Source organism: Gavia stellata, chromosome 12 (assembly GCF_030936135.1).
Source record: "Gavia stellata isolate bGavSte3 chromosome 12, bGavSte3.hap2, whole genome shotgun sequence".
In the NCBI taxonomy this organism is placed as follows: Eukaryota; Metazoa; Chordata; class Aves; order Gaviiformes; family Gaviidae; genus Gavia; species Gavia stellata.
The window spans coordinates 15,234,371-15,378,549 of record NC_082605.1 but is presented as its reverse complement, the minus strand read 5'-3'; the positions used below and the strand labels follow the sequence as shown (position 1 = coordinate 15,378,549).

Genomic DNA, 144,179 nt, shown 5'->3' with positions numbered 1-144,179 from the left:
TAACTATAATAGTTCTGAAGAATTTATAGGTAGGAAGAGATGGAGAAGAGATGTACAGCATATGACTGATCATATTAGCATAGTACAGCCAGATAAAATGTTTTCCAGAAGAAAGGCAGTTTAGTTGCATCTTTGTAAATTGCAGTCTGAAAACTGAACAAGCAATCACTTTCAAAATGTAAATATTTCTAATGAAAGCAGTGTGTATGAGAGCAGCTTCTCCTACCTTATTGCATAAAGTAGATACTGACTGTTTTTCCCATAAAAGCAGAAAAGAATTATTTGACTGTTTATCAAAATTTCCATTAGATTAGGGGAAAGTGCACTGAGGTATGGGTCTGAGAAGCACGGATTTAGGTCTCATCTATTCAGCTCACTGGTCTTTCAGAGGCAGTGATGGATGGAGCATCATGCTGAAAGTCAGAAGACAAGTTCTGTTCCCAATTTTGCCAAGTGATCCCAGCCAAGACACTTGTCCTGTTAAAATGCTATGGTCTTCACAATATAACAATAGACTACTATGACTTTAAAATCTACAAGACATGAAAAATCTGCTAAGTTTAGTGAGATCACAAAATAAAAGGGACGTGGTACTTGTTCTAGTATGAAAGTATTAGTGAATTGCCCACATAATTACATATAAATACCCACTCTGGTTAACAAAACACACAAACTCTCACAAACAAAACTCACAACTCTCAGTCCAAATTTGTCTACCTCCATGTGCCTTTGTAGGCTGGCATCCCCATTAGTAACAGAAATTTCCCAATATATGCCTATTACAGACCTTACTAGGAGGTGAGTCCCTGGGGATAGAAATAGTCCTTTGCTCTTCCAGTGCAGCCATACAGATTTAATGAAATGGGACATTTAGAGTTTACCAGGCTCAGCAGATGAGGCAAATTTCACCCTTTGTCTCTATAGTATTCCCTGATTGTATCATTAGAGGAACACCTCCCACGAGGAGAGAAGGAAAAGTGGGTGTGACAGAGGAAGACTGCATGTACTATAGCCACACAGAAAACTACAAAGGAAGAAGTTGATGTGAAAAAAATGAGTGAAATGACTGAAACAAGACAAGAAGGAGTACACTATCATTCATATGTTACTGTGTGCCCCTCTGCTCCCTAATAGCATCAATCATGATGGTCACTGGAGTGTACCCGATGGAAACAATATCTTTAGATATTAAGAAAACCCTTTCTAACATTGGGTCAGACACCTGAGAGAGGATACAGCACAAGAGCCACTTGACCGATTCCCTGGGAAGCGTAAAAACATTGCCTTTAAAATTTAGTCCAAAGTGACCGCTCTTCCTTTTCTGTCTTTCTCTTCTGAAGTTGCTTACTGGGAAGTCACAGTTTCCTCACCCTCATCCTGAGCCCCACTTGCAAAGTGGATTCTGGCAGGAAATAAAGGTGCTCAGCTCCTATTTGGACAAGGCTGCTATGTGTTAGTAACCCTGTACAACAGCCAAAGCAGGCTGTATGGAAGTGTCACGTCTTAGCCAGTCTCTGCTTAGCACACTGGCTTACTGAAAAACAGTAAGTGAAACACTCTGCTTTCTCTTGTGTCTCTGTAATAGCGAAAAACAAAAGTCAAACTTAGTAAGTCACCAGGAAAAGTGAATCAAAAATTGATATTCAACTTTTTGGAGACTTTTTGCGTCCAAGGAGGTCTCTTCTAATCACCTCTGATACTTCCTATTTTCCAGACATCCTAGACACTGCCATGAGGAAATGGGTAATTGATTGGGGCCTCAAGATTTAATGTATTCACTGAACCTTGGTCTACTAACAGCTCATATTCATCTCAATAAGAATTGAATCAGCAGGTCACACCATGCCACCAGGATAATTACCGACAGAATGTGTGAGATTTTTAAAATTCACTATTTTTTGTATAGTTCTGGTTTATATCAAGCATGAATGACAACAAAGGTCCAAAAGGTTATAGCAAATGCTTAGCACAAAAAATGGACAGCAGAATACTATGATACACAGACCCAATCCTGCTATCTTCAGTGAGTCAAAACACAGTTATTTTCAGTTGGAAGATTTTTTTTTCAGAGTTTTCTGTTTGCCTAAATAGCAACTGCGAGATTTGGCCCTATTCACATCTGAACCTAGAGGCACTTCATTACAATTTATAGTGAAACTCAGAGAGCAAATACACATTTAAAAGTATTTATAAAAGCAATCACTTCTACAGTCCACAATTTCCACACTTCAATTTGGATCTTATTTCTTCACATTTTGTTATTTACTCAGTAATTTCTGTTTATCCAAGAGTGCACTGCTCAGATGTATTATCTCGCTTTCAGCAAGGCCCTGCTTCTTACCCAATTTTTCACAGCTAAGTTCACTGGAGTAGAAGGTGGTCAATAAGCAACTCTCTCAAGAGTCCTAATATATAATCCAATTATTTTATGCATTTTTTTACTTGACAGTGTGAAGGGTTGATAGTACCAGAGTTAGATACACACTGGAAATAGATGTTGGAGGCAAACTCTTCTGGCTCCCTGGTCTGGGTGCTGGCCATTGGCCAAATTATAAGACCCTTGTTCATCCATACCAAGAACAGTTCCTTTAGAAAGCACTCACACCCAATAAGCTACATCTCTAGCCTAATGACTTTAACAGATCTGTTCCTGTGTCAGAGTTAGGTACCTAGTTTGCTGAATCGTGACCAGGAACAACTTTGCAGTAGCTCTTGTGGAGCTGCTGATATGTGCTGACATTTCCATTGTGCATATTGTTAGCATACAGGCAGGAAACATGATGCTATCAGAGCATTAGGAGCCAGACAGAGCCTCCTAGTATTACCAGGTACTTTCAGGCATTACGGAAAAAGAACTTAGCCCTGAAGAACAATGTTTAATATAACTTAGACTTTAATGTAGGCAGACAAAATTGTGTTTAACAACAGGCCAGCTGACCGGAGGTAAATCCTACAAGAATCAGAGCTCTACCAACAGACAATCTTACTTTCACAAAAGGCTCATCCCACAAAGCCACACTTAATAAACTATTAGTTAAACTATTCCTCTCGGTTGTGTTGTAATATGGTCTATTTTTTTTACTGAAGACCAGTATAGATGGAATTATGCAGGTGAAAGTTAAGTGATGAAGTAAGGAGAACACTGTCAGTAAATCAGGAGAACAGAAAAATGGCTTCTTGGCTGGTCAACAGTAACTCATGTTAAGTTTTGACCATTGCTACCAAGCAAAATCAAAATACCCCTGTAACCTTTTTTCATGCAGAAAAAACTCTGCTTATCCAGTCTTTGGTCTTCCTGAAGGAAAAATAGTCTTTTGCACATAAAAACTGCAAGAAGTATTGTCAACATTGACATGTGTAAGGCTAAGATCTAGACAATTATTCTGATTCTTCGTGCAGCTGAAGACTCACGTTCAAAAAATGCTATATTTCTTCTTTTTAACTTAAAAGATTTTCCAAGGTCCTTCCAGCATGCAAGTATAGCACTTCTTTTGATTTATCCTGTCTGGTCAAAGTAACAGAATGATGACCAGATTTAGAGGATTAAAGGTAGGACTTTGATGTTACTGTAATAGATTTAATGGAGCTGAGGGAATATTATGCAGAACTCCAACTTGCTACCCTTTTTCCTATAGTTGAATGGCCTTCTCTGCTGAAACACAGAACAGAGTTTATTCTTTTTCAGGACTTTAAATAAAGATATGGAAACTAAAATTCCAAGAGACCAAGTACCACACAACGGTACCTTTGAATATAGATTTAAAGCCAGCCTCTGAAAAACTTATGAAAGCATTTCTCAGACATTACTATTATGTGGTCACTCTGCTGATATTTCCAAAAGAATTTTTCCTTTCCACTCCACTCGATTTATTGCTGCCACATTGTGGTGGGTTGACCCTGGCTGGATGCCAGGTGCCCACCAAAGCCGCTTTATCACTCCCCTTCCTCAGCTGTGCAGGGGAGAGAAAATATAACGAAGGGCTCATGGGTCGAGATAAGGACAGGGAGATCCCTCACTATTACCATCACAGGCAAAACAGACTCAACTTGGGGAAATTAGTTTAATTTATTACCAGTCAAAATCAGAGTAGGATAATGAGAAATAAAACCAAATCTTAAAAACACCTTCACCCCACGCCTCCCTTCTTCCCGGCCTCAACTTCACTCCTGATTTTCTCTACCTCCTCCACCTGAGTGGCACAGCGGGATGGGGAATGGGGGTTGTCATCAGTTCATCACACGTTGTTTCTGTGGCTCCTTCCTCCTTCACACTCTTCCCCTGCTCCAGCGTGGGGTCCCTCCTGTGGGAGACAGTTCTCCACGAACTTCTCCAACATGAGTCCTTCCCACAGGCTGCAGTTCTTCATGAACTGCTCCAGCATGGGTCCTTTCCACAGGGTGCAGTCCTTCAGGAACAGACTGCTCCAGCGTGGGTCCCCCACAGGGTCACAAGTCCTGCCAGCAAACCTGCTCCAGCATGGGCTCCTCTCTCCACAGGTCCACAGGTCCTGCCAGGAGCCTGCTCCAGCACGGGCTTCCCATGGGGTCACAGCCTCCTTCGGGCATCCACCTGCTCCGGTGTGGGGTCCTCCACGGGCTGCAGGTGGATATCTGCTCCACCGTGGACCTCCATGGGCTGCAAGGGGACAGCCTGCCTCACCGTGGTCTTGACCATGGGCTGCAGGGGAATCTCTGCTCCAGCGCCTGGAGCACCTCCTCCTTCTTCACTGACCTGGGTGTCTGCAGAGCTGTTTCACATATTCTCACTCCTCTCTTCTCTGGCTGCCGTTGCCGTTGTTTTTCCCCTTCTTAAATATGTTATCCCAGAGGTGCTACCGCCATCACTGATTGGCTCGGCCATGGCCAGCGGCGGGTCCATCTTGGAGCCGGCTGGCATTGGCTCTATCGGACATAGGGGAAGCTTGAATAGATTCTCACAAAAGCCACCCCTGTAGCCCCCCTGCTACCAAAACACTGCCACACAAACCCAATACAGACATAAACAGGATGCACCCACAGGAGGCAGACATTGGCAGTACTGGAGTGGTGTCAGTAATAGCTCTATGGCTGGGGAGGTTACATCTTACTGGGCACACACATGGGAACACAGCCTCTTCTGCAGAAATGACATCTCAGTCCCTGTAATGGAGCATCATAAAAGTATATACTTCAAACTCAGGGGTACCACACAAGCATACCACAATCCCTCTTAGGATGGCTAAGGAATATTTGACCGGTGTCTTGATGTGGGAAGGCAGGTGTAGTAAGTGGGACAGTATGGGAGGGATATGGAGACAGACAGACTCAAGGACAGAAGTCTCTTGCTATTGCCTCAGATTAACTGACAGCAATGGCTGTTTCAATCTGAGAACTATGCACATCCCCATGCCATAGGAACAAGGGCTGTATAATGAGATGACATCTAGGGTGATGTGATTGCCATAAAAAGTAAAACGAGTTAATGATGAGGTGATACAGAAAAACAGAGCAGTGAGGTTTATAACTGGGCAACCTGAAGTCTCTGGAGTGACTGAAAGAAATGAAGGAGGCCTGCAGTAATATGAAAAACCTACCTAATTTGACTACATCATAGGGACCAAGAGGAATTCCTAATCAGGACAGGCAAGCCTGGACAGCTTTTCTCCTATAAGTAGTGTATCTGCATTATTACAGTCTGTCATTTGTTCACAGTTAAGCCAGAATAGCCAAATTTCCTTTGAATATTCCTTCTTCCCAAAACATCCTACTGACATTGTCTCTAAGTCTTGGTTAGGGCTCAAAGCCATGCCTGTTCTCCTTCTGTGTGCAGAGATACTGAGGATTCATTATGATTTAATATCTTCCCTCAACTGTTTATCATTTACTTGTACTAAAAGTCCAGTTCTGTGATGTAAACTTGTGTGCAACATTTCCACAGCTGATGGTAGGAACTCAACACTCCACTATATTACCTGAGTCTGCAGCGACATGAGTGACAAAAAAAAAGCTCTTCCTTCTGTTCCTCTAAAAGGAGTGACTGTCATATGAGCCTCTTGCTATGCCTGGAAGAACAAAAACAATATATTATGTTGAGCTTTCACTACAGGTTAATGTATAATTTAAGTGAAAAATTCTCTACAGACAGAAAACAAGCACACTATCCATTATCACTGTGTTGGATGCTTTATTTGAGCATCTCCTGAGGCCATTAAGTAGTTGACCATGTCTGCTGAAAGTACAATGTAGGGGAAACTTCACCTTGTATGGAGATTTGGTAAACATGCACCCCTTATACACCTTGAAAGTTCATAGGGTATGAAGTTCCCCTCCAGAAGATATTATATATAATCAAAATAAGGTTTAGAAATAATTTCTCTGAAACTCTTCACAGCTGTCATGTAATAGCTGAAGAGGAACTTCCTGTGTTGCCCCAGTATCATAAAAGATTCCGATGAGAAAGACAATCAGCCAGATTCTCCACTGGTTCAACAATCAAAACAAGAGGTTTGCTGCTCACATTTAATTAAACAATACATTAAATGCTGAGAAACGATTTTCAGATGGGGAAATTTCAGGTCATTATGCTGCAGCTTGCTGTTTGAAAGATTCAGGATGCAAATATGGTTAACTTGGTATCAACCACCAATAACCTGGCACAGTTAATCACTGTCAAAGTAACTGAAATGTTATTAAAATTATCATCATAACACTTAGGACTCACAGTCAGGCATTACAAGTCCTTGATATTAGACACTAGAAAGACAGAACAGAAAGATAGTACCCACTGTGAAAAGCTTACAGCCTAGTTTGTTATATGAGACAACAGAAGAATGGATACAAATAAGCAGGGAAAGACACACACTGAAAATGTGTAAAGCTCATAGCAGAATGCTCTGCAGAGATTGTTTGTTGGTAAATTCACACAAGAAAATGAATCCCACTCCTGGTCTAGGAGAAGGGCTATGATCCTTCCAGCTGGGTGTTCCCGCATATGTCTGCAGTACATGTGTACTGGGTATCACACATATGGGAAGGCAGCAACTTAATCACATTGATTCACTGCACATTCTTTACACTTTCGAAGTGCACATGCACAGTATATCCCATGGACACACTGGGACAGTGCTTCCATATGCCCAAAAAAGTCAGATAAACATTACACTTCCCAAAAGTTCATCCAAGATTTTGGCAGCAAAAGATGACACATCTAAGAGCAAGCAATATAGTTCTGTTCACATGCCAATGACCTCTAGTAAACAAGCCCTAATGCTCAGGCATATTAGCACAAAGGTAGCAAAACGTAAATGAGGTCATTTTGCTTGAGAACCTATATTAGTCTGCACTCATGCAGGCTGAACGGCTGCATTTTGGTCAGCAGAAGCCAAGGTTCCAGCAGAAGATAACAATTCCTGTTCCCTGCAGAAGGAGAGGACCCCACTCACAAGTTGAAACTCAGCTGGACTGCTGCCACCCGTTCAAAATCAGCCCACCTTCCTTTGATACATATGCTGCAATTGCTAGTACATGCCCATGGCTGCCACCAGTGAGTTAGGTAGTCATGATTTATTGCCATAATTTCTTTTTCTGAGACATTTTTAAACAGTTTTAATCCTAAAACTTGTCCATTCCCTCCTTATATTGCAATTTTGAGGTGCCTACTCTAAAATTGTCATGTGGTGGAATACTACAGTGTATGTTGGTGATTAAAGATAAACAAACTCCATGTGTGGTTCAAAAGTTCAGCTACAATTTGAATGCTTTGGAGTAGAAAGTGATAAAAGAGCAGAGAAAAAAAAAAGTGGGAAAATATAGGATGAAAAATGCAGTTGAGAGGAGGAAAGAGAAAGTTGCAAATGAGCATAGAAGCAATTTAATTACCATATACAGCACACTTGTCAAATGCTACATTTCCCTGCTTTGATGTCTGATCCACAGAGGAAAGCTGTTTGCTGTTCCTTCTGAGGCAGTTTGGTTTTGCTTTAGTGATTCAGCAGATACCATTGGATCCTCTTCTCTGGACTTCTGCCAAATGTAGCCAGGGAATTTCACCAGTTGATTCCTGCACAGAGCTCAATAACTTCCTGTTGAACTGGGGCATGTCTTTTAGGAAGACATCTATTCCTGACTGGATCCATAGGTGAGTTGTTTCAATTATTAATTTCCCTTGCTGTTAAAAAATTTGAACTTTATTTCCCATTTGAATTTGCCAACCTTTGTTCTAACAGTCACAGGTTTGTACCCTGATGACAGCTCATCTATCAGTTCAGCATTAGACAATTCATATGTGCCAACACAGTTATTGGGAAGAGGACAATTCTGCCTTTGGAAAGACTTCTTTTAGAGGGGGCAAGAAAAACAACCTTTAATAAAAACTCCTCAGCAAGAAAAACAGCCTTTAATAAAATCTCCTCTGTAACTAAAGAGTGAATCACAAACTACAGGGAGAAACGACACAGGGAGCAATCACAATAGCACCAGAAGCTAGAGTGACAAGTTTGAATGTGTGCAGCCTAAAAGGCAGCTGGTGATGCAAAACTAGAACACTCTCTCAAGATTTTTTAATGCCTCAGAGGTCCTATGTTGGACTCTGCAAGCCATCCCTAAAATGGAAGGGATGAGCTGCCCAAAAATTGTCTATCTTTATCACCCAGACAACCATTGTAGCAAAAAGTTACCATAGTTACTTCTTAATGACAGCAAAAGCAAGTTTTAGAGTTGATCACTGTTGCTACTTTTAACTCCTATCCAATGTTTGTTACTACTTGCAAATATCCAAACACCACTGTATCACCAACGCCAGCTTCCCAGAACAAAAAGTAGCGCTAGGGGCAGGGAAGTGGCTACCTATGGACTCAGCATAGCACCAACAACTGAAACTCAGCTGGCTGAGGAAAACAGCTATGTGATCTTTTTGTAGGGTTAACCTACTCATAGCAAAAGGGCTTGGCTGAGGAACACCATCTTGCTAAAGCTGGCTTTGCAGAACAAGGGGTTTTGACCAAAATGGACAGCCTTCAGGGACACATGACTAATGCATATGCACCTTCTGAATCCATGAGGACATAATGCAACTATGGGAAATATTAGTGCACCAATTCTGCCAAATGCCAAAGAGGGAAGAGAATAGGGAACTACCCAGGAAAAAAAAAAAAAATCACACTTTTTGTAAGTAAGATTAAGTATGCAGGAGCACAGTAATACTGGCTAGAAGGAAATTTGTATCAGGACAGCAGAATCTAGGATCTCACCATCTTGATTTTCCCAGTTCTCTGTTAACAGGCATACTATGTGCTTTCCTAAAACCCAACCTGAAATCCATGCATCCATCTATTTACTCACTAGCAAGCTCCACATTATCCTTCTCCTTCTATTATTATCTACACATACACACATATACATACATACACATAGTATGCATATATGTATGTACTAGTTTAATTGTAGTCAACACAGCACTTACTTTGCATCACAAAAGATGATTGCTTGCATTCTCTATCTTAGACACACTCCTTTATCTGCTTTCCAGTTGAGTTTTATTTCAAGTCCACCTTCTTTTCTAGTTACCATTGTTTTATATTGCATGGATGGAAATGTCTGCAGCAAACAGAAGGGCTAGTTTGTTGCTAGAATCGTATAGCAAGCTGACCCAATGTCAACCAACACTCCCTGTATATTCCCCAATTCTGACATTCTTAACCTGAAAGATGTAAATGCACACATGAGATGGAACAACACTTTTTGACCTCACATGGAGAGCAGACATAGAAGTGATTTTCAGCCAAAACAGTTTGCTTTTTACTCTGTGTATCAGGCATGAAATTAAAAATCACCAGAGCCATGTCTCAAGAGCTAAGTTCAAGTTCTCTTGCATGCATCTACAATTTTGTTTATGAGAGACTGGCAGGTACATCACTGAGCACTGGAAGGGCTTGAATCAATATATGCTTCTGACTGACAGATGGTCAACCACATAGTACAAAACTACTCCACAAAGAGCGTCCTAGATGTTGTACCATAGCAGCTAAGCAGCTATTCACGTTAATGTGGAAAAACAAAATGGAAAGGCCAAATGTGGAAAGCTGTGTATGAGCCAATTACTGCTCCCTCTTCTGCGGAAACCCTCTCCAGAAGGTACGGTAGACCATATAGGACAAGTGTAGGATTGCAAGCAAACTGTTGGCTTTCTGTGTGGGGGACACCAAAACAGGGTGAATGGCTATCATACTGCAATTTAGCTTCTGCTCAGAGCACTTGTCAGACTGTGCTGGCCCACCCAGATTCAATTACAGACAAGCTGGCTTCCAGAAAGATTCACCACGAAGTCCAAATCAGTTATGTCAGATGACGGGTCAGTGGTGGAAAGCCAAGGCTGGCAAATGCTGACAAGCACCATATGTACTTTTTTTATGATGGGCTCAAGGGGGTTTATGGACCAAGACAGAGCATGACAATGCTGACCATAACTAGGGAAAAAAATTCGCTGATCACAGATTGCCAAGGCATAAGGGCTCAACACTCTCAGTATTTGTTTAGTAAAAGTACAACCACCAGAAGAAATGTGTTGGACTCACTTTTAAGGAGGCTTGGTTGAGCTATCAGTTATAGCCAAATTAGCAATACAATAGCATCAATGCAAGATGGTAAATGACATCATTTCTTGAAACACAGAGTGTGAGCAGCTAGGCTCTGCCTAAATGATTGCACCATCAATTGAAGGAGAAGTGTTCAAGTTTTAATTAATCTAAAATGGGGAGCTCAGCTGCACTTCTATGACTATGCAAGAAAGTTTCAATCAGCTTTAAGATAACTCTAGCAATCAAATATATTGCACAGCAGAAAACATGTCTCCACTTCTCCCTCTGACAAGCAAGGTTAAATAAGGATGTATCATTTAGGCCCTATCCTATTTGTATTATTTTATATGGCAGAGCTGGATCAAAGTGACCTAAACCTTATCATGAATATCAGGATTTGCTTTTGAACCACCGTAAGTTTGTTTAACCTATCAGATTAACACAATGCTCAACTGACTGAGAACGGATGCTCAGTACCTGCCACATAGCAATCCTCTTTTCTACCGTTCCCATACGCAGATCAAAACATCTGCCTGCTTAACTGTTCACTTTCTTGTGAGAGTTTTGTACAACTGTCCCAATTATGAAAGTCTATTGCATCCAGATAAAGTTTTCCACTAGACTGAAGGTGTACAAAATTGTTTTGCCTACCACATTGTAAGTTGTGATGTTGTTTTAGAGACAAATTTATCAGCTGGAGAAATTCTACTCCAGCTAAAGGAACATTCTGATACCTTTCTGAATACAGTGGTAAGACTACGTAATGATTTCTTGCAACATGTTGATTCTATGCTCACAAAAGTACTAATAATGAAGATATAACTGATGGGTCAGGCACACTCCCAAGATGTGAATGCCTTACTACCTCTTTTATGGATTGTATTTAGCATGGAAAAAGGAAGCATGTTTGCCTAAGAAAGTGCAGCAAATACATACAAAAGGAATGCTTGTGCAAGTGCCACTTACTGGCTAACCCTCTCAAGATCTTAACTGCAAATAGGTAGCAATGGAGTGGCAATATGAGGAAAGGCATAGGATGTTTGAACAGAAAGGACATGTCCTTGGACAGAAAAAAGTTGTAAAATAAAAGACACGCAGCATCAAAAACAGAATGGCTCTAATAATGAGCCTTGCTAACAAAATAAATGCTTTGAAAAAGCTTACAAATAGCCCCAATGTTGTTAAAGATACCCTGTAGATTAGAGCTTTAAGAGTATTGTATTATGTGTGGGTACAGTGCAAGAAACTGATTAAAAAAACCCTAGATGTTCTCTCCCCACTCAGCATGTCTGTAGTTGATAAGCTCCCACAACAATTCTGAAGTGCATCCTCATCGCAAGCTTTTATTTTTCCCAGGCACACACTGACCTGGTATCCCAGACCACAGAAGAAAATTCTCAGTTACACTATGCACTGCTCCATACCTACATATTTTTTTTAAGGATTATAAACTTGATTTAGAGAAGAAAAACAGTTGATTTGTGAAACCTGTAATTTAGCTATCACACACCAAAACCAAGATACAGGAATTAATGGAGGGCCACATTCTCAGTTTAGGAATCTATTCCTTTCTTTCAGCTGTCAGTTCTGTTAATCAACAGAAGCTGTGTACACGCTTCTTCCTTTTTAGTTCTACACAAGTGTCACTTTGGGCTGCAGTCAGTTACTGTTCTTCCAAAATTTAGAAAATATAAATCAAAATTTACTTAGTAAGTAGCGTTATGTCTCTTAGAATCTGGTCCTTGTGTGGCTGCGCTTGTGTGAGTCTTTTTACATTCAAATTTTAGACAATAGCAGTTTACAATATAAATTAAGAAGCACAGCTGGGATAAGGTAATCATATATAATGATGTTATCAACTCTAAACATTGCACCTACAGCAGGTCTCAAATGGGAATCCTCTCAAATACTTTTGAGTTCTGTGGGAGTAGGAATTTTATTATTAAAACCAGTTGGCAGCTGTCCTATTTCCATAGATGCTTTTCATAGCAATGGTGATGACTTTGTCAGGTCCCACAGTTTCCTCTTTCTGACCTGCTCATCTGCCCTAGAACTGCACTCACCTATGGGAGAAACAAGGATTCTGACATTTATATCTAGCATTCCAGCAACATGGATTGCACATATCAGGCTACCGACTTAAATAGAAAATTGTCTGTTAATTTAGCAATGTGAGAAAGGGTATTCAATGATGCTGAAAGTCTAGAAAACAAAGGCAGCAATTCTATACGAAAAACAGGTAGCAGAAGAGAGATTCAACAACAAATAATTGAAATCAGACTTTAAGATAAGGACCAACCCAAAATTCAAATTGTACCTCTTACTGGCCAGTTTTGAATTTGGTACCCTTCTTCAAATGTGGTTTTTCATTTTTAACATTGTTTGCCAATTCTTTAATTGTTCTCACTGTGGCTATAATGTTACCATAGAGCCATTGCCATGGTATATTCAAGAGGAGTCAAAGAAGAAAGTCCTATGGCAAATCTTAATTTTATACCATTCCTACAAAATAATTTCCAGCTCACGTGCCCCAGGTGACTCTCAGATTGATTTTGTGCAGTCACATCCATGCATACCCACAGATTCTAGCACACATCATAAATGAATTCAAAAGGTACAAGGCAACAGACAGTCAGGCTTGGCAAGTTATGTAGCTTACGGAATTTTTAGTTAAGTTTCCTAGTAAGCATTATTATTATTATTATTATTATTATTATTATTATTATTATTATTATTAATTTGTTGCTGCTGTTGTTATTGTTATTATTTTTGTTGTTATTATTATTGCCTATCACTATCAAATTCTGATGCCCTGGTAATATTTACAGGCTATTTTCAAACTGAGCTGTGCTGCGCTAGCCTCTATACACATTTGTAAGCAGCTCACCTTGGCCCAAAGGACATTGAACCAGAATTCTGGATCTTTCAAGGTTTGCCCTTCTCCTCTATTACCTTGGTTTCACATTTCACTTTGCATTGGCTATTCCATCATTTTTCAAACCTTTCTAGTTATTCTACCTGTTAAGGAAATGTGCATTAGCCTTCAACAGGAAAAGGCCATGTACCTGTGAGTGAAAAGCAATTAAGTCAATAATGAAAACAGTCAAGGTTTGTGTAGCCCTGTCAGAAAAATGAGAGATTTATTAATGGTACATTGGTTGGGGAAGAGAAACGTTAACTCCTGTTTAGTTAACTTGTATATGCTTTGTACGCATTTTGCTTTTGTAAGAACTGGGGAATTAAACTGTATTAATAGATGCCTATTAAGAGGGCAAGTTTGTGTTCACAAAACCTTTGACCCACCAATCAATATTCACTAGTCCCAACTACACATTGATATAAATGGAGTGCAAGCTTTTTCTGTTGCAATGAGAGAGCACTTACACTTACGAGCTGTGAAGGTTTAAACAGGTTTACAGCAGGTGGGGGAGAGAATATGAACAAGTTCATCTATGAGACGCAGAAGTAAGTATCCTTGAATTTTGTAGATTTGTGTCAAATAGGTCACAAAATACTCCTGCTGTGGGCAAACCGAGTACTTGAAAATAGTGGAAATTTGGATCCTAGGACTAACTTAGGAACTGATTTGTCATCGCCATTCCCAGACTATTTTGCCCAGCATCCTTACCCCATAGCAACTTTATAGCACATTCTCACTCCAGTTAGCTTAGGTATAGCTCTATGCTAATGAAGTTATAAATCTTTTAGCTCTGGAAGGTAGCCGGCATCTTTTACACCATTGTGGTGACTCACAGGCCTCTGAGACATGTTTTCATTGCAAGAAACTTCTTTTGGCTAGCAAAGCAGACAACAGATCTATTGCCTGCCCCTTTCCTAGCTCTCTTTCAGGTTCTAGCACTGGATGATGGCTAAGGGCTTGCTAGAGACAAGGAGGAAGACTGAGGTGTACCACTTACTGTATTTTTTACTACTGGAAAACCTCATGGAAGTTACAGGAATCCTGAATGCAAGCCAGAGCAGTCTTGAAATCTCTCTGACTCATTGCAAGTCTCATAACTATTGAGCTTTCTCAATAAAAAACAGTGAAAATATGGCATAGAGCCACCTCTTCCTTTCCGCACTTGATTTCCTTTCTGACTTCATTCTTGCACTGGCATAAAGAAACAGGGCCATGTTGCTGAAGTATTTATTACAATCCATGACCACTTGAAATTAGTACTGACTCATAAATAAAGTGACACAGGCAGATTTGGGGTAAGCATATCTGATTTACAGACTACAATGCTATGCACAGAAAGAGCCTTGATTAGTAGCCATCTCAATTTAGTAGCTGCCTACTTAGGGCACAGTTTATAATAGACTTTGCCTTCATTCATTAGCTACTCTTGTTTAGTACAATATTTGCTCCTTTATCACACACACCTTTAAGCAAAGCTGCAGGGGAAAGCAATTAAATGCAGTCGAAGCAGTGCCTTCTAAACAAAGATATACAGGATGATCCCTCTGCTAACATCGCTGAAGGCCATGATTATAATTTATAACCAAACAAATGCCCATACGTATGACATTACAAGCTCTGAACCATGATGTGCAGGTAATGAAACCGTACAATCCTTATTTATGCTATGAAACAAGCTGTTATATTTATTGCAACTAGATAAACCCTTCTTCTGTTGCTATATGCAGGTGCAGCTCACAGTGAGTCAAGCAGGATTTGCAAAAGCACCACAGTGGCAGGTAAGGGCTGCTGACTTAAGTATGCACTTGGTTTTTAAGACCTCATACTCATGGGAGATATCAAATTGTCCTAAATGCTTATAAGCAAGAAGGGTGAACTGGTTTGAAAAAAGCAGTACTAGAACTTTGAATTGGGAGCAGCCTATCCTGCTGCAATATCGCCCGATTATAGCTACCAAAAGGCATGGAAAGTTCCCTAGAAGGCCACCCCAGTTACTAAATCAGAGAAAATGTAGAAAGATTTTTGTCTCTGCATGGTAACCACAAAACATGTGACTAGAGGAAAATAGGAAAAGTGTCAGTGCAGTAGGGTTTTCTTAGCTGCTTGGGAGTGCTAGCAGCTGCATATTGGAAGAGCCCTGAGGTCTCTGGGCGGCAGGCGGGCTCCCTGTGCACTGGTTTGGGCTCTGCAAGGAATAACTTTATGCTCTTTTTGTAAGCCTTCAACCTGAACCATCTGCTTCCCCACAGCAGCTAAGAATGTCATCTTCTGTTACTGTCCTTCAGTTTCAGCTCCATACCCTCTTATTACACCCTCGTCCATCCCTATGTCTATGGCTGGCACTTCAGAAAGAATTAAACCTACTAACACTTTTCTGATGTTAACTTTAATTTCAGTTTCTGCAGAACAGGTGTCATGAGGAATTAATACCATTGCATTTAGCAATTCAATTAATAAAATAGTATTAAAATTACAGTAGTAATGAGTAAAAAACTATTTAAACCTTTAGCAGTGTCAGAACTCCCAAATTTCAGTAAAAATGTGCAATCCTAATGGCTTAATATTAACCCTGAAGCCTGAGAACAAAATTTTAATTTTTTTCCATCCAATCACAACTCTGCTCTCAGCCTAACCAGTTATTAATAATTTCTCTGCTGGTGATAAGGGCTATTTTGTAATTTTATTTCATCAATTTCTAGTAGAGCAAATCAGACATGTAGTTTGGTTCCATTTTTCATCTCTAAAGACATGGGTAAATTATCTGTGGATGCAGAATTTGAGCTTATGACATCTAAATAAATAATTTTCCCCTGTAGAAGTGATAGTAAACGAAAGTCAAACTCTTACTGATCTTCACCTCACATTTGCCACACTGCATCATAGAATTGGCATCCAGAATCTGAATGTAAAATACGTATTTTTTTAGCATTATGATTGTAGAGCTAAGCTTGAATTTAGACAGCAGCAAAGCATATGTCACAGTTACCTGTCAGCATATGTGGACAGTTTGAATAAAGCCCTAAAGGTGTCAGCTGCTCTACTCATCTTCTCCATGACAGCCAGGTAGATCCCACAGCTCTGCAGCTGTACCATGTGTCAGTTATCCAACATGCAAAATACAAACTTTTTGCTATGAAAATTGCCTCGCTCCTGGCACAATGCGATATAACTTCCTGCTAGACCTGCTTGTACTCAGTTCAGCTTTCCATCTTTCAGGGAGGAAGTTTGGGAACAACTTGAGGATCAGTTGGGAGGCAATGAAGCAGCCAGGAAGATGGCTCATAAAGCAATCTACAAGTCATAACATATCTAAGAAAAAAGGAAATTCTATGTTGGATTGCTCAAAGAGCAGAATTTTAGGAGACAAATGGTAAAGTTCTTTTGCAAACCATTGCAGACAACCCAATCTGCAAAAATACTGATGGACAGAAACAATCTTTCTATATTTTATGTCAACTACTATTCTCAAATACGAGACTGTAGATGTGCATGCTTTGGTGACAGCAAGAAAGAGTGAGAATGGCGAACATACCTTGCTAAGAAGACAATTTAAGACAGTAAAACATTCTGGAATTGCTGATACCTAAGGCAGGACAGAATGCTGCAGAATGTGATTCCATTTTGCCACAGAGTCTTCACTGAACTTAGCAGCTGCACATGAATGGATTACAGGACCTGATTAATTTACGTGTTCACTTTAAGATTTTTAAAAATATAGGTAAAAACACATTGAGTAAAAATGCCAAAATACAACCCATTACGAAGTCCTAGTAGTGGTAAATGCATGTGGTGGAAAGTGTGTTTTGGAATATTTCTCCACATCCTCACACTTCTTTGGACTACACATGGCAAAATTATCTGTTTGGCACAAAAAATAGCACCACTGATAGTCATGGAAGAGAGACTGGATCCTGAATTATACAGAACATTTACATTCTTCATTTTAGTAACTGTGCAAAGTTCATCAGTTTGGCTGAGTGCTGACAAACAGCAATGAGAATGTGGTGACCAAACAGAACTGATGCCAGGGAAGACTGGCACATCACACATGATTAACATTACTGTAACACACAGCCAGCTAAACTGCCAGTTACTTCAGACTCTCTCCTCTTCCCCTCAAAAGGAAAAAATCTTCTTAAATACTCAAGAAGGGAAAAGAGGCTGGTAAGCCAAGCCACTTGAATAAAAGATCTCCAGAAACAGATTTTTAGCTACATAAAACAGCTGTCATTTATCAAAGTCAAGATGTATTGAGGCAAGAACCACCCAAAGGGATAGTGGTTTAAGTACTGAAGAATGAAAGGTCCACAGACAACCGCATGTGCACTGTATGTAATAGCATTTCTGAGCCGAGTGAACTGGATTCATGCACATGTAATTCATCAATCTAAACTGTGAGCAATGCTTTGCCCTCCATCAGAAGCAATGTACTTTCACAGGACTTATCTTCTGTAAATACCTTGGACCTTCAGTGAGATTTCCTGGACACTATTTCCCTCAAAATTGTTCAGTACTTCACCTATGCATCACCCAGGAATTAGTTTCCCAAAGCAGCTTTATGATGACTGGTACCATGACCTGACTCCAATGAAATTAATTCTATAGCCCTTTTTAACTTAATCCAACAAAAACCTACTTATCCGAACATGGACTCATGGACCATTTTAATATATACATTTATGCTAGTATAATTAGTATTATTAATATAAATTAAATGAGAACCCTACCATTTATTTTACACAGAATATTGATAGAATAATTAAAGCCAGTGAGCATTAGAACTGTACAAAATATCTTTGAATATTAATTCTGATGTAGGTCATAGTTATTTTAAAAGTATATGACCAGAGAGAATTTGTTGATGCAAAAAAAATTTACTTTCTTTTTGTTTCATTTTACATAAGTAAATTTTTATTTCCACATGCTTGAATAAATATGTAGCGAACAGTTTATAAAATATCATTGTTAAATCCCCTCAAATGAAAAGGAAAATCCTTAACAACAGACATGTTTTATTTCTTTAACCTACCTATATACCTGCATGTCTCCACTCAGCCACTACCTTTTCTGATAGAGTCTGGTGTACATTTTCACTACTGTGACAGATACCTCCAGCAGATCACTATATCTCTGTGTCATTAGAAACATCAAAGTGTGATAAGAAGTATCTGTCCTGTCCTGTATTTAATACCTACTCAATTCACAGACTGTTGAGTTCTTTTTCAGCTGTACCCATATTCCCTGGAGAAGCACTTTTCCAGTGCCTCCATATCACTTGCATACAAAAGACAAACTATTTTTATCTGGACTTTTTTTCCTCATTTTTAAGGGACCACCATGCCTTCACCACCTGTCCTTCCAATCACCACTCATCATATAGACCCTTCCTTCTCCAGAAGACCAGCTGAGGACCACCTCCTACTTCAATGCCAGCAAGAGCAGTAACAGTCAGTAGCCATGAGGAAAGATGAAGCTTCTTTATAGCACAGAATAATATCCTCAGCCACTTTCAACTTCAGCAAGTACAAGGAACAGGGTGGAAAATGATCATTTATCCTAAATAAAAATTCAAATGTATCCAAGAAGTAAGAATTCACTAAGTTTATGCAGCTTGAGAAGTTCAAAGTGTTATTCCATTCTGTCTGGCAAAAAGTCTAAAACTGGGCACTAAATTTTATTCAAAATCCATTTTCATTTCATGTTAATTTGTAAAATAATAATGGATTTATTTTAATGTGTTTTCAGATAAATTATCACACTCAAAGATTTGCTGCATTTTCTGTATAAGATAAAGGTTGAATTCTTCATTTAAACTCAAGTGCAGACCCTAACTATAAAATCACCACTAGTGCTTCTGGAAATCTCTATGGGCAGATTTACTGGTGTGGAAAAACACATACTATTACACCAAAATTAACAGGGCCAAGAAAATTGTTACATACTTGAAATAGCTTTCTGCATAAACTGCAGCATCTTTGTAAGAGGTGGAGCTAGAACAGCCCTTTATCTTAAAGGTTTTGCTGAGAGAAAGGAAGATTAAGAAGTATGGTTTCTTTACATAGAAAGGCAAGTGCAAATACCTAATAAGTGATATACCACAAGTATGTGATAAGAAAGAGGGTTTCCTTGTCAAGTACTGTACAAAATAATAGCTGTGCTTGTATTAGGGACAGATACCTTTCAGCAAAAAAGGTAGCAATTGATTACATGAGTAGAAAGCATTCATCTGACAGATTAATTATTTTTGAAGCAACAGCAGCAATGAACTGATTAATACATAGAGCTCTCTATCTCTGTGCTTCTGTAATGGTCACATTAAGTAAATTCCATTTCCCTGAAAAGATTCAGACTTACTGAAAGGTCTTTATGCACTTATAAATGTGTCAACAAGAGACAGGGAGGTAAGGGTTTCTAAGAGGTATTACTGCAATGTATATTTGATAATGAAACTTGCTGGTTAAATTAGCCAAAGAAGTATAAAGGTCTAATGAGCTTAGTCCACCATTCAAAAAAACACACATTTCCAGTTGTAGCAAAGATACAATGGATGCTTTCTACAACAGAGTTTCACAACTAGCAAGGACAGAGATGAATTTACCTGTTTGCAAGTGAGATATTTTTACAAATAATTTTGGCCATGAGCATCAACTCTTCTCTTTGACAAACCAATTCCAATTACCGTATTCACCAGTTGTAAAAAAAAAAAAAAATATAAAAATCAGTCTTTTGTCTGGATCATTGCAACTTGTCCACTTCAGGAATCCTGTACTGGATATTCACAGAGGGTTACTGATCACTTAATCACAAGGTATTGCTACTGTTCCGATCCCCAACTGGATTATTGAAACTAGAAAGTGATAAATAGCAAACAAACATGTCCATTCTGAACATTTGGATGCTTTCAATTTGTACTGAAATTAATTATATTTTAAGATTTGGAATCAAATTGAGGATTCACAGACTTCTGGGAGCTGTTCAGAGTGCACACATTGGGAATTTGATTAATATAAATGAAACTCAAAGCTTCTACTTAACAAAATAACTTCAGATCAATCTTGTTAATAGTTGATTAGCCATACCAGCTAAACAGTTGCACCTCAGTGCTACTTATTACACTGGAGAGCAGAGCTGCCTAAAAGTGGAAATCAAAATCTCTAGAATTTAAAGATGCAGAACATTGGGGAAGCCATTTGACTAGCACTCATTTATACACACAGATTATATGACTAGTGGCTTATAAGGAATGATTCGAGTGTCAGAAATGTGTCATGTGTTATCACGGTATGCTATTTAATATGTATATCACTTTTGCTATCTCAGAGCTCACTGTTTACAAAAAGGGAAAAAAACCTAGTGTGATGTAGTAAAATGGTAATGGGATATTTATGCAAATGCATCCCTCTCATCAAACTTCTCACCAAACAAGATGGATTACAGTTCATTCTCAACTTGAGACAAATGATAAAATATCAGAATATTTTACAGTTATGCAATTACTTTCACCTGGAATAACCCAATCCAAAGGGATGGTATGAAGTAGTGGAGGGCTCTGGGACAGGGTTTCTTTAAGTAAGTATATCCCATATTTCTGTAGGGAATTACTTCACATTTCAGAGTTCTATATTAATATAAAATCATGAAAAAAAATGTAAAACTTTACTGGTATGTTAATGGACTTCATCTTCCAAATAGGTGCCAGATTCATATTTCTTCTTGTGAAATGCAACAAGTCCTTTCAGATTCCTTCTGAGGTGAAAAGAATTAATGTTCATTTCTGGAAGTGTGAGAAATTATGCTTTATCTGTAAATACAATATCTTTACAGATTCTAGTGTGAAATTAATACATCACCACTACATAAAATGTATAATTCATGAACTGATACCCAGTCAGATGTAGCAACCATGGAAATTGAGGCATCTGCAAATCATCAGCATACATCTGGAAAACAAGTGATGTCAACAATCCCATAAAGGTGCAATATGGGTTTTTTTAAAAGTAAAAAATTTTCACTGCATCTACCTGTTATGTTTGTAATGTAAGATTTAAAAATGGAGACAATACTTCAAAAATAAGATATAAAATTTTTTTGAGAACAGCCAACAAAATCATTATCATATATAAACAGGAAGCAAATGAGTTGTTACAGACTCTAGAAAACAAACAGCTGTATACCATGAATATAATTCCGGCACTATCTCTTGGAGAATAGCAGGGGCATATATTGAAACAATGATGTAGCTTATAAGTGTTGCTGAGAGCAGAATTTGGGAAATCTACAGTGAGCAAATCAGGAGCTAGCGAGACACAATATAGGCAAACCCTCACAAATTTACATTTACTTTGAGTCCTTCTTTGTTGTGGACCAGAGTGTGGAGGGTGAAGTATCCTCCCCCTGCACATTAGGGAGGTGATGGATCATAGAAAGGGTCACCAAGGGCAGATTGCAGGGGTGGGAGAAGGGTGATCTGTTGGACAGAAATAAAGCAGCAGCAGGAGCAGCCATATTGGCATTAACACTCTTTTCTTCTCAAGTTTTTCAGACTTCACCTACATTGACAATTTCAAGGGTAGAGTGGGGGGGAGTACTTGGCATTTGCTGCCATCTTAGATCCTTAGCTTCTTTTCTAAAACTGCTGAAGTATGCTTTCTTTAGTGTTACATAGGATGAGGATTACTGTGTTGTGGGCACCTGCTAGATAGAAATTTGAGTAACATTGCTACCACACGCCAAACGTATTTATTTGCATCAGCCCCATGCATTTACAATACATCATTGTAAGAATTTTCATCCAATTATCCATTATTTTAATTATTGTTCTGTACCAGGAATACTTAATTATGCATCATGAAGAGCTAGAAGCTAAAAAAGAAATTTTCAACAGAAAAGAACCCTGATTATATATCCTAGGGGCTGCTGATGCTAAGGAATGCTACTATTCTAGACAAAGTGTCCAAAAAATAAGATCCTTGCTGAATTCCACTTGTTGGTTAAGATTACTCAGTATTACAACCTTTGCGTCTCGGGTTTTAAAGAACTTCATCCCAGATATTCAAATATTTCTTCTGGTAGAATATTCAACTCTCATATATTTAATTCATTTGCCCCCATCCCCTCCAAGTTTTTCTAATGATTTATTTAGGTTTGTATAACTCTCCTGGTCCTCAGAGTACTGTTAGGTTCTCCTCAAGACCTTGCTATTCATGGCAAGTGTTTCACTCTGACAACGAGACTGCATGATCAGCATCCACAACTCTAGGAGCTGGGAAGCTGGAAGTAGAATTGGAGATGGGCTTTGGGACCAACCCCAAAGGAGAACATGTCTTGTCCTGCAGGCCCTGTTAGGTCCTCCGTGGCAACCTCACCAGGGCTGAATCTGGAAAAGATGTATCCAGAAACAGTCAGATGCTGAGCGGCACAGCCACAACCTGCAACATTATATTTAAAATGCAGTCTGAAACACTGCTTTCTTCTGGGCAGATGCACATTCTTGATGTGAAGATAACTGAAGCCATGGAACATATGACATGCACCACAGAAGCAAAACAATTTGCATATACATTCGTGGATTAGCTTAATTGGCAGTAATTTAAACAATGCAAAGTTAGATATCCAAAATATAATTTTATAAACAAAAATATAGTATCCAAAACAAGCCAGATCCTGTACAACATATTTACTTGGAGAAGGAACTGAGTGGATTTGAGAGAGAGTGTGTAATAGGTACTCGGTGTCTGATGTAGTAGATATCACAGCCACAGACTGAAAATGAGGGAACAAAAATGCCTTGCATTTGCCATGGCTGGAGTGCCAGTGTATAGAGATCACAGAAGGAAAAGCAGGAAAAGCCAGTGCAAAATGCCTCCTGTTTTTGTAGATCTTTACAGAGATCTCTTTCACGTTTCAGCTCAGTGCCAATGGCCTCACAGAACCATTCAAAATACAGCCTGAAAAGCAATTGACTTTGTTGACTGACCCTCAGAGTATTCCCCCAAAGCATTCCTAGTCATCCTTAAGAGAAAATGCTGACACGATTTGCAGCATCTTGCACAGAAGCCACAGGAGACAGGGGCCTCATTCTCCTCTCAATCACCTAAGGCTATATCCAGAAAAACCCTTCTCACATCCATTGAGCCTGATCTCACTTTGCACACCAGCTGCCATCCACTATTCCAATGGCTTCAAGCAGCCCTAAAGCCTGTTAGCCAGGCACTGGTGAGCAGCGTTCCTTGCAGATTTTACATTACCCCAGGAAACAGGACATTTCCAGTGCACCCTGACTGCACTGCAGTCCCAAGTCACCAGCAGAGCCTCTGTGGACACTGGCAGACAAATCATGGGAGGTGAGTTTTCACCAGAAATTGCAGCAAAAGTTGGATGGCTTCAGGGCACTTGTGGCATAAAAGACAGCCTTTACGCCACCTTCACATGCAGCCACAAATGAGGGTCTGGCTCTTTGCACAGGACTGAAACATAAAAAGACTGTGTTAAAAGGATACAAGAGCAAAGAAGCATTTTGTACTGGCTTGTCCTCTTCTCCCCGATGTGATCTCTGGACATTGGCATGCGGGCCTTGACAGATACAAAGCATTTTTTGTTCCTTCACTCTCATTTTGCAGTGGTGGCACACACTACAAGAAACACTGCGAATGTATTAATCAATTATTCTCAAATATCCAACTCCTCCTCAGAGCAAACAGATGTCCCACAAACTTGTCACTGCATGTGGTGGGATGACTTTGCAAAGAAAGTTGTTTAGTTGCTTTTACTTATATTAAATAAAGAATTAGCAGTAGAAGCTACATGTAATGTTTGAGGAATAAGCAGGACTTGGTACCTTTAGGTAAAAATAATTTACCAAGCATCTTTAATATCTTTAATAAAAAGATTTGCATATGATTTAATACTTTCCCATTTTTTTATACCTATCCAAGATCAGGTGCTGATCGGGTCTTGGGGTCTTAATCCCAAGAAATGAAGAGACAAATATGCAAAAAATTGAATTGATACACAGCTTTACTCTTAAGAAAAAAGAAGGCAGAATGATACACAGCTTTACTCTTAAGAAAAAAGAAGGCAGAACCTCTTGATGTCTAGTCTGCTCCTCATTCAAGCCACCATGTCATTATAATCCCTTTACATAGTTTTGTCTTAAAAGGCATTAGAATTCTTTTTGCCCCCACATCTCTCACGGGAAAGCTGTTCCAGAATTTTACTTCATCAACAACTAAAAATATCCTTCTAGTTTCCAAATTTAATTGTACTCATGATTGCTTTGTACTCATTTGTCCTTTTGCCAGCATTGCTCTTTAGCTTCAGCACTTCTTTTGCTTCCTCAGTCATTTCCCATACACGAGCTTGCAACTTATGCATGACCTTGCACCACACAGCAGTGAATTTCATTTGATTTCAACTACTCCAGGCCCTAAGTTCATACAGTTCTTCCTATCTGACAGGTTACTCCTATTCAGAGTCTGTTATCTGTATATTTTGTGAGTACATATCTCCTTTTTGGGACAATTATATTAACAAAGATACCAAAATGATTTGTCAGAAGACCAGTCCTTAAAAATTGTACTGTAACCTACCCCTTCAACTAAAACTTTCCAGTGTCTCCTGTAGTTCTCAGACCTTTACATCATTCTTTATTCACTTTGCAACTTTCTTTCTGATGAGCATTATCTCTAATTTCCCTAAGAGGTGCCAAATCACATACACAACTACAGTCCAGCTAGAGGAGTCCAATTGCATTTTGTTGTATAGAAAATCACTTATCAAAGATGTCCCCATGGATTTATCCTCAATGTATTCCATCAAATCAGTGTTGAGCAGTGGCCAAAAAGACAAGTTGCTGAAAGACTTTGCGAAAATGCCAGGTGCTATATTTTTTATCCAGCCCAGTTCACCTTCATTGCTCATAATCCAAACCTCTATTAATGGCAAATGTGACATCAGTGCCAATGTTCACCACTGCTGAGCTAAACCAAATTCCATCATCACTTGGACCTGAGTAAGCCTACTTATCTCAGCAGCTACCCAGGGGCAGAGAACCTCCCCATCCTCCCTGTCTTTAGATTCACGTTGTATCAAGGTGCAGCATATTCGGTAGTAGTCAGAACATTACATCTTTAGCCGTAAGCTCCAAAAAGAACAAAAAGTTCAATCAGGGAAGGGACAAGGTAAAAATGTGATCTCTTTTCCCAGGTTCATAATGACATTCACGAAGAACTGAGCCAATAAACACAGAGTTTCACATCATCATGATGTCGCTGGTGTGCAGGACTCCTGTGAACAGTTATGTCCTGAACTATGCCAGTTTGATTTGTCCTAGGTACAGTTGTTTCTTTGGGATATATCTTCGTGGGAAGAATTTGGAATTATGGAGGAAGGAGGTGATAATGAAATGTACTATTACTGTATACAGTGACTGGCATCTCAAATTATTCTGCTCTGTGGCACATTCCCCTGAGCTGAGAAGATGCTCCGTCTCTAAAATCACTCTGGTCTGTATCGCAAGCTTCTACACAAGCCAGGGGTAACACAACAGAAGTGGAAGAGACTGAAAAACTTCCTATTTTAGCAATTCCCTAAAGCCTATTTGTCTACAGTTACCATGTGTTGGGCTTTATTCATAACACCTAATGATGAAAGCATACAAACTATATTAGTAGAGTTCTGCTAAAACTCTGTGAAAGATCAAATCATCAGTGCACACAAAAGCATTATGTGCTTTCACCTTAGCAATGCATATTGGTAAGAAGTAAATAAATACACGTCTCCACAAACTATCTTCTATGAGGGTGGCTGCTCCTCCACAGGTAACCTATAGCACTTAGTTCATTAATTTAAAATGAAAGTTAGAGTAATTCAAGTTACACTGCTTTTTTTCTTTAAGAGGAATCAGTTAAAGTCATACAGAATTCATGCTTTGGAAGGGCGAAATGTATTTATGTCACATTGCCTACTACAAAGTCTCTGCAAGCAAACATAAACTTAGAAAAAGCATGTCACATTCATTTTGGTAGGTTTGGGCTTGTTCTTGCTCTCCTCATGACAAAAGAATTTGTCAGCTCCCTCTTAGAAATGTATAGAAACATTTCTTTTAAATTGTTTAAAACAAATCTAGTAAGGAATTATCTAAGACATGGCCCCTGTCCTTTCCACTCTGCTTACAACAGAAAATAGAGCTGACTGTATCTGAAAGAGGAACACAACTTTAATCTTACCCATGCCGGGGTTTTGGGTAACCAACCACTCAGTCATAACATATAGTAAATATTGTTTTATATTTCAGGTCAAAGATATGAACAAAAGGCCATAGTCAGTCAACTTCCAGAACATACTGTATTACATAGAAATGTAAGACATTAGGTCAAGTACTCCCTGCAAGTACTCAAAATCTTCTTCACAAAATTTGTGACAATTTTTAGCCTTACTTCATATGGAATATCCTAAGATATTAAGTTCCTGTAAGTTTTATGAAAATCAGCAGCAGAGTGGAGCACAGATGTTATAAATGCTGTCAGTAGTGAAAGGAGGGAAGGATTAAGCCACTATTCATTTTCTTTGGCAGTGGCCAGGCTAATATACACTTACTGGCTGTCCACTCAGCACATCTGCAGTGGACAAACCACAGCACATACTTTCTTTTCTGTCTGCTGAGCAGAAAAAGCACACAGAGGACTTAAGACATCTGGGAGCTCTGCACTGGGGAAAGAAGAGTTTTAGGAAAACAGAAACTGGCCGAGATACAGGATAAGTGACAAGAGATGTAGGAATGTGAAAATATTATAGAAGAAAAAGGGAAGACAAGTGGGGTTGTTAGTTCTAAGGGAGTCACAAGAGACAGAGGAAGTTGAGGTTGTTAGACGAGAGGAACTTAGGGCATGAATCTGCATGAAAACTGTCTTTGTGAAAACTTTTGTTCACAGAACAATTTCATGAAGCCAAAATGGAGAATGCTGTATGGAATCCAGTGCCCCAGCCCAAAGGAAATAATTGAAAACTGCAGATGCTCTTCGTTTCTCGAAGTTTGTATTTGGGTTTGTAGGTTTATCTGTATTCCAAATGTGCAGAGTTTTATTTGAAAGTAGTTGTATTTCTGCAAAACCCAACAGTAACTAAAAAAGATTAATTTAAGAGATATCACAACAGAGGCATTTATATGCAGTGCATACTGTGAGAAACTTTAAACCTTAACAACATGAACAAGAAATAAATGAAAAAACAGTATCAAAACACTAAACAAAAATCTGAAAAGTTGGATAAGCAACGTCAAACTATATATTGACTTCTTTTTCTATCTTGTCAGTAAAAATAAAGCGGAAAGAAGCCCTACAGTAATCAGAGTGAATAAAGACTCTGTTTATCCTGTCTCAGCACAAAAGAACACAGGAAATGTCAGAATAGAAGACACCATTTCGACCCATCGCAACCAGTATCTTGCCTTCTAATACTTCATGCTACTTCAGAGGAAATACTCTATGGCATTCTCCTTCATTGTACAATCTGTGTGATGGAGAGAAGAAGAAATTCCACTGTGAGTCCAGATAGCTGTCCATTTTAACCCTGAATCATGAGGCTGCTTGTGAAATTGCAATTTTTATTCTTGTCTATGCAAGTTACTAAAACTTTTAGGCATGATAAACTATCTGCCTTAAGAATGTCCCAATAATAGCAAATTACAGTGGTTAAAATTTTATTGTATACATATACATCACAATCAAACTGATAAAGGCCATCCATTCATTTCAGAGGCAAAATCCTCTGCAGTACTGAGACAAGTGTGGAGATGGTTTCATTCCAGACCAAGAACACTATCATCCGATTTACAATACATGATGTGCTGAGTGTATAATACAGAAAATGTAGAATGATTCTTAAGAAATCATTGGCAACTTAATTGTATTATAAAAATCAATAGTTTGTCATTTAATTGCTTTACTGGACAGAGAAGAGTGGCTACGCTATTTAAAGTTCCCACCTGTCATCCAGAGGCTGTTTTTCTTTAATGCTTTTCAAAAATTACCTGAATCAAAGAGGCGTGAACAAACTGTAAAAGACATTAGACAAAATCTCCTTCTACACTGTAAAGCCAAAACAAAACAACCAACAGATCAGCATAGTTTGGAGTGTTTGAAGACTATAACTACTATAAAGCACAACAGCAGGTGCAAAGAGAACTTTTTTCACTTTAATATAACATGCCAAACTTAAGCACAGATTGCTTCAATACTATAGCAAACTGTGACAGGTTTTCACTTTTCCTGTACACTTTCATTGTTATTGTGTAACTTTAATGAACTGCTCTGAAGGAATGAATGTCATTAGCACACAGACTGCATAAAGCTGATGGGTCTTTCAGTTAAAGAAATTTACTGCCTTTTTTCAGATGTCATCACATTTATTTTATCTGTAAACAGATATCAGTTGCCCCATATTAAACCAAACAAAGCAAAAAAGAGGAACAAATTAATAAATTAATATTCTTTTCAGCTCTGTGCTGGTTGTCTTTCTACCTCCAAGATTACTGGCTAACTAGTTAGGCATTCTCAATAAATATGTCGTCATAATTTTCAGGGTTTAAATGCCTGCTCTAACTGAAATTTGGCCAACTGATCACATGGGTCGATTCCTATAAAGCCTGACAAGACATAAGTAGCCAATTGTCCAGTTTCGAGTATTACTGTCTGAGCACTCAGTGCTTTCTGGAGTGGTGCAATGCGTTTATTTCACAGAAAGAATATGATTTTTTGTATGCTTCACAAACAGAATTAGTCTGGTGATAGCGGGATACTCATATCTTTGCTCTCATCTCAGCGCTGTCCAGTGTGGTGTAAAGAAAAGACAGATGCAGAAGGAATGCCTTCACAGCTTTCCCACCCCTACTGCAGCTGCATCCAGCCCCTTAACCATCCCCTTGACCATGGCCCTCCCTGGAGTCTACTTCCAAGCTTGAGCAACAAGACTGCATAGCAGTAAGACAAAACTTGATTAAAGTTTAATCTTGGAAGTACACACCACAGAAATTGGCCCAACTATGTTTTTTCGTAACTATCCACAATCCTCAAATAAGGATTCTACAGAACCTCTGTTGATGAAGTATATGTGGGGTTTAGGAAAACAGGTTGCGAACTGATTCTCAATTTTAATATATTTACCCAAGAACTATCTTCTCCAAATTGCTGTGTTTTCTGAATCGAAGGTGTTACTCCATCCTTCTGAAAGAAAAGCCTTAAGCTCTTATATATTATATATATGCATCTCTCAGAGAAAATATTCTGTTCTAGAAGATCAAATAGAGACAGCCAGGATAACTAATGAATTCCACTATTTTCTTTATTTGAACAGTATTTGTATCAGAAGACCAATGTACAAATAAAAATGAGAAAAAATTCAGAGTTCATGTACATGGCTGAAGGAGGAAGCATTCTGCTGGAAAATTTTCAGAGATCTGCAAACACGAGTGGATACAAGGGTGACCATGCATTTAAATTACCCTGCATGACGTAATCCTGGCAAACATATTCCTAGGACGGTCACTGCCCGAGGAGGAATGCTCAAAGGCAATGAAGATTGGCCTGGCACTGGGGCAAATATGCCTCAGCTCCATGGCAGCTGTTACCAAGTGAAGGCTAAGCAGTCAGCAAGGCACCATGTCTCCCTTCCCTTTAAGTCAAGAATGGCAAGAAGGATCTACAGAAAATTTCATAGGACACCTGCGTGTCTTCTTTCTTAGTTTAACTAGTATTTATAATTTATATAGCTCTCAAAACACAACATGGCATTTTACAGAATCACCAAATGGTAGGGGTTGGAAGGGACCTCTGGAGATCATCTAGTCCAACCCCCCCACCAGAGCAGGTTCACCTAGAGCAGATTGCACAGGAATGCATCCAGGCGAGTTTTGAATATCTCCAGAGAAGGAGACTCCACAACCTCCCTGGGCAGCCTGTTCCAGTGCTATACTACCCTGTATTATGAAATACATTATGAACTAGAAAGACAAGAGATTTCCAGACACATGAACTGACAGTCTAAAAAGGCATAAACCATACCAATTCAGAACAATACAATACAGAACAGACTGGCAAATGGTCACTAGAGCTGAAATGCAGCTCTACACAGGAGGGAAGGGAGGCCACTTGCCATATATCAACTGGCAGGCTGCTCCAAGTGTGAGCAATGGTATGCAATAAGGCAAAGTCAGGAATGGATGATGGAAATTACAGTACTATTCCTATGGGTATAAACCCAAGCTATGTCAGTGGCGGTCCTTTAAAAATGGCTGGATTTAATATCACACATCAAATATCTAGTGCACATTGAACAGTCTCCTAAATTAAATCAATTCAGTTCCCAGCATGATGCTACTAACATCTTCGTATTTCAATTTAAGACAGGAGACCTAACCACACCTTGTGCTTAGGGCATTTATGAGAGGAAGGGATGTCACAGAATCACAGAATCACTAAGGTTGGAAAAGACCTGTAAGATCATGAAGTCCAACCATCAACTAATACCACCATGCCCACTAAACCATGTCGCACAATGCCTCGTCCACACGTTCCTTGAATACCTCCAGTGGTGGTATGGTGTCCACATGTTCCAACTTCCTACTCCAAGATACAGTAAAAATCTCTTCACTGAAATATGTTGTACCATGTAAGGGGTTAAGTTCAGAACACAGAAGGGTTGTATTAGAAGATAAACATATATGAGTTCTCACAGTTTTCCTCAAATTATTACCCAAGCACTTGCTAAACACTCATCAGGGCTTTAGTAGATGTACACTGCACAGTGGCATAGAACGTTTACCTAAAGAAAAATACATAACCCAGCAGCTCAGGTACCAACAGCAGCTGATCTACAGATACAACCTTAAAGAAGTCAGTATAACAAACATCTTGATTGTCTGATCATTACTTTTAAAGTGTTTCCCATACTACTGTAATTCCAAACCAGACCTTGGAAGTACGATGGGCTCAGGCCATAGATGGGCCAAATTTAAGGACACAAGGTTCCTTCCTAGTTTTACATTACCTGCAATTTTTGAGTCATAGTGTCTAGAACAAATGATATGGGTTTTTTCTGTAAAACTGGAATAAACAGAGGAAAAAAACTTCCCCTCACAGTACGCCTAAAACCAGTTTTCTCTGGCAGCTGGCAAAGGGGACTTGCAGAGCCCAGCTTTGCCCTGAGCAGGCAGGTAGCTGCTTCCACACGTTACACTCACAGCTGGCTGCTTCATATACCTTTATAACTTCAGGCTCTTCAGCCTGAATCTCAGTTTTTAACTGGAATTTCTTAACTCCTCAGGCCTTAGCATAACTCCCATCACAAAGAATTCGGGCTTTTTAGATACAGAGTTATGTGTAATAAATTTCAAGATGACTTCAGGTTAAACTGTGTATAATGAACTATGTAGTTTCTGTTGGCTACAGAACTCCCCAACAGCTTTTTAACCTTTCTTTTGCTATCATCATCTCTCTTTTGTCCTTGTTCTATTAACTGTTTTTATTTAATAACCTGTAGCTCAGTTTTAGTATTATTGTTTTCCTTATCTCCAGTACCCAAGAATGCTAATCAGTGTAATCCAGTGTATGATAAAACTACACTGGATGTGATTTCTTTGAAAATCCCAAGGTAAAATGAGAAAGCTAAATAAATCTTATAATTGATTTAACTCATTCCCTTCCTTGGCAAAACCAGGACACTACCTTTCAGAAGCAAAAGCAAGGAAGGTGAACAGGGCAATGGTGGGCCGAGACACGGCAGGACCCATCGATGGCTCAGCACTTCCAGTTCACGTATTTCATCAAGCTGTGATGGGTTACAGGCTTCTTAATAATTGTTCTTTGTAGAAACATTAAACTTTGAGGAAGAAAATGGTATTCCATTAGTTTTTTGTGAAAAGGCTACAAAGTTTCATGAAGAAATGCTGTGACCAAAAAAAGCAGTCGCTTCAAGGAAGGATCTTCTTTGATTAGTATCTCATTATAAAAAACAGGATCAAATTGGTTCCCTGTGACGCTCTTAGCAGAGGTTTTCGAAGCCATCAGGAGATGTTGCTTATTCTTAACAGTGATGTTAAACTAATGGGACTGTCCTTCTCATTTCCTTCTCTTAGAGAAAACCACCAGATCTGCAAGTCCATTCTAATTCCTTAAAAACCAAGGACTTTGATGGGGCTGCTCTGGCTCACAGCTACCTACATGCTTCTCAAAAAAAACACTTTACACGATGAAGCCTTAAAAAGTAAATGGCAAACGTGTTTCAGGAATTCAGTTCTCGGCAACATTTGGACTTGAAACACCTCCACAGGCCCTGGGTGACACAGCAGCATTCACATGGCCACTCTCTGCCTGAGGTGCCCTGAGGGACATGCTGTGAGAGGGCCAGCACAGCCTTCTGTGCTAGGTTTGACCGGGTTTTATTCACTCAGTGACAGCCAGGGAGGCTCACGGGCAGCCCAGCCACTGCCAGGAGACTACTACCCCCCTCATGCTCTGAAGAGCCGCTGACGATGGAAGCCGAATTGACGGACGACGGCACGCCTACACGCAGGTACTGCCGCCCGCCATGATTGATCGATCGAGCCACACCCCGTGCGCCGCCATTTTAAACGGTTCCCGCCCTGTCTCCGCCTCACGGCGCGCTCTGGATCCGCCCCCTCAGTAGGTGCGGCCTCGTCCCCAGCCACACTCGCCCGGGTGAGACCCGGCGGGGGCCTGGGCTCCCTGGGCCGAGCGGCCCCGCTTCTCTGTGGCGAGCGGTGGGGACGTGGCGGAGCGGGAGGGCCGTGCCGGCCGGCTGCCGGGTCAGACCTGCCGGCGGAGGGGCGGCGGAGCCGGCCCGGCGCTGGGGGCCGCGGCCTTGCCGCTGTTGTGGTGCAGGGAAACGGGTCTGTGGGGATGCTGGTGCTTAAATCATGGGCATTGTGTCAAAGCGTTTTATGATCAAATTTTTATAAACGTGAGAAGTTGATTTTAATTTTTTCTTAATTCTGCGAGTTGTATGTAAAGGCTGGCTGTGCTGCTTTTCACATAGGAATGGCAGTAGTCTTGGTATAGTTTATTAATGGTCTTTCTGCCCATTTATTATGTTAACTTGTATTTTGAGAAAATATATAGCAGTGTTACAAACCCAGCTTTAAATATTCAATATGTGGAATTCATTTGTCTAGAAGATACTAAAACCCTTCATCTGTGATGAACTACTTTCTCTGGTGTGTCCCAGCCTACCATAAATCAGCACTGGCTTTGGGCCCATGATGGTGACTTAAATGTATTAACAGTCTTGGGTCTAAGCCCATGTTCCCTGTCAAAAATGGTGTGTTTGTGTCATTTTTCAATGCAAATTAGTAGTAGGTGCAAATTCACATTATTTTGCTTCACACTTTTTCCTTTAGAATAGAATAGAATCTTAAATAAACACAGCTTTTTGAATGCTGGGATGTTGATCAGAAAAATGTACTCATATACTTATGTAAATAGTCCCTTTTAAGTCAAGGGACTAACCATGACTATGAAGGTTTTTAGGACTGTGTGAGTCTGTCCATCTGTGTCTCCCTTGGGGTTAGAACAGTGTTTAGTATTAAGTAATTTAAAGAAGCCTGAACGTCTGTTTGCATTTACTGTTTGTGAAATACTCTTTTGGTTGTAACTTACTAGGAAACAATTGTTTGAATTGTGGAGCTACATAAACACAAATATTATTGAAATATTTGAATGTGAAATGTTCTAGCTTGAAGAAAAAATATACATAAGAAGATGTCATAGGATGGAGATATTTTTGTAGGGTTCTGAGTGGTTTTGGTGAATGGAAGGATTAGAGGGCCCTTTGGACTGCAGCTAGTTTATTTTCAGTGTTGTGAAACTAATGATAAAAGTCAGTGCACAAATCAAGACCTCACAAGGTAAATCCTGATAGGAATATGTTTTTCCAAAGATAACTATCTTGCATTGTTGTTTAACTAAACTTGATGGTTTGTCATTGACTGATGCTTTAAGCCTGTATTTCCAGTTGGACAGATGTACTAAAGCACATGGTTCAGGGCAATGAAAAAATAAGTTTGATCTGTGACTGAAAAATGAGAGAACTGACATTCTATAAAGATGTCATAAAATATCTATTTGACAAATATGCAAAAAATTGAGGATTTATATTTCAAGATGCTGTTGATTTTTCTAAAATAGTCCCTCTGGATTTAAAGCACTCTTGATTTTTAGAATTTCTGGAGAGGCTAGGAGGAGAAAAGATGAAAAGGGGAAAAATAATACAACTATAAATTTTCCAGACCATTCTCTCTTTTGCTTTTAAGCATAGGTTACTATAACTAAAGACAAAGATACTTGATGCATAATGAAAGTGCCTCTTAATATTATCTCGGTAATTAATTAGCAAATTTGTCATTTGCTTAATGTTTTTGGTAGCTACCAATCATAATAGAAAAGGTAATTTCTAGTGTTCATTTGTTGTAACTTAATGGAAGTTGGGAAGTTACAAGTAAGCAGTATATGAGCAAAAATGTATTGCAGTGTCACTTGCAATATTTTTTGCCTTTATGAAAAACAAACTGACATTTCACTGATGTGTTTACAGTAATCAGCTTTGTAGTGTGAATGAGTTGTCCTAACACGAATGCTTACAAACTTTAGGTCTAGTTTACCTTTCACTAAAGTTAGGAAAAGCCATCTTGTTATGAATTTGATAGTTACAAGGGTCATCAGTTTTTCTGAGTCTGTATAAAATATGTTCTGCAAATTAGTAAATAACCTAGCTTGCCCTTATGTATGTAAGGTTAAAAAAACAACTGCATTGGTGACAAATTTTAAGCCGTATTGTAAGAGTGAACTTTATTTGACAGCTTGAAATTTGAAGATTTCTAGTGATAGTATGAGACTTCTAGTCCTTCAATAAGTGTTCATCACCCCACAGTTTTTTGTATTTCGTTTTACTACCACATACTTCCTAGATGTTATATCTTCATATATTTCTCTGCCCTTTCTGTGATCCATTATGAAAGCCTTTAATTATTTGATCATCTTTTCTATTTTAAGTATATCATTTGAATGAGAGCTACAGTTCAGACACATGCTTCCTCAACTTAAGTTGAAGAAATAATTAGTAGCAGAAGTTTTTTGTCATATAAGTGTGTGCCTTCATGGTGTTTTACCAGTGCACATATGTTCTTTCTGTGCTCAGAGTTAACTAAGAACTATTTCCATATAAGGTGTGGAGGTAAATTAGTGATGTCAAGCCAAAGCTAATACGCACTGCTGAGAGGCAAAATGTATTAGCACAGTATTGAACCCAAGTTAATATATCACTATGGCTTCCACTCACCTTGCACTGTCTACAGAGCTATTTGCATCTTCCTTCAAAACCCTGTGTGATGTGCCATCAGTGGACTGGCTCTTATGAAAGCCAGGTATACTTTATGAGAAAACAGTGAAGAAAATGAAGTATTACTTTCTATGTCTTATGTAATTCTGACTACAGCAGCGTCTGCAAGTACTGTAGCTGTCCACCTTGCTAAGTAGCTTTAGCCTTTCCATCCTGAAAGATGGTATGGTAATGAAGATAAAACTTGGCCTCTACATACTACACTCTGTTTGTTCCAAAATACATAGCATGATTATAATCAGCAGAGGACTTCTGACCAGAATATTGGTAGTAGTCTCTGAAGAGATGAGTTATTCTTTTCAGTCTCAGAACTTTATACTTCTCATACAATGACTCTTGTATCAGGATCCCTCACATTTATTTAGTCTTAATATTTTTCCCTGAGATGTAATAAGGCATAACAGAACTGCAAAATATGTGAGCGTTGTGTTAGGTGCATGATACTTGGCAGATCTGGAACTGATTTTTAAAACAAAAGTAAGTGAAAGGGCTTTGCTCCAAGGAAAAAGCAGTGTCTTCCTTCATACCTCCTTCACTTAATAATAAATAAAAACCGGGGGATGGTGAAATCCTTAGTCCTAGAAGGGCAAGTGCCTCACTGTGTGAGTTACAATAATACACTCATTGTAAATATGTACCATAGGAGGGCATGAATTCTGTCTCTCTTTCACTACTGGTCCTTCACATTTAGCTCTGGCAGAGTGAATCAAAACAGTAGGTCACTCTGAGATTAGTTCTGCGGTACCATTATTTCTCACTAAGACATGAATCGTGCAAATATGAGTAGTTCTGGCTTGTTTAAAGCCTGTAGATAATAGCAAAGATAGATCTGCAGGCAAAAAAATGAATGAACAGTGATTTCCAAAATGATTGCTCTGTATGTGAAGTGAATATATACAGAAGGAAGAAGTGATACACTGGCTTTAGAAGTGCCTTCTTTAAAAGGCATTTCTAAAATGTCTTCATAATTTAGAACATTTCAATATAGCTATTAATGTAGTCAGCCTTAAAAATAATTATGCCAACTGAACAAGTGGGAAATTTGTATAGAAAATAGTCTAAAAAGCAGAATAATGCAACTGGTGTGTTAGATGTGCAGTGGCAGTATTAAAGTAATATGATCAAAATACTAATTAAGGTTTTTTGATAGGCCTGTTACAAATACTATGGTTTCTAAATTTCATTTTCCTTATTATCAAAAAGTTTAAAATGAACTAATGTTTCTGGCAATAGCATGGGCTAAATTTCTAGTATCTGATTTTTAAATTTTTCTGTAAATTAAATAAAAATGGAAAATACTGAAATAATAGTTGCTGATTAAAATAGTTGCACTTAAACATCAACAGATTTCATCAAGTTTTCCTAAATGAATGATGATATAATTTTTCAAATAGAATGTTGTTCTAATCCTTTAAATGTGTACATTGTTTATGAACTTGTGCATATTGTCACTGAATTTCTAGTTCATTTGCATTCATATATCTTTTTATAAACTTTTTTAAACTTTTGGTCAGTTTCTGGTTGAGAGCTAAACTGTTCTTTATGAGAAGCTATACTTACATTCTCCTGGTCAGCATATTGTTTTTATCTGTTAAGAAAATGGTTTGAGGCTCAAAAAAAAAAAATCCAGTAATTAAAAATAATTTAACTCTTTAAGTGGTCTATGCCTGAACTGAAAGCAATGAACATAAAGTATATGAAACAAATGAGACAGTCTTCTAAAAGGATTTTTCTGTGAGTTGATGAGCACTTTCAGTTTCCACAGTGAAGGTGCATGTTGTGTCTTGTGACTGGTTCTGCCTTGTCTCTGGAGATTGACAACTACCTTTTATGTTCAGGGTCCCTTCACTTTCTGTTGACTTCAGGTGAAATTGCAGATGCTCAGCATCATAGAGGGATGTGGGAGGCTTCCAGTATCAGTCCCTTAACTTTCTACTGTTCTGATTCTCCAGCTGCAGACATATCTTAATTCACATTGACTTTAGCAGCCTTTGAGTAACTGAAGTGCTTGGTTTGAGTCTTAGACTAATCATCCTCAAAGAAGAATGCTGAATGTGAAAGAAGATAATTGGTCTCAGAAGGCTCTGCCAAATATCTCTAGATGGAGTGGTTTCTATTGCAGCTGTTCCATATGTTTCTCTTTTTCTATATTAAATGTTAAGCTCCTCTTTAATGGAGTCTAATGTTTTCCAGTGGGCACTCGATAACAAAGAATAATAAAAGGTGTATTAAAGATGAATTTCAAGCATTTTCAAAGCATGAGAAAACCTTCATTGTTAAAAATAAGGGCTGACATAAAATTACTAGTTTTACTTGGAATATAAGGAAAGGCAGCCCTGAGTACTTGATGCATGAAGAGAACATTTTCCAAGACGGCGTTAATATTAATATTTTTTTGATCTTAATTCCTTTGTGGTAGCACTCTGATGCAGTTGATATACATTCTGTACTCATGAAAAGTGTTTCATAATAGTGTCCATATCTTTTAAAATATGGTTGGTGCTTCATGATAGTATTTTTTCATGTCAAATCCTATAGAAAGTTTTTTGTTTCTTTTTCAGCGTGGTCTCTAAGTGTCTTTACTGATTGAGAAGCTGAAATTATATTTTGCCTGTGAAAGCTGGAGAATGTTCAAAAATCAGTATCAGGTAAAACAAATAGTTTTACTTTTCACCCTCTTTCATTTCACTTGTCAGGGAACTCAGTTAAAATGGCTTATTCTGGGTGGAAGAAAGTCCAGATACAGAAATGTTTTGGAATATTTCATTATTTAGTATTTTTATAGAAATGTTATGAAATAGTGGGTAGCTGCTGATGCTGTCGGATCCAGAATGGACACCATCATGGTGTTACCAATGGCTTTTTGTCTGGTGTCCCTTCCCTTGTAGGCCAGGGAGGGCACACCATCTGCTTCTACCCAGTCATGGAAGCAGGCCCAACTCTTAAGGTATAGTCAGAAGAGGGGCGTTGGTTTATTCTCTTGGTCCAGCACAGGGTTGTGACAACACTAGTCGCATCATTTGCAAACCTTATTATCCCTCTTACTGTTTCCTGGCCCTTTTCACCATGCTTTGCTTCCCTTTCTCTGCACCAGTCCCCTCCCCAGAGAGCAACCCACCCTAATTATTTTTCCCCACTGGTCCCAGATGTGCTACATCTGTACCTGACATTGGTATTTCCAATGCTGTTACCTAGGCTATCTCACCTTTATATGATATTTCTGATACTGTTGCCTAGGTGCTGTTGCCTTTGCAGGATTGTGCTCCCCAAAAGATGCCCCATATTCCCCTCCAATTGATTGTGGAGTTTGATAGTTTCTTGCTTATCGCCCCCGTGGCCACCCATGAGATCCAGCCATCCTCCACAGCACTAAGTAACTTTTGTCAGCTTCTCACATCAGTGTTTGTACTAGACATGACATGAGAAAATGCTGAAGTTTTCTGTGTCCTGTTCAGTTAGTTTAACCTCAAATCAGGGCCTACTCAAGGGCTGCAGCATTAACAAAATGTATTTGTAAATATGGGAGAAAAAGCCACTTGTGTGTTTGTAGCAAATCTTAACAAACAACTTGGCAGTTAAGAATCTTCTTAAACTTTTCAAGAGCTTGATCCTATAGTCCTTAAATATGTCAGATAACTTTCAATTTGAAAGTTATGCCATATTTTTAAATTTTTTTATCTGTTATAAAATTTAAAAATATTTTACAAGTGCAGTTTATGGAATGCCATTTTGAATCTCCTTAGAACTTAGTAAGTCTAGTCATGGGGGTTAGCCATGTGACTGGAAACTGCTAGGTGTGAGTGGGCAGAGGAAAATACCTAATTCATATACGGTGCAGTGTTGGTGTTCTCTGAAAGCATAATTTGAAGAGCATTTATTTTGCTGGCAAGACTGCTCGCCCTTCTTGCTCATTCTGACTTGTGTACAATTGTTTGGGCAGCTGAGCGTAAAGAGAATTGGGGATTGCAGGCAACTAGGAATGAGAAGGGAGCGGCAGAGTTGTAATGATTGATTAGGTCAACCATGCTGCTGAAAAAATGCTTATCGAACTGTAGGCTGAGTACATCAGTTGTCACAAAAAATGTGACATCAAATGGGAAAAATATCGAAGCAATTAATTCCCTAAGCAGAGGTGATAAAGCCTACCTCCCCAAGAGCCTATTGGTAGATTCTTTGATGTCTAATAGGACACATTCTCTGTGTAAAGAGTTTTCACCTGGCAGGGGCATTCGTAATATTTTTCCAGTCTTAATTCTCTGATGCCTCATTAAGGCTGCAGCATGAGTACAGCCCTTACCTTTTTATGGAGATACTGATAGGATCAGATCTGCTACGAGGCCACTTCAGTTGGCCCAGAAAAGGTAGTAAATATTTGAGTTTCACAGGCTGTTTGGTCAAATCAAGCTGGAATTTAGTAACTAGTAGAAAAATTCCTGGGAAATGTCTTTGACATAGTCACATATGTAGGCAGAGCCAAACATAATCACATAGGTAGACAGATTGTGTAAACTTTATTTCCATAGGAAATCAGACAAAACATGGAATTTGTAAAAGTTCTTATTTTTTAGCAGTATGTTTTAAAACTCATTTCATTTGGTGAGTTGTAGAAATAAACCATATCTGAATATAAATTACTAATATCCCACATGGTTTTTAAAATTTTTACAATAATTTTGCTTTTTAGAGAATGGCATTATGAATAAAATAATTTAAAATATTCTGTGGTATTCCTTCAATTTTATCTTCTGATCCTCTAGTAAAGCCAAATATTGACTATATGGATTGCTATATTATAGTAGTCTAGAAGCTGTTATTAATATTCTGCTGTCTGACTGATCAGTAATACTGACTGTGGTAACAGCCTGACGTGGGGAGGGATTGTTCTCATATACTTATCTTGACCATTGATGATTCAGTGCTGAACATTTGGATGGATGATGTATCCTTAAACCGTTTTATCATAGGGTGGCCCATTTGTTGAAATATTCAGTGCTCAAGGCAAGAACCCAGGAGCAAAATGGAAGATTTTTGGCAATCCATCAGCTATATGGAAAGTAAGTTTTTAAGGAAACTTAAACCTAGAGTATAAAACAGAAAAATGTGAATGAAGCTGAAAATTAGAAGGTAATGAGGGCTTTGACCTGATAGTGGAGTTGTCACTTGCAGTTCTGTCATTATGACAGACTAAATGACTACTTAAATTAGTCCTTTATGCTTGCCTGCAGACTAGGTTGGTTGCAGCATAATTTTATAGTTTAAATATTTAGAAAGTAATTTTGCTGTTCTGATAACTAATGGATGGAGTTGGGCCCATTGGATCATGAGTTCTGTTTGTCAGCATTATTTGTTCATAAAACATGCAAGTAAAGGACATCTTTCTATGGATTATATTGCTACTGTAATACTTGCAGTGCTGTCTGCCGTTTGTGATTTGAAAAAAAGTAGCTTTGCATGTTAGTAGTAGGATTGGTTCTGAGGGGAAGAATTCTGTCAGGATGCTTATGTTTGTTTATTGTTCTGTTTTGAAGGAATATGATAAAGAAGTAAAAGGCTTTGTTTTTGTACTTGAAGGAAGCAGTCAAATCAACAAAATGCAGCTACCAAAGGAAACCAGACAAACTTGTAAGTATCAAAGAATTAAATGTCTGTGGTGTTGTTCTGATTATTAAATCAGTCTCTTATTTTGGAATGTAAAACTTACACCCAAAGTAAGGGAGAATAATGTAATTCAGCATTAGCAAAGTGTTTTTTTCAATAACTTTTTAGCAAGTCAGTTACAAATAAGTAAAAGGTATAGAAATGCCATGTTACAGTAAGTGTTGTAGGGAAGATCCTTGTTGATACTGTTGTCCTAGTGCTGCTAGGTTCACTTCTGTACCTGATACTGCTACAGACTGATATCTGGCAAATAACTTCTAACTCAAATCACAGAATCACATAATCACTAAGGTTGGAAAAGACCTGTAAGATCATGAAGTCCAACAATCAACCCAGCACCGCCACGCCCATTAAACCATGTCCCGCAATGCCACATCCACACGTTCTTTGAACACCTCCAGCGATGGTGACTCCACCACCTCCCTGGGCAGCTTCTTCCAGTGCTTCACCACTCTCTCAGTAAAGAAATTTTTCCTAATATCCAGCCTAAAACTCCCCTGGCGCAACTTGAGGCCATTTCCTCTTGTCCTGTCGCTAGTCACTTGGAGAAGAGACCAACACCCACCTCTCTGCAACACCCTTTCAGGTAACTGTAGAGAGTGATAAGGTCTCCCCTCAGCCTCCTCTTCTCCAGACTGAACAACCCCAGTTCCCTCGGCCGCTCCTCATCAGACTTGTGCTCCAGACCCCTCACCAGCTTCGTTGCCCTTCTCTGGACACACTTCAGTACCTCAATGTCCTTCTTGTAGTGATGGGCCCAAAACTGAACACCGCATTCGAGGTGCGGCCTCACCAGCACCGAGTACAGAGGCATGATCACTTCCCTACTCCTGCTGGCCACACTGCTTCTGATACAGGCCAGGATGCTGTTGGCCTTCTCAGCCACCTGGACACACTGCTGACTCCCTTCACTTACTAAAGCCAATGATCCTATTGGCATTACAGAATGTGAAATAGATTCCTGTCTCCTTTCTCATTTTACTTTTTGAAGTATTTTTACTTCTATGTATCAAATAAGCACTAGCAGTACAAGGAAGTTATACCCAAATTTCAGCTGTGTTATGTAATCAGTCTTTGATGGGTAGTATGGAGTGTTTCCCCAGGTTATGTATTACTTGCACCAGAATAAACCAGAATCAAAGCAGTCTGTTTCTCGGGGCATACAGCAATCATCATAATTTATGCCTTAAACTCTCTGCTGCAGGGTATTGTACCTTACAAGGCTTGTAGTAGTGAATCGAGCTGGTTTAGAATTAACTGCTTGCTTTTGAAGAAAAATTGAGATGATGATTTTAGTCAAATGAAACAGGAATCTTCTAGTATACTTCTCATGCAGGGTGTATAATTACAAATCAGTTTTTCCAAACAAATATGAAAAATAAATAAGAAATTGTATATTCTGGTCATGACACCAAGACCTTGAAGATTAATCTGATTTTTATAAAATAAATTTACTATTATCTTCAGTATAATAAATATTAGTCTAATGTAGCTTTCTGAGAAATCAAACTTTAATTTGTTTATTGCCAATGTTACAATAAACTTGCAGCCTAAAATGAGGGTTGAGAATTAGCATTGTAGATTATCACTGCTAAGAATAGTTTGGTTTTAAATTTACTTTATCTAGTGCTGCAATACTACAGTTACATTTCCATCTGTTACTGTTCTGTCTCCTTCTGTCTCTTCCTCTCTTGAGGTGTATGTACCTCAGGTATTTCATTAATGTCAAGTATACAATCTCCCAGTTGTACTGTAATCTTTGAATACTCTTCCAAAAATAAGACATTCTATATACAAATATAATTTGAAATTTTAGTGTCGTTTGACCAACAAAAGAAAGTAGTTCTGAATTGGCATTCTTTAGAAGAGGAGCTAATGTTGCTGTTGAGTCTTAAGTCCATGAAGAGCAGCCCGTACCCTCCCTGATGGAATAACTAAGAAAACAACATGTGGTTCAATTCAGACAGCTTTGTACTATCTGTTTTCCCTTGACAGGGAGCTCCCTGAATCCTGAAAGATTTCTTGTGTTTGTTCCCTCAGTTAAGCTCCTTTGCTATTGTTCTAAAAATCAGAAGCCTCTACTGAGCATTGTTGTCATGATCTGGATTGCATTTTTACCCAAGGGTTTTTTGAAGTTGTTTAATAAGGTGTACATTGTCACAAATGTGAATGCAAGTTTCATACGACTCTAAGATAATCTTGATAGGAAAGTATTACTGTATTTTATAATTCCTATGGGATATTTGGTGTCTGCATGCTCTTGGAACACAATGTAGAATTGTAAGTAAAAAAAAAGTTCCTTTTATTTTCATGACAATTCCATCAAAGCCACAGATGGGACTTTTAAAACAACACTTCTATTGCAGTTTGAATTGGTTTTCTTCAGGTTTTTCTTGTGTTCATATGTTGTGTGAACCTTGGGAAATAGTGTCGCAGGAGCATAACTGTATGGTACAAAATTGAAATGCTTGATGGCGAAATGTGCATCTGCATGCACACAGCACATGTATTTAATTTTTTGTCCTGTTTCTAGTGGGACTGATCCAGCAATTTCTGACACTTCAGATTTGTGTGCCGTTGGGACAAGACTTTTCCACTGAGTTACTGTAAGTATTCAAGGAAGTTTTATGCATCTTAAGGTAAAGTGAATGTCTGATTGCAGCCATTAATTGTGGGGGCAGATTTTGTATTAAAGCACAGTGACTTATCAAGTCAATAAGAAGCAATTAAGCTAATGAGATCATTATTTCTTGGATGATTTAAATACTGATATTCCTTTGAAGACAGAACAAACTCTAAAAAATCGTGACTGAAGATGGTGAAAAATGAATTTGTCAAACATGAAAATACTGGCTCATGAGGGTATCCTGAAAATTTGTAAGAGATTTATAAGTAACTATTCCAGGGCCCTTTGGTCCAGGGCAAAAAGAAATATATATTCTAATAATTGGGGGAGAAAAACCCAACCAAACAAATGGTAAAAATCTGGAAACAACAAATGGAGTGCTCAGTTGGTATAATTATGTCCATACTGTAAGGAAAGAGAGGTACAGCTGAAACAGACTTTTTTCATTAGTTTGATGTGGAATGATTTAACAGAGTTTTAAACCTGGGCAATTCTCAGTCTTTGGACAACATTTCCCCCCTAGTGGCACCAGCTGTTTATAATCAGCACAACCCACTCAGCTTTGTAGCCAGTAAAACACCTAAGATTTGGATTAACAAAAGAAATAATATGCCATTAGAAACCCTGCAAGAAAAAGATGGGTTGAATGATATGCAATTAAACTGAGTAAAGTCAATGAAGAACTTTATTTTTGTTTGGCTTTCTGTAACTTTGCATTCATCTGTACCCATAGGTGTCAGCTTTTCTTGATTGTCTGAAGTCTCTTGTGTCTGGAGTAAGGGGAAACAACTCTTGTAGGTTTAAGTCAAAGAGGACAAAATGAGATGCTGAGAAAATATCAGTCCAGCTATACTGTAGTGGAGAAACAGTGTTCATTATAATGTGAATAATCTATTTCATGAAATTAGGATGGTGTGCTATTTTATGTTGCTGGGTAGTTCTGTTATCTTCTGTGCCTTCATGTAAGTAGAGTCATCTTGGAATATTTTGTTATTTTAACGAAGAATATGCTAGTGTGAATTGAGTCATATTTAGTAAAATTCCCCAGTGGATTTATAACAATCCTTGCAGGTATTTTAGTCTCAGTGGTTTGTGAGTTAGTGGGCATTTATAACCTACATCATGTTAGTAACATTATAGATTCCTCTGTGGCATGCTTAATTTCTAACATGATTTTAGAATCTGAACACTGAGAAAATCTTCAAAGGATAAATTAACTTACTTAGCATAGATCTTCACCAGAGAATATTTTTGCTTCCCCATGGAGCATGGAAACTTGATAGAGAGCACTGGGCTCAAAATACTTGTTTTAAAGACAGCTTTGACTCTGGGTCAAGATCTTGGTGCAGAAAATACCAACATTTTACTAATTTTAAGTGAGAAACTGTTGGCAGGAAAACTGGTAATTGTTGAATAGACCAGAAAACTGCAGGTTTTCAAGCAACTTCCCTTTGTCTAATTTCTCTTCCTACTATAGCCTTTGTACATTTTTCTGCTGTGTTTTCCTTTCAGGGTAGTTCTTTTTATTTCTTACCTCATTTTTGAATAACTTTTTTGCTTACATATTAAGGTATCGCTAACATACTTTACGTACATGACTTTGAAGCTACCCTTTATTTTTTTCCTGCAACAAAGAGCTGCTTTGTGTCAAATCACACTGACTTTTCTGTTCTTTGAATTTCCTGAGTGTCATTCTGGTTACACTTTCTGCTCCTGTGGTTTTAATTGCTGCATTACTTCTAAAAGTGTGTCACAAAAGGAACAAAACAAACAGGATATGTCATGCAGTAAACAGAAACCAAGTACATAGATTTGCTTCTCACAGGCATTCTGTTAGACAGATGGCAGAGACTTAGTGACAGGTACAGGAGTTCAGATTTTCTATAGTGTCATATTGAGTTTGGTTCTTTTGGATACTTGCCACCTCTCTATACCTCTTAACAAGAACCTCTTCTCCACTTCCCTTCTACTCATTTTATTTTTTCATCACTTTATTTGATAACTGAGAGAGCTCTAATTTTCTACCACCTCTCCCACCTTTCTTTGCCCTTTCTCTTTCCAGCTTATATCTAGACTTCATGTTTTCTTCATCTTTTCTTGCTACTTCCCATTCCCACCTTTACTATGACACTCTTAGAACAATATATATATTTTCTTCTATAAAATTCTTATGGACCTCTGTAAATTTAAATACATGTATTTTGTATTTGCTATATATAGTTAATGTCAACATATACTAATTACTATATTTACTATATTTAAATAGTTATAACTGTTATTTTTCACTTTTTCTTTTCATCAACTTTCCTGATTCTAAATTAGTATTATCAAAGAGCCTGATACAAATCCTAATTCTGTCTCCTTTTATGTGCAGTGATTTCAGTGTCTATGTGGATGAAGTAATCTCACTTAATAAAGTACAATCTCATCTGTTCCCCACTTACTGTAACTGTATGCAGAAGTTAAAAAAAGTCTTTAAAAATAAATTTAGTACTAAGTTTTGTATTAGAAATAAACTGTAACTTATTGATGTACCTATAAACTCCTTCAAGACTTGCAAAATAGACTGTGTATTTTATCCTAGCAGACTTGTGATAATCCAGTAAATAATGAAGACAAGTCCTTGTTTCATGTGACTGTCATTCAGTTATTTTCATTTCAGACATTTTGAAAGGAATCACTTGCTTGTTTTTGGACAGAATATTGATTGTGCTGTTGCTTCCTGGAGTTTAATGTTCAAAGATGGTTTCTTTCATAATCTGACTACTTAATACTGAATCTTTGAGTAGCTTCAAGTGAAAATTGATAGCATACCAAGCCATGAAATGTACTTTATGTAAAAAACACTTTGGCAAGTTTTGCGATAGCTGCACATGATGCTTTACAGTGCACTTCTTCCTCTCCCATTCTGCCTAGAGTTGGAAATGGGAATTTAATTTAAGCCTCATCCTCTCTTTTGCATTCTGTTCAATGATTGATTTGATCAGCAAACAAGAATTTCTTCAAGGCCATCCATCACTGCTGGCATCAGCTGAGCTTAACCTTCTAACTTGCTGCTATCAATCAGTCATGCAAGATTCTTGTCATAAATACTAAATGTGCAAACAACTGTTTAAATTAGCTGGTTTGCCTTTTTTGGAAGAAATTTAAGTAGCATTTCAGATACTTTGTTAGGTGGCATGATTAGATGAGTATCACCATGTTATAATCCATGTCTTGATCTGCCTAAATGTGTAAAATAGATTGTGAATGAAAAATTTGGTGAAGCATAATAAAATCACAACTAAGGTAGAGAGCACGCAATTTATGCAGCCTTTATTAGTAATGCTAAATATAGCTGTCTGTTGTAATTGTAGTAGCCAGTTGTTAAATCTTCAGTATTACGGATTTTGCTACCTTTCTGAAAAAGCAAAAGTAACAGGTAACTCAATTTTGAAAAAATATTTGGGTGTGAAAGAAAACAGCATCTGGCTTGTGTCAGCATTCTTGGTTTATTTCCTAATATATGGACAGGTGCAGGTGCTAGCACTTCTGCATGGCATTTTGACAAGCATGCAAACATTCATTCCTCTTAAAATACTGTAATGCCAGTCATTATCATACTTTATTTCTGATATGTTTATCTTCAATGTTAGGTATCACATGAAATTAATACATCATGTTATAATAAGTTTTACAGCAAATGAGTAGAGCTGTTGAAGTGAGAAAATAGACCACTCTGGTTTTTTTTGGAGGCTGTGGTAAAATTTGAGTGGTTTGGGGTATGAACAAGGATCAGAAGCTCTATTTCTGGTTATGTACTGAAATATTATGTGGTCTTGTATGAGTTCCTGTAGGTTGCTCAGCCTTTTTCCCCCAGTTCTCTTATACAAGTTATGGGAGTGATATTTATAATTTTGAAAATATATTACAAAGAGTTAACTAACTCATTGTTGTATGATACTTTTAAACGTATGAAGTTATAAAACTAGGAATTATAGTAAATTTTAAAATCTGGTGGTTGATAAAGTACATTTTCATTGATATGCAGGCTTGCGTGTGCTGGTAGTACAGATTTAATATTTGATGTGTTATCCTATCACTGAATAGAGGCCAGTTTAGGGATGTAATGTTTTTAATGAAAGAGATGTTTCCCAGCTTTGCATTTGGGCATCCAGACAAGTAGAAGATAGTAACAACAAAATGTGTCCAAACTAATATGTAAAGTGATTCAACAAGGCTAGTGGCAGAACCACGTATGGTACTTACTGATCCATTGCTGCAGCATTTGTCATGACATCTTGATGGCCAGTTTCATGGTATTTAAAACTACTTATTTAAATCTTTGGATGGTAAACAACTGTAAATCACATGTGGCATACTTTGTAAAGTTGGGGAGGTTTGAGATCTCATTTAAGATCCCCCTCACCTCTGACATGAAAACCTGCACAGCAAAAAATACACACCGTCAGTGATACTGCTTCTCGGTCACAGAGAGACCTGCCTCTGTAGCCCAGAACTTGGTGCCCGATATTAATGTGCCATGGGACTCTGCTTTGTTGCTGCTTCCTAGAGTTACTCACTACCTTAAGGACGGTCTTGCTAGCATGAATGTGCTGAAGATTACAGTGCGGTTGCTTATTCATTTTAATGGTAACTATGTCTCTTTATTCTTCATAATGTTTCAACCCTTTTTAAGGCTCAGCTGGCAAAGTGCTTATCAACAGGTTTACTCAGTCAGTATCCCACTGTTCATAGTCAGATTAGCTTTGCTTGCCACTAGCCTTCATCAGCTCCAGAAAGCATCAGTGTTTATGTTCTGAGGGGAGAAATATTTATATTAATAAGGAATTATTTTTCTGGTAAAGAGACTAATCTTACAATATGTCAGTTATCATTTTGTCAGAGATGGACTGCTTATAACCTTATTTATATTTCAGTTAAATCATTATCACAGGTAAGTGAGTGTGAAAGGCTGTTATCTGCCCGAGAAAAATATATGTAGTAGCAAGGTTTTAATTTTAAAATATGAAATTATCTATTAAAAGTTATGTCCTATAGTGTGAACTATAAATACTCTGCTTTTTTCAGTAAGTTATTTGTCAGGTCTTGTGGCAGATAGTTCACTTGGGCCATGTTATTTCAGTATTTGTACATCTGTCCCTGTACTTGATAGCCATTTCATCTGAAACATGGACAGAGATCGTTTTTAATTTAGTATATCCAATTATGAATTGGGACATCAATTAGATGATCGCATCTGCACAAATAGTCCAGTAGATATGCAAATGTTTTCTCTGTTCTATTGTCACTTTGCAGGATTTTGTCATCTATTTCTGATCCTGTTATGTGAGAAGAAATGGAGTCAGGAGTGATTACAAACACCATCCAAAATGCTTAAATTTCTTTTTTCTGTCGTAAAGAGGTTATCTGTTTCTATTCTTTGCAAAACTATCATCAATTAAATCTTATCTTGAATTTTCCAGCTTACTGTTGGGTAGAAATAAAGTATTACTGTATTTTAAGATCCAAGAAAAAACTTTTTAAACGCAAATTTAATATTACTTTGCGCTTGTTACAAATGTGAGCTTTGGTAGAAATAGTTTGGATACAGAACTGTGTTATGATGGAAGGAAGGAGATCTTGTCCAGATGCTGATAAAAATATCCTGAGTAGAGATCAATTCCCATTATAGTACTGCTTCATTCTGGGTAGCAACTTGGAAGAAGGCAGAAGTGAAATTTACCTGTGGTACCTAAGAATAAAAACTGTCCAGCTCTTAAGTAGATGTACAAAATTCATCACACTTTGGCAAGAAAGATAAACTCGCCTGAAGGCTTTTGATACTTGCCTGCTTTCTAGCCAGTCAGCCCTCAGACTGTACTGGCACATGGGATTACTCCTCCCCATGTGCAGGACTCAGTCTGTAATTTAAGGTTGACTTGTATTTTAAATCTAGTTTGGTTTTTGTTTTTGAGCTTGTTAAAATTCATCAGAATTAAGGCAGATGCTTGCTTTTTCTTCACATGTATTTTTTGCTAGGGAGAAGAATTTCAGAAAACTTGTGAATAATCAAACACAGTTAGTAGGTATTAGCTTTTGAAAATTCAGCATTTTCCTAACTCTCTTTGGAATGACATCTCAGAATTAGCATGGCCTGAAACCATAGTTGTAGCTTGTTTATGCTCTGTGAGGACTGATGTTTTTGATCATACATAGAAGCTTGATGGGTTTATAACACAGATGCTCTTGATTTTTTGAATAAATGGGAACTCTGTGGAGTTTCAAACTCTGGAACATAGCTGATAAGGTTTACAAAGGTTTTCTGTCAAAGTTTAGCTAGTTATGTGTAGAGGAATCTGCAGGGGGAAAGGGCTTAATGTCCACATTATTAAAGTAGTTGTACTTGTTGATAACAAATTTTATTGCAAGGCTTGTGAACAGTACAATAGAATATGGATTGTTGTACCATATTTCCTTTTTTCTAACAGTTGTTTCTGTAAATATAAGTTTATTACTTCTGAATTTTTAATAGCCAGAACATACTAGATTTTACATGCATAGCAAATTTATTCAGACACCATAATAGCTTGAATTTATGTGAATTACATGCTATCACAATTAGTCATCATTTCAGCTTTGCTGACAGAGATATCCAGCAGTACAGACTGCCCCTGAATAAAGAAACTTAAGAATCTGTAAGCATGGCAAATCAACTGACTATTGCTATTCCTTTGTTTTTCTATATTTAAAACAGAGATGATGATACTATCTAATGTTTCTGAAGCACATACTTTTTATGGAGAAAATGGCATTACAATTGCTAAGTAATAATATACTAACATACTAATAGAATCCTCTGGTAAAACTTAACTATCTGGATTTTGACCAGGATACAAAGATATTTCCATTAATAATAAATTGTATGGGGGTTGCTCTTTGCTTAGCAACATCGGTGAAATACATACTTTCATGTTTGGTAAACTTCCAGTTTAAGTCATTTATAAGGAGAAAAACACTTTAATTTTAAGAACAAGTGAGCCTGAATGAAGCATCCCTTCAACAGTCCAGCATAGTTTTTTTCTAAGTTCATTTTAAGCCTTGAATTGAACATTAACAAATGGTTATAAATTATTATACATACAGAAGCAAAGTGAATAGGTAATCTGAGAAGATGAGTTTATCTGTACTCTTGGGTAGTTGCTACTATTTACTTGCCATCTCACTATAGTTACCATTGTGAGGAGAATAGTCAATCAGAGTTGAAGATGTAAAATAAAATTGTAAATTGAATTGGAAGGTAATTTTACTTTCAAATGGTTTGCAAATGTAGATGTTAAGTGTGAAATGAATGCAGTTAATGACCATAGCTGGGAGAGTTATGCACCTGCTGATCACAGGAATATTATTATAAATGAGGTTGATTTTCCTGTTGACTACCTCATTTTTCTCAACATGGTCTTATTACTTTTCTATCACATGTCTGACCCTTAGATATAAATACTCAAGCACAGACATAATAAAAATACATTAACTCTATATAGATTTTTTAATGCATCTTTGAAAATCAAGATGTGTGCTGCAGATGTTTCTTGCCTTTAACAGTTTAACGTAGGTCGTGCTTTTTGATAACAAAAAAGGTTGAGTTTCACCACAAGTATTCTTGAGTCATTTTACAAGTGGGACTTCTAATGTTCCAACTCCTCTTGTCTGCATTATTTCAGAGAAGAGTTTCATCAGACCCTTGTTTTATTTTCCAAGAAGCAACATAACTGAAAAGTCTGAAAGTTACACCAACTCTCAAATAATTATCTTTCTTCTCCCAAGAAATAATTATTTTACAGAATTTTCAGACCATCTTCTTTCTCCAATTTTGCTTCTTCAAATTTTTCACCTACTCTTGCCTGGAGAATATAAATATTTTTATTGTTTCAAATTTATTTACAGAACTAAATTTTAAATTTTTTAGGTATGATTATAACTATATCTAAGGTTTGCTGCTTCTTTACAGCATACGTACCATCACAAAAACAATCTAATTTTAGACTTATATGACAGTCTGATATAAATGTGTGTATTTTTATCTGAATGAATGTGTTTAGTATTGCACTTTGGAATGTAACTGAGCTGTACATTTACTGATGGCCTTTTTATTGCTAAGGTACCTAATAATTTTTCAGGAGGGAGAAAGATAAAACTATTCATATAAAAATAAATAATAAAACTTAAACATATTACAAAGTAAACTTAAGTTTTTATCGCCAGTTGTTTGGAGATATGCATGACTTAAGTCTAGGTTCCTACTGCTTTGTCATAGCATCATTTAAAGCAACATTGTCCATTGAGAATTACACAGTTTGAGTTTTAGCAGGAATAGTATTTTTACTTGTGTTTCAGCCCTCAGGTTACTGCAACTACCTGGTTCCTCAGCACAGTTGCTCAACTCTGCACATAACCAGGAGGTCTAGGGGAGTTTCAAGCAACCACTACTTCAATTCCTTGTAGCTATTTGGTGCCTCAATTTCTTAGCACTTCCGAACATCAAGGTTTAGAACAGAGTGGAGAGTTTCTGAAAACTACATCCACAGGTTTTTCATAGAAGGGTATCTGAGAAGCAAAGTGATGGGTGGAACTGAGCGTTGATCTGGGGCACAGGCTTAGCTATGTGGCCAACTGGCTGATGGTGAATTATTTCATGTCTTGCTTAAATTTCTTCAAAAGTAAGACCAAGCCCCTAGCATTGTAAGATGCTTTGAAAAGTTATTTCATCAGAAGACCTCAAGGATTTGATGGTATTATTCATCCATCCATAAATATATGTGCAGCTAATACTGAAATCTGCTTTGTCAAACTATAGCAGTGGTGAGGATATAATGTTCTTCCCCTGGCACAGTAGTGAAATTTCTGCCTTTGAAGTGCATGTGATTAATGAAAGGAACTGCTAGTCTTTCAAAATGAAACAGCTAGTAGACTCTTCCACTTGTTTTGATTTGCCCACTCATGTTATAAGGATGGATAAATTAAAGATCAGATTGTCTGCAGGGGAGAGTAAAGAATCAACAAGTTCTGGAAAGCTGATGGACTTTGTTTGCTTTGAGTGATGATCTTAATGACTATGGGGAAACAAGAAGGTGCTCCTGTGTTTTTTATCACCTGTACTAGTAGAACCTTTTGATGTTTATATACTTGCAGCATAGTTTATGCTGTCCTTGGTTGAACTCTTGAATTGCCAAAAAATAGCTAAATTGACCTAAGGAAACCTATGAACCTTTCAGGGTGTTTATCTGCAAATTTTAGGTGACAGCATTTTCATTAGTAAGGACTACAAGGACTACCTGTAGCTTAACTAATGAAAAGTGTTTTCAGTAATAAAAAAAAAGCATCTACAGGGCGGTCTCACAATTTTAAAGTAAATGCCACATTTAAATATAATGATTGAGTAATTATTTTTAACAACACTAAGTAGTGACAGAAAGTTGCTTCTTGTAATTTATTTGTCATCATCTCAGAGGGGCTGCTAATTACAGAGAAATAGCCATCTGTTAGAAATACCCTTGTTCAAAAATAATAGGTAAATTATTCATTATTTCCCCATACAGATTGCAGCCTTTAGAGTAATGTATATTCTCTGGTATAGTAAGGTAGGACTGCTGGGGCATATCAGGGTTGTACTGCTGTTTTGGTTTAACACCAGTAGGCAGTTAAGCCACACACAGCCACTGTCTTACTCCACACACAGTGCGATGGGGGAGAGAATCGTAAGGGTAAAAGTGCAAAAACTCATAGGTTGAGATAAAGACAGTTTAATAGGTAAAGCAAAAGCTGTGCGTGCAACCAAAGCTAAATAAGGCATCTGTTACTTCCCATTGGCAGGCAGGTGTTCAGCTGTCTCCGGGAAAGCAGGGCTCCATCACACGTAATGGTTACTTGGGAAGACAAACGCCATAACTCTGAACTTTCCTCCTTCCCCACAGCTTTTATCACTGAGTGTGATGTCATATGGTATGGGATATCCCTTTGGTCAGTTGGGGTCAGCTGTCCCAGCTGGGTCCCCTCCCAATTTCTTGTGCATCCCCAGCCTACTCACTGGTGGGGTGGTGTGAGAAGCAGAAAAGGCCTTGACGTTGTGTAAGCACTGCCCAGCAAGAACTAAAATACTCCTATGTTATCAACACTATTTTCAGCACAAATCTAAAATATAGCACTATACAAGCTACTGTGAAAAAAATTTAACTATATCCCAGCCAAAACCAGTGCAGCTGCTCACAAGACTTGAAGGAAACAGAACATAAAAATGAGCTTCTTGATCAGTTTAAAGGAAGCCTAATCTTTGATCATGGCTGTGGTCTGAATCCATTAGAAATGTTCAAATTCAGTGTCCTTGGTGTCATTGTGAGATGACCTGAATAGTGAGCAATAAACTTCTGTATTATAATTCACATTTGAAGATATGTGCTCAGGAAGTAAAACAGACAGACAATGTCTTGTGTCTATCTTTAAGCTGACAAAGAGTCTATATAAAATGACAGAGGCATTTTTAGGAAAAGAAAGCAAATAATGTTTTTTTTTTTTTTAGTTAGCAGGTGACAATGTGTCCCAAGATAACACAAGCTTAAGGGGCGAAACAAGTGTGATTATTAAAGGCTACTGGGTTCTCAGTTCGTACAAATTGAGTTCTTTCATAGTCTGAAGGGCTATGGAAATCTAGTGAAGAGTGTAGACTGTTGAAATAAAATTAGCATGTAAAGTGATTTTATATATGCAGGAATATAGCCACCAAGTTTGAATTTGAGAAAGAAATCTCATTACTCATCTTGTAAAAGAAGTAATTCTTAAATTCTGTATTTGCTATCACTGGCATAAAGGTTCTGCATATGAATAGTTTTTTTGTGATTGCCTGAATATACTAGATTATTGAATTGACAAAGATCTGTTCCTCTCCTGCTTTTTCTTTTATAGGATAACTGATTTAGGAAATATTAAAAGAAGATTGTATTTATCAACGGTCCACAAAGAGTTGTCTGTAACCCCTCTGCATGCAAAAATTCCTCTGTTTATGATCAAGCGCAAAATAGTAGGTACTTTGGGAATATTCCTTGAACTGTGGTTAAGCACACTTTTTTATTGGAAACGTTTTAAGTAAGTTTATAGACCTGTTGAAATTACTGTTTGGTTTAGAATTCAGTTCCTGCCAATTCAAGATACGTGTGTACGTCCCCTCTACTGGATAGCATCAGAACCACTTAATACTACTACTGTTCTACCCTTCTTCTAACATTAGGAGTTCATTCCCATTTTCCAAGACTAATGCTATTTGTGATGTGTTTATCTCTCACTTTTGCTGTCTCTTCAGCCTCTGTAAAGTTCTCTGTGTCCCTGATACTTCATTATAGTGCTCCTGTTGATGTGTACCTTCTCTTGTAGTGACCTTTCGTTACATTCACTGGAGCTGCAGGTAGGCTGTAGCTGATGGCTGCTTTCATGTGCTTCAGGTTCTTCCAGGTTCTGGCATATATAAAACAACGTATATGTCAAACTGATGAAAATAAACAAATAGACATTGTCTTCTCCCTGTTCCCCTCTCCCACACCCAGCCACAACATATGGCAGTAACGGTCAGGATACTAACCCTGATGGTTACCCTATAAATTTCTAAAGACTCAAGTCTCAAATGCTGCTTTAGAAAATCATTTGGAATGAGAATAGTTAGATTTCAAATATTTTCAAATGTAAGTATGCACCAAGAGATCTAGATAACAATATACTAAGCAGCGGTGGATTTAAGGCTAGACATGAGAGAGAATATTTTACAAAAACCTCTGAAGTTATGACTTCTTTTAGATAGTTTAGGTGAAGGCAGCTGTGATAATTTTAGATTTCAGGAGTTTTCTGCTTTGTGGGAAGAAGTGATTGAATTTTTTCAACTGAATATGCATCAGATCATACCCCTGAAGTTGCCATTAATTCAAGATCCACTGAAATGAAACTGTTTTTCTTCATTGTAATTTCAGTTAGTTGGTCTTGGTGTCAGGCTAGCACAAATGTTTCAGGATTAAAGTATGTATTAATGTACACCAAGTTAAATTCAATCAGAATATGAACTTCAGTTATGTATTTTAATTTAGATAATAAAACATTAATCAGAGATCTGTTTAAATGCTCTGATCAGTTATAATGACAAAATATTTTAATAACCTTAACGCTTGACCAACCTTAAAGAGTAGGTCTGTATTTCTTAGTATATCTGAATATATATCTGTCTTCTTTTAAATGGTTATCTGCCTTTTTATTGTTGCTTTTACTTAAAGAAGGGAGTATGCTGCTTTGGATTATTAGATAGATCTTTTACATGGCTCTGATAGGTTAACTTACTGTATACACAAGCTGATCATTATTATCAGTATGATTGGTTGTGGGTAAGGATATAATATGTTGTTTGTTCCATCAGTAGAACATAGTTTACATTTTCAGCTTCCTTTATTGTATTCTTACAAATGATGCTATTTTCAACCTCAGCAATAGAAATATCAGTTATAATTAAATACTGCATTTTCCATTCCATTGCTTGGTGTCTTCAAAACAAGTATTCTCTTCCTTCCAAAATTTCAGACTTAGAAGCTGAATAGTAATGTATGCACCTAAATTTTTTTCTAAAAAAATATTTACTCTTTGGCATTTAGAAATTAGTACTTTTACTTAGACTTTATAAGGAAATGAAGCATGTACAATCATTATGTCTTAGCATTCTTCTCCCTTAATAAAACTTCAACCCATTGGTCAACTAAATTTTACATGTGAGTAATAATATCAAATATATTACAGTTCTGCAAATTGCATTAAAATTATTGCATTTCTCCTCAAGGCCATCTCTGTTTATTTCCCTGTTACAGAAGATGTGTTAGCATCAGTTCATCCCTCACTAGATGTCAGAATTGATGAGGAGAAGAATTGTTAGGAACACCAGAACTATGAGCATATGTGTCTTTAAACACCAGAGACGCTCAATGGAAAACATAAAGCCACAAGAAAACATATTTTGTTAGTTCTTCTGCTTGTGGTATTACTTGTTTTATATGAAACTTCTTTTTTTTCTAGGTGGATAATGGAATTGTAGTACAGCGCACATGCAAAATAGATATGTGTAACTGCTCATTTCTGTAACAGAAAAACCAGCTATATACAAGTGTTGAATTAAGTGGAAAAAACTTGAAACTGAGAGAATTTAAAGAGCTACTGGAATAGTGCAGGAGACTGTAGCACATTGATGTTAGTGTTCTAACAGTGTTTCCTGAAACAAATGGAATAATCATCTGATGAGAATTAACGCATGTATTTAAGTAGGATCTTTAGCAACCTAGGCAGTTGTCGTTATCTGATTTGTCTTTTGGAAATGTCTTATCAGGAATGGATAGCATGTATTATAAATAAGTAGTTTTAAGATGTTATGATACACTGGGGTCTTGTGCATACCAGAAATTTGCCTGATAGTTTTCAGTGTGGAAGGGGTGCAAGCTTTGGAGAGGTCCTATTTTTATGAATCTCAAAAAGACATCATCAAAGTATCTCCAGCTATAGCCTTTGGAGCACTTAAGCTGCAGTAACTTTAACTTAAGAAGTAATATTGAGTAACATCCCCCCCCCCCCCCCCCCCCAAATCCTCTAATAAATATACTTTCTCACAAGTTAGCTACAAAACATGTTGTGGATATGCTAGGTAACAGAGCTCACTTGTGCTGGCAATTGCTAGGTCATATCTATTGATTTGTTTGTATAAATAATTGTTGTAAGTGCAAATACAGCAATATCTTTTTTTAGTATCAAAATGTTATGCATTGTGAATCACAGCCTGTGAGAATCTAATACTCCACAGAGACTTCATTTATAGAGAACTGTACACTAATACTCTTCTGCAATGATTAGTGTTTGGGTTTTATTAAAGAGTATTATTTCTCTTTTCTAGTGGTGCAATATGTGTATTGACTTGGTAGCATTCACCAGTGAAATATTCAGAGGAGCTGTCTTCCAGTCTTTGGATGGAATTAGTATTTCAGCTAACTGTAAACTGAGAAAGATCTTCACTTTAAAATCCAAGCCTCAAGATACAGCTGAGGAAGATGGTGTGTTATAATTACTATGTAGTCTTAATCATAACTGTTCATATTATAAAATCAAAAGCTTCTTAGTAATCAGATTGGCAATTTGAAAGATTACATGATTTCATGAAAATTAAAGTGGTAGCACAGCATATTAAATCTCCTAGTGTTGGACTTTAGGCGACTAAATATATGTGTACTCCTCTGTTTTAAACATTGACTTCCTTAGAAGTATTTTATTGAATAAATTCTGGCAAGATTTATCAAGTAGAGGGCTTGTTTGAATGAGGGTATCTTATGCTGATAGAAATCAGGTTTTGGCCAAGAAGAGTGTCTGAAAGGAAAGAAATACTTAAACTTAGCAGTATTTGCTATTTGTTTTCTTAATTTTGGACATTAGCAGCTGATGAAAGATTTCTTCTTTAAATAATCTAAGGCAAAACTATAACAAAAAATTATTATATGAAACAGAGCTATGAAACTATTATAAACACCCCTCTGTGATCTTTAGTCCATTTATCCTAATGTGTCCTTGTTCATTGGGAAAGTAATATTGGTGGTGAGCTGAAAAATGAGAGATTATATTTGTAATAGAGCAGGATATTGGTCAAAGGTCTACCAGTCTCCAAACTAGCATCATAATCCTGAATCATTATTTTCCAAGGGAGAGAACTTCATTCCTCACTGATATTTATATCAGTAATAGAGGAGGAATTGAAAAAGCACAGCTGGCACTTTCTTATTTTAGAGGAAGCCTAGGTATAGTTCAGCTTCAATTTCATTCAAATTTTCATTTTGTGGCTTTTAAAGAACACCTGAAAAATGGGTTCTGGTTTCTGAAGGAGGGATAGTTAGCAGTACTGTAAGTGTAACAAACTGTATCTTCCATTTGGAAAAGCTAAACCAATAAGGGAGAGTATGTGATCATTGTGATTACTTCTCTTTTCTTTGATGAGGTTGGAAAAAAAAACTTAATTCAAAAAATGACTACAGAGAGAATCTGGTAAATTCTCAGCAGAAACTGTAGTTAGAGGCCTCACTGGCTTTAATGTAATTTAATTCCATCAGTGCATTGTTTTCTGTCTTCCGTTCTAAACAGTTTTTGAAATGTGCGTAAATGTTCTAAATTAGTTCCTAAATTCCAAAATGTAGTTAACATAATGAGTAGACAGCTTTAATAAACTGTATGCATGGTAAAATATTGCAATTTTAATTACTGGATTATCAATTCTATGATTATTACACAGCTGGTGGGCATTAGTATTTTCTGTATGCTTATGAATTTCCTTATCTTAAAATGATGTTACAGTTCAAGGTTTGGCTATATTAAAATAACTCTATACTTCATACCCAATTACAGAAAAACAATAGTTTTTTGTTACCATTAATTAATGTTCAGTTAACAATCATGATTTGATAAAGCTTTTTTCCTCTCAGATGATTGGACCAGTTAGTTGAGCTACACTGAATGCAATGACATTGCAACTTGTAATGAGGGTCAAGTTCTTTGCTTGAACCTCCTTGGTGGTGGTGGAAGTAGTGATTTTCAAGGTGCAATGTATGTGTTATTGTAAGCATAGTAAGCGTAGTGATTTCAAGGTGCAACGTATGTGTTATATGTAAGCATGTACAGTATATTTTGCATTCTTAAAATGATAGCAAGTGGAAACGAGAAACCACATATACTAAGAAATCATTTCTGTATGAGGTCATTCAGATAGAAGAAGAAAGAATTCATCTTCTCCGCCCCATGATATTGAGGCATACAAGCTTGATATATACCTAGTTTCTAGTTTCCATAGTAAGCCCGAGATTACATATGGGTTTTTTAAGTATATGGGTTACATATGGGGTTTTTAAGTAATACTAAGTATTGTCTTACAGCGGTAAATAATGTGTCAGCTTGGTGTAAAAAATGGTTGAAAAAATACGTCCATTACTGAAATACAACATGGGATGCTTGAATTTTTCTATTAGGATCTCAATACTTGATCCATTATTCATGTTTGGTTTTGGGGTTATGTTTTCCTCTTCTTATCCTTGGAAAAGAGACTAATATTCATTAGTTTACTATATTCAAGTCTTACAAAATTTGGAATTAATTTGCATCAGAACATCAGGAATGATTGTGGCTCTGGGTTCCTTTCTTTGTAGAGAGTAGCTTTCATAAACTCTGTCTGTATTGGTTATCTAAGGGAAAGCAGAGACAATCAGATCACATTGTACTAGTGCCTGGTATCACAAGAATAGATAGGTTGACAGCTTTTTATTTATCATGAAAGTGTAATGGTGTCCAAAGTTTGGAATTAAAGCTTGTCAAATTCTTTATTTGCATATATAGGACTTCTCCATTTGCTACTTCAGTCCCACTGATATTGATACCATTTTCAGATGTTCATTTTGTCTGAAAATCAGTATATTAGTATTAGAATTAAAGCTGAGTTGTAAGAAAAATTACCAAAAATTATTTTGTGATTCTGTTTTGCTTGTTCACGTACCAAATCAAAGTTGATTTACTATGGCTATTCCAGCCATTGGTGCATATTTCTTAGTTTAAATGTATTCAAATTTTTTTGCCAAAAAAAATACACAGTATTATTGTAAAAATTTACATGCCTATTGTCTTAAAGGTGAACAATTGCAGAAAATTTTTCAAATTACCATAATCTATTAAATTGTTATAACCATATGAACTAAAGTATGTCATCTAAAAAATAATGTAAGTCAAATTTAATTCCATTGTGTCATCTGAACGAAGTAAAGCCCATGGTTTTTGATTCTAGGTATGTGTGTTGTTCCATTTATGCCATATGAGCCCACAGATGTTATTCCTCGAACCTGCCAGCTAAATACAGGTGTGCCACAAGTTACACAATTGCTGAACCTGACTAAAAATCACAAGCCAGAAATGAAATGCAGGAGATACCCAGTAACAGTGCAAGAAACAGGTATTCTGTTGTATTAAAATATTGTGAATACGATCTATACGGTACGCATACAAATAATGGATTTTTTTGTAAAAGTGCATGTTAAGAGTTCCAGTGTCTTAAAATAAAACATGACAACTTTTGCATAGCTGTAATATCATGAGCACGTAGACACATGTCTGTTCTATAGTTTCAGAGGTCTATGTGCAGCCTGAACAATTCAAGTGTGGGATTTATAATAACAATATTTGAGGTATGTCTTCTGAATGTACATTGAAGTGTAGCTGTTCAGTTGTTATACTTCTTTTTAAAGTATGTTTACTTTAATGAAACTCTACTAACAATATGACTGCGCGTAGTTTCCTCAGTTTATACCCTGAAAAAGGATATCATGTCTTATTGGTGTCTTGGAGTTATTTGAATGTTTCTGTAAGATAGAAGATAATGAAACATATAATTTAGACTTTGACAGCATTGCATAGAAGAGATTTATTAAAGAACCTAGGCAGTCGTGTGCCAAGATACAAACTATTGACTTGGATAAAAATGAAGAGACAGAAAGCAAACAGAGGATCAAATATAAAATTTATTATAGCTGAAGGCTAAAAGCAGGAGGCCTCAGAAGTTTTTTGTTCTAGGGTCTGTATTGTTTATTATAGTTATGAATAATCTCAGAAGAGAAGTGAATAATGTGGGAGCAAAATTTTCATGTGATACAGATACTAGGTTAGTAAAGAGTGGGACTTCAGAGAATTTTAAACTTGTAAGATGGGCAATCCCCTATGTACTTATGTTTCACGAAAAACACTACAGAGTGGGTAACGTGCAGGAAACATATTTTGCTAAACAAAGTTTCAGTTTACTGTTTTTATTTCTTGTGGCCACTGTGTTGAAAAATTATGAGCTAGGGACCGCTGTACTAGGTAAATGTGTAACATGATACAATGTAAAATCTAGCTTTGATAACTGCAAAGGATTGTACATAGGGGAGAAACGTTAACTACAGTTAAGCTTTAAAGTGTCAAAATTAAATGACTCAAGGAAGGAAGGTTATCATCACCATAGATACAGCTCAGTGGAATTCTCAGATTAACATGTAGCTACATTTTAAAAAAAGATACTGGGTAGCGGGAAGTTCAAATTCATATGAAATAGAAAAGGTATCAAACCTTTAAATAAATCAGTTTTGCATTATTATCTTGAATACTTTTATACATTATCAGTTAAACCATCTCAGAAAAGATTTTACAGACAGAGAAGTGATTCAGAGAGAAGCAGCATGAATGAAAAACTCTCACATGAAGATATGCTGGAAACATTAAAAATTAGCTTAAGGGAGTTTATAAAGTAACTAGTGATACAAAGAAAGTTCAATAAAAGCTGCTTTTCCTATGGAACAAAAACAAGACATCATTTGATGTGATGATGCAGTTGAAAATTAAAAACTGATAAAAGAAAATACCATGTTACATAGAATAAGATTAAAATACGGAATCCACTGCTACATTGAGCTGGTGAAGTAACGAAGTTTGTATGATTCCAAAATCAGTTGGCCATTTATATGGGTAAGAGTAATGTCCATGTTGTTTTATTTAGCACCAGTAAAAATGTGAAAGGAAAAATCTAATCTTGTACTTCTAGGTTTTTCCAGCCTTACTCTAAGAACTGTGTTGAAGGCAGATTATTTCATAAATCCCTACTGAAATTATCTTGTGCCATTGCTGGAGCATTTGGTTTTGGCCATTGTTTGAAACTGGGTGTTAGACAGATGATCGGCCTGTTCTAGAACAGCACTTCCTGTGTTTTTGTATTTAAATTGGCATGTCTGTCTGCATAAGATTTGTAAGCCTAGAATCAGCAGGAACTGAACTGTAGAAGCAAATGCCAGGATTTGAATGTGAAATACCTTAAATACATTTGGGACTTGACTGCTTTTTACTAAAGCTGCTATTTTTCTTTAAAACTGTGTATTGCTTCCTACCTATAGTAAAGTCAATAGCAAAATTTCACTAAGGCAAATGTCTTTACAGTCCTTAATGTTTTGATTCAAAATAATTAATATGTCTTCCAAACAATTTTGTAATGAGATAGATCCTCATTAAATAACAGAATAGAATAAGAGACATAGATTGTTTGTGTTCATTAATGGAACTCTGTATTTATAAAATTATTCATAAACAGTAGTGGTCTTAACATAACTATGTAAAGAATGAAATGTAATTTTCAGCTATTGACAGTTTTTTGTGGTTGAACAAAATCAGTTTTTTTAAATCAGTTGTTGAGTTTTAAAGACATCAGCTACATTTCCAATGAGGAAATAAATAAACGTAGAAAAAACACATATTTTTCACTAATAGTATGTTTCATTGATTAGAATTCTAAATATATCAAAAGCATAATTTCCTCACTCCCAGGATATTACTGGTTTTGTAAATCCAGTTGCACATAACTAATCTGTACTCTTTTTGGTTTTGTTTTTTTAAGTTATTCTGTAGATACATTTGCAACAGTAAATGTCGTGGAATATGTGCAAGCACTTCTTGAAAAAGACGGTTATAATGGATTTTAAAATTAGAATATCTTGTTTTCTCTGATTCCTGTCCTTCATGGAGAACTGATAATTTCACCCCTTTTCAAATGTTGAATTGATTGTTATTTTCAGCTTAAACTTGAAGTACATAATCTTCTTACTGCTAGAGCTTAGAAAAATACACAGGTGAAATATCTCTCTATAGGCACCCTCTTTACTCTTTTGTTAAGTTGTTATTATTGGCTTCTGTACAAGACACAAAACTAAGCCTTTAATTTGGCCCATATAATAATTGCAATGTCTTACTAAAGTTTTTCATTTTCTCCTTACTCTGTACCACCTTTTATGAGTCATTGATTCATCATCCTAAAACAGGGTAGTAGAACATCTTTTGAGAAGGAAGTAGGTCTGAAGTAGCTTAGAAGTGGGTCTGAACAAGCAAGTTGTATTGGAAATAGATTCTTTATCTATCTTCACCAGAGTAGGCAGTGTTAGAAGTGGTGCTGTAGGTAAGGAAGATAGATACATTTTTATTTCACTGATTTTAGTACTTTCTCAGTCTTGAGGATTCTCATCTTTAGTGTTTGAATTCACTGAATAATCATTTCCACCATTTCTGCTAAAACGCTCTGGAAATACATGTGCAAAGTATTGACCAAAGGAGTAAGATAAATTACAGTATTAAACTTCACCCGTAGTTATCATTCCCAGTAAAAGACAAGACTATTACAGCCAACAATAGTATTTAAGGTGTAGCATCTCATGAAACTCTAAAGAAACAAACTTTGAAAGAAGTATTTCTTTGAGAACAACCTTGATAATATGAAAGGCTTAAGAAAATACTTTTTAAACTTCTTTTCTTCTGCTTTTACTGGAATATGAAAAAACAACTCATAAAGATTTTATCATCCGTGCTAAGCTACCATGCTGATGCTTTTTCTCAAGTTGTTAACTTTTGCTCTCTCTTGATATACCTCGTTAGTAAAGGCAGACAGCAGCTGAAATGAATAGGAGGGGTTTTAAATTTTTGCTTAGAGTAAGACTCTTCATACAGTTACTTACTTAAATTACACTCAGCTTTTTTTACGTGCAAGTACCATTTTTGTAACATTAAAGGGCAAATAATATTTTTAGAGTATTATTGCCATACAAGTAGTCAAGCCAAAGTTCTGTTGTGAAGTTTGATTATAAGTTTGCTTTTGAAATAGCAGAGGAAACTCTGGAATTCAGTTTCTCAGTGACTGTATTCAAAAATCTATAATTCTTGGCTGGATTGGCAAAATATGAGGGACTGTAGAACTTAAATGAGTACAATAGTGTGAATGATATATCTAAAGAGAAAAAATGAATGTTCATTTAAAACAAGACTCAGGTGTTACCGTCCAGACTACAAAGATATGTAGCCCTTAGGTGTATATATAGTAAAATAATTAATGATGACATCCCTGACCTGCGTGAAAATGAAATGCCTTCAGTTTAAGGTTTAATCTTTATTTTTAATTCCATTTTATGAACACGGCATGTGTTCTTCCAGATATTTTTTTCAAATTTCAGAAGTTGGTCTTCTAGAAAATGGAAGTTTTGGTATGTTTAAGTACATTTTAATTGGAAGATGTTACTTTTATCAACTAAACTTCTTGTTTGTTTGATAATCAAAAGCCCAAATTATTTTTAGCATCATCCACATTTAATTACACATATTATTTCATTATGCCATCAACACGCTGTTATGTGTAGATGTAGGTAATTAATTGCAGTCAATTAATGTGTTCATAAAGAGAGATTTTCATGCAAATCAGCTTTTATAATTGGAGCTAACAACATCCCAAGGTAGTCAGCAAATTAAAGAAATTTATGTTAAACTGAGACAGGTCATCTAATCTTGTGAAATGGCAGCTGTTAGCAGCAACCAAATGTCACATCAGGAAAAAGAGAAGACAGTAATGGCAGAAAGAGGCTTCTTTTGTGCTTATTAGTAGAGCAAATTATGACATTTGGTGGCTAATGCATCATCTTTTTTTCATTTATTTGATGACACTGGAAATAAAGCTGATCTTGAAATAAGATTAAATAATTCTAAATGAAAAATGCTTAGGAGAATCAACAAAATGTTTTGTTTCTACTTTAATGCTTTATGAAGGTGTCAGATCTCTAAAGTGAGATAGCAATTTAACACTGAAGTTGTGGCAAGAAAAAATCTTCAGACATTGTAAATTTTAACTGTAAATTAATGTGAAGATACCCTTATCTGTCAGCTCTGGAAAGGAGAATTCACTGACAATCTTGGAGAATTAAAAAAGAGGAAAATAGATATTACATGCAGTTTGCAACCCTGTTGATAAAATTAATACGTAATCATTTTACTGTCCTTCCCTTTTAAATTTTTTCAGAACATTCACCTGCATTCCATGTCTACTTTTTGTTTGTCTTGCCAAAACTGTTCGGCATTTTGCGTGCTTGAGAAGAATTATAAAAATATATCTACATTTTAAGCAGTAAAAAAATAATGAAAGGGGTAGAACATTTTAACAGGAATAGAGTTATGTTTGCAGTATTAGGGCTCAGCCCTGGTAATACAGTAGATTCAGTAATTTCAGAAAGCAAGCTACATGTAAATAGTTCTGCTCTGAGCTGTGAGTGATACCTTGACAGTCTTGCCTCAGTTTTCTTCTGTTATTATTTATTTATTCTGTTATTTATTAATTAGAGTTGTTTTTAATTCCTGTCAGAAGTTAGGTTTTCATTGAAGTTCTAAAGAAATCATGCAAACCAATTTTTTTCTTTTGTTTATAAATAGCCCCTTTTTAAATAAATCTTGAAAGCAAGGAGATTAGAAATATGTCTATATAATAGACCAGAAGTTTCCTGCTTGTATGTTGATGCACTTTTATAAAATGTGCATTTGCTATTCCTACGTATTTCTAGGGATTGTGCTATAAAGGAACGTAATTTTTATGTATGTTTCGTATTCATAATTATTTTATTTCAGTTGATTTGAAAAAAGTATTAATATTTATTCTCTGTAAGTACTGTAATTTTTTTAAAAACTATTCTTTTTCTTAACTTAGGTAGCTTGGTTAATAGAGGACAAGGCTATATACACAGCAGTAAAACTCAGGATGTATCACATATTGCATTTGGATCAAAGATCCTTGGGCCACCTCCATCTTCAAACAGAAGAGTCAGTACAAGGGTATCTGGAGAGGTAAGAAGGCTTAAATTACAACAAAACTGCTGGCACTTCTACAAAGGAAGATACTGACAAGCAGAGAAGTCACACTAAAGGGTTTTTTCAGAACTGATGTGAGGCTGTGTCTGGAGTACTCTTTGGTTGTGGACCCCCCAGTGGGAGAGATACTGTAACAGCCGGTGGAGGGCAAGTAAAATGCTTGGGTGGCTACAGCACATGACATAGGTTTGTTCAGCCCTCAGAAGAGAAGGCTAAGGGAGAATCTAGTTGCTGTTTTCAACTAATGCAGGGTTGTAGAGAAGATGGGCCCAGATTCTTCTAAGAGGTGCAGTGAAAGGACAAGAGGCAGCAGGCCCAAATTGCAGAGAAGCTCTGGCTGGGTATAACAATGAAGTAAAGTGGTTCAGTACTGGAACAAGGTCACAGGGAGATTTTGTTATCTTTGAAAGTTTTGAAATTCCACAACTTAACTGAAACATGCTGGTCTAATTTCAACATTAGGCCTACAGAGGTCTCTTCCTACTGAAATTACTCTGTGATTTCTTATTATTCTTATTTTTCTGAATTTTTTATTCTAGACTGATGAAATCTTTGTGTGTGTCTGTGTAAATATTTTTCCTTATGATGAGCTATGATGCAAAGCAGAAACTCTGCATTTCGGTATGCTCTCAGTGGATGATAGTCAGCCATACAGTAGGTCATGTGATGCTGTCAATTACAATGCCAGGGAAAACAGCTGATCTCACTCTACCAGCAAACAATATGCAGGTTTTAGGAGTCTGGTCAGGACTACAATTCTCAGTTCAACACCGTGAATAAAGGATCCAGCCAAAGGAAGCAGACTCTTCCGTAGGAAGCCAATTGAAAGCTAAGATGTAAAATGAGATTCCTTTCTCTGAAGAAGAAAGGACTCCTTCTGAGGTGTAGAAGAGCCACAAGTTTCACTGTCATTTTATCCAGATAGTGAATTTTAATTTTTTTTCCTTTTCTTTGTCTTGTTCTCCTTTCACTCAGTGGAAAAAAACCCCTGCCTGTTACTAGACTGTGAAGATTGAAGATACCATGCGGAACTGTACCTACCATAAAGTTTCCTGAAAAGATAATAGTTAAAAAAAAAAATTTTGAAACATTTATTTGAAAAATAAGATTAATTCAAAATGTGTGTTTACCTTTGAGTATTTTGAAAGCTGTTATGTTTTTTCTTTCATTAAGAAAATAATGTCTTTCAAGGTAACAAAGAACCGGGGTAGCAAAAGTAATAGATCATGCCGACTTCAAAGTTCAGGAAAAGGAACTGAATCCATACAAGACATTGAGAGACTGGAGCTATCGTTCCTACCATGCAATGATTCTTTAGATCAAGGAGATAAAAGAAATACTCACCAAACAACTAAAGATGTGTGTCAAAATGGTAAGAGTGTAAAACAAAGAATATGTAGAGTTTACAAACTGCCAAAATTTTTGCATGATTCTGACTTCAGAATGTAAGACTTAATTCTCTGTTTTTCTAATCCTTTATCTACCTTGTTAATTACTGAAGACATTTATATAAAATCATCATCTCCTGTATGATCTTGAATAAATGCTCATTCTCTCTGCAGGTATTGGTATTGTTTGAGCCAGGGATAACCACCTGCTGGCAGTAGCCACAGATTATACACATATTCCACTTTCCCTCATGCTGTGTATATAACTGGGCTACTGCAGTGGTTCTTGATTATTTTGCAGACTTTTGCAAGCCTGTTTTTTATAACTTCTATGGCTTGCCCTTCTTCCATACCTACTGTTAAATTTTTACTTCCTTGTGACTCATACTCCTGCTGCTCTACAAGATTCCCATGCTGTTTGGAAGATGTTTGTATCCCAGGTCAATGCTCTGTATGCTGTTTTTCCATGCCTCAAGTAAGAAAAGCACACAATATGAGCATTCACAGGCATTTCATAAGCTTCTGGGTTGTATTTCAGACCCTGCAATTCAGACTCAGAAAACCTCTGAGAGTGGAAGAGCAGATTTTCAGCTCACCTCATCACAAGGACCATCAGCAGACAAGAACAGTCATACAAGATTATGTCTAAAAAATGGAGCCAAAAACACACTGGAGACAACCAGTGGTATGGTGCTCATTTTATGTTGGTTTACATCTCAGTTATGTGTGGTGTGGGGGACTATCTGTTGTTAATTTCAAAGAACCCAGAAGCAGTTCACATAAAATATATATATATGTCTGTGTTGTAGGGGATTATGGAAATCAAACACCCTGCAACAGAATTGGTTTTGAGCATTGATAAAAATTTGCAGGATTAAGCAGAGTACCAGAGCAGTGAATGAATAAAAAAAGAAAAATTCAATGCTCTCATAATTAAAGGGAAAGAACTAAAAATAATTTATTCTTTAAATCCCTATTAAATTTAATGCTAAAGACTCCAAACATCAAATGTATGAGAAATTTTACTTGTCCCAGATAAGAGTTTAGGATATTAATTATGGTACCCATGTAATATCAGATTTTTTTCTTTTGTTTTTCAAGTTCAGTAGTGAATTTTCTTTTTTTTCATACTCACAGAAAGACATCTCAGCTTATGGGTTTTTTCCCTTTTACACCTATCTGCCAAACGGTGTGGATATTTTTTGTCATACAGTGTTAATCAACTTGCTTTGCATGTGTCTGGAAAGTACATTATTGAGGCAAAAATAACTCTTGTCTCTGTGGAAAAAGTAGTGTTACTTTCTATTAAAAGGCATAGCCACCAACTTGTAAAGTGGGCAGATTACTCAAATCTGCTCAAAATTGACCAAAGAAATTTTCCTTCACATTGTGAGTTATTTCCATTTTGTTTAATCTTTGGGATGTTTAGAAGCAATTATATACTATGACAATGTCAGTAACCTGTAATTGCTATTATGGGTTTCAAAATTTGACTGCAATAGATGCAAGATGCTAAGGCAAGTAGAGCCTTCTGGAGAATTTTTAAATTACTTCCTATTTACCTGCATTTTGAGGATTCTAAGCCAGGAATCACTGTCTTATTTGTTCTTCATCTAGAACACCAGGGCCTCTATCTCTTGCTAGATATTCAGAAACATGAATCAACACTTGTTATTTTATGTAAATATAAGTGATATGAAAAGACAGAGTCTTAGGGCGGTAGACTGGCATGTCTAAATGCCCTTTTGTAAATTCAGAAGCAGAGAGCTGCAGATGAAAGCTATGTATAAACACTGCTATTTTACTGTTTGTGAGAATGAAAACTGTTTCTATGTAGTCTTGATTGTGTGTACAGGCAGATAAAGTCACCATGTGAGTTTATAAGTTACAATTCTCCAAACTTTTTTTTCCATGTTTTGATTGCTTGGCACTGGTAGCTCAGTTTGCAGATTTCAGTTTCTTTTCAATACATGAAGATGTCTAACTATATGTAGATGACTTAATGGTTTCTTTATCCTGTAGTACTGGATTCATCTGTGTTGAAGAGATTCCTATAGGCAACCTCTTCATCAAGGGAAGTCCTCTTCTATGCTCTGTTCTGAACTTCTTCCAAAGTGAGATAAACTTGACCTCAGAGAATGGTAGGCATTCTTTGAGGAAAAGTTCACAGAGAAGGTGGGGAAATGCAAAAGCAGAAACATCTAACAAAAAATGAGGAACCTAATAATTTTAAATAAAATTACACCATTCAGCATATACATCTGCATAAAATACTGTACAAATCATTTACAAAAGGTGAAGTGTACACTGACGTTGTCAGATGAGAGAACAAAAACGCTTCTACCCTTTTCTTACGAAACTGTTTCACATTTGCATTCATATAAAAACAAATGCCTTTCTAATAAAAGCCAAGAAATTACGATTTCTGTGATAACTGGTGTTGTAGCTGCTGTTCATGCACACTGTCAGGATTGTAACCCAATAAACCTCAGGACAATGTTCTAGTCAGGAAGCCCAACAACTGATCTTGCTCCGTAGTGAACGACCACAAGCTTGGTTCAGTGGTGATGACTCACCCAAAAGCATAGTCCTGACATTTCTGACAAAGTGTTAATGTACATACACCTGTGACAAGTGATCGGCACAAAACCACACTCCCCAAGCAAGCGCACACTTACATGGTTTCTGGCTCCCTGTTTATACTATGGTCAAAACAAGTTACATCAACAAGAATCTATCACACACTACTCTCTTATCACGAGGCATATCCTATGGTGATTTTGGGACAATACTGCACTTGTTCTGCCATTAGCTTGAGTAAATATTAATTTAAATTTGGGGGGGGGGGAGGAGCTTTCACAGGTGATCTTATTACCTTAGAGGTTAGTCACTATTTATAATAATATCTTTTAGATTTATTACAGAGCTCAAATCAGCATGTCTTCTGTAGCAGGTGTGCAGTACCTTTACAAAGGTAAATTGTTTTTAGCAAGGGAAAAAATAAAACAAGTGAGCATTGTTTATAGTTTGCCAATTTCATTTATGCAATGCTGAAACCTTCATTAAAATGTTAGGCTGCAATTAGAAGCTTTAGCATAAGTCTGACTGTGTAGAAGAACTAATTAGATGTTTAGGTGATCATTCTTGCATTTATCTTGTTTGCTGCAACGTTGTGATTACATAGCAATTTGCATATTTTGCTAAGAAGATCGTCCAAATTGTTCATTACAATTGACATGGAAATGCTGAGTTCAAAAGAAATTCCAGTATAGTTTGTGGTGGGGAGATAATAGGATTTGGTTTGGTCCAAAACACCCCATATCTTTCACTTGTAGACTATTAACAAAACGCTGCACTGACTACAGGTTACAGAAGTTGCTGAATTCATAGCCAGCGTAAAATGTCATCTTATAGCCTTACAGACTTTTCTGCCTTCCCCCTGTATATTTCATTAAGAATAAGTACTGTGTTATACAAACTAAGATTTGCATTTAACTTATTACTAACACAAGTATATTTCTTCCATCATCTCTGGAACCAAATGTTGTTCTTCACAGAAAATGTTAGCCTAAAAAACCAGAATATTCAGGCTAAATAGTATATAGTCACTAAATCTTTTTAAGTAGTTCTTTATATTTCTGAAGTACTTTTGATCTGAGTAAAGACATTACTTCACTCACATGGTGAATAAAGTGATGTGTAAGAAGTTTTTGGATGTCTGTGTCAGAGCCAGGAGCAGGAGTCAGGAGTTTAAGCTTCTAACTGCCTCTTCTTCTCTAAGCACTTGACAAAAACTGTTACTTAAGATTTCTGTTTTATATTTTGATTCTTAATTCAAAATTGACTTAAAATCACAAAAAACAAGTGGTTTAAGACCTTTTTTTTTCTTCAGAATTCATTATAAAATTTTATCTATAATGACCTCTGCAAATTAAACAACAACAACTGCATCAGAAGTCATTCTAATATGAGAATAGAATAGGTGAGACTCCAGTTAGGGAAGTTGGTTGTTATTAAGTCAGTAGGCCATAATAAAATTAAGCCACTCCTCTCTACTCATTCACAGTCCTTTGTGCAGAAAAATTAGCAGATTCTCATGAAGTAGGTTGTACACTAAATGTATAACCGTACCATAGAGGGCTCGTTACAGTAGTCTGAGCTATTAGTGCATATTTGAAAACTGCAAAGACAGCATGATACATGTCAAGTCTAATTTCATGACAGGGGAAAAGGCCTTCTGAATACTAAAGAAGTGTATGTTGTACATCTTAATCTTAGTCAAGCCACTTAAATTGAAACCTAGTAAAATGTGTCTAGATTAAACTGTGGAAGGGTGAGTGACAGACTGCTCAGAAGACTGCAGAGTGCTGAGGTAGGAAAAACTGCAAAAAATCCAAAAATTTTCATAGCTAGGAAAGTTTTGAAGATATTTTTTGTTTTGAAAAACGCAGCAAGTTGAAAATTTTAATATCATTGACTTAGGAAAAAAGAGTTAAGAGCATTTCAGACTTGGCATCCAGAATAGCTGGGGAAAAGATCTCTTTACATACAAGAAAGTTGTCCAGCCAATTGAAGTTTGGGGATAAGTAACATTTTTGTGGCATTTCTGCATAGCACTTTCTGGAGTTGCAGATGTGGCAGCATCTCCAGGGCCAAAGACATTCAAAACTATTTCAGACTTGGGCCAGATTCCTATTCCTATTGGGACAAATGATTGAGTACTTTAAAATACTGATTTAGTGCAAAGTAATTTTTTAATCATGTTAGGTCACAAAATCAGTTGGGAAAGAAAGTTCCTGAGTCTTTGTTCTTGAGCATCCTAATGCTGTGTTCAGCTTCATGGGAAGAGTTAGTGAGAAGATCCCTCTTTCGTTTCATTTTTATAGGGAAAATGATTACTTAAAAAATGCAGCTTATGTAGATATTAAAATATAGTGAAAGCATAAAAACTGTGAAATGTGAGTTCATGGTTAATACTGTGTTTTCTCTTATGATTTCAGTTGTTTTATTCACGTACAGCCTTTCACATGTAATTCCAATTGCCTGACTAAGAAATATATGTTATCAGAGGAGTGTGACATAATCTTGAGTGATCAAAGACAGGAGAATTCTGCTCTAGTATCCTCCTTTGAAAAACTTGCAGTTATTGATCAGAAGAAAGGTCATTGGGTTTAGACAAATGAAGGGCGATTCTTAAGTTTTGAAGAGTCTCACTCATTTCTTGAGGCTCTTGAAAAAACTAGTCCAAAATATTTGTAAAATAAATGGCATTACTTACATGCTCATCTTTCAAGTCTTTTATTAATTAAAGCAAGGTGATATTTCTCTATATTTACAAAATAGACTTTTTTTATGTCAATAGACGATGATCTACTAGATTGTTTTAAACCAGCATGATTATCTAATATAAAAAGAGTTTACTAGAAAAGCCTTGGGGCTTCTGACTATAGATGGTCTTCATGTAGAGACTGAAAAATAGTCTCTTCTGGAACAAGTCGATGCAAGCCATGAATGTACAAGATGTGTTAAGTCCCTGCTTTTCACTGGTTCCTAGTACAAACTACTGTTTAGGATATTAACTGGAGTTTGGTAGCTTTACTAGCTATCTTCAGTAAACTGGAAGAATCACTGGAAAAAACAACCCAGTAAGAAGACAGCTGTTTCTCCTGGCATTCTCATTCTTCTTTCCTTTGCCTTCATTTATGGTGGTTCAGACTTTTTTTTTTTCCTGCCAAAGCTGCTGAATCTGCCTGAAGTGATAATTATCTCTTACAAAACTAAAAAGAGTAGAATACCATAGTAAGCTTACTGTCTTCTGTGACAGCAAGCAGTTTATTATTGCAGTGCAACTTTATTATTATGTTTTTAGTATTTTTTTATTGAGGCTTTTTTAATACGGTTGGTGGTAATTTTGTTTTATGGAGCCAGAAAGTTTCAAGATCTAGTGAATAATCCACACCACACTACCTTTAATGAAGATAAGGGAGTATTGCATACTTGAGCAATTCTCCTTTTCTCAGATGCTATTTGAGATTGGTTTTAATCAATCAAATTGACATTTTTTTCTATACCATCATTCCAAACAGTAAAATATAAGTTAACAATAAGAGTGTAAAAATGGCCTTCTCATGTTTATCTGGTGCACTCAATCTTTAAAACCATTTCTATAGTTTATTGTTTGTTTTAAAATTGGCAGATTAGTACTGCCTATATTCAGGGAAACTTGGTGAAACAGGTATCTTCATGCATTTTTCATGTCACACTATTTTTCATCAGAGCTGTAGTTTAAAATGGAGATTTAAACCATGAGCTCTGGACATAAAAGAAAGTGTAGAATTTCAGCAATAAAGAAGCAGCAGATTGTAATATTATGAACTTTCTACCATGCGTGATTTTTTTTTTTAAATGTCAGCCACACAAAATGCCTATAGAAAAAGATCAATAGCCAAATTTAATAAAATAATGTTTTCCAAGAATGAAATTCAGTTGAACAGCTTCAATCTTAACAGCTAAATAGTTTCAGATTTTCAAATTGCAGGCTTGCATGTCATATATGATAGCCTGCGGATTTTTTTGAGCTGTGATCTGGAAATGTTTTGATTAACGTTGCCTCACTTAGAAGGCAGCCTGATCTTTTTTGTTGCATCCTCGTTACTCTTCCAACTGTATAAATCTGATAAGCAGAATGTTTCTTTATTAGAAAAACTTATTTTGTTGTACAATTTCCAGATAAAAAGAGAGTGATCAGGGTAAAATACAATTTACATATTTGGCATTAAAATAAACATTGTACGTTTCAGATGAATGGGTGTTTCCAGAAAGTTTTACTGAGAGTATTCAGTTGGATAGGAGTGAGCAGTTAATAGCTGCTGAAGATTCAGCTTGCCATAATTTAACCTCATCACCGAATGCCTCTGTTGAACATCACAGCAACGAAACAGGTGATCACCATGTGAATAATAAAGAGATTTTCACATTTTCATCAAGACCTCGATCAGCGCCTCATGGGAATTCTCCAAATATGTCACCAGAACGTTGCATTTTCCCTCTGGATTTGAAGCAAGACAGTAACGGAGTACATAGGAAAACCCAAAATGAAGATAACTTTCAAGGAACTGACAGCAGTAAAGAGGTAAGCCACTTTGTACATGTAATTCTTGATAAAGTAGTCTTCATCCTAAAACTCCTAGGATGAGATTCTGTCTCCAAGCTAGACAGAGAGGATAAATCATCTTTTCCCCATACACATACAAGTAGATTTGTCTTTGTCAGGTTGCTGTCTGTAACTGGATACAGGAGTGAAAATGCAGGTATACCCTCTGTAACAAGTGGACAAAAGAAACGTAACTCTCTGACAACTCCTGTGCTAACAGGAGAGATGTGAGTATAGTGCATCATTACAACAAAAAAGATTTTAGGAAAGCCTGCATCATAGATTTGAGCAATTATGGTTGAGCAAGAGTGCAGTAAATAAGGCTTTGTTGTCCCTTTAAAAACTCTAAGTAGGGACTCTTGCTCACCAACATTGTCGAAAGTGAATTAAGAAATTTCGGCTTTTTAATGTCACTTGATGGTTGGCATTTCTGCTTTATATCCTGCCTGATCTGTGTCAGCATCATCAACTTTAATTCTTTTGCAATGTGGAAATCTTTCAGCAATAAAATTAATGAAAGAAAAGAAATACTTTTTTAACAAATATATCATCTGATACTATATAGAAATTCACCAAATTGTCAATGCACTGTATAGTTGCATTGTCATTACAGTAACTGCTAAAAACTTAGACCTTTATGAACATTCTATTTCATTTTTAATTATAAAATCTGTTTCTTAGCATTCCAATCTGTTGCTCATAGCTGAGAAATAAAATGCAAGATACTGCTCTATATGCTGTATTTCTGAGAAACCAAATTGCTGATGCTAATTATAAGAAATAAAATTTTTCTCATGTTTTTTTTCCTGTGGTTGTGGGGGTTTTCCTGTTATCTGGGGCAGTGTATTATTTTTTTAACTTAAACCCATAACACTTTGTTTCAAACAAAGTTCCAGAATTTCAGAATTAAATCAGTTTTAGTCAGGCTATTAGTTCATGAGCAGTGCTATATGGGATACCATTCTGAAGATACAGAACTGTTTGGATTTCAAAAAATTTCTTTGTCCATTATTCTCATGAAAACCCAGAGAGGTTACTGTAGAAGCTAGGTTAAGAAAGTAGTTCCATAATGTAAGAATTATGGAAGCTTTCCAGCACTGTCATTTACTCAGTTTCAGTAATTTCCAATTTGATTGCAATTTTTTTTTTTTTTTGGGGGGGGGGGGGGGCGTGGGGGGGGTGGTGTATTAAAGTCCTTTATAAAGATATGTCTCCAAAGCAGTGTAAAAATGGCAAACGGAATTTCTGAAAAGGTACCAAAAAGTAAAGTCCGTGCTATCATGAGTGAAAATAGTGTCTTTCGAAACACAGTGCGTATGGCATATTTAACTGATGAACTATAAAGCAAGACAAATTTACGTGAATTAATAAAAAAAACTAAATTAATCATTAAACTTTGGTGCTTAAGCCTTTAGTGAAGAAGATAGCTAACTCCCCATGCCGTCCTCCTACTCCAGAGATCCAATGCCAATTGCACAAAGAGAAAGCAGTAGCCAAGTACTACTGCTTTTACAGCACAAGAGGAACATTGGGGCGCAATATTAATGGCTGTTCTAGAAGGCTGATGCAAGAGAGGCTGGTAGAAGATCTTTATCTTCTTTAAAAATATTTAAGGTATTATATAAACTAAAAACTTTTCTTTGACTATGTGCCAGGGGTGAGCTAGGGAACAGCCTTTGTTTCATTCATTAACTTTGGATGCAAACTGCATTAAATAGTATCAGCACTGCAGCTAGAGATGCATTAGACTTACAAAACTGGAAGATAATTACATTAAACAAATCTACAGCATGCTAACAAATTATCAAGAGGTTTTTTCTCAATCTAACTACTACATTAGTAATTCATAGTTAAGCCTTTCTTTCATGAGAAAGAAGTCACTGAACCAACAAATTACTGAGCAGTCATATTTTGCCCATATTCATCCTCTTCCTTGTACAGATCATTCTGTGTTGCTTCTTGAAGTAAGCTTTATACTGATAGTCTGGGTACACATTTAATATTCAGATTGCTCTATTTTGCATTACTGAAGTAAATTAGAAACCAGTTTTATTTCAAGCACTGAAAATACAGGAAAGAGTATCCTGGAAAAGCCGTGATAGCTGAACATATGACTGCTGACTAAATAATATCTATTTAGCACAGTTTAATGTATCTTTGCAAAATTACCAAAATTCTTTAGCCCAACCATAATGTTTCACAGTTTACTTCACCTATATGACAGAATATTTGACTAAGTTATGCTGAATCTTGCAGTGCTTTTTAAAAATATGTTAATCTTGCATGCTGAAATAAGCTACATTGTTGCAGGTTTTCACACTATTTTTGTTTGTCATTATCATTGTATTACAGCTTTCTTTGAAATTCAAATACATTATGTTTGTGTATAACACAAATGGATATGTACACACTCTTGAACTATATCAAATAAGATAGATATCTCAACCTACAATTTAAATAATTGCATGTGAGCATAAATTGCCTTTGTCCTGGAAAATATAAGTAAAACTTAGTTTTAATTAAAAAAAAAGGAAGATTTTGCATATCTTTGTAGTTTAAATATCTCAGACTAGTAAAAATTCCAAAAATTCTAAAAGTTTTCCTTGGGATTTTGTGTCATTGCATCGTGAATTAAAAAATTACAATTAAAGGGGCTAAATCCCGGTTTCATCCTAGTCTACATTTGAAGTTAGTGGAGAATTACATACTTTTTTATTAAATCTGTGGAAAATAAGTATTATCTACAAAAAATATTTACTTAATTTAAAATATAAGAGACAGGTTATGCATCAGGATAAATCTCAAATAAGTGGACATTGACTTTTTTTATGTTGCATATACTGAGAACCATAAGACATGCACAATAACTGTGCTAGAATTATATGTTTTATGTAACTTTTGTCTTTTGGGGAGGAAATGTTTCAGCCTGCAAACTGAAAGTGGCAAGTATTTATAAATTTAGTGGTTACTAATTAGTCACTGAAATAGTTCAATGCTATTATTCAATTATCAGAGCCAAATAATCAGTAAAGGATAAAAATTGCTTCTTGTTTTGGAACCATTCACCATCAAGTGACTTATTTTGTAATTATATGAAAGTCCATGCTTTCAGCTCAAATTTCTGTCAGACACTTTGTATAATTAAACTTGTCATGGCAGCATTTATGGACTCTGTCAAACCTAGAGCAAAACAAAGAACTCTTGCTGATTGCAAGAGTTGTGCGAATGTGACAGGTGTAACCACATGTCACATGGTGCTATCAAAAATGCTGTTTTAAGTGTAACAGGCAAGTTCATCGGTGAAGCCTTCAATGAGGAAATGAGAATTTTTCTGTCCTTATACGATTCAAAGCATAAAGGCATAAGATTAAATAAGATAATGTACTCTTGCAAAGGGTGATGGATAATTTCACTCTGATACCTCATTATTAAAGCTCAGCATACAAAGGGACTATATCCCATCTGCTCCTAGTAGGTGGCCCTCTGGAGGGATTAGAATGATCTTAAAATTACAACCCAGCAAGAGCAATCAGTTTTGTGTATCCAGAACTGCCCATCTGCGTGCTCTTTCAAGGAATACAATGCATCAGTGGAAGTGCTCATTCCTCAGGAAAATCATTCTCATCTTCAGTTTACATGTGCTGCACTGTAGTTAATCAAGCAAACTTTATTTATGTTTCTGGCACCATTCATGATTTAGTATTTAACAAATTATTCTAGAACCTAGATATGTATGGCTGAAGAGACTTGGAAAGGTGGGACGGATTTAAGCTTCAGATAAAGCAAAGTTATCCATTTATCTCTAATCTGTGGGGGGAAAAAATACGGTGTTTTCTTTAGTAATCTTCTGTCTTAAGTTAACCTAACTTAATATGGGTTTCCAGCACAGATTTTGAGATAACTTATGGCAAATAAATGTACATGAAAAAGAGGGAAATACAGATTTGTGTTTCAAGGAAATTACTAAGTCAGGGAATAAAACTATAAACTTCCAAAACGTGTATCATTAATAAAACTGAGGGATTATTTTCTTGAATATGCATTTCATTCTGTGTAGTCCAGTCCTGGACTCACTGAAGTCAGTAACAAACTTGGGTCACTTTCATTTGCAGTAGGCCTGCAGACCTTGGCTATGAGAGGCATATTGAAGATGATACTTCAGTGTCTTATTGAATCTTGCAATATATACTGCCTTAAGAAAAAACATTGAGGAAAACAATAGATGTGCAACCCCTTTATTTTTCTTTCCATGTGTTTGGACTTGCTGTTTGTTGCTGATGGGGTATGAGTGAACCTCATACGTTTGATTCATGGGATATTTTGCAGAGACATTGTTAGAAGCATGAACATAAGGCTAACAAACTAGCCTTCAAAATTCTTAAATGATATTCAAATGGTACTGAATATGATATTCAATTATATTACCAGAGGTGAGCGAAGTAATCTCAGCATGAGTTATTTCTTCTATGTTTAATTTGAAGATGCAATGTGAAAATACGGAATATTAATAATTCAATGAAAAGACATCATTGTCATGGACTTTCTGCTTACTTTTGGTTGTACAGTTGTAATTAATTTTATTGAAATTATGGTTATCATGTAACACACAGGTTTGGGAGGTCACCAGTATTCTAAGTTTGGGCCAACATTTTGAAAAGCGTAATCTTGTCTCTCTCTCCTCTTCTTTCTCCTCTTCGTTACTTTAGATGTAATAATATGTTGCAAATTTAGAATTAGGCAGCAGAAATTAAAGAGCTATTTTGAAATTTTAAGGTTATGTAAAACTGTATTGTGTGATGATGAGAGGAAATCGCTCTTGCTTTGTTTCCTAAATTTAGGATGAGAACAATGAATTCATCCAGCTTACTGAGAACCTTGAGATCAGCCACAGCAGGCAAGGAACATCTGATTCAGCAGTTTTTAAAGAGATCCCATTAAAGAGGTTGTCATGGAGAAATGAATACTGGAAGAATAAGGAACACAGCAAACATAACACAGAAGAGACCATCTTATCAAAACCACAGAGTTCCACTGTGAGAAGAGCAGATTCTCTTAGCTCTCAGAGAAACTTAAAACCTACCCTTTCTCTTTCTCCAACTGGGAGTAAATCTGAATTTTTTAAAGTAATTCCAAATGGATCTGAAAAAAATGAAAGATATGAAGGAGTTTCTGGTCAATTAAAAAGATCCGTCAGTAAAAGGTCCCTCAAGAAAATCTCAAGAGAAAATCCATGTCTGACAACACAGACTTGTGTAAGTTATTTTTGCTTTGAAATTGAAGTATTAGATTGTATAGAGAAGCTATATTAGGTATACCTATTTGCATGAAGTGAGAAATAATATGTCTTTCATCCAGATATGTTCTAGTTTCATCATAACAGTATTTACTGAGCTCACTCTGTTGAAAATTGATTTCCTAGGTTTTTGTGGCACACAAAACAGTACTCTAAATAAAACAGAAATCACAGAGGTTTGTAGATAAAAAGAGGTGTCATTGAGCAACTCACATTTTGGAAATATGCGAGTTATAAAGTTTGGGGCTGAAAGATTACAAATGAAAATTGACAGACTTTGAATTGATATATTAACAAGTGACCATAGAAAGAGCATTAATCTAGGTACTTCATAGTCTCTCTGCAACAGCCCTGAAAAATAGTAAATCATGTGATTGAGGGCTAGCAGTAAGGCTATGTCATAGGCTAAATTGCCAGCCTACTAAAGGAACTGTTACATTCACCGAAGTGTTGTTTTATCCCTAGTTTTTTCTTCCTGGATTTTCCATATGGAAACACGCAGTAATTCGATGAACAAGTTTGTCTGAAGCTAATTATGTTCTTAAATATTTCCTAATAGCTAATTCTTGTCTTTTCAGCTTATAATGACGTGCTTTGAATCAGGAACTGGAGCTTAAGAAACAAGTGTATTCTGTAAATCACAAATGTTCCATGTTTTTAGATAGAATTCTTCTGGGCTTAGAATTACTGCAGATCCATATCTTTTAACATGTGACCTCTTCTCTAAATGTGTTATGAGTAGGTTAGATTTATTCCTGAGTACCTGAGAGTGGAACACACCAAACTTCTTCCTCAGGCTTCAGAGATCTTTTTTTCAGACATCAGCTAATACACTGTGAGACCAAAGACTTACACAGCTAGCATCTTCTGTCCAGCAGCTGTCAGTCATAAATGGCTAGGGAAAAGCACAATGCAAGAACAGAGCAAGCATCCAGCGATACCTCACCAGCATGCCCTGCAGGCTTCCTTGCAGCAATCCATAGCTTAGCAGTTTCTTCAGTGAAATGTATTGTGTTTGTGGTAGATAACTGGTGGTAGAATTTTATTCCACAAATCTGTGTAGTTGCATTTTGTATCTATATGGCCTTTGCCTTGTGACAGTGAATTTCAGAGTTTAACTGCTATTGTGGGAATTTGTTTTGAATGCACTCTCTCATTCCTGGTGCTTTCTCATTCTTGTGTTTGTTATAAGAAACAATGAATAATCTTTTTTTAATAATTATTATTCTTACCTGTGCCACTTACACTTCCCCTGCAATTGTCTCTTCTACAGGTCAAGGAGTTTTATGGTATTTAGTCCCAGGATTGATTGCTGTTTTGTGATTTTTTTTTTTTTTTTTTAATTTTTTTTTTTTTTAACCCAACAATGTTGACTTTAGCTACTGCATGATCATTAATGTAAGAGTGTTTTCTGGATAGTAATATCTTGAACCAGGAATTGTGCACTGCTGGGGACCAAAAGAATAGAGGCTTCTCTTTTTTTGTGGCTCTATGAAGCAGTTATATATTCTTTGGAAAAAATTACCTATATGTCATGTTGCAAGACATTACTGTATCTTGTTTGCATGAAGGAAATGGATGTCTTCCATCATTATTGTGTTTTCTGTCCTTGTAGCTTGTCTCATCTGCTATAGGATACTGCAGTTACCATTCCAGTCAGGGGGATGTGCTGTCATTCTGCTATGGGAATTTTAGTCTGTAGCAATTCTGTTACTTGTTGATACCATTAATTTTAGTTATCTGATTTGACAGCATCTGTGAAAAGGGAAGCAGGAGTGACTAGTTCCATGGGACAAGGTTGCTACTGCTGGTTAAGCCATGACAGAGGGTCATCATGCAGAACAGTTCTACCTGCCTACTTTTGGCTGCTGTGGCTGCTGAGGATGGACCACACTGCAGCTAATTGCGGATATAGAAATCTAGGCACTGGGCTAGGAAGAGCAATCCAAACCGGGCGTCAGATTAAAGAATAGTGTCTAGGAAAGCCTATGTTCAGCTTTTCTGTGTATCTTTCGTAGGGGAAAGCACATACTGCCATGCCACTGATGCTTCAGTGCGTTTTTGTGAAATGAGTCCCTTTTGATACTGATGTAGGGGTTGGGTTATATGTATCTCATAATCCTGTGGGATAGTCTATCTTCCTGTATACTGCAAGTAGCTTATTGGATTGTGTAAAGGCCTTGCACTTTTCCTGATAAAAACGGAACATCCTTTTCCATGAAGGGTGTGGAGACTGGTTTCCTTTGGGAAGGAAGCAGATTAGGGAAAGCCAGGGGAATGAAATACAGTAATGCAGGTGAAAATCAGAAGCAGTGCTGAAACCTTATGGTGATTTTGAGAACTTCAGGATAACAGTGGCCATCCAAGCACAAAGTATACTCACTGTCCTACGGGATATAGTTGCTGGAGTTAATAGAGTAGTAATCATCAGTTAGGAAGTGAGCAAAATTAGTGACAGAGGCCAAAGACATCAATGAAAAATGTCAGTGGCTGGTGGTGTTAAAGACAATAAAAAGAAAACAATTTTTAAAAAAGCAGAGAAAATCCTACCAATAGCAGCATATATTCTATGTATTTATTATCTGGAAAAGACATTAGAATTGCCACTAGTGATGCATAAAATGTGGAAGAATGCAATGCATGTGTTCTTTTGTATTTGGGAAGAAGTAAGATGTTTCTATAATTTTTAGTGACAGGAAGACCCCAGTTGATACTGATAATCTGATTCTCTTTCCTAGATGTGTTAATATCCATGTATCTGTAAGTGTATATTAAAATTTGTTTACATTTTACATTCACTTTCCCTCTTAGTTTTATGTATACGGGGTTTTTTTGTAATTGTGGTATTAGATGCAAAATTTCTAGTTCCCAGTAACTATTCACATTTTTGTGATTAAATTTATTCCTCCCTTGTTTTCTGATTCTTTTCAGTTTCGGAAAATCGTTCCACTTAAAATTCAACTATGTTTATTACTAATCATAACTGTAACCTCTTTGTCTGTAACAAATGAAATGATATATTGATTACTTTCCTAAAAGATGTTATCAGTGTTTAATGCAATAATCAACTTTGTCCTCTAGAATGTAACTAAATATAGACTAGCTAGGTGGATTGCAAATAAGTTTTTAAAGTGTTAGATATATTTTACAACTTTTTTGTGATATTTTAGTTTAAAAGATGAAGTAAAAGACCTATCATTTTTCCTCTGCTTGATAAATAGTTGATTACTAAATTAGACAGTAGGGGTACTACCATACTGCACTTGTAGCTGTAAATGTATTGCACATCTAATTTGTTGCTTGTAAGTATTTTTTGCAAGGACAAAGCCTATTATCAATGTATAGAAACTCAGGAGTGAGATACTTTGTTTTATTGCTACAAAATACAAGATGAAAGTATCTGGCAGATTTAGCTCTCATACTTGATTTGATCAGGCAATAAAATTTTCCCATCCAGAAGCCTTTCCTTGGAGTTCTTTGATACTTCTTTTTGTACTAGGCCATGGTCAAAATTTGAAGCCAATTTGAGTGCCACTGACTGCCTTTTAAACAGTGGTTGTTTATATGAGAAAGTATGTTCACCTAGCACTCACAGAATAAAGTCAAATATATATATTTTTATGAATTTTTATTAAAAATATTTCCAATAATTATAAAATTAATATAATAAGCTAATTGAATGTGGCCTTTTTCTGACCACATACATATGTAAAGCTTTTTTTGTATCTGCTGGAGCAGTTTTGCAGGAAGAAAGTAGTATTCTAGGTCCCTGCAAGTTTCAAGAAAAGAAGTGCTGACATATAATATTGTTAACTACAGTGAGACAGCATTGGAGTTTTTTTGTTGGCTGTGGGCATGTAATTATTTTATTTCTGTTTTGAAACACTGTTTAATGTTTTAAGAATTATTTATTAAAGGATAGTTTCGTATGAAAGGGAATTAGAGTGAGAGTTTATAAGAGAAGTAGTCTCTTCTAATCTGCTTATACGGAGGACTGGTAAAGAAAAAAAATGTTTAACCAACTCTTCTTGCGATCCGTTTGGTAACTACTTAATACGCTTTAACGACCTGGTTGCTTGCAATGTTTTATTCATGTTTTAATAGAGTTCTCTATTATTAAGTTCAAATATTTTTAATTAAGAAAGAAGTACAGCCCTCTGGGTAATATTGCAACCATGTAGATAGCTGGTAATTAAAGTTTTCCGCACGTATAACTACATTCAAACAATTCTGAATAAATCATTTGAACCTAGAAGAATGCAAATGTCATTATATATTAAAAAATCATTTAAACAACAGGTTTTGTCAATCTAGCAAAAGTTTTAAGTGCTTAATAAAAATACTTTATCATAAGGGGAGGATGTGCAAAAAGACAAGATAAGCTTTTAATTACTAAATGAAATATTAATTTTAGTCAAATTTACAAGTATTGCAAAATTACTTCTTACATCAAAAGTTTCTCCTAAATTACAAAGTTAACTTAATCTCAAATTCAATTTTCAAATTCTCTCTCTGAAAATTGGCTAAGACAATACAAAATTTGTGAAGCGGCTTTTTTGTAGTAGTCATCTGAAGCTATAGAATAAATAGTCCAAACTATTTCTCCTTTATTACAAGGAGTTTATTGTACAGGATGTTAAAGACAGAAAGTTGTCAGGACGTCTGTTCTCTGTTCTGAGTATGGTATTTCTAGAGTGAGACCATTACAAGAAAAGAAAACAATGACAATTTGAAATAAGCTGGGGGAAAAAAACAACAAACGTTTTAAGTTATTTTGTAAAAATTCCAAAAATCTATGCCTCTTTCCTCATAGATGAAAAGGAAAAGACAAGCAGGGTTACGCAATGTTTTGCCTTTATTAAAAAGAGAATAAGAAAAATGTTCTTTCAATGCTTAGTGCGTTTATTCTGCATAGCACTAGTTCATGCTGTCATTTTATTGACTGCATGCCAATTGCTTCGTATATGAGGTAAGAAAGATAAGCCAAAGCTTCTTTGCATAATCAAATTTATGCAGAAGGCTTCTATATAGGAAAATTAACAGGAAATCAGCATCTTCACTAAGATCAAAAAAAGTTATAGCAGTTGTAGATCTGGTAGAATACTAATACATCAGAGAAAAGCAGACTTCCCAGATGTAACATAGCAAGCTTTCTGTGAAGTGAACAAATAACTAATAGTAACTGAGCTAATAACTTACGTTCAGTAAGGGTCTAGAGAAAACATCATATATTATTTTAGGATTAAAAATGTTAGTAATAATCACACTATACAGGAATGACGTTTTGACCTCAAAAGCCAGAGGTAAAAAAGGGCTGGCAGCTGTGCTAACAGCTTCTGTCACCTTCTTATACATTGTACAAAATGGCAGACTACATTTATCTGTGCCAAAAAGTAGCCTCTGAGTGCTTGAGGTGATTCCGTAGGAAAAATCTTTGCAAAGACATTTGACTTAAGAATTTGGGATACATAGTAAAAAACCAAAAATGTTTGCAGTAGGCTTTAGAACTAATTGTCTTTTTCACAAAGATTTGCATACTTGCACATGCAGCTGTTGCCATGTGAGCACCCTTCTGTCATAAATCCTGTTTTATGTGATATGTCTACCTGTTAATTGTCATTTTGCAGGCCCACTTCCCATCAAAGGGGGTTTACTTTGTTATTTCAGTGCTAATTTTGTTTTTGACTGGTTATTTGCAATAGATGGCTTTAAATGAAATCTTATGTCGTGGTAGTCAGAATGAAACGTCAAAAATATATCGTAAGAGTTGCTACTCCCAAAAACTTAATGTTGTGCAGCAGTCTTTACCGAATGGTACTTAATTTCTTAACTAGAATTAAAATAGGAAGTATTATTTTACATACTACTGAGATAATAACTGTTGATTTCTTTTATGGCACCCATGAGGAAATAAAAATATGCTACATGTTTTTATGGTAAAACTATTTTTGCAAATACGTAGTAAAATATTCTAGAGCTTGAGCTGAAATCAAGGTTCTGTTCATTGCATGATGCCGTTACGTGTATTATTAAAAAGGAAGGGTTTCTCTATATGTCCTTGATCCAAAATTCCCTTCCAGTGTGCGTTGTATCACACATCCTATACTTGGAGTTCAGCACTGTGAATGAATCTATAAGCATATCCCCAGTTAAACTTCTGGAGGGGAAATAAGTAATGTAGTATCCCTCATTATCTGGCTTTGCTTTGATCCCAAGGACAAAAAAGCTGGCAGGAGGGGGGATCAGACAGACAATAATGTTTTTCTGATTCCCAGAAAATACAGTTTTATTAAGGTATATGGAACTCCCTAAAACAGAAGAAAGTACTGTGTGTTGCTGAAAATAACCTCCTTTTTCAGCAGTGTTATCATATAATCTTTCTAGTGAAAGTGAGCACTTTGCATGTGAAATAGTAAGCAATATACATGAAAATCTAGGATATATACATATCTTTTTGCATTATTTCCTTAAAATAAGAAAATCAATGTCCAATGTATAGCATCTTTTGTGGGCTGTATATGTCATACCTCTGTGAAGCTGAATAACTGAACCTATATAATATTTTATTAATGACTTGCATTTATTCATTAATGTTTTTAAAAGCAAATGTCGTGTTTGTGTGATATCATAGCCTGAAGGTATTGAACGTTGCTGTACTATTTCTCTCATAAAGCTGCAGTTCAAGTTTTCCTTTGTCTCAGGTGTGACCGTTTCATTATTATAATCTACACAGAAGACTTAGATATGTGTCTTTTATACATAGGAAGAAAACAGGGGAGGTTCTAGTAATAATTCCTGTGTGTCTTTTTCAGTGTGTCTTCTGGTGGTAAGGTGACTTTTGTACCCCTGGAAGACACACTGAAACAATACACACTGGATTTCATAGCAGGAAAAGCTAGCAATGTTTGTCTCATTAGTACTGCTGACTTGCTTGTGTTCTTGAGGTCTTCAGCTACCCTGTACGACCCCACAGCAAAACAGACTGTGAGATTGCCTCTTCTGCCAGGAACATGATAAATTCCTGGTCTAAAAGCCCCGTTCTCTTCACTAGAATCAAAGCACTGTCCCTCTTTGGGATACTGTTACGTAGTGTCTTGCAGCCCACTGGCCATATTCCAATGATCTAAATCCTCTGAAGTCCTGGTCACTAGCTGGATTCAGTTTTCAAGCAGAAATGCTTTGTAATTCCATTCAGAACCAAAACTAGAGACCTCAAGTATTAGACCAGTTCCTTTGTGAAACGGCAATCTATGTGGACCCTTTAAAAAAGGCAAAGTTTTTCTTAAAGGAGTTCTTTAAACAAAGATGATGTCACAGCAGGTTGGGTGAACTTAATCTTATCATGAGGTTTTGTGTGAGGCATAAATACAAACTGCAAAACAGTTAATACATGTACTTAGCTTTTGGCCTGTGGATCAAGTTTGGTACAACAATTAGAGTTACATTAATGATTCAACCAATGAGTACAAAGAAAAATGAAAATACAGTGATGTTTATTTTAAAACGTATATGCTAGCAAGTTACCAAAATAACTTCTAAAATTCAGTGCTGACATGTAGCTTTCCAGAGAAATTTTATGCTGTGCTTGACAAATAGCTAAATGTTATGTTGATGGTGTTTATGATACTATGATAACTGTGTGACTGGTTTTATTTCAAGATTTGCATTTAATGCTTAAGCAATTTTAGCTGCTGGATTTTTGAACTTCTGAAAGTCTGCTTTTATCTTCTGTTTTTAATTGCAGTTGAACAACAACTTCACCAAACCCCCTGGATCCAAACTGCAGTCCATAACAGTGTTTGTGGTGTTCTTCCTTCCTGTAATTATGTATAAATATGCTTGATCTTCATAGCTGAACAGAAATCTGTTAACTAATCTTTTCTAGTAAAGATTTTGTTTCTCTTTTAGTATTGTAGCTTCTTGAAGATGCCCCAACAGATTCTTCAAGGTATCTGTTTCATTCATATATTGTGTTCCATGATCCTGTCTATATTGTTGACTTTTCCATTTTATTTCACAGGACTATGACTGGAAAGATTACCAGTCAAATAGACTGAGTTCACCTGAACTACAGATGCTGGCTAGCATGAAGAGACAACAAAATGAAGAATTAAGGGATACTGGGATCTCACATGGGCTGAGCGCATCACAGATAGACAACTGCAATGTTAGCATAGGTACAAGCAGTGATGATACAGCGACCTGGAACTCTTGTTTCCCACCGGTAAGTCTAAACCCACAGTATTTTCTCTGTATAGTTTCTATCAATTCTGATACTCAGGCGTCTTGAATATTAAAATTTCGAGTAGCTTTGAAATTTAAGGTGTCGTTACCAAACATTTTTTAGAACTTACCGAGTAAAATATGCAACCAAAACACATGCACTTCCAGCAGGTTCTGTAGTACCACCATGGACAAAGAGCAAATCTATTATATATATTCTTTCCTAGAATCCTGAATAATCATGTAGGCTGTACAGCTTGTCACAACAGTGGCTGACAACTTGCAGGTGTGTAATATAGTACTTAAAAATAGTTCCAAAATGAATGAAACCCAGATATACCAGTCAGCAACTGCATTACAGTGTGAGTAATGGAAAATAATTGCTTCTTACAATGATAAAGTCTCATTACTGAAAAGCTAACTGTTTAAAGGACTGAAGCAGAAGAACAGTGGCAAAAAGCTGCAGTAGTTCTGAGCACTTAATAAGTGATCCTTCTGTATTTTACACCTTGTATCCTTATTTGTCTTGGTACAAAGTGGTACAAAATCACACACAGCTGCACTATGTGACAGAGTACTGTTATAAGAAGCAGAGGAGTATTTGTTACACTCCACCAAAGAGTATTGAATGTAGGAAATCACAGAATAACATTTCAGCAAGGTACTTGCAGGAGCTGCTGTAAAACAAGATAACCTCATACTCCATGTGTATCTCAGCAACATAGTTCTTATTTTATTATAGGTGAAACAATAATAAAACGACGGATGTGTCTTAAGTAAAGCACACAACACAACTCTCAGAGTTAGAATCCAATGTTAGAAGCGAAAACATTGCTTTGTTGCCCCAATATAAACTATTGTAGAGTTAATGCTCAAAAATTTTAGGTGTAAATTACCTCCAGGGACCTATAGGGCCCGAACAGAGGCCTGTAGTAGCAGTCTTCCATAGTGAATGATCAACACAGAATTTTGTGGTACACTGGTAAATTAAAGTTTCAAATGAAAGAGTTGTATCGATAAGTGAGTAATTCTACAAATAAGAACTTGGTTTACAGAGTAATATTTTGCAGGATATCAGAGAAACATTAGTTGGTTTTAACTATTTGAGATACATCAACATTACACATTTAGTTGATTTCATCATATTTCCAATGCATTTTCTCAGTACTCACTAAATAGGTTCAAACATGGTGTAAATCTGCAAGAGTGGACAAATGGAATTCATAAAAAGAATAGCAGTCTCATTAATTTTTGAGTAGTTTAATTATAAGGAAATTGATAAGAATATTTAGACACATCAGGTTTGGTTAATACAAATTACATTACTAAAACAAAGTGAACTTTTAAAGTAAGATGTACTGCTTCAGTATTCAGTGAAGCACAATGTGATTGCAAAGACCGTTCTTTGATCTTACTGCCTTGATCAGCTTCTGTAGCTTCAGACTAATAGCATCAGTCTAAAAAAGTGTTTAGATATAATAGGTTAGTCATTTAAATTGTAATTTAATATAACTGTAGTTTTTCATAATAGTCCTTTGTGGCCATCTTTCTCTACATAAATCAAGTGTAAAAGGCAACATATTTGTCTTTGAGGGAGAAGTTTTTCAAATTTCGTTAAGTTGACAGAAGTGTTGTTGTGTCTTACACATACAGCCTTGTCAGGTTTCTCCTCTGCATTTTTCAAGGTGGACATTGAGGTTTTAAGATTTAATGGCAAGAACCTCGTTTCCAGGAAGAGATAATTTAGAAAGTAAACCTAATCTTTCTCAGATAAGGACTAACCACTTTAGTCCCTCACTACAACAAAGACTGCTGAAATTCAGCTTCTGTGGTCTTCCCTACTTGTATACCTTTATGCAAAGAGACTGTCTGTACCAGTACAATGTCACTTAGTCCACGGTATCTGTTGATTCTGTTTTCCTTTCTGAGATAGCTGCCACGGCACCAGCTATTCACAGATGTGGTACACGTTTTTGGAGTATGGACTTGTGTGTTTAACACTGCTTGATGTAATTCTGTTCCAGTATTTAGAAAAATGCAGAGTAGTCATGGGAGGGTGAGAATTCATTTTCTAGACCTTTAGTATCTAAGGAGGTTATAAACAGCATTTGTTAGGGAAGGTGATTATTTAATCATCCCAAGTTGTTTAACACAGAAGCTTTTAAAAGAGTAATTGGGGGCATTTTTGGTATGCTGGTGTTAAATTTTAGTATATTATGATATACTTACAACATTCAGAAGACTTTGAGAGTAGCGGTGCTGTGCCAGTATTCAAACGGGTGGCTGAAATTAAAACATTAATGTAGATCAGTTAATCTGATATCATTGTCAAAACAGTGAAAAATCTGGTGTGGGATTTAGTTAACAGAGATTTAAAGGGTGGTAATATGGTTATTGATAGTCAAGATTGTTTTATAGAAAATATGACCTGTTCAAAAAAAAAATCTAATTTTCTTGATAAAGTTACAATTGATAAGGGAACTGCTTAGATGTAACATGTTGAGACCATTGTAAATATTTGTTTAAAAATGAGCAGCATACAATATTGATAAAGCACACCTTGAATGAATTTAGCACTGGTCAACTGACAAATATCAAAAGCAGTCAGCAGGGAATTATCTGTGAGTAGAGTATATTCACTCATTCTAGATCTGATATTGTTCAGTGTTTTTTATTGGTGATCTACAATTTAATAGCCTGTGATATACATATGGTCATGAGTTGATCTAATTCTTCCCTCTGGCTTTCAAATCTATAAATCTGTCAGACAATTTCATATAGCTGTTTTCAGTGAATCCTCACACATAGCATTTGCATGTGCAGTAAATGTGCTACTGTATGCATAGGTAGTCTACACAACTGAGAGATCAAAATGCAACCTATTTGGAGTGATTAGAACATGTCTGAAGATTGTTCCTCCTGGGTTTCAGTCTTCTGCCATGCATGATCTTGGTGTAGGACCTAAAATGATTAAAGTCGTCATTTCTTCAGCTTCCAGTTTTTACCAATAAGCGTTCCTTATACATATATGTATTCCTTATACATAAAATAAAAAATATGTGTAGAATAAAAGCAAATTTGTTTCTGTCACTGATCTTTAGTACCACTATCACTTGCATTGAGTCAAGAGAATTTGCAAATGACCAATCCTTCCAAGATCAGATGTACAAACTGCAGAAAAGTTTTTATATATCTGTAGTATATAGAAAAGAAATAGAAATAATCCTCATATTGTAGTTTCAGAAATTAAGGACAGCTTGAAATTCTTGTCATGATTTAAACTTTCATGCTTACATGTGTTTCCAGGTTGTATCTTTCTGATTATTTAAATCAATAGTATCTATTGCTTTCTCTTATGTTCTTCAAAGATAAGTAAGGAGTATTTTTATTCCAAATTTTCATTCATTTTACACATTTTTGTCCCTTAGTGGAATCTATGGCAACAGCACCACCAGAAGGCAGCTTTTTGTGTATCTTTCATCTTGAAATACCTATGATGTTTTGCAAGGCAGGGCAGGATATAATCATGTTAGATAGTGAACTTATGTATCAAAGTAATATTTTCTATATAAACCACATTTTTAGTGAGTTTATTTTTCCTATCACTTGGCGTTGTTAGTCTGATTCCCAGATTCATTGAAAATTCTCATGTTACTGACACTAATGAAACTCAGAAACCCTTCTGAATGTAAAGGCACATAGATCAATCATATGGCTAAGTTGCAGTTAGAACAGATGTCCTTAAACAACTATAAAACAGATATACTAAAACTGTATTTTATAACCTATGATAGTTTACCAAGAACTGAATATATGCTGTCAGGAGGAATTGTTGAAATGTAACTTGTTCAGCAGCTGCTGTAAACTGTGACAGCCAAAAAGGAATAAAATAGCTTTGAATATTACACATTACCCAGCACAGCTATCAGTTATAAATATGAAAAACTTCTATTTTAAAATGGATTTACTTCAAAGGAGAATTGTAAACCCTTACAAAATGTGTGTGGGGCACAGTTCCAAATCAATAATATGTGTATGTGGAACTAAATATTTTAAAAGACTTTATTTGACTGTCTCTTACCTGAATGTTTTCTTAAATCTTAAGGTCTATGAAATACCATGTTAGCTTTGCAACAATATGAAAGACATCGTTCTATGTATTGCAGAGTATAATGTGAAGTTTATACCACACATATACACGTTATCGAAGGAAAAGTTGCAAAGCTTACAAAATATTTCTGCTTAAGTGCCTTGCTTTGTTCCAGAGATCCAGTAAGACCTTCCTGCCCTGTCAGGGAATTGGCCCATTTTTGATAGCTGTTTCCACACTTCAGACACCACTTCAGCTATAACACAAATATTCTGGAGCAAGATCATATATAAGGGAATTCGGGATATCTTCTTGCATATGGTCCCTGATTCTCAGTCAGAAATGCAAAAGAGAAGGAAGATTCTCTGAGACTGCTCATTGATATATCCTAGGAGCTTGTAGTGGTATAATGCTCCATTAGCAGACTCCAACATATGCTCACCACTAAGACCTTTCGAGTAAGGAGTACTCACAGCGAATAAAGATTATTTGTTCCCCAAGCACTTCCTAAATATAAATTCAGTTATATCAGCCTTGATGTGCAAAATGTCTGAAAGGGTACTTCCAGGTTCATACCTACTTTGTGGAAGGTCTTCTGGACTCCTTTGTAATGATTCAGAAAAGAAAGCCACTTAACACAAAAATGGTCTGGCAGAACTGAAGTCTGACAGACAAGAAGAGTGATATTTAAACACAGAATTATTCCAACAGAGAGCACAGTTTGACAACCCCTGGAGGGGTCTGTTCACATCAAGTCAAATTGCAAAACTGAGGCAGACTATTCTTTACTATGAAATGAGACTAAAATTATTTAGACAGATATTCTGGTTCATAGACTGACTAATTCACTTTCTGTCTCATCCTCAGTATTCCACTAGCCATCATTGAGGAACTGCAATATCTACCACCAGGCAGTGACTCATACTTGGCAGTAATTAGGATGTCATTCATCCTGAACATGTATTTTACAACATCCCTCCCTACTTCCTGAAACCATGAGAACATACTCATTTTTATATTAATTTCTGTAAAAAAGCAATTGCTTTCATAATGCTTAGTATTTATTTTTAGCATTTCATGTACTAAATTCTACAAGTATTGTTAACATATGCTTGTATTTTCACTTCTTTTGCATTTGCCTCAGTGATTTTTTTAGAACTGCTTTTGAGGTGTGTGATAATGGCAAGGAGGGTCTCTTCTGGAATCACTACATATATACTGAGAGAAAATGTATTTCTAAATTTTAAAATTCTTGACTTTTTATACCAGTTTATGAATATTGATCTTTCTCGTAAGTAACTGTTTTTAATGCCATAAACCAAATGTAGTTTAAAACCTCTGGTGCACATTCTTACAATCAGTAGGTAAGATTTGAAGACTGTGGAAAATGATCATATTTTGTATGAATATTCATAGTCTACCATTCACTGTTCACAAACAGCTTAATCCAGGTTTCAAATTGTCAGTGTCATAGAGAAGCATATGTGCTTCAGCAAACTTCATTTGGGACTGCTAAGATTGCTGTTAATGGTGCTTTTGAGGAGAGATGAACCATGTCTGCCAGCCCTATGAGCTCAGTGTTGTCTAGTCTTAACAATGGTTGGTTCTGCACAGATCCAACTAAGAATCCCTGCACCATGCTTCCTGTACACGTACAGTCCAGACTTTTCTATCAGACAAGAATTTGCCACCCTTCCCTCTCTGTTTCCTGACTCTGCCTGTTCCTGACAGGCAGTAAAGAAATGACCATGTGGTTGGCTCCTTAATTCGTATGTATTTCCACCCAGACAAGAATCATCTGTTAAGTTGTATTTTTCACAGTTAGGATCTGAATATCCCTTTTAAATTTCACAGATAAGAAAAAAGACTGTAAAATTCTAATATCAGAAGCTGCAAATGTGTATGCTCATAAAAGATCTCTTACATACTTCTAAACATTCTGAAAGAATATTTGCAAAGTTATTTTCTCACTATTATTTTTTGTTTTCCATAGCCCATCAGTCAGGAGCATCACTATCAGAAAGAAATGAGCCCACTTTCTCATTCCAACCCACGGTAAGATTCCATTTATAGCCTAGGCAGTAAGGATTCAGTTAGTGTGTTCTGAATATTAAATGTGACATTCTTTGATTTAATCTTAAATCTCTTTTCAATTGCAACCTCCTCTCAGAGGGCTTTACTATTGCCTGCAGTATGTCTGCGTTGTCCTAGAATGCAGGACTGAATTCTGCATGTTTTGGATGTACCACTGTGTATGTAAAGTACCTGACATAGGCCTTGCTCCTACACCTGCCTTGATCTGTGATTCAGCAAATCTTCCTCCTCTAACATACATACACCAGTTTCTTTCTCCCTCTCTGCTTTGAAGGCTTAGAACTAGAATTCTGTGTGTGATTGTAGGTGTCAGGGAATCCGTTTCTTACAAAAGATTTTAATGTTACTTATTTAGGCAGGACTTTTCAATAGATAGCCCAGTCAGGAGCGGATGTTACAATGCTGTGGGATAGTTGAAAGGGATCCTGCCTACAACATATTTTGGCTGTCAAGTTTTTAGCTTGATCTGTTTTGTTTGGAATCAGCAACAAAATCCCTGTGACTTTAATATAAGGTGAGATGGGGATTTGAAGACAAGGGGATAGGGGGGCTAGGGAGAAATAATCAAATTGAGACAATCAAAATTGTCCAGTTTGTCCATAATTGTATTGTCCATATTGCAGTATTGTCCATAATTATCCAGTTTCAGAACTGCCTTGTACCTGTGAAACCCCAACATCACTTTGTCAATTTTTTAACAGCCTGAACAAGAAGCATACTTATTTTAAAAAGTAGTCCTGTTTCATTTTCACTTGGTGTGATTTATGTGGATCCAGTTTAACTGGACAATATATGTGTTTTGGGAGGAATAGGAGGAGAGGACATTTCAGATACAATTTCTTTATCTTTATTCAACAGTCTGAAATGTTTTATGATTGTGCACTGCCAGTCAGTTGTGCAGGATAATATGCATTTATTCTCACACAGATGTTTTCAGTCACTTGTCTCACTTGTCATCCACATTTTTATTATCATCTTGTTAGATTTTATGAAGTGAACAATATGAAACTTGCTGTGCAAGTTCACCCAGATGCATCAGTTCCTGCAACATGCAACCATATGTTTCCTAGTGCACACAATATATTACTGGAGTTAAAGTATAATCCTGGATTCCTGTTCCCTTTCACATGTAAATCAAAGTGCTTATGTTGGTCTAGAAAGCCTCTCTGCCTTGGGTGCTGGTTATCAAAGGAACTGTCTCTGTCCTTATGAATTGTTACAAAGGCTGAAGTAGACGGAGACACTTGACTGTCGTCCACAGAGTAAGATAGCAGGTACCTTGTGACTGACACTTTGTCAAGGACTCTTTATTCCAGAATCAATTTCATAATTCTGAAGGCATTAGAATTGCCTATATTTTAGTGCAAGCTACATCATTGTTTGTCGTCTTTTTACCCATACATTGATTGAGTCAGGTTTTATTAAGTTATTTTTATGTATGTGCTAAAGCAATTTGGTACTCAGTACATTTTATATACTGAAAAACAGAATAAACACCATTATCTGTAAAAATAAAGTGTTTCATCATATCAAGTTAATATGATCAACAATGAAAACTTGTATTTCCATATAATACAATTTACAACAAAATAGTATAAATTACGAGTTAGTTCTTATGCTATTTTAATCCAGTACACACAGTAGACTTAAATTTCTCTAGAAATCATTTTCGAGAAATGCAGGCAAAGTATTCCTAAAATACCTGACTTGCAAGTGCCTCATAAATTCAGTAGCCCTTGTGAACTGCCAGAAAAGCATTATTGGGCTGTAAATACAGAAGATGACAAAATTATGAGGTCAGTTTGCATCATGATATAAAAACTGGAAATGATGTGACTTGAATACCATTATTCACATCATTGCCTTTCATTTATGATGGAAAACTCTGTAATGTTTTTCACAGAGGGTGTGCACCTAAATGAGAGGGAGATAAAATTAATGGTAATTCTATAACTTAGTTCCTAAACTGTTTTTAAAGCCAATTTTAACAAGTAATGTGTGAGCAACTGGAAAATGTTTAAATCTTTGTAAGCGTACTGCAGCTATGTAGAGGAACACACAGAATATTTGAAACATTGATATATCCTATGTAGATGGGTGGGTATAAATGCCATCGTGTGAAGACAGTTACATGATGCACTTACTGAAACAACCAATAGTTTGTTGTAAAGAATGATAAAGAATTTGACAGGTCTCAGGTAACTTTAAAAAGTGTAGTAGTGATATTTTCTGGGAAATGAAAAGAGAGCAATGTGGAAGCTATTGTCCAGTAAATGTAGCTTCTGTCCATAATAAGATAAAAGAACAAGCCAGGAAAGAAAGCACCTGTGAAGATAATGGAAATGCAGTCAATAAAAAGACCCAGCTAGACTAATTTTCCTTTGGTTCCACTGGGTAAAGGTCATAAGTCTGCCAAGAATATTGCTACTGCAATACAAATCACCCCCACATCATGCTGCTTTGCAAGGCGTAGAACCAGTTAATGAAAGGAGACAGGCTGACTGCAGAGGCTACAGAGCCAGATGAGCAAGATGATGTGCAGTGTTTCAGGCCTTAGCTACGCACTTTCCCCTGACTGATGTGCTGTATGGTCCTAGCTGAACTTCAGAATTGCTCTCTTCTCTCCAAATAGGAAGCTGTAACTATCTATGTTACTTCTTCCTCCAGTGCAGGAGCTGGAAGTTGCTACGTACCCTGCATCTACTTAGTAAGCATTTGTCCTCCAAAATATTTATGTGTCATAGAAGGTTTGGAAATTTCATTAAAGGAAATGCTGAAAGAAAGTAAATATTCTAGAGGAATTTCAGCCATACTGAACTGCAAAATGTGGAGCTGCTCTCTGAAAAAGATCACTTAAGCCTAATTTTATGAATAGATTTTCTGAACTTCTACAGATGCTCTCCAGAAAATTTATTTCTGATAAAACCTGATTTTTCCATCTTGGAGACAGGGGTTTTTTGTAAGTTGAAACCTATCTTTATAAACATTGCCTCACCAGATCCTCTGTTAGCATCCTACTCAACTCTTCCCAAGCTACCAAATAAAATTTGTTCCTCTGAAGTTCAAACTGCTGTTCCCCAGAAACCACACTAAAGTAGGACACAAGTATTTCAGCGTTTCATTGGGTATCCTTTCACAAGAAGTATATTTTACTTAAGCAATTTCATACAAAATGTACATAGCTGAATTTCCAGTTAGGTTTTACCCAGACATTTAACTCTACATGTTAAAAAAAAATGTATCCCCATTGTGAATTGTGAGCACAGAGATTTGATGATAGTAAATGCCTGATTTGGACTACAGCTGAGAATCTAAGATCAGCACAGGCATCATTTTATGAGAAAGTCTATTGATCAGTGGTCTCAAACCAAAGAATGAGTGATCAAGCTGTTACATTCACAAATGAAAATCATCGTTAAAGTGAAGTTTAATTTGTTGTCCCTATTAGTGGCTGGCGGGTTTCATATGGTAACAGCTCTAAAATCAACACCCTCCTCAAACTACTCCATATATGTGGGGCTGACAGCTTTTCCAAGGGTGGTTGGAACCTGCAGAAGTTAGTATATCAGTCAATGAAAATGATCTTTTGAAGTATTGTCTGTGCCTCTGCTGTGGGCTTGGTCAGGGTTACCCACACAAAATTACCAGGAGTAAATAGAACTGTACTCCCTTGTTAGCTCCACCTCTATCTCCTCTGTGCTGCTGGAAGCTCACGCTTGCTAGGCTGGTGTGTGAAAGTGTGTGTGCATCAATATATAGTGTACCCTACCCATTCAGCACTCTGTGTTGGAATTCGCCCCACCTGATGGATGATCATGACCCAGTATGGGGACTGGAGGGGAGTCTTAAGCCTCCTTGCTCATACTGAGTCCATCTGTAGCTGATGATGCAGATTGTCAGCCCCGAAATTCCGGCAAGAATCTGAAGAAGCAATGAGATGTCATTTTATCAGGCTCACATCTACCCTTTCCAGCGTCTTGTTCTTCTCCATGACCCTCTGACCTGCATCCATGGAGATTATCTCCATAGGTTTTGCTATGAAAAGTGAGTGTTACAGTTGCTCTGAAGCAGTAGGATTCAGGACCATCCTCAAGCCAGTCAGGTAGCTAACTTGTAAAATAAGCTAGATTTGTCTGCTCTGTACATGCAAGTCAGTTGCTTCTTCAATGGGATTTTTTGTGTGTAAATTTGATTCTGTCAGTAGTTTTGTTGTGAATAAAAAAGAAACCTCTTAAAACTAAGGAGCATACGAGGTAGTTAAAATTTTAAGGAAAACCAATGATATTTTGAAGTGTTTACTAAAATTGCTAAATGGAAATATGATGCAGTTCAGGCCAGCATTTTGTCTAGATTTATTTTTTATCTATAAAAAGTGTCACCACTGTACTGTGGTTTAAATCCTTTGTAGCTTTGCCACTTGTGGAAGTGATATAAAGTTCCTTGTATCTATAATTGGCTGATAAGGGCCTCCAATCTTTGACAAATGATTAATAGTCACTGACCTCACTTCACATTGGCTTGGTAGGGGCTGACTAAAGCAAGCTGTCTTGTCGTTGTAACCTACATGTGTTACATTAGACTGATCAGGATATCATCATTCTTCTCTCCTCTACAATAAAAAAAGAAACCACCAAAAAAACTAATAACATTTTCTTCCCTTTTTTGGTAAAGGTATCTCTCCAATTATGATAAATGTTATAGATTTGAGATTTATCATTACAAAAGAAACGTTTCACTGACTTGCAGATTAACATGTTTGAGGAGGACAATAACTATAAACTTTTCGGAAGTTGTAGGTTTCACCTTAAGATAAAAAAGCAGAACCCATATCCTTAATTACTACTTTATCAAACGATGTGATTTTCTTATTTTTGTAATGATACGCACCCATAGTAGTTCAGATAAATAATCATGAAATGGATAAGCGTGTTCATTTAAATAAATACATGTTGACTTCTTTTCAAACTTTATTATTAGTAAAATTCTGGTAAATTAAATATAATGAACACCTCTTTCTATGCATAACTCTGACCTCTCTATTGATTTTAGGAAATAAATTATTTCTTTCACTTTCTTTAAAAGTTTCTGCTACAGAAGTCTTTTTTTATAGCCTTTTGTTGCCCTAACTGTTGCCATTATCATGGCACCTGAAATTTGCGTAATACATCAATGATTCCAGCACAAAATCACATCCACTGCAAACTCTCAAGTATTAAAAGTATGTTCAGCTTTGAGATTACCATTCAAGTACTCTCATCCATCCCAGATGAAAACTAAACATTCCAATAGCTGATGCATGTGTTGTTATACCATTGAGAGATTCAGTAAGATTAAACTCACCTACAAAATGGTGCAGTAAAAGAAAGATTGTAGTTATAACATTCATTCGCACTACACCAGAACTTCTCCAACATGCATACTGTGAAATTCAGACACAAAAGGTCTTTGTCTCCCGTATTTCCAAGGAAAGGCTTAAATAGCAGAATAACTTAAAGTTAAGAAGCAAATTTAAAGATTGAATTTTGCAAACAAAGAAGCATATCTATTTTTATGATTCATTACAAGATCAAAGTCGTACAACTCCATTACTTCTGCAAAACAGACCATATTACATTATGAAGTATTATAAAATTACACAACAGTTGTCACAATAAGTGAACAAGAGCAATGTATCACAAAATGTACTTTGGTTTTTCATTGTATTTTTCAGTTACTTTACTCATCCACAAAATAGAGTAATTTGCAATAGGCCTCCCAGTCGTTAATCTGAATTAGCAAAGTTCTGCTGCATTTGTCAGGCTATAATATGCATGAAAAAGAACACGACAAACGAAGCAAATGGCACAGGAAACATCTAATTGAAAAGGTTAAATTTTTTAATCATGATGGTAAAAAGCTTAGCTGAAGAAAGGTTGTTGAGAACCAAGTGGCTAACACGTAAAAGCTTGTTAAAATAATCCAAAAATGGCTTTCCCTTGTATGGGAATTTGAGAACATGAAAGCGTGGCAGCATATACACTAAGGGTTTGAATATAAAACGTGGCAAATGCTTCCAAACATGCTGTTGCATCTATGTTAATATAAGGTAGTTTATCTCTTTTTTTGTAGCTTCAGGACTTACTGAGAATATTTTTTTTTTTGTTCCACCCTTTTTCAGAATATTCCTGGGCCGTTCAGAGTTGTCTGACCGTGTTTATACGTAGAGATGGAGAATAGGCAGTAAAAGATTTTACATGTCTCTAAGATCTCTTAGATTGAAAGGAAGAGATAGGGGTTATCTTGTAACAAGTCCATGATTCCCTGTTCACAGAGGGTTGCAATCTCTCCTTCAGTACTCAGTTGAACCGTTGCTATGGCCCTTTGCCAGCGTGTCTTCTTCCAGGGGCTCTCCAGTGTTTATGGATGACAAGACACTTCGGTCCAGCCACAAGCCAGCATCTAAGGTCTGACTCCAACTTCCAGCAGTTCTTAGAGCCTTGGGATTTCAGGGTAGTTCACAGGGCAGGCAAGCTTCCAAATAGGTTTGTACCAGTTGTATTGTTCCCTTTTCTGGAGAGAAAAAGCTTACTACCACTAACCAGCCCCCCATCTATGGAAATATATATTTATTCCTCCATCTTCCTTCTGAACTGGAAGCTTATTTAGATACAGACAAATCAGGCTCCTTGACTGACGTCCCATATGCATACAACATTTTCTTACAGAAAATGGGTTTCCAAGGGCACAAATGCCCACACCTCCCTTCCCTGCTATTCCAGTATCATTTGTGCAAAAGTGTTGGTTTTGATGCCTTTATGTTATTTTACATTTGTTGTTGACAAAACTTGATGTTTTTGGAGAATTAAACTGAGGTAGCATACTTCTCACTTTGTGGTAATGATTAAGTTTCTAGCTTCATGCTGTACCATTCATTGCGTTAATATACTAAAAGGTCAGAGTTTTCTTGCATACTTCTTTTTTTTTTACTTTTCTGAAAAAGAAAGGTAGTTTTCACAGACTGGGAACATTCAACAGCATCACCTTTAACAAGTTTGATAATATCAAAGTTAGTGTCCTGTTGAGTCATGTCTCTCCATTGATTTTTAAAAGCCCTCTCGCTCCATGTTGTCCATTAAAAGTTAAATGGGATGCAGTCTACATCCAGGATGTACAGAACAGTAAGATGCTGTTGGTGGCTGGCTGTGGAGAAAAGGAATTATTTTAATTGCAACAAGACTTGTTAGGTACTAGATTCAGGTGTTTTTCCTGGTGGAATATTAAAATACAATTTTTTAAATGAATGGTTTATTTAATTAATAAAAATATGTAGAAAGGAAGCACACCCTACCTATGGACATTTCATTAAATGTGGAAATCCATTTGATTCACTGATCGATGACTATCTGATGTAGTAGTTAGAATTTACTTGCTTAAGATCAGATTAAAATGAAGGAATTTTAACACACCTTTGCAATTTCATTGCTTCCAATTTATACCGCTGATCTTCTGATAAACGAATCAAAACTAGCAAAGAAGAAAGGGCTAGTATTTTACTTAAATTAGATGATAAAACAGTGGTTTTCTCTACTAGTGTCATTTATATTTCTAGTGAATATCGAGACTATAATCTAGCCAGCTAGCTAACATGATGATGAACTAGAGATTTAGTCTTTAAGTAAATTCCAATGTTACTGTCATCTAACAGAAGCTATAATATAAGTTTCATGTAGTTAACTTTAAAACATTGACCAAATAGCACAATATATTAATTACTAAGCTGTTAAACCTCCAAATTCAGGTCATTCATATTTTTAGACTGATGTAGATGACTGTGTGTGTTTTTAATAACCTGCACAAATGTATAATTTAAACTTGGATAGTGAAAGAAAAACGGGATAGCATTAACAGGTCAAACTTTCTGCTAATACCAGTCAGCATGATGATAATGTACACACTTGTAATATCACCTTACACTATCTAAATATCTTGTTCAGTAAGTAGAATTCACATCTCCTTTGTTATCCTTCAATCTAATCTAGCACCCATAAGCCAGTTCATTTACAGTTTTAAGACTTCACGAGCAGATTCAAGTCTTCCATGCACAGTTGCACTTCAACTTTTTATGATCTCTTTTTTAGTTACTAATTCATTGAAAACTAAGTAATTTAGTTTTTAAGGAGGTCTCTCTGCCTCCATTCGAAGTATGGTATTTGGCAGGCTGAACTTGCTGAAGTGGTTTGGAGGGGGAAAAAAAGCATTCTGTAAATATGCTTGTGATTTTCTAAATCTTAGTGCTAGCAAAAAAAGAAAGTTCCAGTAAGGCATATGGTAAATGAAGATGTTATGTATTAGGGATGGAATGAATCTGTCACTTTGACGGATTGTAAGGCAAAAAACAGATTAACAGATTACTCATAGTCAGAATGCAGCTCACTGTGAAAAATGTGCAGGAAATGATAAGTGTTGGTTTGTGCTGATTTAATGATATTTTGAAACTACAATAACACTCCAGGAGAATAATACAATGTAGCTCATGGCTTGCATTTTTTTAATCATCATTGTATTGCCAGATTGCCCTTAAATACTTAAGATATTTCTTGTTAAAATAGAGCTTTCAATTCATGCAAAGTCATATGGACATGTAAATTTACGTTATTTTTCAAATTTTTATTAAAATGTGCATTCAAAAATCCTTTATTTGTATGTATAAGTATACTCTATAGTCTTTTGGTAGTATATCATCATCTTCTGTATAATCACTCAGTTTTCCAATATGAAGATACTGGTTTTCCCACCTGGAGCTGAGTAGCACTGAACAGATATTGATGTATAAATTAATATTGAATGTTTCTTGGTTTATGGCATATTTATGTAAGAACTTCAAGAATGTTCAAAAATTGGAATTGTTTGAAGCATTTTAGATACAATAATGGACAATTTAAGGTTAAGATGACTTCACAATTATTACAGACATGTATTGTGGCAGGATCTGAAATCTGATTTCAACATTTTTTTTAATATGGTTGCATTTTGTACTTAACACAAACCCATCTTATTGTTAGTAGCCTTCATAAGTCCTTGTTTCACTACTGAAACTATTATTGAAGGATTTATTTCTATGGAAATGCTTCTATTAAAAAAAAAAACTCCCATTACGCATACATCATTAATATATTACAAAACAGAACCCAGACAGGTCTCTATAGGTAATCTGATTTAAGTTAATGAAGTTACACATACGCATGAAGTTCAGCAGATGTGTAAAGAATTGAAAATTCTGCTAATCTAGAGGAGCCTAATAAGTAATATACGCCCAAAAAAAGATGTAGCAGGGAATAGGTGAAGGGTGTTACAAAGCTAGGTGACTTTTTTTTGATTTATCTGAGAACTGAGTTAGTCTCTAACAACCTTTCTTAAATAGATATAATTAAAAATCCAAACAAGTGAGAAAAATAAGTCTTCATCTTAGCTGAATTGAATATTTTGGCAATACTGAACCATACTTTTGATATGAGCTGGCACTTTGCGTTTAGCGGATCATGGTAAGGTATTACTTATTCACTTTGAGCATTTGCAGCAGAATTTGCTTCATGTGGTATTAAATATTACAACAGAAGTATGTGCTGAGATTTTAGCTGATAGTTGCACAAGATGTCAAGAATTAGTCCTTTTTTCCTTAAAATATTTTTATACTCTTGATTCATACATTGGCATTCTCTGGCCCTCCACAGAGTTAGTCAAATCATACACGGTATAAAATAATTCAGCAAATGTGCTCCTCTTATTATTACTCAGGTGCAAGCCAGTCCTTCTCTAGTATTCATAAAGATTTACTAAGCAGTTCATGCAGTTAAATATAATCTTTTGTGTTCTTTATTGATTGTCCTCTTCAGATGCTGTCAATTTGATGTGTTCTTAATGATACAAAACTGATGTTGTTTTTTCATTCCCTGATTTGATATAATGTAGCCCTTGCCTTATGTTTTTTAAGTATACTGGCAGGCTGACCAAATAATTTGAATATTCCTTTTAATTCCTGTGTAGATTGTTGGACAAAACCATACTAAAACTTCAAAGCATTTTAATTTTGTTAATAATGTGGATTAAATGATCCCATTGATTTAATAACATAAATTAAATCTGATCCAAAAGAAATGTGATAAAGTATGCTATTGCAATTCACAACACTGTTAAAAATCTTTATACTAAGTGATTTGCCATTTTCTCAGTCCAGCCAGTACGATAGACTAAAAAGCAAAAATATCTGTAAAAATACAAAATATCAAAGGTGTCCAGTAAGATTTAAATCAAAACCCTCTGTTTGTTTGGATTTCTGTTGATGGTAATAATTTTGATACATTGTCATTGATAAGTGCTACTTAATAAAGTAACACTAATTTTCTCAACAGATTTACTGATGGATGCCATTTTCTGCAAATTTAACATAATGTCATAAAACTGAAAATTAAATTCATAAATCCAAAAGATTCTTTTGCTTTTCATAACAGTTCAGCTGTCATGTGATATTTCAATATATGGCAATTATTTTCTGAAAGTACTTTTTAAGAAAAGACCATAATATAACAAGATCATATAACATTTTTTATTATATTTTGGTATGAAGAATAGCTTTCAGAATAATGAAGAATTTCAGTGCAAGCATTAAAGGTGCACAATGCTTTGAATGTGCATGAAAGCTATTCTGAGCCTTCATACAATGCAACTCACAATGTCAAAAGACAGTATTTAGCATTCCACATTGTTATCAGGAAAGCTCTACGTAGTTTACTGCATGTTGATTGTATTAATTACAGCTGGAGGCATTGATAGCATAAGTAGAGTGCCTTTAATTAGTCAGAATGTATGATTACCTTTTCTGTTTTAAGGAGATAAACTAGCTTCTTAAAGAAGTTCCCAAAAAAAATATTCATTGTTCAGTCAGAATAAAAACACAATAAATGGGAACACAGGCCACAGTCTGCATTTCTCAGAATATTGCCGGTTGTCTCCATGCTGGGCTCTACTTTTAGGCAAGGTCTACAAATTTTTCAGGATGCTTATTTTTTTAATTAACTCATACATTCTCTCACACACACACATGCTTTAGTTGCTTCCTAAAAGCAACTGCAGATTTCATTGTGGAAAAGCCTGTCTTGACTGCTAGACTACAGCATCTATCAGAATTACCACTGTAATCCCACTTTTCAGAGGTTTAGCAATCAACTGCCAATATTTACTCTGTGCTGCAATTTGGCCAAGATTTCAGCACTCATGAGATTTTTTTAAATTTTTTTTCAAGATTTTAGGAAAAGTTGATTTAGACATTGCTAAGGAACATGCAGACGTAATAAACCAGTTTTTATATATATTGTGTAAAATGTTTCAACCTTAAAAGTAATACAATGAATCCCTAATATTGTAGTATTTTGATTACTTGTCTTGCTGGGAGGGGTTTGAATAGCAAAACTATTAGTTTTTCTTGAACGTGCAGAGAAAAAAACATGAACTGAATCTAGATTGTCTTAATGGGAAATACTAAACTTGCCAACACATCTCTGTTGCTTCTATCGTAAATAAGCACTCTTCTGCCTCCCTTTAGAACCATCGAAATCCCTAGATCTTATACTTGCACCTACTGGAGAAAATAACAATTCACCTACTAAACCAGATGCATCAAAATAAATACAAAGATGAAACTGAACAACTCCTTTACACGAGAATTGACTCCAAAAAATGAAGGACAAATCAAAGACAAAATAATCCAGCTACTCACAAATCATCTCATCTCTGATTTCTCAGACATGATCTTTCAGGAAGACCTTCCAGAGATGAGACTTCAAACTAAAATTAATAAATTTCCTGAGTAATAAGAACTATTAATTTAGCAGAAATACTGGTTTAATGACACATGATTATATCCCTCTCTCAGTGTTCTCTAAATGAATTGTCTCTTTTCCATTGGAGGTAATTGACTTATTATCTTTCTTTCCTTCTTACTAACATCCTCTCTGCTTTCCAGGTACCAACTATTTTCTTTAGAAATTCTCTGATACATGTTTTATATGAAAAACACCTATCTTTAAACTCTTCTGTTTTGTGCCAGACCTGTAGAACTCCATATATACTGTAAAGCTTCTTTACTTTTCTAATTACATTTGTTGGTCTGACTGACATAATTCTCTTTAGAAGCAAGCACCGTCTTTCCTCTGTCCTTGCACCACTTTTGCTTCAACAGTCTTCCTAGCAGAAATATTCTAGTTCTTCTCTGGATCTCAAACATCACTGTCTTTTAAAAAAGCTGTAGTGAATTTGGAAGAAAGGGTAACTTGGGAAGCAGAGATGTAGATTAGCACTAATAGTTCTTCCTTACCTTCTCTAAAATTGCCGCAGTTTCTCCAAGAGGTTGCCTTTGCTGACATGTTTCAGTGCAATTGTAGAGAATCGGGTAAGTACTTCATGCTCTCTGACTGCATCCTATGAGCATAGTCAGATTCTAGTGTTAGGCTTATGTTGGCTGATTCTGAGGCAGCACAAACCACACATGCAAGTGGCAGAAATGGAAAATACATTCTACCATGCCACTGGATATCATAGCATGCATTTAACTGCTATTCCTAAAAACTTTTGAAGCGTTGGTGTGAACAAAGAGTCTTTGGCTTTATTCAGGGAATGCAAATATGGCAAGCAAAGACAGAGAGAGCAAATAATGTGGTGTTTAAGCAAGCGTATTGCTGTATGGATTAGTTATACCAGTTCTCACTGGTATTAGCCGAACAGCAGAAGAGGAGAAGGATTGGTTGTGAAGTTGGCCATATATGTGAAAATAATATGATGGTGTAAAAAAATTTTGAAGTGTATTTTTTACATATTGAAATGATGGAAAATCCAATATCTCTTCCTTTAAATCTGCTATACTACTTGCTGGATTTCTACACCAGCAGTTCTGTTTCCTGAGGCAGAAAATTAGTTTTTTCCATTTTGACTGCAAACAGATAGGTGGTTGTCCCCTGATTCACCCCAGATTGTGCGTACATGCCAACAGGAGATGACGTGGAATCAATAACAAGTCTAGAAGTAGCAGAAAAACTAACAAAAAAAAAAAAGGCGATTGGCATATTTTAGCAATTATAACACATGACTGAGCCTTGCCAGATTTCTCTGTCAGAAGCAAATCTTATACAAGATCATCAAGGCTTTTCAGAAAGTAGAAGTATATTACCTGTTTACTTGGTGTTGGACAACTGATTTGAGACAATTACAGTCTGGCAATGTAAAGAAATCTGTCAAACTTTGGAAAATTTCATCCCTTCTAGAGGAAGCCATGGGTGTTGAAGTTACTGCTACAGCTCTGATTAATCTTCCTGGCCTCTAGCACAAGTTTGCATGCATAATGTTTTTGTGCCAGCTGTTGGAACAGCCATGGCCAGACATAGGTTGAATCAACCCCAAACCAAGTTTAATTTACTCGGTAGAGCTGCACTTTTCCCACCAGCATGAAGCAAACATCAGGGAATTTAAAGACTCCTTTTCCCCTCCATTCCTCTTGCCTTTCAGTGAAATAGGTTGGTCAAAAAGGATGGATCTGGTTCTATCAAAATGAGATGATTTACTGAGGTCCCTTGAATTCTGTGTTCAAGTGTTAACTTGCGATTATTTAGTCTAGTTCATGGTTATATGGAAGCTTTAATGTATTACAACTCTTTATTGTTGAAGAGGAATGATGGGAACTTAAGGAAGCATCAGCTATGCACAGTGTACAGAGATTAGTTTCATATATGAAAAGAATTACAAGACGTGGTTACCTGCATAAGGAATGTCTGAAGTTTGTGACTTAGATGTGTCCTTCCAGGCCTATCTTTCTCTGATTGATAGTATAATATGAGTGATCTCTCATTCGTGTGTTTCCTACCCACTTTTTCAGTGAACAAGTCTGCAGTTCAGTTTGCAATAAAAAGCAATAACAATAAAAATGACTCTTCTGTTTTCCTTTCTTAGAGCTGTAACAATCAAAGACAGTGTATCATAAAGTGGCATGTGTGAAATGAACGCTGAACTTTGTATGAATGTATGATAACGTGAAAATCATCTTTAAAAGTTATCACAAAGTAGTGTCCAGCCCATTAAATTAAATAGGTGAAGAAGGTCCGTACTTCCTCCTCTATGATAAAGAACCCATCAAAACTTTTCTTTCTTTTAAAAAAGGACCAAAATAGATACGTGACAGCTGTGATGAGATAGTCCTCTGTATAGTCTTGCCAGTACCTAAAATCATGTTATGCTCAATAAAAATTTTTTTAACATACAACATTTTATAGCAATAAAAATTGTTACAAACAATCGTAACATATTTACCTAACAAAGTTTTTTTCAGTATCAACAATTCTAGCAACAATAAGATCCTGACTCAATCCAATGTTTCCTTCGTAAAAACACTAGAAAAATGTTAGTATGTTATTCTTAGCTCTGATCACTAATTCCTTCCCTTTATTGAAAAATTTTAAAGGTACATTAAACTGGATGGATTAAATTATTTAATACATATTGGCTGTCCCACAGTTCATGAGCACTGAGTTGGTATCACACTGTTGGTGGCATCCATCTCATGTCTAAGCTCAGCTCTAACTCACCAACCATCCAAACTGTGAAAGATATAGCACTTGCTATGTCACCCTATTACAGGGGACTCCGAGCAGTGCCAAGTCAGTGGTAAGCAAACATATCTCTTGTGTTTGTGTTTAAGCCTTTTTCCTTAGAGAGGGTAAGGATTTTTAATCAAATTGACCCCCACAGTCTCTCATCAAACACAGGTTGTTCATCCCAAGTCTTTCTTCCTCAGAAAAAGACCCTCATGAGTCCCGTAGGCTTTCAAAGTATAGCTCTGTGGATTATGGATCACACCTCAGGTACTGAGAGAGCAATACCAGCTGAAGTCTGCAAAGCAAACCTGACTTAAAACACAGATTTTTAGTGTGAACAGAACAGGTGAAAAGGCAAAGGAAGGAAGGAAGCCTTAACATTTAAGAATTACATTAACTGTAAAGTTTATTTTCATAATAATAAAATCCAGCTTGATTTTGTTTCATCATACTCGACAACCTGCAATTTCCTTTGAATTTTTTTTTTAATAATCAAAATAATTAGAACAAATAGGAACACAAACTGTGCTTTTGTGAATGATATTTTGATTTGTATTTTTCAGGGACTGGTTGAACATGTTCAGTCCCCCCATCATTCCTGGAAGCCAACAACTGGAAGAGCACACTAAATCTTCAACAAATCAGAGTATTCCAGGTAGTAATTTATTAAGACAATGAAAAGGACCTTGGGTAGAAAGACATTTCTAAATGATGTTTCTGTAGTGCTGGTGCTGCCTTTTCATAGTTTTCTATACTGCTACAATTTGGTTCCACGTTCTCTTATTTATTATTTTCAGCTCAAGCTAGCAGAGTTTTCCATGCAGTATTATTTGCCTCTGATTGATAGAAGAATCACAGAATCACAGAATCACTAAGGTTGGAAAAGACCTGTAAGATCATCAAGTCCAACCATAAAAAAAACAAAAAAAAAACCCCACACACAAAAAACCAAAACCACCCACAAACCACAAAACACACTACAAACCACACCAAAACAACCCACCCACACCACACAGCACCATGCCCATCAAGCCACATCCCACAACACCACATCCACACGCTCCTTGAATACCTCCAGGGAGGGTGACTCTACCACCTCCCTGGGCAGCCTATTCCAGTGTTTCACCACTCTCTCAGTGAAGAACTTTTTCCTAATGTCTAGCCTGAACCTCCCCTGTCGCAACTTGAGGCCATTTCCTCTAGTCCTGTCACTAGTCACTTGGGAGAAGAGACCAACACCCACCTCTCTGCAACCCCCTTTCAGGTAGTTGTAGAGAGCGATAAGGTCTCCCCTCAGCCTCCTCTTCTCCAGGCTAAACAACCCCAGCTCCCTCAGCCGCTCCTCATAAGACTTGTGTTCCAGACCCCTCACCAGCTTCGTCGCCCTTCTCTGGACACACTCCAGCACCTCAATGTCCTTCTTGTAGTGAGGGGCCCAAAACTGAACACAGTATTCGAGGTGCGGCCTCACCAGAGCCGAGTACAGAGGCATGATCACCTCCCTGCTCCTGCTGGCCACACCATTTCTGATGCAAGCCAGGATGCCGTTGGCCTTCTTGGCCACCTGGGCACACTGCTGGCTCATATTCAGCCGGGTGTCGATCAACACCCCCAGGTCCTGCATAACTTATGTAGTTGCAGTTTCCTAATGTTCTGGCTCGATACAGATTAACTGATAAAAAAATGCATCTTATTTGTTTAAAATGAGGAATTTATGCTAGTGCGGATGGCAAACCTATGAAAGAACGCAAAGACTAAGCATTCTTATTCAGAAGCACAATTACACTTACGTAAATGATAATTCTCTTATGAAGAAAAATTTCGGATTTATCCTTAAGTGAAATCTCAGTGTGATTCGCCAAGTAAAGACTGTTGTCACCACCTAAAGTGTTACAGGTTTTTGTTGTGAATGGTGTTTGCTAAGAGAATGACAAACAACTTAGCTGAAACTGGAAAGTCAACAACAATAGAGTAAAACAAATATGTTGTTTTCTTCAAATGCCCTTTTTTCTTATCAGTTGTGTTAAGGCACAGGGTAGATATCTACATTTTTCTTCAAGTCTGGGGAATTCAATGTGAAATCTCATAAATCTGACCTGTGTATTTTGGCTGCCCAAGGGATGAATATGTCTCAGTGATTTACTGTCTCAAATAGATTATGCCCCTCAAATTGGGAATGTTTTCATAGATGTATATTTGTAATTGTTTATGACAGCAAAATAGAATTTTGCTGTCAGGAAGGGACCTTGCTTTGAAGAATCAAATAATATGTTTTGTTAAGGGTCCTAAGTAAGCCAAAGAGAATTGGACAGTAATCCTTGAGTTAAAGGCATGTTGGATATAAATTTGTGATAGGTCTCTGAGAATTTTTTTTATGTTAGTATTATGAAATCCAAGTCTTGCTGCAGTAAAGCTACAATTTCTGTAAATTTTAAAAATTGGATTATTATCTTTTAAAAGCTTTAAAAAAGAAGTATACTTGGGAACTTCTTGGATTTCTTCTGTTATTCACACTAGTATTTCCAAACTGTTTTGTGAATTGTTCCTAAATTCATTTTCCTTTATGCTCAAATATTTACATCATGTGTCCATGATTGCACATTTGGAGAACAGAAAATCTCTATATACCATAGCTTTTTATTTTGGCTTTTTATTTTTATGCCTTTATTCAATCAAATTAAATTTTGTCTCATGTATATGTATGATATATGTGATTTTGATGACTTTACACAGAAACTTTTCTATCTCCAAATACTCCAAAAAACCTGCCATAGTGATCAAGCTTCATTTCCCTAAGAAGTTGGAGGAAATAAGAACAACAAAGCCATTCCATGACCTTCCCTCCCCAAAAAGGACAGTTTGGATTTCTTCTGAACTACTAGACACCCTTCGCTATTAAAGTAGCAAAGCAGCAGTGTAATTGTAGCAGCTGTGCGTAGCAGAGGCCTGATTGGCAAAGTAAGGGGTTACCTGTACAATATACAGCATCTTCAAGCAATTCCAAATTGCCCTTTCTGATTGTTTACAGTCCTTGGAAAATAATGTCCCTGCACTGTGAGAATTGAGAGAAAACTGACATGGTTTTGTTCACATAAAAGATAAGTTAAACACAGATCTTTGGACATAATACGGTGCTGTGTGAAAATGCAGTACCGTATAATACATGCCTATCAGATTAGATCATACCCATCAAACATTAGAATCTGTGTGTTTTCCTAGATGTCTTGGTTTAAAAAAATTTTGATGGACCATGGTAATTAGATGGTTTGGAGTATCATTTTTGAAAGAGATGCTAAATAGGTCTTGTCCTGTGATACATCTCTAGCACTTTTGAAAAAACTTTTTTTTTTCTTAATCACTTCACTGGAGGTTAGTTATTTGTGTGACAAAAGAACCGTTTTATTACTGACAATTAAGTACCAGATCTGATCAACAAACTGAATGCTGAAATTCGTTCCAGAAAATTCTGCTGCCCTACTTACTTTTTCTTTTAAAATATCACATTAGAAAATGAGTTATGTCTCATGTTGGGGTGACTTAAGTGTCACAAGATTATTTTTTGTGTGTGTGCAGTTTTCTAACATTGCAAGTATCACAGGATAAAAAAAGCGTATTATCAGTACTGAAAATCTGCAGTGAGTCATAATATATTCAAGATATTAATTTTGTCTAAAACTATCCTTAAGGAAAAATAGATAATATAGCATTAGTATATTTATAAAAAAATATTTAATTCTTATATTTAGAAAAAATCTTTAAGTTGGGGCATAACTTTGGGGAAGAAAGGTGATTCATTTCTAAGAAAGCATTTTACTCTATAGTTCATTTCTTAACATTTGCACCATACATAGTACATAGTTAAATAGGGAGATGTAATGAGAAGTAGTCTTCTATTCAACAGGTTTCACAAGACAATCAAGAGGAAAAATTAGACTCATAAATATGATAAATTTCCATAGATTTTTCCCTTACTGGGTATTGATATTTCTGATTTAAAGACAATTTCATTTATCTTGACACAACAAGTTTCCACAGCAAGTGACAAAGTCAGAGTCATAAATTCTCTGGAACTTACTTTATTGTACCTTGTTACTTGTCTTGAGATAGTGCTCTAAGAACCACAGCACTAAACAGTCTTCTTTCTTGGACTACAGCTGTTGACAATAGTCATATGGTAACCCTGCAGTACATAATTACAGTATAGATTTCAGCACTGTAGTTCAATGTTCAAGGATCATATTGGAGAAAATATTAGCAGTGTTCTTTTCAGCATCCCTTCTACTGACAGCTGATGTTTAATTTTATAGTGATTTAAGAACAAAAGGTTTGATTTTGCGTTCACTGTGATACACAAATTAAGCTGCCAAGATGTTTTTTCATGCAATCCTGAGCAACTTCAATCCCGAAAATGTGGCTGGTGGCAGCATAAACAACTATGAAAATTTTCTTTGAAAGCGACTTGTTTATCAGTTAATTTGGCCACGGACACTTCATTCCTACATATGGTCAGGTTGCCTACAATATACCATTTGAAAGTAGAAAGATGCCTTCTAACACAACGGTTACACGTTAGTTGAGTCTTGTAGAAGAATGTCACTTAATTTAATTAGTACTTCTTTTTAGGAAGTAGAAGAACAGAAGTGAGGTTTTCATAAGTTTTTTTAATCTGTTCAAAACTGAATACTCCATGCTGCCATTGAAAATCTGTTGCAACATCTAGAAATGCCTTAAAATGCATTTGGGGATATTGTGAGATGCTAAAAGAAAGAAGCCTAGCTTTAAAAACAAGATACATCTAGAAAAGTACGTTCTTTTCTTGTTCACATAAAAATACATGCAGGGAATTACTGCTATAAAGGTATAAATCCAGCTAGTCCTGGATGCAATCTAATTCTGATTTGGCATGAATTCAAGGCATACAGGGAAAGATGTACACCCCTGATGAGTCTGAAGAATTTCTTATTCCTAAATCAAACCAGGGAGTGTATTGAGAGGCCAGTTCTGAGGCAGAGAGGGAAGGAGATTTAAACTTAGAGAAGAAAAGAGAGAATCATTTTGAAGAGAAGCATAGGCAGGGAAAAGCAAAATAATAAAAGGAAGAATTCAGTGGAAATAACGACATGGTTTCAGGTGAAAATGTAAGGCTATGTGAGGGAAAGAGGCATGAATACCATTTGCTTGTTTACTATGATCTGAAGTGTAGAAAAAGACGTTCGGTTCTACACCTTCTTTCAGCACTGCATAATTTTTCCCAAGAGCTATCCAAACAAAGTATCACAGTTAACCTCATTTACCTTACCAGGCCTGATGAAGACCTACCCACAGCAAGGAAGGCAAAAATTTAGCTTTACCTTTTTACCTTTGGTTACAGTAAGAGACAGTTTCTTTCTGATGGCATTTGTTAGTGCTACTGGGGAAACAAAAATGAAATCTCTTCCCAAACGATAAAGTGCACACTTCTTCTGCATGCATTAAATGCACCAACCTACTTTCTGGCCTCTAGATAATGTAACCTATATATCGTTGTGTGATCCTGGCTGTAAATAGATTCTGAGCGTTGTGAAACTGCTGCTGTTAGCATAACAGGCCATTACTTATTATGAAGTGTTAGGGCATACAAAGCATTCAGTTTGTATTAGCAGCCTGAGAACGAGATGAACATTTATGATAAAATTCAAGATACAGATTGCGTTCAACTGTGAATTATTTCCTATCAAAAAGCTATAGATCGTATAACTTAGATTTAGCTTATATGAAAGATAGACAGGTTTAGAAAAGAAGCTACAATACATAAAGCATCTGTAATGAAAGTCTGCATGGATTTATCAGTGTATTTTAGGCTAAGGATTCATTTCTGTTACCTGAAAACGTTCTTGCATTTTACATAACTTTAGACAACCTAGATTTAAAATTTTTATTGTCTGAAAGACTCTTATTTACCCTCTGGTATTGGAAGCTCTTTTGTACAGATTTACCTATACTGGACATTTAGGTGACATATTGGATACCAGACATTCAAATTCTTTCATTCTTACAGGCCTTAAGTACATACTGACTGTCTTTGTTCGTACTAAAACACTATTTTTTAAGAAAAACATTACTTAGGAATACTTTGATCCACTGTCAGTAAAGGTACTTCTGGTGAACTGCTCCATTGGACTTTGTAAAGTCCAGTTGTTAAGCAAACTCTGACTGACATCATTTCACCTCAGCTAAATACAAGTCTTCAGAAATATAATAAAAATGTGAATTGCTGTTATCTTGAAGATAACAATTCAGAAGGCAAAAGATTATACACTTTAAAGAAAAATTCTGTTACATCTGACAGAAAGGCATTTCCATGTTATTGTCTAAGTGAATAAGAATGATTTATTCTTACTTTTCACACTTAATACAGGTGAAGATGACCTCAATGCTGAAGAAGATGAGGAAGTTTTGACTCTCTTGTATGATCCATGTCTGAACTGTTACTTTGATCCAAATTCTGGGAAGTACTATGAATTGGCATAGTCAGATCATGAGAGGATATCGGCTTGTATTCAGAGTAGGTTTATCTTTTAACTGTTTGTAAAGTGTGACTGAGCTGTATAATTTATCATGTAACTTAAAACTTGAATTAACCAATAGTTTTGCAAATGAATATATTCTGTAAATAGTACCTTATTTTTATAGTTTTTTATTAAGTTGTAATGCAGTGGAAAATCACATAACATAAATGTTCCTTGTGACTAAGACATTTATTTGTTAGTCTAACGTATTTCCAATATTCAAAGGTTCTATATGGAAACAAATGAAGTTGAATCAAGAGGGTTTGTGGTGTTCATCTGTAAATTATGTTTTTACTCAAATAAAATTAATTTTTTTCATTAGTTGCTTACTGTATGTTTTTAATTGGTTCTGAGCTATCTTATTCTTTGTACTCTAAGACAATACAGTGTGTTGTTCAAAGGCCTCTATTTCATAAGCTCACTCTCTCCCTTTAGTCATCAGAGAAAGCATTATTTTCCTCATCTTCAAGAAATTCTCTGCTGTTGCATATTACAATAATGGGATGATTTCAAAGCTGTAGGGTGGTACAGTGTGTACAGTGCAGTGCACTTTAAGGTGTGTGCATGGACAGTTTATAAATCTAAACCACAACAGAGTAAATATGGCAGGCTCTGAGAGTACCAGCTACTCTCCACTTTACTGATGTCATTTAACATAGGACTGAAGAGCAGTAAGAGTGATTGCTTCAACACTCAAAAATTGGAGCCTTGTTTCATGTAAGGCAAGAAGGTGTGTGTATGATTCATGTGGGAAGCTGCGCTCAGAGTCCAAGTCTTACATGTTTGTATTAGTTTTTCCATTACACCTTGCACTAGTGGCCCCCCCAATCAACAGGACACTTGCTCAAAGGGTAAATAAATCATTTAAAAAATCAGTTTCCTGGTATTGAAGAAAAGGTGTGGGGCAGGGGTTGTCCAAGGAGTTGTGTTGTAAGGGAGTTGAGTTAGTAGAGCAGCTTTGGAGTCCACCCGTTCAGTACATAACACCTTTCTGGAGACATTTGAAGGGAATGTCAAACTCACATGGCAAAAGTGATCTATAGACATTTCTGGTGATTCGTGTTCTAAGTTTCTACCTCGGTATATCCAGTGCTATTCCACTGCAGTTATCTGCAAGCTCATTACTCAGTGCATTTTTAAGAATAATGTATTTGAATGTCATAAAGTGAGCTTAGTAAGCTCACTGGCAAGTGATTTAAAATGATATGTCTGTAAATTATTTGTAATTATGGATCCCAGTTAATGAATATCCTAGAATCAATTGAAAATGCAGTTGTTAATAGTGGTTTGGCATAAGATCAGATTGTGTATTTGGCTTCTGTGGCAGGTACAAACATATCATCACAAATTGATTCAAGTAAGAGTAGCACTGAAATCCACAGGAAGACAGATACTGTGCTGAGATAATTTACTTACCCTGCCATAGCCTGTTTCTCCCAGGAAGATTTGTACCTGTTCTTGCTAATGCCATAATCAGTTTAAAAGCTCAATGAAATCATAATTTTGACCTTCAAAAATCAGATGCTAGCTTGTACGTGCTTGTGCGTATCTAACCACTTTCTTTTTAGCATCATTTAGTGATCAGGACCATGCTCCCTGTATCTGTGGCGAGGGTTATTTAAAATGTATTGTTAATTTTCCGTTCACAGCCCCATGTCTCACAGGAGTGGTTGGATGTCCTAAGGCACCACTGTGAATCCAGACTGGGTCACTGATGCTACTGAGATAACCGCTCTCTTCGAAGAACAAATAAAACAACAAAAAACTGGCTGAAAACTGGTGTGTGCTATTTACGAGTCAGAAGTCTGCAAAGGTCCAATGGGTTGTCTGCCAATGCCTGTCTGGGTAGATATGCTTATTCTGGCTTCACAGCAGGCAATCACTTATGTGTCACATATTAAAGCGTGCCAATGGACATCCAAAGCTTGGACAAAAGGGAGTCCTTGGAGACTACACACTCTTACTCCCACCTTTAATGGGATGAAGAGGTGGGCAGGTAGCAACGCTAGGTTCAGGGTGAGCCTTGTTCCAGACAGGTTCATAGGCAAGTCCAGATACCCCGTTTTCTTGTCATTAGCACAGTAGTATTTTATGGGTAAGTCCTGCTTTTCAAAATCAGCAGTTTGGGATCCTTGCCCTTTGTGTTCTAGTTAGCAGCTTTATGTCTTCAACATCCGTGGGGATTGAGTGCCATAATGCTGTGAACAGCATCTGTGAGTTGAGTGGCATGAAAGACTTAGCTACAAGGACTGTAAGTTTTCCTCGCAATGTTTTTCGTAATCATCATTCTGTGAACCTAGACCTAAAGCACTGCTGGCACGCAGCATGCTTTTTGTTTAGCCAATTTGTCAAAGCCAGCATTTATGGCAAGTGATGAGGAACCCAGAGATTTGCTCCTAGCAGTCATGTGCAATGTTTTAGTCCATGAGAATCACATAGTTCTCACTAAAGTGGGCTTTCCAACAGGTAAAAAGACCTGTATCTGGGCATAAAGTTTCAGGTTAACGAAACTGTCTGCAGGGATTTATTTCTACAGACCCAGCATCAGTTATGATTTTTGAGAACATTTTTAAATGCAGTAAATTTTAGTAGGGCTTCATTAATGTTTCTTAGATGTGCATTGAAAATAGAGAAATGAAGATAGCTTGGTAAAGCTGCTGGATTCAACAGATCACAAGTCAATCAACTGGTCTGTCAGGCCTTTCTATGTTCCTTACACACACAAGACATGACAGACATCCCTGCTTTGTTTCCAGTTCCTAAAAAACACAGTCAAACAGCTTTCAGATAGTTCAGGAGGAAGGAGAAATCTTTAAAACACTTTTTAGCCACTGCCTGGAGCAGTGTGTTTGTATGTCGCTGGAATGATTCTCCCCATTTCTCTCATTCTTTTTGCCTTAGGTCCATCTACCGAGGTTTTCTCCAAAGCCCAACCGAATAACCAGGTTACAGCCTTTAGATCTCTGTGGGCTGCAGCAGCATTGAGTTGCAGGTCACAGACAGCCCGGTACATGTGAGCACCAGCATGGACTCCACCAAGCAGCTGCTAGGACGTTGTAATCCTTGATCTTGCAGTACTGTCACTTGTACCCAAGTACTGTCTGTACGTGTGAGCCTCATTATGCCAAACAAAGAACACACTCTGTCCTAAGGAGCTTACAGTAGGATGTCAATATTGATTTTTCCCCTCCGCTGCCGTGGTTACTAGGCAAGAAAACATGAAAATCACGCTTTATTATTATCACATACCCTTCAGCCATAAAGCATTCTATTTAGGGGCACAATCTCTACATTTTGGGTCAAATGGCAAGGTTGCACAGGCTGAAAAATCCTTGAAACTAATTTTGCATAATGCGTTTCATAGTCAAGTTATTTTTCGATGGTATTTCTTTATTTTAGAAAAGGGGTTATTTTTTTTTAGGCAATGGGATACGTGTAAAATGAAAAGACAATCCAGTCTGTCTTTTCTATGTGGTATTGCTGATAATCACCACTTTTCTCATGGTTACTATAGTAACTTGGCATCCTTATCTGCCACCTTTTTTGGCACCTTGAAAAAAACTATTTAAATTCAGTTACCTGATAAACTGAAAGCTTGGCTTCATGATAACCATGGGAGTATGTAAGTGTAACAACAATACTTGTCATTTTTTCTTACTCGGTGTTTAACTTGCTTGTTAGCAGCTGTACAGGCAGTTCTAACTGTGATGTTTTGGGATCCTGCTGCAGGCGTTCTAACCAGCGCAAATGTGAATGCCCTGGATGAAACCCCAGAAACAACCGTGAGCTCCCAAGGGGTCACATGCAGCAGCCTACGATGCAAAGACCTGAGCAGGGTTTTGCTCTTCTCATGCCACTTTAAAAGCAGTTCTGTTTCCAAGCTTGACAGTTTTCAAGAGGAAAAATAATCTGTGGACATTAAACTACATGATGAGAATTATTATGAAGGTTCCTGTGGTAAATCAGTGGTGAATCAACAACGTTGTGATGCTTTTAATCCCTTTCCAAGTGTGTGCCATCCAGTCTGCATGGCAGATGAGAGTGGACCCAGGCTGGGGATGCTGGAATGCTGACGGACAATTTTGGAGGTGAGTCCAAGGCCAATGCAAACACCAGGTGCCCCAGCTGAGCACGGCTCTCCAGCAGTTCCACCTCTTTTTTTGCTCTAAGGGCACAAAAATGGTGCTTGTGACAAAGGTGGTTTTTCTAGTTTTGTCAAAACGTGGCCCAGATACGTCCCTCTGCTCATGCAGCCCCTGTGCTGGTGCCCTTAAAACGTCTCTGCACAGAAGTACCCTCATCTCTGGAAGAGAAAAGGAGATGTCGACACCTGAACAGCTGGTGTTAGCTCCCAGCCATCGGGCACAACGGTCCCACGTGTCTGCAGAGAGGCTGAACATTTTGCTGAAGCCAGAGCATTTGGTGATCCATCCCTGCAGCTGTGGCCTCTTCAGCAGATCTCAGGCTTTTTTCTTTGTTATCACGTTATTTTGCCAAGAGTTGTGAAGAGCAGACAGGTTTTAAAGGTATGCGGTTGCAAAACAACAGAGGAAAAAAGCTATCAAGACCCATTAAATAAAAAGCAATTTTACTTTTGCAGTGTGGCTGGAGCACTGCTGGGGACTGACAGCGTGTCCTCGTCTTGCTCCTCACAGATATCCTTCCCTGGCCACTGCCAGAGAAGAGATACGTGCTATGCTGATAGCGGGTCCACTGCGCTGATCAGCTACAGCCGCAGTAAAACACTTCTCATAAAGAAAACCAGGTGGGCTCCTAGTACAACTGTTACTACACCAGTAGTGCTTGTGTACTTCAAACGATGTTTACATTACACTGCTTAGCGTTTTTATCCATTAAAAAGTTTATTATTGGATGATTGTGCGTTTTATCTGCATGGGAGACCAGAAAAACTTAGGTCACACAAATTACAAATGTCGTTTTAGAGCACTGCATATTTATTAGGCCATCTGCTGCCACAGCACTCAAGGCAAAAATCTTTGTACAGGCAATCTATTCACAGCTACTGTTTTACAACCTGATGCGCAAAATATCAAAGCTCTGGATGCATTTATTATTGTGCTGAGTAATTCTCTAATGCATTCATAAAGCTCAGGAAATGTCCCATGCAAGAGTTTCCTTTACATTAGGCTGCTGTTTTCTCACCAGGGCTTGAGAGGGGCCTCTGAGGAGGAATCCCATCGTGTCAATAGGTTTGTTATGCTGAACATGCAGCTGGGTGGCACTGCATTTTGTCATCCAACCTCAGTAAGACAGATTCTGGCTGGAGGGCCTGGCAGATACCTGTATGGCATTTCCCATGTATCCATGTGCTGCTGGGACTGGACAGAGGAAAATAGGGATGGGCAGGGGCTGTGTGGGAGAGCCTGGACACCCATGAAGGGTTCCCGTCCTCCCCAGTGAGTTGCTGGTCCCCTGCAGTGCCACATAGTTCCCCCCCTGCATCAAGGGTCCCGGGGTGCCCAGTCCCAGAGCTGCCTTCTCTGGGGTGAATCCAAAGGGGCCAGAACTAAATGTTTGCATTGCTGTGAGTCTCCCAGGCATGAGCCCAGGGCATCGTGTCCTAGGCAGCAACGTCATGTATTATTCAGAGAGACGTGTTTCATAAGGCAGTCTCTTACAGCACCAGACCTTTCCCCTGTTCTGTGCACACTCACAGCAAGGCTGGGACTCTTTACACTCTACCCCCACGCAGAACATTGAGACTCCATCTCTGCACTGAAACAGCTTCATCCTGCCCGTGGGTGTCTGCTGCGGCAGTGGAGCTGGAGGTGAGTGCCTGGCAGTTACTGTGCCATTGATACATTACTCTACAGTGCCCTGATGTCTTGCAGTGCATTACACCTTATTTAATATGATCTGTAAATCCTCACATGCTAATAGAAGGAACTGTCTGATCGGTCTGTAAGGTGCTCAAAGGACGCATCTTTTACTGACGTCTTCTGTTAACTTCCAGCTCATGAGCAAAGCCAACACATGCCAGGTGCTGAGACACCCGAGAGGAGCATGTCAGCTCACATCGATCCATCACTCTGTCTCCTGCTGCGACTTCCCCTCCAGAGCCACCTGCAAGCCACATGCACACAGACAAGAGGGATTTATACCTTCCTCCAGGTGAAACATGGGGCTTGATACTACTTTGTACACTGATCATGTTGAATGTAATCGTAGGAACACTTTCCCACTGTTAGAAGTTAATGACGCATTGTTTAAATGGGAAAGAGACATAAATAGCCAAATTGATAGCCAGGGTTGTAACACTGAACCCCAGGCACAGTCCTGGCGGTGCTGAGCCACGGCAGTGTTGCCGTTGCTCGTGGCAGGGAAGCCGTGCTCAGCCCCGGCAAGGCTGGCGGCCCGGGGAGCTGCTGCCCCAGCCTTGCTCCCTGGGGCACATTGCACCCCTCCTCGGGCTCTGCTGGCCCAGACCCCATCCGTGTGCACCCCGGGGCACCCACAGCCCAGAAATCCTCAGCCGCAGGTGTTCGCAGGCTCCTGCACAAACGGCTCCAGTGCATCCGGAGCAGCCCAGTGAAATGAGGATAATGGTGCTAACTTATGAATTGCTTTCCCTTGCCAGTACTCTGACACCTCCAGCTCTGCAGTCCTCTCAGCTGTAAACTCAGTGCCATGAGATTAAAATGTACAACTATGTGACACCTTATAAACCACATAAATATGAACTGGCAAGGTCTCTTAACAATGAAGGATTTTGCACAAAATCTTCAGGCACTAATTCAATCTCAGGGGTCTCTTTCCATTGCAGTGGGTATGCAGTGTCATTAGGAAACCCTGAATGAATTATAACCTTTTATTTTTCTAAACCATCTTTTTTTCTATTTGCACAAGGTTTTATTTTGACCCAATCGTGAACATAAAAAGCATAAGAGATACAAATGCACTTAGTGATAGATTTGTTTTCTTCAGAAAAATGTGTGACATTGTGATGCTAGGAAAACAGCTATTAATTTGGAAGTTATTTTACAGCTAACGGATAATTATTATTCTGTGGAAATTTTTTTCCCAATGAAGAGTTTATTTTGCTGAAAGGTCCCTTTCCATTTGCAGCACTGATGTTTCTCTTCCCTGCATTAACATGTTACCATTCAGAACGAATGGATGTGCTTTTGGCTTTGAATTTTTCTTCCACATTTTTGACAATTGTTTTTTATGTCTTGTATAAATCACTGTAATACATGATAAAGTCAAGCACATTCAATGCCTGAGAATAGTTAAGTTACTGCTTCTCCTTTGTGCAATAGCCTATAACTATATTTTAAAGCAGTTACAGTCTTTTATCAAGCACACGTATTGGCATATTTTTGTAACTGGATTACTGAGCTTACTCGAACAACTCCTAGGCAGCTCTCACAGACTATCATGTAAATCCTTCTTAATTCACGGTTTATTGACCACAGTGGTTCTGGATGAGCATCTGATGCCAATTCCCTCCCGTGGGCAGCATACCACCTGCTACCACATCTCCATGGAAATTTCCAAAGTTCCTCTTGAAAAACCAATCTGTGTGTTGCAGACCTTCACCGCTTCCGTAGGAAAACCAAGCCAGAGAGGTCACGCCGTTTGCAGTGGGTTGATGAATGGAATAGCCCGCAGCCAAGCAGACAGAAGCCCCTTAGTCCCACTGGCACCCCACAAGCTCGTGGGAAAAGCCTCGGTCTTTTGTGGGACAAGGGAGCGGGAGCACCCCATCCCCAAGAGCAGGAGGGTCAGGTCCTGGGGAGACGGGACGTGACACCTGGCACTCGGAGACATTTGTGGCTGTAACCGGTCTGATGGCACCTGTGTCTGCAAACCTCCAGGGTGTCCCAAATCAGCATATAGCAACACCCAGGACACCATTTGTTCAGTGCAATCTGCAGTCAGTGTGGGTGGAAGGGGTTTATTTTGCTCATTTTATGGGCTGATTTATGACTTGTTTACTTGGATGCCTCACCCACGTTGCTAATGTTGTAATTAAACCTTGTTAAAGTGCTCAGGCCCCCCTCAGGCATGTGGTGCAACTTTTTTTCCCCCTGAACGATGATGATTATATAGGGGGGAAAAACTGTGTGGTGAGGAAGGGTGTCCGGCAGGCTTGGTTGTAATAAGTACCTATTTAGCAGGCAGAGGATGTTTAGTCCTAAATCAAATTGTATATTAAAAGTGGAAATTGCTGAGATCAGTGTTTACCTGTGAAACCAAAATTACTTCGTGAAGAAAATAATTATAGATGCAGACTCTCTTAAAAAACAGTTGCAAGCCCTCATTAAGTACTTCAAATCAAGATGCTGCTGTGAAGCGCAGCATCAGCACATCATGCGTGGGTTGGCTTGGAGGGATCCCTGTGGCAGAAGCACGCCAGTGGGCTCTGTGTGTACATAACATACCCCATAGAGTTCTACCCCACATTTTTCCGGTGCACTGCGATGCCTTCCAAGTTTAAGGTCTTCTAGGAATAACAAACCCCGTGAAGTAATATTAAATCAGGTGAAACAGGGCACAAGGGAGGAATCCTATTACCAGAAAAAGCTAATGAGTTCAGGGAATTAGTGGAGAAAAAATGAAAATTATATTAATAATAGTTGTTTATTACCTGTAACGAGGCACCAAACACCCTAATGAGCGAGTACGGAGGCAAGGTACTCACCTATGGCCATGGCGCCTGTTTCACAGAAGCCCTTCCCCTCATTTTAAAGCAGCTTCAGTTCAGCTTAACTCAGTGCTGGCTTTGCCCGGGGACTTCTCTTCCGAGGCAGACCCAGCAGTTACTGCCAGGAGGGATTATCTATAGTTTTGTGTCTATATAGATACTTACACAGCTAGGTGTGTGTGAGTGCCAGTGGGCCAGCCGGGAGAGCCCCGGGCTGCTCTGGGGGAGCTCCTTGGCCATATGTGCAGCACCGGAGAGGAGGTGCTGGTGGCCGGGTGGCAGTGCTGATGGCCTCACAGCAGCAGAAAGCCCCACAACACCATACAACAACATATTCAAGGCTCTTGCAGGGCCAGGGAGCCGCTTGCTGACGCCTAAACCTGCTGTCCCCCTGCGGACGCAGAGCCAGGAACAGGGTGGCTCTTTCCTGTAACTCTCCTCCAGCGCTGCGTCGTGAGACGGCTCTTCCAGGAACAGTCTCCTCGCATTTGAGCTTTATGGCTGAGGCATGCTGGAAGCTGACCAACGACTGCTTGGCTGGGGGCTTTATTTAGTCAACCCTGTCCAAAAGCAGAGACTGTCTTGAAATAGCAGGTGTTCCTCCTGGAAGAGTTGTTTAAAGACGGATCTGGGAGAGTCAAGCAGAAGACAAAGACGCAGCTGAGCCTTGGGGAAACAGTTTGGTCTGAACCCGGCACGCTGCACGTTGATGCACCCGTGCAGCCACAGCCGGCAGCATCGGTGCAAACAGCGCTGCTCCCCAACACACATCATCATTAACGTGCTGGGACATCAGTTATTCACCGGCAGTTTGACAGTGTCTTAAAAGTTACGTTATTTGGGAAAGAATTGCTGAGGTGTTAGAAACAGCAGCTCACCACAGTGCATGCAGCTGAAGAAACGTGAGTGTCTTTAGTCTGGATTAGCACTTTTCCCTCCCGAGGATGGCAGAGCTGTGGTGAGGGACCCCTGGCAGCCCAAAGGCTTTGACTCTCACCCGGCAGGGACAGTTTGCCTCAGGAGCTGCACCACTTCTCCATGCAGCTCCTGGATGGACACTCAGGGACTGTCGGAGGTGGGAAGAAAAGGGGCGGGGGGGGGGGGGGAAGCCAGATTTTTCTTGTGGAGCTGCATGAAAAAATTTCTTTATAGAGTTTTTCAGGCAATTAGCCACTGGTACCAGATGGCACATGGAATTGTTCCTAAAAATGAACTGGTTGCGGTGCTGCCCTACATAGAAGTTAATGGATACTAAAGCCATGCAGTTTTCAGAGAAATGCAGAGTTTGCAACCTGCTTGGCACAGCTATACAGAGTGTGTGTGTGTGTGTACACGCATGCGCACGCACACACAGACATATGTGCTCATTAAGGAGAGCCATTAGCCTTGGCACCAGTTCTCTGGAGTCAAACATGGGAGACCAGCTCTAAGGAGAGCCCAGCATGAGCTGTTGGATGCTCTAGAAGTGCCATTTATTGATGGGAGAAGCGCATCTTGCACTGCCTCAGTCATGAGGGAACTTCTTTAATGTGCCTTACACCACTGCCCCTCATGCTTGACCAGTCTGGCCTGAAAACCTCTGGAGGAATTTGCACCTTTGCAAACTTTACCATTTCCTTTAGTAGCGTCAGCCATTCCCTCCAGGACCAAACTGCTGCTGTGATGGCTTTGAACTGCATCGCTGATCGATCTGGTGTACAGCAAACCTACTGGGAAAACATAAACTATTGAAATATAGCAGGCAGAAGACTTTTCACCCTCTGAGACTGTAATGTTTGAACTGTTGGTGCGTTTTCTCTGTAAGGGACACTGGGGCCGAGGCTCCAGCACGGGCTCTTCGTGCTTTCTCGGGCACCTCCTTCGGAAAGTGAGGAAGGCAACTCCAGCCTCTCACTCATCAAGTCCCTCAGTGTACGTGTCTTAACCAGGAGCAAAGGCTAAATAAACACATCTAAAAAACTGAAAAGCACATCAACATCATACTTCTTCAAAATAAAATGCAATGAAGTGTGAAATTATACCTTTTATTCCATAAATCTCCAGCAACCAGCACAGTTCTATAACTTGTATCACACTTTAATACTGGCAGAATTTAACACACCATGCAAGCCCCATAAAGTAATTACATTTCATCTCAACAAAGAAACAAAATCCCAGCTCATTCAACCCCCTCCATCTGAGGAAGGATTATAGATAATTCAACGCATGTCGATTTTTCCTGGTGATAAATCCAAAGCAGGTCACCAATGAAATGGTAATGTGGGTTCCCAAGGCAGCTGATTTACAGGGAAAAATAGAGATGTTATTTGGTGTCCTTCAAGGCAGTGTCACCCTGCTTTCTGAAACTTCCTGAGGTTTATCCTCTACTTAATAGAAGCTTAAAAATGTAAAACTTACCTCGAACAGACCATTTGGCACTTGGCAATTGCCCCTGTGCAAGTTGGTTATGTGCTTCACACCAGATTCCCATTCAGCTTTTAAAGACTTATTTCATTTTGCAATAAATGAGGTTATATGAGTGATGATGATGATGACAGAAAGCCAGCAGAAGACACTCGCAGGTCCACATGTTGCAAAACTGGCCATCAAGATCCAGGGGTTCGGGCACTCCAGACCCACAGGTCAGGCTGCAAATATTTGTCATCAGAGCATTTGCTGGCTGCCCTTCTGCCAAACCAAGGGTATGTCTGTACACAACAAATCACAATTAATTTAACTAATTTATCTATTAACTGCCCTCAAATAAAGACTCCAAACTTTAATTAGGCCATTGTGATTAAATGCAATTAAAACCCTTAAAGCAAGTCAACAAGGACTGCAGGCACTCTCGTTTCCAAAGCCCAGCACAATGCTGCGAACACACAGAGGACCGGGTAACTGAGGGTGATGGCAAAAGAGGCTTTTCCCCACCAGGCACAAAGCAGCACAGCACCAAAGACTTTCTACCCTCACTGTCTCAGCCACTGCAACTCGGGGACGTGAAAGGGGACAGCTTGGAAAGGAGACAGGACGCAGTGACCTCCTGAGGAATGGGATGAGAGGCTTAAATGTCCTAAAAGAGGAGAGGAATACGATTGTCTGCCACGGTCTGTGTTGGTGCATCAGCTCAAAATGCGATGACGCCCCTCAGCAGCACTGACAGCGATGGGGCCCGGTGATGGGACAGGCACAAGGGAAACTTGCAAGTACACAGGTTTTTTCCTTTATTCATTTCAAACCACTGGGCATCAGTTTGCTTCTCCTATCATGTTTACTATTTGCATCTCAGGCCCAGCCTTGCTTCCTTGCTTCTGACCCAAGCAGACTCTACAATAAATGTTGCACAGTGATGGGAAACATGGTGGGGGAAAGCCATTGCAGCTTCCCAGCGTCTGGTGCTGTTGTATAAAATTCAAGGCAAACAATGCAGAAATAACTTGCACAAGAGTTTCCCTGCTTTTTCAGCTGATACGCCTTGTGAATGTAGCTCATTCCCAGTTCACTCCAAGAAACCGAAGACTTGAAACGGTGCATGCAATTGTATTGCCATAGTTGAGTCTTGTGCATGGAGAGGTAGGAGGGAAACCATCACAACTGCCGAGACAGAGAGAGCGACACTGGGCAGTAGCAGCAGAGAGGACTAAATTACGCTAAGCATCATCTGAACACAGAGTGGCCTTGGTGGAAGACATAAAATTCGATGGGAAATTTTTGTATCAAAAAGTTCACAACCTTTCTAGGAGACTATGAGCAGTGGAAGACCAAAATGAGGCAAAAAACTGCAAGGTGCGTGCTAGTCAAGTTGCACAGGGCAAAGAACTTGATAACATTATGATCAATTATGATGAAATAGGAAGACAAAACTAGAAGGGGCTCTGCGAGACCAGGAAATGTCATTGGGGTGGGGGGGGGCAGCAAGGAGGTGAGCAGCAAGCAAGAAAAAAATCAGGTTTCTATATATAAACCCGAGCCAGCTCCCTTGTTCCAGCTCTGGTCATTTCTTTTGCCCTTTAGACTTTTCAAAAAGCTGACACTATGCTATAACTAAGCTATAACTTTAACAACCCCAAATCATTCCTTCTAACGGCACCTGTATTCGGATTTATATTCTGTAGTGAGTTGGAGTAAAAGGAGAGTTGCAATAGGCACCCCGCGGCATGCCGGCCACCGCAGTTCGGTGTGCATATGCCACCAAGAAAAACCCAGCAGGTGCAGGAGAGTTCCCCGAGTTATTTCCTATTCTCTGTCTAACAACAAAGACACAGTTACATCAGGTGGTATCTTTTAGCAGATGGTGACTTTTTAAAGTTGATTGCTGTATAAATGATACTTTCTGAGTTTGTTCCTTTTAATTCAGATTCTCAGAAGCATGTTGAAATGTCAGAGACCATCATATATCTATCTTTTTATCTCCTTTGTGAGCAGAAATCTTCTTTAAGAATTCTAGAATTACAGCTTGGGCGAAAAGATAGGCTCTCTCGATAAAAGTGATCTACTTTACAAATGTTAAAGAATACAATAAAAACGGTAGATGCAAAAAGCCCCACTGGCTTTGTTCTCAGTGGAGAGTTTTAATTTCTATTGCACTTTTTAAAGAGACATTTTGTCTGCACTGTAATGGTTTACTGGATCAGTGAGGTCCATTAGCAGCACAAAGTCAGGATTTCCTCTGCTGCAAGCACAGGGAGGTTGGGGGAGTGGGGGTGGAAGATATCTAATTAATCAGCTACTACTGCAGGCAAATAAAAATAATGGGACAGCTGAATGAGTACCTTATTTACGCCCCGGCTGCCTTGCAGTCCCAAGCCTGGGTGGCCACGTGCCAGTCCCCCGCAGCATGCAGGATTTTTGGGGCTGCACGTGACCCAGACTGGCAGCCACAGTCTTTAAGGCTGCGCTTTAGCATAAACCAGATTCAGAGAGACCAGAGTCAATGCACTTTGGCTCCAGCTGCAAATCTGAAGCCTGTGAAACAGCTCCCGGAGGTGAGAGGGCTGTTACATTGCTCCAAGCTACCTTCCACCTATGGCTGGTGGGTTTACCTGCTTACCCTCCCTTCTTCAATCATCTGAGCAACGTGGCTATTGATGAGCTATTGGCACTGTGGTCCCAAAGAGCTATACCTGCACATGGGAGCTGCATCTGGAAGGCTTTCCCGGTTTTCTTTCAGTCCTTCAAAAGCCTATTTATATAAAGTGAGCACCTGCAAGTATATACATGTTGTCTTTTTAATGGTATTGTAGCTGGAAACTGGATCCCCCACCTAACCTTTGTAGCAAGGGAGGGTCTTGAGACCAGCAAGGGCTGCTTACGCAAAACTCATGAGGATGCAGTGCTTGCCCCCAAAGAGGAGTCCCTGCGAGGACAATAGGTCTGAGGGATTCTCTCTACATCAGCCACCAAATCAGAAAAGATAGATCTGTCAATAAGAGGGATGTATTTTACCGCAATTTGCTGCCACCACTGCCGGCACCAGGTTCCAGCAGCTCCCGCACAGCCCCGTCACATACACCAGACCTGGCCTGCATAAGCTTTTCCTGGGGGATGCATAAAGGAGCAAATGACACACCCCCCAAAACCCCCTCTGACAGTCGATCAGCATGCTGGGGTCCTCCACGTCACCCCGGCGAGGTTTCCTGCAGGGCCGGGAGAGCAGCCAAGGGCTCAGACAGTGTCCAGCCCCCCCCGAACTGCATCCCCACCTGCGGGCTCACACACTCGATGCCACTGTGGTTCCCACTGCTGTACCCCACGTGAGGCAGCCCGTAATGGCTTACTCCGCCTAATTACAGCAAAGAGCAGGCAGTTTTGGAGCATTCCGATGATGCATCCCCATAGTCCTGCTCTGCCGTAACTGACAAGCAAATCTGGCCAGCCCGGCATGCAGGATTACTGTATGCTCCTTCAAATATTGCTTTTCAATGACACAGACCTATCGGAACTGGCCACAAATAAACTCACCCCACTGACCCAGCACCGAGGACCGTCGCCTCCTGCTAACACGTGAGTACTCTGGAAAAAATGGAGGTGACAAAGAGATGAAGCACCTGTGTGATTTGTAGTACTGCAGACCCCTCGCCACCACGGGACAGCCCCTGTGTCCCCAGCTTGGAGCAGCTGTACCGAAATCAGTGCCACTGTGGCAAGCCAGGGAGATTCAAAGTGTTTTAGTGCAGCTGCTAATCTGCCCTCTGCACTTCACCTCCCCTCAGAGTCTATGTCTTAGCCCATTTATTTATTGCACCTCATTGGCAAAAAAGGAAAGATATCCCCTGGCCAGAGGGAAATGTCCCAATTAAAAAGCGAACGATGCAGTAAAACAGCAGAGCATTCTTGAGAGCAGTGGTAAAAGCAGCCACCTCTTGTCCTCAATTTATGCTGCTCCCATCACCCTGGGCATTGTATTTGTGCTGACAAGGATCAGTTTAACCCCTGCCTGCAATCTAATAAAAAGCTGGCGTGGTGGAAGCATGCATAATCCTTTTTCAGTGTCCTAGGAATGGGCGCAATAAAAATCTGCTGCTGCTGCTGCTGCTGCTGCTGCTCAGTGGCCGCAGCCACTGCCTGGAATAAATAACTCCCTGCCCGATGCCGGCAGCGGGAAGCGTGTTGGACCACAGGCTTCTCAGACCCTCATCCCTTTGCACTGCCACAGCCCAGGGTGGGCAAATCATGTCAAAATAGATAAAAATGCCAGAATTGCTGTGTGGGTCAGACCAAAGTGTCTGCAATAACTCAGGAGACCGTGGCCTGTGGCGGAGAGCCAGTGAGCCCGTCCTCTCCTCCTCCCCCACAGCCGCTGGACTCACAGCCTAATGCCCCAGAGCATCAGTGAGCGCAGCGCGTGGCCGGTGGTGGTCACCCACCATCCTTCAGTATTTACTAGGGGCAAAATAAAATGAAAGTCCCAAAGGCTCTGCCGTCGGTAAACAACGGGATCTTTCCCCCTCTTGTCATTAATTGACCAAATCAGCGCTGCACAGCTGGCATTATCCTCCGCTACGCTTTGTAATGAAATCACTGCCTGTGCGTAAGAAACAAATTTAATGATAAGATACTAATAGGGTTAGAAATGTCTCATGCAAATATTAATAATTTATATCTACTTCCATTTCTTAATACTGCTTGTGCTCTGTAGCAAGAAAAGACTGAGGTCTACCAGCCCCTCTCACTGATCTTGTCCGGGGAGGGCGCAGTAGTTATCGGGCTGGAGACAGGGGCTCCCAGCATGATTTCACTGGAGGTGCAAATTAGCATTTGGAAATCATGCCCTGGCCTGCAACCATGTTTCAAAAAAGAGACGATGCTTAAAACACGAGCACTGCTTGCATGGCACCAACCAGCAACAGAGGGACAGCAAGCTTTGGTGCTGCCCGGGCCCCTTCCTGCAGGCATCCCTGTGACACCCGCACCCAGAGCCGGGGCTGCTAATTGCCTCTGCAACGAACCTGGGTGAAATGAAGCTGTGGCCCCGTGGTTACAGATCACAGCGGGCACCCATCTGCGTTTTGAGGCAGCTGGCAGCAAAAGGAGCAACCTCTGGGCTGCAGAGCCAGGGGGACTTGGGCACTGCGGGGGGGGGGTGTATTTTGTTGTAGGAGTAGGGAGGGATTTGTGTTAGATGTCCTCTTATTAAAAAAGTATCCTAAAGGAAGGGCAGTGACTGGGGACCTGCGGGGTTGAAAGAGAAGCTAATTCCCTTGGACAGGCATAACTGCTGCAATTCAGAATGCTAAAAATGTGAAATTAGGAATAATCAATGGCTGTTTATGATCTGTGTCTATACTGTGAATTCAGCTAATACGGAATAATTACACTCCGCTAATTCCTGGTATTTGTCATCGTTCGGCTGCAGAGGAGTCCTGCAAAACAATAAAAACAGATTGGCTGCGCTGGGCCTAAAGACTGGGGGCTTAGCATGGCACGAACTAATTTCTCTTTTAAGGGTAAAAGCAGTTATGATTTCCCTTATTTATTTTTCTCTCCATCCAGCGGCGAAGCCGGCGCCAGCGGGCTGTGCTGCCAGGGCTGCAGCAGGCGCAGCGGATGCGCTACACAACAGCACCCCCAATAGCCAGCACCGCCGTGCTGCTGGGCGAGAGGCGCAGCACGCTGAACCCCCTTGCCAACCAAACCCACCCTTCTCCTCTTGCAAAACAGTATTTCCACCTTTGTGTCCAGTATTGTGATCTCATCCCTCCTATCAAAGTTCGTCCTCACGCATTTCTTCTTCCAGCCCATCCAGCACAAGGTAACCCCACCGGCGTTCCACCCGGATGCTCGGGCTGCGCTCGGTCACCGGGATGCCGGTGAAACCTATGGGGTGGGTCATCGCTTTGCTGGCATGAGTCACTCTTCAGTCAATGAAATACTTCTGTTTACTGACCTATGCAGAAGTGGGAGAGGAGATGTGAGTACCGGAGCAGGATTGTTTATTGGTGGGTGAATAATACCCTGCGGCGGTGCAGGCAGGGGCAACCCTCACCCTCTCGCCCATGGCATGCAGCAAATGCAGGGGGTGTTTAGACAAACAGAGAAGTAAAAGGCTGTTGCCTTTTAAAGGGGCTACATTTCACATCTGCGTTACGTGGCTTAGCCCGGCACGAGGAATCTGAAACTGTAAAGCTACAGCACTTTTCAGGACAAAGTTTGCAAAGCGGCAGTGGCCAAACCTGTCCTAAAAGCAGCAGAATTTGTGATTAATTTAGCCCAGCGAGCAGCTTGCAAAGCCCTGTGTCCCTGCAGGCACTGCAGAACTCTGCAGACACGGGATCTTCGGGGGGAGCCTCCCCCCCAGTGCTGAGCTCTCGTAGGAAACAGCTCCTCAGAGGGACAGTCCTGCAGCCACTGGGATTTTTTTGGCAGGAGCCACCAGCGCCCCAACACTCCCCACCACCCGCTGAGGTCCCACACAGGGCCCATGCCGCCAGCACTGGCACAAGGAGGGAGGAGGAGGAGAGCAGCTCCTCGCCTGCCAGCTTGCTCCTGCTGATCCTACCATGGTGCTCATCGCAGTGCAGTGACTTTGCACCACAGATTATTCATTCCCCAGCCTGGCAGCTTTTTGATATCACATCTATTATTTTCTTCTTAACTTCTCTTTCTCCGTATCATGCAGAAGCCTCCCGGGGGGGAGCCTCCAGATGAGACTGATGTAATTCCATTGCACTGCACAAGTTAATTATTTGCTGAGTTGAGACCAAGCTGATGCCCTGTTCCCAGCACTTGATGTATGCACTAATGTTATGTGTGATTTACAAGCACCTTTCTGCCGTGTGCCACAGTGGATGGGCAAAACTTGGGCTACCACAGGGCACGGGGACAGGACACGCGGGCTCCCTGCGCCAGCACCAGTGCTTGGGCTGTGCCGCAGCCACACAGCTTCCCATCCTTTCCTATGGGTTCAGGGAAGCATCTTGGATGAAACGTGCAGTTGCAGAGAGCAGAAGCATTTCACGCAAGGTTTCTTCGTTGGGATAAAGAGGCCCCTGGCCCTGCTGATGTTTTTTGCTTGTTTCCTCTGCAAGCAGCAGCAACATCTCCATCTTCATAGAGGACCCGGGGGGCCTCAGGTCCCTTGAAGCAGGAGAAATTCATCACAAAACAGGCATCCCCCAGGGTGCTACAAGCCCCGCACCGCGGGCCAGGTCCTGCACGGGCGGGAAGCGAGGGGATGGAGCAGAGACACGTGGTGCAGCACGCCGGGGCTTGGGGCACTTCGTTATTGAGCTGAGCCAGTTATTGCCAGCAGCTAAACAAACTAATAGGAAGGATATTTCCCCGGAGAAGGAGGAGGTTTCTGATTTAGACTGCGCTGTTTAAGCCCAGACTCTCACCGCAGCTAAAATTTCCTTCCGAGGGCAATAATTATCCCAATGCAAAGCGCAGGCCTGTGTTTGCTTTTCTGCTCCCTGTCTGCAAGGTTGCAGTGTAAAGGCTGTGATTTCCTCTGGTGCATAGCCCAGCACCCCCCACACCTGGACCGCATCCTGCACCCTTTGCCCAGCGCTGGGGACCAGCACTGGGGGGAGGCAAAGAAAATCTCAGTGCACAGCCTTCTGCAGAGAGCACCCTCAGGTATTAACTTCATTACCAGGGAGCAGTGTCGGTCCCGCAGGGGCTCTGCTCCAGCCTTCCACAAGCTGCAGTCCCAAAGGCAGCACTGCCACTGCCAGCCCTGTGACTTCTCCACTGGCTCTTGGATGAAAATTGCTTTAAAAACTCCAAGAGAAGCCGTTTGGTTCTCCTAAGTGATGGGAATGGAAAAGAAAAAAGAAAAAAGGAATGGGAACGCTTTTATTCTCAGCTGCCAGGTAAATGAGGTTCCGCTTTGGAAAATGTATAGGGCCTCTAGTGCTAACTGCGGAGCTGGAGTCTCCAAGGAGTGTTTTCTTCCTTCAGAAACATAATAATAACAATAAATGATTAAAAAGAAAAAGGCCTTAATCTATATCTACAGTTAACTCAGGACTCCTTTGGAGTTCAGGACTGTTGCTGGATAAATAAATGCTTATCTGAAAAAGGAACCTCCAGCCTCCTGCAAACAAGAGGCAGCGAAGCAGTGCTCGGGGCCAGCCCACACACGTGCAGCACAGCCAAGGGGAAAACCCGCCAGATCGGGTTATCCCAGATTTATCCCACGCGAGGGGACACCAGTCCTGGCTTCGTGCCCACCCGCTCCCATTGCAGCACCCTCCAGCAGCCACGCTGCCTGATGTGCTGGTTTAGTGCAAGTGCAGAGGGTCAGGCTGGTGCCCACCCTGGGAGAGGTTTTCCTCTTCTGATGTGGCAAAACAGCGAGTGCCAAAGTGGAGAAAAATCTCCAGAGGAAACGCATCAGCTCGCTGCCACAGGAATGACTTTTTTTTCCCTCCCGCGGGACAGCTGCTCCCAACCGCTGCCGGCCACTGCACCCCATGGGGCGGCACACCGGGGCACCCAGCCCCATGCCTGGCAGCGAGATAAGGCTTGGGGAGGTGCCGTGACTCACGGAGGGCCGGGCTGGGCTGGGTAGCCACACCGCCACACTGCTGAGCACAGGGTGCCCCAGCTCCCCGGGGTGCCCTGGCACCCACACTGCCTGCAGAGAGGGACGGCGCACCCGGGACACTGAGCGGTACGTAGGCTTGCCCTCTCCTCAACTGCCTCACGGAAATGGGGTTTCTAGAGCATGACTGAAATAATGCCTTTCTGCAGCACTTTTCTTTCGACTTGCTGGCAAGTTAGAGGGTTGCAGAGGGAAGGTTTTACTTGTTCCTCCTCGTAGCATGGAGGTGAAGGGGAAACCCCACACGCTGGCATCCTTTCTGGGGGGTGCAGCTCTGCCGGTTTCATAGACAGAATTAATGAATTACCTGTGTGTTAATGGCAAGGGTTAAATCCGCATTTCCACCCATTATGGCGTATGTGGTAGAATCAGCTGTGGGATGTGTGGTCCAGGTCAAACCCCTTTATCCATCATGGCTTTGGATGAATTTGCAGGGTGTTCACTATGCAATACTCCAGCACGCAACCCTGACTGCCAGGCCACCTCCCAGGTGCCGACTGGGACCCCTCGGGATGCTGGCACCCAGGGCTTTGCTAGCTGCCAAAAATGCATTTCGGGTCCTCCCATACATGCAGTTAACTAAAAACCAGAGCCCTTTGCCGCAGCTGCCCAGCGGAGGGACTGCCGCATGGCCCACACTTACCCTGCGCTTTCAGCCCCAAGAAGTGCCTTTTCCCAGCAAACAGCTTGCTGCCAGCCCTGAGCACCAACGCTTCTGCCCCTCCTTTTGCCCTGGGGTTTTGGCACAGACCACTTCGGTACAACCTGCAATCCACAACACGGGGATGCCTGCTGAGCTGCCAGCCACCATTGCCACGCCAGAGGGGATGCAATCGCTCCCCTCCATCTCTCCCTGCTGCCACAGCTCTTGATTCACTGCTTGAGGACACCTCACCGGAGCAGCGAGCTCACAGTGATTTAGCTTTGGGCTCAGTGGCATGTACAGAGAACTGGGCAAACGGCCACCAATGACAAATAGAACAAGAGACCGAATCGGTACCAGCCACAGATGGGTGATGCTCCTCTGGCAACCAAACGCAGGATGGGGCCATGCCTGCCCCATAGCAGGCAGGGAGGCACCTGCAGCAGGCACCGAAGCCCGACTGCACCCTTTGCACCAGCCCCACGGCCCGGCTTCCCCAGCAGCACCTCCAGGCATCACATCCCACCTGGGCTGCAGTCCTGCTCCCAGGCAGGGCTCGGCCGAGCCCCGCACCCCTGCCTGCCACCGCGTGCATCCTGTTTGGCTTCTCTTTCAGGATCAGGGCCTCACCCCGGTTAAATATTGACTTGTGCTGGGGGCAGTTTCACCATGAGGTGCCCTCTCCAGCTGTTTGGCAGGCGCAGCAGCTGGCCAAACGTTTTTATGAGCTGAAGAATTTATAAGCCCTCCGGCAAACAGCGCTCTCTCATTGAGTAACTCGGCAAAGCTCAGTCAGATTGCCTCCTTTTGAGACTAAAAACGGCATTGTAGCATCCTCCATTCTCCTGTGGTGGGACCAGCCCTGGACACACAGAGGATGTGCACCCACCCCGCACCAGGCCCCTTCTGCGACCTTGCGTTTAGTTTCACAGGAAAACGCTGACTTTTGGAGGGGTGACTCACTGGGTGTGGGCACGCGTGACATCTGGCAGCCACCCTCTTTGGAGCTGCATACCCACCCCGCACCGAAATGATGTTTTGTTGATGGTCAGAGACCTGCCAGGAGAGAGAAAGGGGGACATGTGGGGCTCAAAATCAGCAGAAAAACCCCAAAACCAGCAATGCCAGAAGTTTCTGGGGACAAGAAGTGAAATTTTCCTCCAGTGCTGGGAGGAAACGGGAATATTCACCCACCGTATCCTGCAAAACCTCCCTGCAAGGGCAGAGATCTGCCCTGGTTTCTTCTTGGCAGCAATAACTCAGCACTGCCAAGCGGCACTTCAGTCCTGAGCCGGCTCAGGATGGAGCCTTTGCCTTACAACACCATAGAGCTCTTTAACAATATTTGTTCGAGAACCTTTTTGTTCCTGGAATGGTTTTTAAGCAAATAAGTTTCAGGTCTATTAGACAAATAACTGTTTATCACCCACCACAGTTCCTTCCTTTCTCCCTTTCCTGCAAGTCGCTCTCTGGCAGATGCCAGAGTACCACCGTCTTTTTTTCTGGCACAGCCTTGGGGGGGGGGGGGGGGGAGGGTGGTGAAATAAATCAATCTGAACAATTAAAAGAGAATACAATAGAAATCCCACGACAGGGCTACCCTCTTGTAATGCAGTCAGGTTCCAGGAATTTCAGCACCCAGGGACTTCGCCCAATAAATTTTACCTGAGATTAAGGTGAAGATAAATAGCCCAAATAAATACATGACTTCCCTAAAGCAGTAGTGTTTATCGGTTTATTTTTCCATTTCTCTTCCTCTGTAACAAAATCAATATGTGCATAGAAAAACCACAAATTTGGCAAAGGAGAGCACTGTGCAATGGGCCCCAGTGAGGCTGGTGTCCCCTGCAGCAGTGGGGACCAAACGGGGACAGTTTTGCAAACCCAGGGGAGTTTTGCTCCGCTCGCTGTGTCCGAATCATGGCCCAGGTCCGAATCCTCACCAGCTCCAGGCTCTGCTCCTGGCATTTGGAGGGGAACTCAACAGGCTCCAAAAGCAAATCGATACCGATTTCAAAGACTTTGCGACTTGCCAAGGGGGATTTTAAGGACTGCGCTTCTGCCCCCATCACACCTGCCACCTCATCAGGCACCAGGCTGCGGAGCCCGGCACCGGAGAGGCTCGCTACAGTTGAAAAGCAAAACCTCATGCTGGAAGGAGGAAAAGGCAAGAGCCCGGTGCTGTCCCGCCAGATCCAGCCACAGACAGCAATGTGCTCCAAAACCTTTAAACCGTCCATTTTCAGGTCTGCGGCTCTTCCACCAGCTCAGTGAAACGAGCTTGCCCGTGCCAGCTTTGACACAAGGTTAAAACCCTTCTCAGGGATACCGTGCCAGGGGGCTGGGATGGGCCAGGACGAGGCGGCACCGGGAAGGGCTGCAGGCGCTGCAGACCCCCATGCCACCTCCTGCCAAGACAGATTCCCGCTCACGGCCACCTTCCTTTGGGAGGAGTAACTGCAGAGAGAAGTGAGATGCTGCTGGGAACCAAGTGTGCTTAGCTCATACCCTATCAAAAACACGCTGCCGCGATACACAAGGGTACACAAATACCTTCCAAGGCTTCCTTTAAAATGCAGAAAAGCCGTAAGGCCACTCTCCCATAGGAAGCCACCAGCTCCCACCATAGTGGCTTCGGCAGCTCCTCCTTGCCGCAGCCCCACGGCAGACACGGGCGCAGCGGAGGGGCCTCGTGGGGAGCAGCGCTGGGCTGCGGCTTCAGACAGCTGAAATGTCCCTGCGGGGCTGCCACTCCGGCCAGGCACCGGGCACCCTGGCCCGCTGCAAGCTCCCGCTGGGGTTGCAGGCCAAGCAGGAAAGCTGCAGCTTTCCTCCTGCAGCGCAGATCGGTTTCCGCCTTGTTTTTAAGGCTTGCTAAAAGCCCCATATGGTGATGCTGCAACCCGCCCCAGGGTGCAGGGGAAGCCGGGTGCACCCGCCCAGGGGGCCAAGGGAGGACTCTGCACCACGGCCACTGTCAGTGACATGGCTACGGGCACTTTCCCTGAACTCCAGCCCTGGGAGGGCACCTGGAGCAGGGCTGAGCAGGAGGCAAAGCTCTTCTCTCCTTCCTCATGACGCAGCAGCCTGAAATCAACTTTCAGCCCAGCCCTGCGACAACCCATTGCTCCTTATTTACCCTTCAAACAGGACAAGCAACTCTCAGTGTAGCTCTTCTACAAGTTTTCTATGCCAAGCCTCACTAAAGGGCTGCTTTAGTTAGCAGTAGGCTCTTTAACTCTGAGCACACGTCTCACAGGTGACAGTTTGCCTTAGGACTCCGGGGTGGTTTCCACGACGGACCTTCACCGGGCTGTATCCACAAATTTCGAAGGTAGGAGTGGGTCCCCAGCCCCCGGGAGCCCAGTGCATGGGGTGGCGGGTGCCCATCCCATTCGTCAGGGCTGGCAGCAGGAGGAAAGGGGGCAGATGACTCACTCAGGTAGGAAATAGTTTACACCCTAAATTACAACCACTCCCCATTCGTGTGGGTGAAGACGCTGCAGGATTTGGACAAGCGGAAACATTTCTGTTCTTAAGCCAGGTGTCCCCAAACCTGGCTGCTCTGCCCAGCTCAGTGGCGCTGCACTTCTTCCCTTTCCTTCCCTTTCTGCTTTTAAGGAGGACGAGCTTGTTCCCGCAGATGCCTCTGACTGGGCAAGGCCAAATCACAGCTTGTCCTCAGACGGCATTTTGCAGTCCCTAATATTTGAAACCTGCTTTGCATAATCCCAGAAGGAAATCAGAAGGAAATGCAGCAAAGCTGTGACTGAAAATGTGCTCCTTGAGCTCATCACAATAGAAAAGTGTGATCTGTTACTGAGAAAAGGATGTGAAACAGGAGCGCACAGGGCAGCGGATAGTCACAGTGAAGAGTTCAGAGGCTTAAAAATGAAGCAAGCTCGATCAGCACAGCCTGCTCCAATGTACGCAAGCCAGGACTTCAACATCAGGGCGGGACCGAGCACATGTTCCTGATAGGAATTTATACATCTTCAGTGACCTCTTAGCTATTGCAAATATGCCTAAACATAACAATTAGTTTTTTATCTAATATCTGCCTGGGTATGCTTTATGGCATTTCCTTCTCTTTCCGCAGGGTGACTCCTGACCACTGACCACCCCGGGGTTGTGCTCTCTCTCCCCACCACCATGCGGGTGACAGGTATGGAGGGAGACAGAGATTTACTTCTCTCTCCATTTTTCTACAGTGCTTTATGCCTCCTTCTCATTTGCATATCCCCTTCCAAGCCCAGCTACCCTGACCTTCCCCTGCCAGGGCCATGGGACAGGGCCTTTGTACAAGCATCGGGTTTTTAAAAGATTTGAGTAGATTTCAGTCTGTTGTATTTGTCCCAGTGAAACCCTCTGTGGCTGGGAAGAGATGGCTATTGAGACGTTCCTGGTTCCATAAGAGCCATTCAGCTGCAATAGAAGTATATTTTTCTACTCTCTTTCCATGCAGGACTGGAACGTTTTGCTCTGATGAGCGCTGCTTTAAAGCCAAATGCCAATCACATTTGTATTAGCAGCTGCTCGGCTGTAGCTAGTGACTAATTGGGGGATAGCAGCCTTCCCAGCGCTGGGAATGTAAGAAATATTTGGATTTACATAGCTTTCTGACTAATTATCAAATTTACTTTAATGCAGAGAGAAATACGAATAGTGCCTCCCAGTAGAAGGGTAATGCCTATCTGAGCATCGCCACATGCTCTAGAGATACTAATTAAGAGATCAGAGACTTTTTAGAGGATGAAGGAAGGAGTGTTAGCTGCCTTCCCACACCACACAAGTGGTGGCTGTCACCCTGTGCCTTGGACACACAGACCAAGTCCCCAAGAAGCCAGAAAGATGCTCCAGTCCCCAACCCGTGCTGCTGCTGCTCTCACCTGGCTCCTCTCCCACCCCTGGCAGGTGTGATCCGGTACGTGGCACTGTTCATCATGCTGCTGGGCACCTGGTTCATCGTGCAGACGTACTTCGATTACAGATGGAAAACCATCAGCCTGCGGAGCTGGCTCGGTGAGGCACCAGCGGGGCTCCAGCCAGGTCCGGAGGGAGGGTGCAGGCAGCCCCATTGTGAGCCAGACCCCAGAGCTGTGTATAGTTGCCATGAACATTGGCACTTGCAGTCCCTGGCCAAGGCTATAGCCACCAGCTTTGATCATCAGGGCAGGGAGGGACAGCATGGTGGGAAGCTGCACCGGGGCGGGTGGCTCCAGGGGCGCTCACAGCCACACGGAGCAGTTTTGGAGAGCCGGTGCCTGAACAGCAGCTCTCCGGGGTGCCTAACCCTCCTGCTTGTACCCACAGGTGTCACCGACAAGTCCAGAAGTGAGTACCACTCTTGACTTCATCTCCATCATGCAACACCGCTCTGGGGCAAAGGGTGATGGTGGAAGTATGATAGCTGCCCTTGAGAGCTCCTTTCCCAAAGCAAAATCCCTCCCTCCCAAACACAGGAGAATTTTGTTATTGCACACAGCAGCAATGTCTTTGGCAGGCTCTGCAAGCACACGAACCTTGACATGATCCCCCTGCCCCAGCAGAAACACTCCTGGGCCACCGGCTACAACAGGAAGCAGGTCACGGGCCCCGTGCGGGCAGCATGGCACAGGTCCCTACCCTGGCCAAGAATGGGGAAGCTCCAGGCAGAAAAGCTGCTTGAACAAGCACCAGCTCTGCACCCTCCCCAGCACACACCCTCTGCAATCCCCCTGGCACCAGCCACGCCATCCCACTGCTCAGCACCCCAGCCAGCTCATCCCATCCGACCCCAAGCCTCTGCACCATAAATCTTGAACAAGAAGCTGGTTCCAGTCCCAGGACAAGCCTCCTTCATGCAAGAAGCTGGTCCAGGCATTGCCCCTTTAGCAGGCCACTGTGCCCCAGTGTGCCCCCTCCCAGGGCCAACATCATGGCTTGCAGTTCCACTCTTCCCTTGCAGGTGAGCAGCTGCCCCGACACAAGTGTGGGAACCAGAAGAGCTGTCCCCACAACCATTTTGCCTTCAAGATCATCAGTGGTGCCGCAAATGTGGTGGGACCCTCCATCTGCTTCAATGACGTAGTGTAAGCAGCGTACGGAGGGGACAGGGCAGCTGCGGCTGGCCTGGGCTTGAATAGGGCAAGTTTGGGCTCTGCCGAGCACATCAATGGCCACCACAGTGTGTTTGTGGTTAAAAAAAGTTTGGAAATAGTTTTCCTTGCTACTGCTTCTGGGTGCATTTTGCCGTCTGCAGCCACATGTTGCCCCATCACAGTTTCACTGGCACCAGCCTCTCCAGGGCATCCCTGCACTGACTGGTGCTCTCTGCTTTCCTTTCCAGCCTCATGAGCAACGTGAAAAACAACGTTGGCAGAGGCCTGAATATCGCACTGGTGAACGGTGAGTTGGGTGGGCAATAATCACCTCCCCGCAGCCAGGGTCCCTTCCTCCCCTGGGAGGACACAGGCCACCAGGAACCCTGTCCCAGACACTGCAGCTGACCCAAAAGCACATCAGTCCGGTGTTGTATGGGGTGCACAGCCACAGTTATGGTTGCAAGCACTGCCAGGGAGATGGGAACAAACCCACCTGGGTCATGCACGATGGCTCCATGAACTCCACCGAGCAACACATTTGCCATCACAGCAAATATGACACACTGAGGGAAGAGCAAAGCATTTTGCAGCAGCAGGAACCCCAAGCTGGTGGCCAGGCAAAGTCTAGAGCCACCCCAGTACAAACTCACTGTGCTCTCTTTTGAATTTTAACCTTGCAGGAACAAGTGGGCAGCTCCTGAAAGCCGATGTGTTCGACATGTACTCCGGAGGTAAGCGCAGTTGCTTTGCTGCCTGGTGGCTCCCAAGCAGGGCTCACGGCAGCACTGCTGGCTGCCGGCTATTTAGGCTGCTCCTCGGTCATGTGTTTAGTGATAAAGTCTAGTGGACTTTGACCAGCACTGCCAGCTGAGGTGGTAAAAGCTCGGCTTTCCCTGAGGCCATTGAGCCTGGAGTCCTCATAATGCACCCGCATCCAGATTGGCTTCTCGCTTTTTACATGCGCATAATGGGCTGAAAAAGATAATTCCACTAAACTGAATAAACCAGGGCACTCAAGACCTGAGAAAGGCTACTTTCTGAGATCAGGTAATTACACTAATCCTGAGATTTTGCAGATTTCAACTCAGTTTTTGAACGCTGGTGGTGGCTGAGCAGCAGCGTTTTCCCCTGCCTTTCAGAGGAGGGTAAATGAGGAGCTCAGGGCACGGGGAGCGGAGCCTGGTAGCAGCAAAGACCACATCCCTGTGGCTGCCGGCTTCAACCAACCTTCCTAACAGCAAGAAGATGCCCTGAGCCAGGGCAGCACCCACTCACAGCCCGGCTGGCACTGACTTGCAGAATGCTGTAAATCCCACCGTTGTTGCAAAGCCATTACCAAACTCTCTAGAGTTTTGGCAGGAGTCCTCAAAACCACATGCTAAACCCACCCCTACAGTACTTTTGATTTACCCTTTGCTGTTTGAGCCTTCCCC

General features: G+C 38.8%; 2 protein-coding genes across 4 annotated transcripts in view; both read left to right on the top strand.

Annotated features, from left to right (window-relative positions):
• The first annotated feature begins 38,501 nt into the window (after positions 1-38,501).
• CFAP20DC (CFAP20 domain containing) lies at positions 38,502-116,288 on the top strand. Of its 2 annotated transcripts, XM_059823355.1 has the most exons (17): positions 38,502-38,528; positions 40,845-40,934; positions 41,409-41,502; positions 44,072-44,144; positions 55,103-55,217; positions 58,104-58,260; positions 61,020-61,184; positions 66,762-66,898; positions 68,114-68,294; positions 68,849-68,995; positions 75,111-75,442; positions 80,302-80,715; positions 88,777-88,927; positions 90,333-90,334; positions 95,063-95,124; positions 110,342-110,433; positions 116,176-116,288. In XM_059823355.1, the coding sequence occupies exons 1-17, from the start codon at positions 38,508-38,510 to the stop codon at positions 116,286-116,288; spliced, it is 2,346 nt and encodes a 781-aa protein (XP_059679338.1). In that variant the 5' UTR covers positions 38,502-38,507. The 2 variants fall into 2 exon arrangements, with proteins under 2 accessions (XP_059679338.1, XP_009809386.2); XM_009811084.2 differs by lacking the exon at positions 90,333-90,334 and having other exon boundaries at positions 38,508-38,528; positions 88,777-88,980.
• A 24,503-nt stretch (positions 116,289-140,791) lies between these two features.
• The window catches only part of FAM3D (FAM3 metabolism regulating signaling molecule D), a 4,630-nt gene continuing 1,242 nt past the window's right edge, over positions 140,792-144,179 (top strand). The window contains exons 1-6 of one of the 2 annotated variants that reach the window (XM_059823315.1): positions 140,792-140,828; positions 141,578-141,685; positions 141,977-141,997; positions 142,611-142,734; positions 142,992-143,050; positions 143,427-143,477. In XM_059823315.1, the coding sequence (XP_059679298.1) occupies positions 140,816-140,828; positions 141,578-141,685; positions 141,977-141,997; positions 142,611-142,734; positions 142,992-143,050; positions 143,427-143,477 (376 nt within the window). In that variant the 5' untranslated portion in view covers positions 140,792-140,815. Of the gene's footprint in view, positions 140,829-141,577; positions 141,713-141,976; positions 141,998-142,610; positions 142,735-142,991; positions 143,051-143,426; positions 143,478-144,179 lie in introns of both variants that reach the window. The other variant, XM_059823314.1, reaches the window with a different exon arrangement.

Coding starts and splice junctions, on each gene's coding strand:
- CFAP20DC (XM_009811084.2), top strand. CDS start 38,508: ATGTTCAAAAATCAGTATCAG. Junction 68,996..75,110: donor CACACTGGAGACAACCAGTG/GTATGGTGCTCA, acceptor TGTACGTTTCAG/ATGAATGGGTGTTTCCAGAA. Junction 80,716..88,776: donor GTCTGACAACACAGACTTGT/GTAAGTTATTTT, acceptor TTTATTTCACAG/GACTATGACTGGAAAGATTA.